General features: G+C 39.8%; 2 long non-coding RNA genes across 3 annotated transcripts; one reads left to right on the forward strand and one right to left on the reverse strand.

The window, feature by feature from the left end:
- Positions 1-35792: 35792 nt before the first annotated feature.
- On the reverse strand, positions 35793-40932 carry LOC138915455 (uncharacterized). 2 transcript variants are annotated; one of them, XR_011421409.1, is made up of 4 exons: positions 40309-40932; positions 39668-39714; positions 38912-38981; positions 35793-37961 (listed from the first exon to the last, which is right to left on the reverse strand). It is a non-coding gene; the product is annotated as an uncharacterized lncRNA (long non-coding RNA). The 2 variants fall into 2 exon arrangements; XR_011421408.1 differs by having other exon boundaries at positions 38822-38981.
- On the forward strand, positions 40650-113025 carry LOC111775027 (uncharacterized). The gene is made up of 5 exons (XR_002810474.2): positions 40650-40758; positions 41480-41604; positions 57636-57699; positions 60752-60859; positions 112868-113025. It is a non-coding gene; the product is annotated as an uncharacterized lncRNA (long non-coding RNA).
- Positions 113026-123381: the final 10356 nt, after the last annotated feature.

Below are 123381 nucleotides of genomic sequence, written 5' to 3' on the forward strand. Positions count from 1 at the left end.
TTTAAATTTCATTTTTCTCTGTAGAAGGATTTTGATCAATGGTTTTTGAATGGAAGAATGATATATGTGAATCTAAGAAGAATATCTTTGGCTACAATGGGCACTATGGATCATGACCAGGAAAAATGGCAAGACTGCAGAAATGGGGCATTTAAGGAGCCTTTGCAGAAGCAGAGCAAAGTGTGATGAAAGCCACACATTCCTTTTGAGACATGTAATTGCCTCGACCATCTAGATGGAGAAGTCCAGTAACTACTAGAAATCTGATGTCTGGAACTTGGGGAAAAGGTTAGGGCACAGAGAGGGAAATACAAGTTCAACATTCACAAAGCAATGAAACTGACCGAGGAGAAGGAACAGGAACAGAAGGAAGGAAGAAAGACAACAGACTTTGGGGGAAAGCCTCCAGAGGTGGTCAGAAAGCCGGCATCCAGGGAAGGACAGGGAGAAGAAATAGTCAGAAATGTTTCAGAATAGCACTCAGAATAAAATGACAGAAGAAGGAAGGCTATTTCAAGAAGGTGGCTATCTTCAGGGCTAAATGTTAAAGGAAGGAAAGAGAAGTAACATGACTACTGAGGAAGATCCTTTGCGCTCGTCACTAAGATGGCCATTAGTGACCTTGGAGAGAGCCATTTGTCTCAGGGGTTAAACCACATTCCTAGGAGTGGAGGAGTGGATGGGAGATCAGTTTTAAAGTGTTAGATGTGCTTGGGATGTTTAAAAAGGAGAGGAGAAAAAGAGTGACAGCAAAAACAAAACAGAAAAATGCTTGTTTTGTTTTCTGAATGCAAACTCTTGAAATAATTGAAGAATAAGGAATTGGCCAAAGAGAAGAAAAGAAGAAATGTGAAAATGAATAACAAAGGAAGAGAATGGAGACAAACGCAGATGAAGGCAGTAGACTTGCTAGGAAATAGGAAGCATTTCTTCCTTAGACATCAGAAGAAAGTGTGGATTCAGTTTAAGAGAAAGTTTGAGAGGAAGGAGAGAGAAATGTATTAAAGATCTTGGTGTTCTCTCTGAAGTGTTAAGACCATTTTTAATAGATGAATGAATGAATGAGTGAATGAACAAATGAGCCTCAGACTTCCCTTAGTGTGAGTAGTCTTCTTGGAAACCACTAATCTAGCCCACGGACGAGACTGAGTAAATATTGACTGAGTGAATTAGGTCCTGTACGAAGAAAAGAATGTATTCATGCTGAGAGGGAAGGGCCGGCATAAGAGCTTCCTGTATGGAAAGTGGGAACCTCATTATGGAAAGTGGGAACTAGGTATGACTAACAGAGGTGCCTCTTAGCATTCCGAACCCAGCTGAGGCTGGGTATGAGTTTATAGTGTTGCCAATTAGCATCCATAAGCGTTTTTCTCCCGACAGTACTGAGGAAGGTTAAGGAAAGAGAGTAGGGGGCTTGCAAGATTGCTGTGGAGACAGCTCCCCCATGGTCTCCAGCTAGCAGGAGACTCCAGAATGACAGATCCAGGGAAATGGGAAAGATTTAGGAACAGAGTTGGAAATAAGGCCAAAGTAGCAGAAATGAAGAAGTGGAATATAGAAGAATAAAAATTTGCTTGCATTTTTTTTTAAGGTAACATTTATCAAATGCTTATATGTCAGGAATTGTTGTATTTAATATTCCCATAAAGAGATAAATATCAATATCACTCCCAATATTGCAGAGGAGGAATCTGAGGTGTACAGAAGTTAAGCAATTTGCTCAAGGTCACTCAGCTTGTAAATTTCAGAACAGGACCCAGCACCCAAACCACCCGAGTCCTGAGACTGAAATCTTAGCCCCAACATTATGGCAGCACCTTAGGTTGTATAAAAAAACCATGAATTTCAGACTCTGAGACTTTAGAATTGGATTGGTTTTTTGGTGATGGTGATATCTAAGGGAGTGGTGGTGTGCGTTGGGTGGTTAAAGGGCAGTGAAGGTGAAGGTTAAAGAATTACCTCTAGATACTGGGTCAACAACAGGAACGCTGAAATTTCCCCAGTCAATTGCCAGAAAAACCCAGGCATATAGAGCTCTCTTGGACACCATCATCTCCCCTTGTAACCATGTGTGTGCACATCCAGATTGATCTAAATGTACAGAAACTGAGTTAGCATCTGTGTTTGGGAAAGCTGCACAAGATGCCGTGAAGTTCTTTTTCCTTCCTCTATCTGTCCTCAGCGTGTTTCCCAGGGGGATCACTTGCACTTTAATAGCAAGAAAAAAGACATTCATCTCCATGGCTGAACAACTTTTCGGAAAAATAAGAACTAATGTAATCCTAACTGTCTGGCTTTTAAGTCAACTCCTTAATTGGGAGTTGACCAGTTATTGGCAATTAACTTGGAGTTTAATGGACCTTGGTCTTCTTTGTCATTAGCTTGACCACACTCTGATAGATTTGCCTTCTTACTGAATGTGGCGTGTCCTGGTCAGGCATGTATTACCAAAAGATACTCAGGTTTTGTAGATAGTTGTTAAGACGCTTCCAGCCTAGGAATTGAGAAAATTCTCTACACAACCTATCCAAGTCAAACAGGTTTCAAAAAACAAGAGGGATGACGCCTGATTGATCACGTGTCCTCATTTCACAAGAGAAAAAACTGAGGCTTTAGAGAGACAGTAGTTTTCCTTCCCAAAGATCTTGGATAGTTCATACCATAGCTGGCTTACAAAACATTGTGTTTTTTGTTTTTAGCTATTTCATGGATGACCATGGCAGAGATTATCTATAGCTGAGCTCATAAACCATTCTACTTTTTGTTTAGTATCAGACCCTCAGTTTTACCTGGGCATATTGCTGCCTGGTCAAATTTCCCACCTTTCAACAAGATGTGGTCATGTGAGTACATTTTGGCCAGTGTAATATGAGCAATAGTGTCATTGGGATCTTCCAGGAACTTGCTTTAAAAGAGAGGAGGCTTGTCATTCTCTCTTCATTCTTCCTTTTTGCTTCCAGAATGTGAGTGTGCTGGCTGACTTCAGAAGGAAATTTGGATCGTGAGGATATTTTGGGAAAGGAAGTCATACATTTGCTGTTAGTGCCATTGAGTCAATTCCAACTCCTAGTGTACTCCAGAGCAGAACCCTGCCCCATCCTTTTGCGCCATCTTCTTACCTTCCAGCACTATATCAGACAACGTTACTGCTATTCAGAGGGTTTTCATGGCCAATTTTTAAAGAAGTGTGTGGCCAGGCCCTTGTTCCTGGTCTGTCTTGGTCTCAAAGCTCCGCTGAAACCTGTCCACCATGGGTGACCCTGCTGGTATTTGAAATACCGGTGGCATAGCTTTCAGCATCATTACAACATACAGCCACTGTAATGACAACCGATGGATAAGTGTAGTTCCCTGACTGGGAAACAAACCCTGGTTGCAGTGGTGAGAGCCGCGAATCTTAACCACTAGACAACCAGGGAAGCCATACAATAGAGGACTACATATGGAAGGATCCTGGTTGCTAACATTGTGGACCCCATGTATCAGCTCTTGAATGCCCACCTCAAGACTTGTTAAACATGAGAGAGAAATTAACTTCTTCTTTATTTAAGCAACAATTTTCTAGATCTCTTTTAGTCATAGCAGAACTTAATCCTAATGAGCTCAAATATGTATGACTTTCTTCCTTGGAAATACCATTCTGATGTCATTTTGACCTCTGGTGTTTGAATAAATACCAAGATACTTTGGGTTCCCACCTACTTTTCCATCAGTGTCAGTAATCTTGAGATGCTGACAGCACTGGTGGTTTGACACATTCCCTGTTCCTAAATCATCCATTGTGATGTTTGGGTCTCCTACATTGCTGAGGAATTAAAGAAAATCAGGATTCTTTGTGGCTAGGTAGATTTTGAAAATCAGGATTCCTCTGATTTGGGGGCTCCCATTCTGTTCCAAAGATATCAAAAATTAGGATTTCCCTGGGTCTCTGGCCTTCTGTAACTGCCTCCAGCTTTAATGGTCCCTCTGAAAACCCCAAGACTGGTTGGTGGCCAAAATCAATCTGATCTTGACCAAAGAAGTCATTTTCCAGTAATGACACCTCCTCGTATGTGGAGCACTCACACACACAGCTCTAGGCTGAACCACTTGCAAGAATGAGTGTGAGAAGCAATTTTGCAACATTCTAGATTCTTTACGTGGAAAATCCCAATAACCAGAAACTATGTGGGAGAAGGACATATGGCAGTGTTGTTCTCTCAGTGCTTGGCATGGGGTCGACCCTTTGAAGAATGAGTTAAAAGAAAGAAAATAGAAGAGAAACAAAAAGAGGATACAAAAGATGAAGAGAGGATTTTATGCATAAATGTCTAAATGATATATAAATATGTGTGTGTGTAGATCAGCTTTAGGCAAAACTTTTTGATAACTAGACTCCTCTTTTCCATTTCTCACCTAGGTTCTGTCGGTTATTAGTGAATTTGGCCAAGGAGGTTATTCTCTTGAATGTCAAGATGCCACTGCCTTTCACCCAATTAATCTCCCAATGCAGAGTTAATTCTGCAGCTGGTTTTAAAAGGCCCCAAGCCATTGACCAAACGGATCCCTCAGAGTAATTAGCTTTAACCTCTCCAACCTTTGTTTCCCATTTGCTGCCCCTACAGGCTGGAGATTTCTGCAGCTTCCTTGAACTCTGCTATAGGGCATCTTTTTGAGGAAATGGTTTTCAGGAAGGGCTTTGGGAGATTGGTCAGTTTCTATGAATACTTGGCAGGCCCCGAGGCACCTGACCTGTGACATGGAGATTGTTCTCGAAAGACTCCCATTTCAAAGATTCTTGTTGAAGAAAGACTGGAAGGCTCAATCTAGCCCCGTGGGCTCCTGTGACGTAAGGGAGATGATGAGCTCATGGCACCCAAGGAGATGATAGGAGGTCACCAGCTGTCTCATAATCAGGAAGGTTAATGGTGGCTTTATGTCTCTCCAACTTAATTGCAGCCTAAAGGCATAAAGATACCTCCCTTAGCTTTGCGGCAGCTATACCTGCGGTAGCAGAATGTACAAGATAAACAAATGAGGTTACTTTTTAAAAATCACGTTATTGAGATATAATTCACATATCATACAATTCACCCATTTAGAAGTGTATAATTCAATGTGTGTTACTATATTAGAAACACTTTATTCAAAGAACTGCTGATCATCCTCCAAGATCTTGCTCAGGATGAACCCTTATTCAGATGACATTGCCACTGCTCAAAACATGTTTGGACATTCCTGAGAACCGCCTTCAGAGCTTACGGCACATACTTTGCAGTCTTCCCCATGGTGCTGAATCTTTATTCTTTGAAGGTAGAGTTGATTCTTTGGAAACAGAGCCAATTCTGTTGAATTAAGGCTGTGATCAAGTTGTGTAATAATATTTGGGGTCAAAAACCAATGGGTGGATTTAAAATCTTCATTTATTTTCTCATGTGGCTAGGAAGCAGGTCCTAAATGGAATGAAGAAATCATTTGACTTTAATCTCACTAGCTAGCCTTGTTGGATTAATTGGCCAAATTTCCTTTCAAAAGGATAAATCAATTTCTTTCCCTTATAGTCACACTTATATGTACACATGTTCTCTTCACCAGAAAGAGAGGGGTGGACAGAACACTGGACCAGGAAATATAAGATCAGAAGAAAACTCCAGGTCCCACCACTTAATATCTGTTTGACCACAAATCTGCCACTTAATAGGTTTCCATTTCTGCTTGTGTAATTGAGAATAATACCACCTACCTCATGTATTAGGTGAAATTATACATGTGAGTCTGCTTTATAAACAGTGAGTTGAAAAGTGCTATACACGTGAAAGGGAGAACATCTAGTCTAAAAATGCTCAGCGTTGCCACTTCAAGCAAAAATATCATACAGAGTTGAAAACCATGAGTGTTAGCGATTGGATGGAGATTTTTCCTGGAGGCATCAGTTTCTAAGAGGGTCAGGTCTGAGAGAGTAAATCTATGAATCTCTTATCCTGGTTCAATAATCTTGGTTAACTCGTCCTTAAGGAATCCTTATGGTTCACTTAAGATACATTTTTCTGTGTTTCTTTATTCCTACTCTTCACCTGGTTAACTCCTGTTCAGCCTTCATATTTCTGTTTAAATATCACTACCTCTTGTATTCCTTCCTGATATCCTCTTCCCGCAACCAGTTAATGTCTCCCTGACACATGGTTCTATAACATATATCCTTCTCGTCTATGCAAATCTTTATCTATTTACAATATTTGTTAATATCTTTCTCTGTTTAGCTTACCTCTACGTTTCCAGTACTTACCATGGTGGCATGAGTTAGCAGCACAGCAAATATTGACTGTGTTTACGACCAGTTTCTTCTTTCCCTATTATCTTTAAGCTTGATAGGATATTTCACACAGGAGCTCATGCTATATTTTTCTAAAAGTTCTCATGGGGTGGTAAATTTGAAGAAGAAGTCTTAATTTAATGCCCATATTCTGCTGAGGGGAAAACTGAGGCTTTAAAAAAAGAACTTTGTTGAATGTTAACAAGCTAACTAATGATAGAATCCGGACCAGAACTCCCCTTAGTTGTTATCAGTTATCCAGTAACTGTTTCCCAGTCCAGGGTTCATTGCGTTGCAGCAGGTTGAAAGAATAGCTATTTTCTAAAGGTTTCTGAGTGTCAGCTCTGTATGAGTCAGGATTCACTTTAACGATATGGGAGAGAAAACACCAAAACACAGTTTTTGTTTTTGTTTTTTTAAATTGAGGTCTATGTCTCTTTTAGGTCTGAAGGGGTCCATATTAGGGACCAGAGTTTTCCTATCTTTTACTTTTTACATGTGTCTTCCATGCCCAAGTTCTTCCCAATATCCAAGATGGTCATCCCAGCTAGCTCTTCTGGAGAAAGAGGGAAGCAAGAACAGGCCCCTCTGGTTAAGGACCTTTCCAGGAAGTTGCACTCAGCACTTCTGCTCACGTCCCATTGGGCAGAACTAATCACATGACCATATCTAGTTTCAGTGGAGGAAGGAAAATACTGTGTTTATCTGGGGCAACCATGTGCCCAACTGAAAAAGCAGGCTTCTGTTACAGAGGAGGAAGGGGTGCATGGACATTGGAGAACAACACCTACAAAACTCTTAGATTTCATAGGACCTTTTGTTCATGTATGTATGTATGTATGTATGTATGCATGTATGTATGTATTTAAAATATCAGAGTGGAATTTTCCAAGGCTGGAAGAAAAAACAATTGTGTGGTTATGAATGTAGAAACATCAACAGAGTAAAATACCACGACGTTTTGCCTTCAGATAGACTAACTTGGGGAGTGGGTAGGTATGTGTGAAATTGAAAATTCACAGCACTGGTCTTATAAAATATTCCATTCTTTTTTTCATTTGTACATTAATTCACTAATTCATTCACTGAACACGTATTGGGGGCCTGCTAGGTGCCATGCATGAATTCAATTTCCAAATGTTGTCAAGGCTAGGCTAAACAAATCTTGACTCCCCACTTCTGCAAGTCCAGTGCTTTAACTGAGTGCTGATGGAGCCAGGCAGCTACCATCCGAAATGTTCTGTCATCTCAATGATCTTATCTCAAACCTTGAGAACTAAGAACTAATACAATATTTCCTAAGAGAATGAGCAAATGTGCTCTCGGACAAGAACGTGAATGTTCAAGTCACACCGTGGGAACCCCCTGAAGGCTGTGTCCTTGTTTCTACAGAGCTAACTGCACTTGGGGCAGGAGGATGCTGATTGCTAATGTCTGTGCACAGCCAAGTATCTCTGCAACCAGGCAGTGGACCACTTAGAACTTTAAAGCAGGATATTCTTTCAAGAATTACATGCAACTCCTTTATTTCACAGTAGAATAAATGGCAGCTGAGAGAACTTCCCATGAACACACATTGAACAGGAGTGAGACAATAGCCCAGGTCCACTGCCTGCTGCTACTGAAGACACTTTATACTCCACTACTTGCGGAATGAGTAAAGAAGGGGTAGATTCATAAGACAAAAGGATGTGTAATCACAGAGTATAAGGATCTTCTGTTTACTGTATTTAGACGTTAACGTTTGAGAGCTGTGGAAAGATTAAATTAGGGCTGACTGGTAAATGATGGAGGGAAGGACATTTAAATCATTTCCTACCCCCTCTTGGACTGCGTGGATATGAATAAGGCCACTCACTCCCTTCCCACTGGAAGTGGTTCACACCTTAGTTGTTATCGGTTACACCTTAACTACCCTATCCTGTAACCATTTAATAAGGATTAGTTGATAATCAGTTGAATAGAGGCAGATGATGTCAGAAGGAGGATCATGGGGCCTCCTAACAGTGTACTTTATATATTTCCTTGGTGCTGATCATATTTCTTGAGAAATTTCATTTGTGCCAACATCATGTGGCAGAAAGTGCTCCTCAATTAGAATCCTGGTTCCCTCATGTACTACACTCACTTGGGGCACAAGTTAAGCCCAACTTCAGTGATAGGAAACTAATGCTCCCTACAAGATGTGTTATGACAGGGGCCCTGTCAATCTGTTCATCGATGTATCCTCAACATCAAGTGCATGCTGGACATAGTAAGTCTTCAATTAATAATTGCTGAATAAATTGAGACTTTTGAAAAATACTCAGAATTAAAAGGGTACTAAGAGTTGGAGTGGGACTATTTAGAAGCTATTTTCATAATAAGGAGAATAAGGAAGGAAGAGACTCTTTGCCCAGTACAGAAAACACGATGTTAAGAGATGACAGTGAGGAAACAGCGCTATATAAGTCTTATAAAATACATCACCTCTTCAAGGAGAATAATCTTCCAACTGCAAAGGGTATAACATGGAGAGGAGGATGCAAGAGGAAACACTATGAAAACATGGAGGTCGAGATGCAGAAACAAAACACACAGATCTGCACGGGACAGGGACAGACTTTTATTAAAGGACATGTCAGGCACTGTGTTAGGAGTTTTAGATATGCTATTGAATTGCTTTCTCATAACAACTCTGGGACACACAAATTATATCCATTTTACAGATAAGAAAACTGTGGTGCAAAGAAAATAAATAATTTGCTCAGGGTCACCACCTTGAATAAATTACTTTAAATAAAGACAAGATCTGAACTCACATCTAAATGGCATGCATTTCCTACTAAGAACATAAAATACAATTGGAACTCTAAGTAATCTCTAAGGAACTGAAGAGGACAATTCCAGAGGACTGAAGATGGACAAATTACTTAATGTTAAGTAGGAAGGGAAGATGGATGTTAGAGTTTACATGTAAATTTTATATCTATCTCTAAGAAAACTCTGCAGTTGAGAAATATATATATATATTTCTCAGCACTTAGAGAAGGAAGCAGTGATCACAAGGAACTGGTATGGATTACCCAAGAATAAGAAGAGGTGATGACAGGAAAGGAGATTCCCCTTTTTCCTTTCCTGATAAGTTTGTTAGACCAGCAGAGCAGTGGGTGCCACTGAGGCCGTATGTGTCAATTTCAGCAAGGGACTTGGAAGTTTCCTTCAGATTATTTTGGAAGAAAAACTGGAGAAATGAAGGCTGAATGATGGCAAATTTCAACAGATACACACTGGTTGAAGAGCAGGGTAACCTTTGGCTACCCGATGTATCTGTCTGTCCTTGCCTTTCCTTGTAAATATGCAAGTTATTGTGTGAAATGAAGACTGAGTTCGTTAAAATGTCTGATGCCATGGCGTCGGGAAAGATTTCTGGATAGGGACCTGGGATCAAGACTTCAGTCCAAGAAACAAGTGTGATGAGAATGGACCAGTCATTAAGAAGGGTGAGTTTAAGACAGGGACACACTCAGGAAATGTCAACAAGACCCAGTGAGGAACTGAGCTACCAGTCGGACAGTTGGGCAAAGGGACACCGAAGGAATATAATTGTAATAATGACCACATAATTGCTGAGCTGGACCATCAGCAAGCTTCACTTTACAGGAAGTCTCCTCAGCACATCATGCTTTACTTAAGAACAACATCAGTAACAAAGTTTTAAAGAAGGAGAGTTGAACCCGCCAATTGACAGTGTATGTGTGCATGCATGTGCATCTGGGGAGAGAGTCATGTGACTCTGGACCTGGGAGTCAGAGCTAGGCAGAAGTGGTATTTAAGCTGATGGAGAAGAGAAAGATTATAGGGATTCATTAGTCATCTTCAAATAATCAATAGGCTTTTTATGTGGAGAAGAATTCATTTGTTTATTTTATTCATATACATTTGCTCTTCATGTCTTTCTTCCAAAAGGGTTTTGAAGTCACTAAAAAGTATTCAAAATTGACTCTGAGTAGCTTCAGATGTCAGAACTAGGACAAATGGTGAATACTGTAAGGAGCCCATTCTAACTACTTGAGTTATGAAACAATGGTGTGACTTGCCTGGGCAAGAAGTTACCTCCCATTCCTGGAAGTATGCAAGTGCAAGAGTGACCAGAAGTGATGTGTGCGCACACACACACACACTCACACACGTGCTTACACTGATTTGACTCAGTTAGCTTGCTAAGGTGTCTTCCAATGTAGTTTCTATACATATTTACGTAATTAAGTTGGATCACTCTCTTGCATATATTGGTTTATTTTCAAGATTTTCTTTTTTGTTTCTTTGGGTGAGGAAGATTGTCCTTGAGCTAACATCTATGCCAATATTCCTCCATTTTGAATGTGAAACGCTGCCACAGGATGCCTCAATGGGTGGCGTGTAGGTCCGAGCCTGGGGTCCGAACCTGCAAACCCTGGGCTGCCGAAGAAGAATGTACAAACTTAACCACTAATCCACGGGGCTGGCCCCTAGATTTTCTTTTTAATAACAAACTTGCTATGTTCCAACAAATTTTAGGCCGTGGCTCCAGTCGTTAATGTCCTGCACAGCTAAACCCAAGCTTGTGAGGATAAGATTGTCTTTTGGAAATATAGCTAGTTAGATCTATGTTCCTGAAACACATAGTGATCACGAGCTTATTATTAAATAGTTTCTAGTTATTTTGGAATGAGACTAGAAACTGTGGCAGAGATGGGAACAAAATATACAACAAGACTTTTCTCCAGTGCCTCGGCCCCTTGCTCTCTAGGCAACTCTCTTCTGCATATATGGACTTTTCGTTTTCCCTCTTCTCTGCCCATGTGCAAACTTGCTTGCCCTTGACTTCTCTTTAGCTCCTGGGGGAGAGGGGACTAGAAGAAGCTGTTGACACAACCGAGAGAGGCATTTCACATTTCATCAAGGGAGTTTATGTTCAAAGAAAGGGAAAAAGAAATAGAACGACTCACTGCTCCCCACCCAACCAAGGACAAATCAAGCAGGTATGAAATTACAACCATCAGACTCTCTCTGTTGTCTTTAAAGTCTTGGCCAGAAGAATATGGACTCTCGTATTTCTGCAAGACTCAGGTTTGCAAATGCAAGAAAACAGACAGCATTTCCTGAGGAAGCCTTCTCTGGCTTCCCTTGGAAAGTTATCCTTTCCTTCCTCTAACCTTTGTACGTGCATCTTCTGTGTTGTCATTTATTTCCATATACTTGTCTGTCTTTAAGAGGAAAAGTAACAGAATGCTTGGAGCATGCAACATGGAGCAAGAGTGCCTGGGTTCAGATCTTGGGTTTGCCACCTACTAACTTTGTCTTGGACAACTCACTCATTGGCATGATGAGAATAATAATGTCTACCTCATGGGGTTGTTTGAGCACATCCTGAGATCACGATGCATTCAAGACCCTCGATCAAAGTTAGCTACTGTGATGACAGTGGTTAATAGAATGGGCTCTGGAATCTGACCTGCCTGGTTTCAAGTTCTTTAGGTTTGTTACAATTCTCCCTCATTATCCTCAGTCTTCCTTGGCTGTAAGATGGGTATAACAATGATCTCTGTCTCAAAGGGATTGCGCAGTAACGCAGGGGAAGTGCCTGGCTCATAGCCCTCAGGAAAGGCTACACACCAGCCTCAGGTGTTTCAGGGCTGTGACTTGTTTTAATTCATTTCTGTACTCTTAGCAACTATCCTGGGGCTGGCACATAGTAGGGACGGGAGAATCTTTCAACTCTGACTCCCTTGGCTAATCCCCCTTATCCTGCCCTCCCTCAGCACACACACACCACAAACACCATACATACCACACATATATACAGCACAACACACCACACACATAAGCACCACACACACACGTATACCCTGCATATACAGCATACACATACAAATACCACACACACCACATACCAAGTTCACAGGCTCAAACACCATACACGCCACACACACTCACACATACATACAACACACATTACAAACACAAACACCACACACACACATATGCACACCTTTGCCTTCTCCCTCAGCTGCTCTATTGAGCTGAAGGGATCTGTGTCAGTTTCAAGGATGTGATTCAACTTCCAGGGCCTGTTGCTGCAAGCATGAGGTCCCTCATCAGCTGTGGCCACGTCCCTGAAAAGGCATTCAGGGTGAGTTCCAGATTTGCATTTTGGTCTAAGGGAAAGGGTGTGGAATTATTTTCTTTCCCCTTCTGATTGTCAAATAACAATCTGCTGCGGCCAAGAGACCATTTCTCCAAACAGAGCTATAGGTGAGGCTGGTTATTCTTTCTGAAATTCCACACAGCTCTAATGAATGCCATATGTGTCACATTTAACAGGCGTTTCTCCCTGAGTGGCCAGCAGCAGAGAAAATGATATACTTCAATGCTACCTTCCAGAGAGGCACAGAACGTCGAGGAGGGAAGGCTTATTGGAGAATATTCCTCTTGTCCAGTTGTTCTCACCTTACTGGATTTTAAGAATCCTTGGAGCTCATATTACTCATACATATTACAAGGCTCCAATCCTCAGAGATTATAATTCTGTATGTCTGGGGTAGGTCTGGAGTAGTATCCAGAAATTTGCCTTCTAAATAAGCAACCTAACTGATTCTGACACAGATGGGTATACAGATGATACTTTGAGAAACACTAGACTGTCTTATTTTATTTTATTTTTTTAAGTATGCTTTTTGGTGAGGAAGATTGGCCCTGAGCTAACATCTGTTGCCAATCTTCCTCTTTTTTTCCTCCCCAAAGCCCCAGTATATAGTTGTATATCCTAGTTGTAGGTCATTCTAGTTCTTCTATGTAGGCCACCGCCACAGCATGGCTTGATGAGCAGTATGTAGGTCTGCACCCAGGATCCGAACTTGTGAACCCAGGGCCGCCAAAGCTGAGTGCAGGAGCTTAATCACTTGGCCATGGGGCTGGCCCCCTGGAATCTCTTATTTTATATGTGGGGAGAACTTGATCCCAATCATCAACTGACTCATACGGTTAGTTAGTAGCAAGGCTGGGACTGGCCTCCCTTGGTCTGCTTCTTCTAGTCCAGCACTTTATAAGTATTTGACTTGAGTCCATTTATTCTTTCTGACTTTACATCTCCAACCTCTTTAGAGTAAGTCTGTGGCAGAGAAAAGCACTGAATTTGTCTCAGAGGGAAACAAGGCTCCTCTGTGGCCACAGTCTCATTCTTCCTGGGAGACTCAGTTTCCCCCACAGAGCCTGCCTCTTGGCTGTCAAGTCTATTGGTTATCCTGTAATTCTTAACCAAGTCCGGCTAGGTTCCAATTGCAGAATATCACAAAAAGGGAGAAGTTAAACTTCTCAGTTGAATTGGCCTGGGCCTCCTCCTGCTCAGAAGCCAAACCTATTCTCCAAAGCAACATGCTTCAAATCTTCAGAGACTTCCAGAAAGTTTAGATCAGTTTTCAGAAAATTATAGCCTGCAGCCCAAATCTGGCCCTCCATCTATTTTTCTAAATAAAGTTTTATAGGAAAACTGCCATGGACATTTGTTTACATATTGTCTATGGCTGCTTTTGTGCAAAATGGCAGAGCTGAAACATAGGCCAAATAGCCTGAAAAGCCTAATATATTTACCATCTGGCTATTTACAGAAAAAATTTTATTGACTCTTGGCTTAGATTGTTACTTGGGGCACTCCCAGTGGCCACAGAACATATAATGCAAATTAATTCCAAACACTCGAAACAAAGAACCTCCAATAAGAGCTATGATATACTCTACAATGTCGCTTTCCACCCCATAGTGTATAGCCTTTATTGATGATGAAATCACAGCAACCCAAAGACTATCATGCTGAGCACTCTTGGTCATTTCAGAAGCTTATTTAATAGACTAATGAAATTTTCATTAGATGAAGTGACTTTTTACTTCGAGGAATTTATCGAAGAGTCTATTGTATGAAAGTATGTCTTAAGACAGGCTTGATAGGACATGATGTTGGTTTCTTTATTAAGTGCCAGGCATGTCTTCTTCATTCTCACCCACTATTAAACATGGTTAGTGGTGCTTCATGGTTGCATAGGTACGTCCCTTCCTGGATCCAGCTACTTTGTGAAAGCAGGTCTAGAAGGGAAGGACCCAGAGCAGAGGGATGCTTCCAGAAGCACATTCTTTCCCCTTCCCATTTTTGTTGTAGTTGCTTAGCAACAATTTGAGAAGGGCAAGAGAGATTCCAAGAGCCTGAGGAGTTGGCACAAAATGATGCAACGGCCATTACTGAGAAATGATCCCTGAGTTATATTTTTCATTGAACTTCTCAATTTCGTATGTGCTTTATATTCACACACCCATTGGCCATTCAAATAATTTGCTCTATAAGAAGAGGTTTAATGTACAAATTCTTCAACAAAGAGTTTTACTGGGAGACAAGAACAAAGTATAGCAAAAGGCCATCATCATGATAGATGTTCCTATAGGAGGCATAATTTCAAACCTGCTTTTATAGGAAAAGCAGCCTCATGCTTAAGCCCATGGAGTTTGGGGTTAGAACACTTGACTTGAAATAATAATGGTATCTACTTTATAGGGTTGCTGTGTGGATTAAATAAGAACATTTATTTATAGTCTAAGCACAGCAGTTGGTGCTACATGAAGGCTAGTTGTTGTTGTTGTTGATGATAATGTGATTTCCAGCAGGGATTAAATTAGGTAGGGCATTACAGCTATACTCTTAAGAGGTACGCAAGTCAGAGGGAGAATTTGGAAAGTGGTAAATCAGTTGCACTGATGGGCCCACTTAATGGCTTCTTGTTATTCATGCCTTTTCTCTTGTAAGTTGAAGCCCCTCCCCCTGTGACTTTGGACTAAGAGTGTTCTTTGCCTTGACTATTAGGATGCTGGCAAACATGCCACAAGTAGAGACTCAGAAAGCCCTTGAGTGTCTCTGCTTCTCTTGCACTATTGAGTTTGCTTGAACATAGAATCCTACCAACTCCGACAGGACCCAGCCTGGATTAGCCTGCTGGAGGATGAGAGATCAAACACAGCTGAGTTGTCACAGCCAAATTCATCTTAGACCAGTCCATTCGCAAACATGAGACACAGAGCCAGCCCTGATGGCCTAGTTGTTAAAGTGCATCATGCACTGCTTCGTGGGCCCAGATCTGCTTCCCTGTCATGGAACTACACTACCCATCTGTCAGTTGCCATGCTGTGGTGGTGGCTCACATAGAAGAACTAGAACAACCTACAACTAGGATATACAATCATGCACTGGGGCTTGGGGAGGGGAAAAAAAAAAAAACATGCAAAATAGAAGCTCAGCCAAAATCAGCAGAGCTGCCCACCTCACTTGGTTGACTGCAAAGGTGTGAGTGAGCCCAGTCAAGATCAACCAAGCTCGGCTTAGATTAGCAAAACTTCCCACATCGTCTATAAATTAATGAGAAATACTACATGGCTGTCATTTAAAGCTACTAAATTGTGTACTGATTTGTTGAACAGCAATAAGCAACTGGTAGAGAGAGTGTAGTGTCCGTTCAGTACTAGCAAATGATTAGTTCATGAAGGGACTTGAAGTGTGAAATGTTCTGGTGTCATCAGATATTTTCCTTCCCCATACAAATGGTGGTGGTCTAGAAGCCCAGAAATTAAAATCATGCTCAAGTTAACATCTATGTCCTTTGTCAAAATATCAACCCAGCCTATTGAGATGGCTAGTTCATAAATACCATGATTGCTAACATGTTAAAATTGAGGATGCATTCTAAAGTATTTCCCACTGCCTACAGAAAGGAAGTCTCCTGGAAAGAGACACACCTAATTCATGCTAAAAATAACACAGCTAAATTTCTGGGAAAGAGAACAAGATTGGAGGAAAAAATACTCAGCCAAAAAAAAAAAGTGGTTTTCTTTTTCTATAGACATCACGGGCTTCCTGAATGTCTGTGCCAGCTTGCTTGTGATAAGGGAGGCTGAGTGAGATACTGTTATGGTTTAAAGTGCAGCAAGAGACAGAGCTGGTTTAGCAAGGGAGAGCAGAAAAGCATAAAGAGAAGACCATGGGTGAGAGGGATGCTGTCACCCAGCTTCGATATTGTGATTTGTGGATGATTCAGCTCTGGGTTGAAGAGTTCTGCACCTCCCTGGCCAAATTTAAGTGTTCTCAACCCTGGGAAAATCAAAGCAGAGAGGAAGAGCTGCAAGTTCTTCAACTGTAGGCTTGCAGCGAAATTGTGAGGTGCAGATTGTTCAAGCTGGTAGGCAACAGGTGATAAGGAATCAGAGTTAGTTATAGAGAGTACACAGGTATATGCCATTCATTCATTTATTCATGCAATTCTGTTATAAGATAAATTACAAACCGTAAGTATGGTATAAAGTTTTCATTCATCCGTCCATTCACTCATGATACTTATTGGGCCAGATAATATGATAGATACTGGAGACATAAAAACAAAAAAGAACATCATTGCTGTCTTCCAGAAATTTACAGGCTAAGGAGAAGACACAGAAGGAGAAACTGGTATTGACTATACTGAAAACCATCATGAAGGAGGTATGAGGTGCTGCTTTTTTCTCTGTCAAGTTCTGAGTCCATTGAGAGGCACAGGGGAGGAAAATCATGGACAGAAACATGTCAGTTCTATTAGTGATAAAAACTGGACTTGAGGATATGATGCCAAATCTGTCACCCAGAGGTCCCACTAAGAACACTTCAGGCTGGAAGTGAACTTAGCCACCCAGCTTCTGTTATACTAGGACAGCCACTGCATCCCCCACAGAGAAATGCTCTTACTAATTGGTGAAGAGCTGCCCATAATGCAGACATCCTGCAGATAGTCAAGCTTCGGGGAGTAGAGGAACGGAGAGAGAGAAAAGAAAGGAGAGGTCAAGATAAACTTGCTGAGTCCCTTCTCCTGGACTCAGGAATCAGATACCTCGCTCTTTCTTCCATGGGAAGAAATGAGTGAGGAATGGAAAGAGACAATCCAAGTGTGTTTCTCTCTCAGTGCTGTCTCCTTATGGAAGGAGGAAGCCAAAGATAGATGAAGGTTTTCCCCTAAAACTTTGGGATAACACAGAAGGAACCCTAAACCTAACCTGCACTTGAGAATCAAAGGACATTTCCCTAAGGAGCTGACCCATTCTTATCCCTGAGGAGGAGCTGTAAAGAGAAAGAAACAGTGTGTTATTGGGTTTCAGAAAAGACAGCCGTGAAGACATAGTTCACAAAGACATAGTATCTAAAATGGGCCTTGATTGGTCAGTATATTGCAGTAAGTGGAGTAGCTTGGTAAGCTCATTCAAGACAGGGGGAAAAAAGCTAGCTGCCATACAGTGATAGGAAAGCCCATGTTCACGGAGATGAGCTGCCAACTTCAGTGTGGAGAATATGTAGAGTGTGGGGGATAAGACAAGAACTGTGTTTGGGGCCAAGTACTGGAACTTCTAGGATGCAAGGATATCAAGATGGAATGTGAGTCCATTTTCTTTGTACTCTATCACACTTGACCTCCTGGCAGGAGCCCAGTGAGGGGTAATGAGGTCCTGGTATGAAGTAAAGTGGGATGGAGAGAGGAATAGATATGGGTAAGATATCATGGAGACCAAGAATGTAGAATCTATGGGACCCAGCATAACTAGTATTGGTGAATGAAGACCCAAGTATGATAATAAGATGTTTGAGGAAAGGGAGATACGAATAGAAACTAGAAAGTCAATACCCATGGGGACCATTCAGTTCTCTGAATGTCCGGTTATAGAACATCATTCTCCCCAAGGTGGAAATGCCTGGCAAAAGTTGGAAAAATGGACAAGGTAAGAAAAAAATGTTGAGTCGAGATTTAAAGATTCTGGCTAAATTCTGAGAGTAGACGAAATCTCATACATATAAAGCAGTAGGGAAGAGAAATAAAAAGGTCAAGGAAATTACTTTGGAGAAACTCTTCTGTCTAAGAAGTAGGCACAAGAAGAGCATCTCTCAAAGAAAAACAGAAGATGCAATTATGTTGGACAATTTCCAAAGTGCAGTGCCACTAAAGTGACAGATATTTAACTGGAAGTGTTAATATATCAGGATTGATGTCCACTCACTTTTATTTCTGATTTTCTTTATTTTTGTCTTTCTTCTTATCTGCAAAATGGGAAGCAAAACTGCTGCTCTAGCATTTGGGGACTGAGAAGCTGGATATCTAAGGACAAAAATAATGTTATTTTAAGATATCTATCAATTGATTTTACTTTAATATTTATGCCGTTCCGCATCCTGACTGCCAACATAGCACAGGGAATGGGGGAGGGTTGGATGTCCTTGGGACAGAAGAGGATCCTGCATAGGGTAAGGCTCCCTCTCTCTGAGCCTCCAGGACTGAGAAGGAACCCAGAGATGGGAAAGGAAGGCATCCCCATTTCCCCCATAGGATACCTCCAATGCCTGCTCTGGAGGGGGAAGGAGGTGTGCTGGATAGACTGGGAGACTCTGTAGGGCAGAGGGCTCTGGCCCAGCTCCCTGCTGAGGACTTCAAGGAGGACACTATAAGGCAGAGCAGCCACAAGCCAATACAAAGAGCTCTGGCATGGCTTAAGAGGATGACCTGACATACAGAGAAGGTTTTATTGGCAATTCTGAGAATCCCTAGGTTCCAGTAGCAGCATAAAGAACACTAGGTTTAGAGCCCTTGAACTTGCAAAGGCCTGGCTAAAATGGGGTTGAGGAAAGCCTTCAACAGAAGCCAAGGGATGGCTTCTCAGCCAAGGCTAGAGGGAGGAAGTGGTGTAGACTCAGAGAATTCTGTGGTGTCAGTGAGAACTGAGGAGGGTCTTGGTGGGGGCTTATGGAGTGGAGGCATCTGACCCAAGTGGGCTGAGAAAAGTCTGCAGAAGAGTTTACTATTCATCAATGTCAGCATCAGTGTCCCTGAAAACCTGGGGATGAAGCAAAACCAAGGATATTTAAGAAGATGGTGACCAACATACACTCAAATATCAGTCCTTGGGAACTGCCTTCCACACAGCTCCATGGGGCCATGTCAGCCATTCTCTCACATAACCAGAGATGAGCAGGGATGCAGAGGGCACCGAGAAAAACAGCAATTTTTTCAAAGAGATGGCCTTAAATACAAACAAATTATTTGACTATTGACTAGATTCATTATTTAATTAGCAGGGACTAAATTTTCAAATATTTTTTTCTTAAATATTTAGCAAATTGGGGTTCAGGTGAAGAAGAGTGAAGTAACAGTAGAGAAATAAAAGAGCCACATGTCCTTTGTATATCGAAGTTTCACTTAATTCTGCTTCAGAACTTCAATCTCTCTGGTTTGCCATAATTCATTTACTGTCTGCCTAACTCATACAATCTCGTGACTAAGATAGCAAGCTCTGTTAAAGGTGGGTGCACTGTGTATTGTTTGCTGTTTAACTTGATGTTTGTGAAATAGTAGGTATTTGATACATATTATGAAAAATGAATGCTTCTTTCTACTGTTTAGCATATCTGAACTGTAATCATGGGTCTTAGCAAAAGTATAAGAGGGTTGACATTTGGTTTGGGGCCATCTCTTCACTCCCTCTCCATCCTTATGTCTCAGAATCCGTGTCTTAGTCTTTCTCCAACCAATTTTTAATTGGAAGAAAGGATCAGAATCTCATTTAGACTAACAAATGGCAGATAACAATGTAATATGTCACGTCTGCTACAGATGTTGGTTCATTAACTGATTCCAGTCCTTGGCCTCAGGATGGCATTCCTGCAGTGAGGTGGGACCTATGACAACAGTTGGAGGAGAGATCTTAGGTTGAGAAACCCTTCAATTTATACATCAATGGCACTGGGTTATTCTGCTTAGGTGAATTCCCCTGCTCCCATAGCAAGTTCTACTTGTGATGACTAACCCGTACTGCAGAGATTTTCATGAGGGACAGAAACAACACTCTCTTAATCTCCAGAAAGGGAAAGAAAATCTAGTCTTGAAGTTTTAAATTCCCACCCAAAATGGGCTTTTTAGTTTAGCTTTTTTTTTTTTTAAAGTCCAATTTCATTGCTTCCTCCTTGTGAATGAAATATCACACAGGCATGGGTTTCTGAAGGTTATCTATAGCATTGCCTAAAATGGTTATAATTGGAGAAATGAAATAGCGCTAACTGCAAAGGCTGAATAAAATTATAACATTATGCAAAATGAAGGCACTTTAGAAGAATAAAGGAACGATGACAATGCAAATCAGAGCCAGTGAAGGTCAGATGTTTTGCATAAAGTGCCTTGCAATCTAATTCATGTGAACTTCGCCCGAGGAGAGAAAAGTGAGTTATTAAAGCACAATGCTTTTTCAAAGAGCATTACTGTGGAGCTCTGGATCTGCTTACAAGTCCCACAGGCAGCTGCAAGGATTGGGTGAGGAGCTGGTTATAGGCATAGCCAAGCTGAAATTATAGAACCTTTGTTCAGAAATAAAATATCTCAACCTCGTGATTGCACTCAAGCTGGCTTTCTTAACCCTTTGACGGCTGAACTGAATGGATGTTGCTTAGGGAAACAGACGGAGCAGTATTTTAGTTACTTACAGGCTACCATGATTATTATCTCCTTCTGTTTTCAGAGCCATTTAAAGCAGAAAGTTTTATTTTGTTCTTTTTACAATTGAGGCTTTTGAACCTCAGAGTGTTAAAGGCATTAGCTTATGGGGCCCATACTTGTAAGTGTTGGAGCTGACATGCAAACTCTGTTAGACTCTGAGGGTGAAGGTTAATCCACTGTATCATATGACCTAGAGATAAGTGTTATCTGTTCCTGATGAGAATATTAAGTCCATGGACTTAGGGTTAGGTCTTGGATGATAGGAAGCTTCTTTAGCTTGACATCATTGCATTCTAAGTCCCCTGACATCTAATGGCTGCCCTTGTTTCTCCTATATCAGATTCCCTTGCTCTAAGACAAAGGTCCAGCCCGATCATGGGTTCTAACTCCTCATCCTCCTTTCTGGCTCAGTAGAAAGGATAATACTTTATAATACCATTGAGAGGCTCAAATGTGATCTAGATGGGGAAGCACTGTATGGAGCTAAAACCAGAAACTAAGGGTCAGACTTCCTGGATTGGACCCCTAGCTCCACCTTGTACTAACTGGGTGACCCTCCGCAATTTTCCTTGTCTGTAAAATGGGGTAATACAAATATCCAGCTCAGTAAGTAGTGTAAAGAAGAAAATAATCAGTCATTTAAAGTTCTTAGTGATTTACATTATAGTAGAAGTTCTATAGATGTTAGCTCTGTTACGTTTTCCAAAAGCTCCTAAGATTCTGCTGGTACACTCAAGCTTAGGACTGGAATAAATTCTCCATCATGACCAGACCCAAGAAAGAATTTGTACTTTTCCTTCAAAAAAGTCATATATGTGGCCAGTCTTGCACAGGCTAGCCTGATCATTTGAACCCCCTGAAACTGTTGGGTGAACATCTCAGTTCCATCTTAGAACTGCAATCTGGGGTACACATGAAAACTTAGAGGGGTTTTAAAAAATGCTGATGTCTGGCCTCCGCTCAGGTCCCACCCAAGCCTAGCTAAACCAGCCATGCTGAACTTCCACTGTACACCACAATTTTAACAAATGTACCTTATTCCTTGATAAGGCAAGGGCACCAAAGTCAAATGTTCATTGCGAAGCTTTCCTTTAGGCTCTGGGTATAAAACCCTACAAAGAAAGCTGGCTTGGCTAGTCAGATGTGATTGGGAGTAAATGACCAGGACAGCTAGAAGAACTTCCTGCCTCTAGGAAGTGGAATTCTTTTTGCATAATTTACACAATAAATAATTCATAGAATACAGGAGAGGACAGAGGCTCTGGTGATACTCTAAGTTCCACCGGAATTCAGTAGAGAAAATGAGCACATATGTTAGAGGGAACAGAGAGAGAAGGTCTTTGGCTCCAGATAGAGTTGAGTTCAAATCAACGTCCCACTTCATGCTGATCATGGTGACCATGGTAAAGTTACTACATGATGAGGGATGTTACCTATTTGGCAAGATTGTTGTGAGAATTAACGGTAGTGTTTCAAATTTAGCCTAGTATCTGGCTTATAGCAAACATTCAATCAACTGTAGCTATAATTTCTATGGGCCAAAGTCTTCAGAGGTGGTTTCCTGGAAGAGAACATTGGGAAAATCTTAAGCCAAGCCTTAAAGAATGAGAAAGTTGTATTTTCTGTTTGGGTTAAAGGCAGAGGAAGGGAAAGAAGAGACTGAGAACAAGGCACTGAAGATAGAAAATGGTCATCTGATGTGACAGAGGTGTTAGTTATCTGCTTAACGTCCACTTCCACCATCCTCCTTGATAACAACAGCCTCTGCAATGTGCGCAGTCCCAGGCAGCAAGTCATGATTGATTGAATTCAGTCATCAACATCTTTTTCTTTTTGCAAAAGGCAATTTTCTTGCCTTCCTTCAAGCTAAGGGAGATGTTGTAACCCAGTTCAGGCCAATGAGAGAGTAAGTGGAAGTTGGCTGGTAGACTGAGACATTTTCTTTCCAGATCAAAGGGACAGATAACCTCTTCCCACTTTCTTCCTGCCTTTACTGAAGTTGTGTTTCTTGAAGCTTTGGGATCCATTTTGTAACCATTAGGTGATAGCAATGAGTATGCAAGACCAATCTACTAAGGATAGCGAAGTTGAAAGAAGCAGTGGGTATTCCTGATAGGTATCCTTGAGCTGCCATATTACTTTAGGACTATCTTTCTACACATTTCTTCATATATGAGGGAGAAAAACCCAACATTTGCTTAAGCCACTCTTAGGCCAATTTTCTCTTATTTGCAGCCCAAAGCATTCCTAACTGATATACATAGCTGAGGAACTGAGAAATATTACTTCCTTTTCCTTCTCCAAAAACACATGGCTTGACTGATCTTCTTTATATAATTATATTCACAGATCTAAGAGAAGAAAGACCCAGAAAGGGACGTTTTTTGGTAGAAGATAAATAAGATGAGAAAGAGACCTTGATCACCTAGGGTTTTTCTTCCAGGAAACACTTCTCAAATCTTTCTTTTTATAGCATATATTTCTCTGGAAGCTTAAGGAAAGGGCACCTGGAGTCCAGCCAATATGGAATAACCATTACCTGCTTGAGACAAATGATTCATTGGGTTTCTGGAAATCACAACCACACCACCCAAGAGAAGAGAGCCAGTCCATTGTTTCAATACAATGTGAAGCATTCCCAACAGTTTGCTCAGTGTCTTCCACAAACCATAAGAGTTAAATTCTTCCTCCTGAAACCTGAGTGAATTTGGGCACTCTGAGGGGATTGGAGTCACATTTTCTGCAAGCAGATGATTCCTTTGTCACTTCAGGTGTAAGCCATTATATGTGAGGACGGCTGGGCACAGCTATCAGTGCAAAATTTGCTTCTATCAAGTTTCATGGAACATAAGGGTATGAATCATACCAAAATTGTATATTCTCATGAAACCACCATGTGTTTGGTCTAATGCGCTGATCATTGTTGCTGCTTAAACATCAGATGATGTTTTTCCTGCGTTCAGAGCTATCAAATACAATATGCTGATAGATGGAGGGTGTGGATATCCATATAATGGATGGGCTTCCATGGAGCCCATGAAAATTGCTGTTCCCCAATTTTTCCCCCATCCTGGTGTCACACTGCTTGAAATTCCTGCATTCTTTTGCTTTCAATTCTCTTTTAAACACATATGCTGCTAAAAGAGATGCCACATTGACTAGCTTATTAAGGTAGAGGTGGTTAATTTGACCCTCTTGTCTTGGTTGGAGGACCCAGATAAGCTGGGGCAGGAAGTTCTAGCTACATCGCACCATATCTTGTTCCACAAACATGCCCTTCACTTTTTAGTCTTGATTCCTTTGATCACACGTTCTTGGCTGTACTGTAGTTTCCTCTCCCATCTATATCTGCCAATATGGTATTGGCCATCCAGTATTTAGCTCAAGATGTGGTTCAAGGGTCCTCTCCTCCATAAAACTTCCAGCATACCTGCTCAGAATTAATGCTTCTTTTACCACCTTTGTGCTCCCTAACTCATGTGTTGGTTCATTCACTCATTCACTCACTTGTTCATTTCTCATCATCCCTGCCCTGTGCGGAGTTTAGAAAGGGAAATGGAGGTTACTCAAACAATCACAATATTCAATATAGTGTGACTCAATATACTGGAAATCATTATAACGAAGAGCTGCTTGGCTGTAAGAGTGTGTTGTAGGAGAATTTGACCTGGTCCAGTAGGTCAGTGCTTCCCTAAGGAAGTGAGGATTGATCTACGTGTGGAAGGGAGAAAGGGGGTTAACTCAGAAGCTGCAATTGACTCTGGGTATTCACAGGGTTGTGAATTGTTAGGAGGATTAAATGAGTCTGTGACTGCTCTTGTTAGGGTTTCTGGCACCGCATTCAATAGTATGGCCTTTTAGCCTTTGGCAAAGTAGGCTGAAGTCATCTAGATACAAGGTCTGTCCAGGAACTTATTCTTTCGGTAGTTCAAGTTTTATACCATGGTATGTGGGACTGAAAAAGCAACCGGACTGATACCCCAGGTATGATATTGGTCTCATTTCTTTTCCCTCCCTCCTAAGATATGGATTTTTCTCTTCTGGCCACTATTGTAAGTTGAAAAGTAGAAATCATATTTCAATGTTTATCAAAATTGTAAATGTGCATATTATTGGACCCAGCAATTCTCTTTCTAAGAATCTAACCTGCGGAAATATATAAATTCCCAAAAACTTAAGTCCAAGATTGTTCATTGCAACATTCGTTATAACAACAAAACAACTAGAATCATTTAAATGCCCATCAATCAGAAAGTGGTTCCAGGGGCCAGCCCCATGGCCAAGTGGTTAAGTTCGTGCTGTCTGCTTAGGTGGCCCAGTGTTTTGGCAGTTTGGATACTGGAGGTGGACATGGCATCGCTCATCAAGCCATGCTGAGCTGGTGTCCTGCAGAGTAGAGCCAGAAGGGCCTAGAACTAGAATATACAACTATGTACTGGGGGGCTTTGAGGAGAAAGAAAAAAAAAAAAAAGGAAGATTGGCAACAAGTGTTAGCTCAGGTGCCAATCTTTAAAAAAAAAAAGAAAAAAGAAAGTGGTTCCATATATTTCTCTATATCCTATCTATGAAAGACTACACAGGGGTTAAAAAAATGAGGCAGATGTACATGAACTGACACATCAGGAAGTCCAAGGCGTGTTTTGAGTGAAAATAAAATAAATCATATAGAGTATGATCCCATTTGTGAAAAACAAAGCCTAAAGCAAAAACACTACATGAATTGTTGAGATAACAAATAGCATAATGGTCAACAGAGCATGCTCTGAAGTCAGACTCCCTGGGTTCAAATCTCAGTTCCCCAACTTCCTGAATGGGTGAGTTTGGGGAAGTTATTTAACTTCTCTGGCATCAGTTTTTCCATTTGTAAAATGGAGATAAAAATAGTACATACCTTAAAGGGATGTTGTGAGGATTAAACAATTTAATATGTATAAAGTGCTTAGAATACTGCTATGCTCTAAGGGCTTATATGTAATGATGATGATGATGATTAAATATTTACATAAGTACATAGAAAAAAGACTGTAGAAAGATTGCATACTTTTCAGTAGGTTATGGATTAAAAAAACAGATGACACCTATATATTTATGGTAGGTTCCTGCTTCATTTAACCAAGGATGCTCAAGGTAAGGAAGGCAAGCATGACCCCACCCAGCTCACCTTGTCATGGCTTTCACTCTGGGGACTTGGATCCTCATCAGGGCCAAAAGCTGGAGGTGGCACTCTTTTCTCAGGTTGGGCTCTGCAATGTTGAGAACAGTCGCTGTGGGGAGAGACCTCACAACACTGCAACCGCGGGGGAAGAACTTACTTTTACCAACTGGGTATTTCGGTTTAAGGAAGGGTTTGCAAACTTCTTGATGACAAACTGAACTCAGTATTAGGAAGGTCATATTCTCCTACCGGGGAGAAAGCAGAGTGAGCACCCAGGTGTCTTTCCAAAAATAATATACCGGCATCCAGCCTTCCAGCGATTCAGAAAGCTCGTTTCCTCTTATTCTGCTCCTGTTCCCTACCCCGCCCCATGACTCTGCTTTTATCATTTTCTTCCTGGATGATTTTGGCATTGAGTTTGGCCCAAGGACACAAATCCGTTTTCCTACTCACTTCCACTAAACTATTAATGGTGGGGAGAGGAGCGGGGCAGGAGCTGCTGGGAGGAGTTGACGGGGAGAGGGAAATCCACAGGGAGGGAATTCACTTATTACTCCTCATACTTCTTGATGGTTGGAAGCTTTTGCAATGAGTAAATATTCATGTCTTAGTTACCTGTATGCATTTTTTACATAAAAGACAGGAGTTCTTGTTTTCTTTATCCTAAGAACAATTTTGGTGGTTGACCTTTGGTTGGTCAAATAGGATAACAAGAGATGATGTTCCACGGTTTTTTTTTTTTTTTGCTAATTCTAACAGAATAACTTTACTTCTTTTTTTAATTTTTAGTATTCAATTTTTTACACACAGAAAAGTAAAGAGAATATGATAATGAGTATTTATACCTTGACTTAACATTTACGAAGCTTTTGCTGCATTTGCCTTATCCTTTTTAAAAATTTTCTTGGTATTTTAAAGTAGCTTATATTTTAAAGCAAAATACAGACATCATGACATTTTACTCCCAAACATTTCAGAATGCATCTCTAAAAAGTGAGGCTATTATCTCACATAATAATAATAATACAATTTTCATACTCATTAAATTAACAGTAATATCTTAGTTGCATGTAATGCCCGTCCAATTCAAATGTCTTCAGTTGTCCCAGATGTTTCTTTCGGAGCTGCTTAGTTTAGACCACACACTGCATCACTGCACTGGGGAGTCTCCTGTGGCTTTTGAAAGGCATCTGAAGGGCATCAGGACTAGGAAGGCTGCCTTGATCCTCAGCAGGAAAGAGGCAGTGATGGAGAATGGCTTTGCTTTCCTTGGGTGATGACTGCCTGGCAGAGGCCAAGGTACTCAGCATTCTTGCTTCATGACCAAGAACCAAAACAAGAACAGGCCTGTGATTACCCACTGAGGTGAGTTTGGGATTGGGTGACCAGTATGGAAATCACATGCAAATCTAAGCAAACTTCACTAACTTCCCTCAAAGGGGTTACTGAGAAATGACAAGCGTGAGGACGATTGCATCTATTAGGAAAGACAATATGTTCTGTTCTTAAATTTGTTGAATTGAGGCTTTGTTGGTTGATACCAGTTTTAACTTCATTTTCCCTCTCCAGAGAGGTGAATTTGGCCACTTATCCACAGCTTCCTGCTTAACTGTTGAAACCTGAATTATTTGTGTTGAGTGGCAAATCTCCTTAGCTGATCACTGCTTATGCTGCCCCTTGATTGCCACAGGAGTCCCACATTCAAGTCCTAATTCTACCAATAATTGCATGTGACCTTCACTTCAGCTTTAAAAATCGCTCATACACATTGGAAAATGGGGAGCTTGACTCAGTACTCTTTAAGACGATTTCTGGTTTTGAAGTTCCAGGTATCTTTGAAAAAGTCTGACTTTTTTCACTTCAAATTTCTCTCTCTGTCGTTTGGTAGAGATTGAGGTAGTAGATATTCCTTTAGGGTGCGCTAATAGGAAAAAAATTCCTGTTAATTTTACTAGCTCTCTTCTTGTATTGCAATTTTATTGCCCCATTTTGTTTTTCGTTTGTTTATAAGACAGACTATCAGTAGGGTATTTGGATGTCTTCGTCAAAACTGGAGTTTTGCTTTCTCTGAAGGATTTTAAACAAACAAAAACATTTTTTTAAAAAGTGTCATGGGTGCTCTGTGACAGATCTTGATAACTTGATACTGGTTAAGACAGAAAAACCAAACCCCTTCAAAGATGGAGGATGAGTGAGGGGGCCTGGGAGTTTGCAGATTGTGTCTAGTTTCCCTGCACAATGGCCAGCTTCTATCCTTGAACTCCGGAAGGGGAAGGGAGAAAACATTCCTTGAGCCCTTGCCATGGGCCACGCCCCATCCAAGCATGACTATTTAATCTTCACCACAACTATAAGAAGTATCATTATCCCCACTTTCCAGATAAGGAAGGTGAGGTTTAGAAAGCAAGTTTAAATCATCTTCTCAAGGTCACACAGAAAGGAGATGTCAGTGGCTCCATGGCCAGACTTGAGGCTGAAGCCCTCACTCTTCCTCCTTTTCACTGCCGGCTCACCTGTCCTTCATTTTATGTCTTAAAATGACAGATGTTGACACTGGCCAAGACTGAAAATTGAGAATGTGTGTACGACAGAAGTAGCGTTCAAGAGGTTTTATTTGTGCATATATTTTTAACTGGTTTGTATTTGAGTTTCAGTCTTCTTCAGAAATCAAGCACTATTCTGTCATCTAATATTAAATTAACTAAGCTCTCAGTTACTTCTGGTCCTTCAACCCTATTCTTGTGCTACTGGGATGACTCTTTGCCTCCTTTACCTGGGTTCTCATCACCTTCTCATCTTCTTTCTCATCACCTCCTTGGAGAGCCTTCTCTGACCCCTCAGACTAGGGTAAGTCTCCTGGTACACTCTCCTAGCTCTCTGGCTATCTCCTTTTTGATCATCTAATATATATATTTGATTGGCACATTAGCACAGAGCTTAAGTGGGCTCCAGAATGGACCTGTCTGGGTTCTTAACCTAGGCTGTACTACTTGCCAGCTGTATAGCTCTTTGACAGGTTTCTTAACCCCTGTGTGCCTTAATTTCCTCACCTGTAAAATGGGCTAATGATAGCACCTAGTATCCATTGGCCATCAGTGATGATTAAATCATTTCATCCGTGTAAAGTCCCTAGAACAGTGCCTTGCACATAGCAAGCACTCAATCACTCTTACCTATTATTGTGTCTTACTTTCTCAATGGACAGTGGTTCTACTGGAGCAGACACTACATCTGTCTCATTTACTGTTGCATTCCCAGTGTCTACCCACATTGTGGATACTCAATAAATATTTATTGCATGCTCTAATTACTACCTTTATGAATCACACAGCACTCTATCCTACTGAACACTTGGGGACCTTCATATATGTATGTATAATCTCATGACTCTCGTAAGTTAGTTATTATTGGTATAACGATTTTACTGATGGGGAAAGTAAGGTTCAGAGAGGTAAACTGCTCTGCTTTGGGTCACACAGCTATTAAATAGTAGAGATTGTATTAAAACCCAACTCTGGACCCACTGCTCTTGCTCTTTTCTCTTCCCTAGGCTGCCTCTTTGTGCCACAGAAAGAACAATGAACCTTATGTAAACCCTATGTAAATAGGAGGTTCTGGTTTCAGGAAACTAAAGCCAAAGCAAAGTAAGCAGAAGTTAACAAAAGAGTCACAGTCATCTGATCTTTTAATTAAGAAAAAAAAAAAGATATCTCCTCCTTCTTTCCTAGATACCAAAATGGATGTTGATTCCTGAGTGCAGATGGAAAATCATTAAGGCGTCTCCCATGGAGGTCACAGATTTCTGTATGGAGGACTAAAGAACCTATCACCAATGCTGACTTACAAGTAACCATTATGGTCCTCTTGGGCCACTCTGAACTATAATAATTCCCAGTGTTGGACGACTGAGCTAGAAGGCTTTTGGGAACTGTGACTGTACTGAATTAAGGACAGTTTATGTTGGTGCTTCTCAAACTTCCCTGTGCACATGAATCACTTGGGGACCTTATCACAAAAGCAGATTTTAATTGAGTAGGTCTGGGGAGGGGCCTGGGATTTTGCATTTCTAACAAGTTTCTAGCTGCTGCCGATGCAGCTGGATCACAGACCACCCTTTGTAAAACGAGGGTTTATAGGACTTCCTTGGGCTGTATTCTAACCAAAGGACCCCAGTAAATGACGGCCTTTGAAATCACAGAAAGAGCAGGAGTCTCCTAGAGGAGTCACCTGCAATCAAATCCAGCTCTGTTACTTAACAGGAATGGACCCATTGGCCAAATTCTTTCCTTTTTTGGGTGTTTTCTTGTATAATTGGGCATGCTGAGTATTGGGAAGGAGCAACAGTTTGATGCAAATTATCTCTAGGACCCTTTTCAGTTCTAAGATTGCATGACTGCTTGACTCATTCTAATGCTGGCATTAAGGTTGAAATTTGTATTTTTTAAGAAGGGAGCCAGGAGGGGCTTGGAATCTTGTGAAAGAGACTTCTAAGCAGTAGCCTTGGGAGGCAGTCAATGCCCACAAAGACCCCTGTCCATGATCCAACTCCTCTGCCCCTTTCTGCTCCTCTGTGGTCAATGACCACTCCATCAGATAGCCAAGAACATTTTGTCACCATGATACACTGGTATTTTGTCCTAAAATTTCCGGACCATGAAGGCAGCCTTGGAAAAATGATGGTAAACTTGAGCTAGAGCCATACATCCACGGACCATCAGAGATGGAGTGACACGGATGCCACAGAGCCAAAAGACCTCATATCAGAGAGGAGAAGACACTTACCCAAGGACAGTCAGCTTGAAAGAGATCTGGGCCCAGAGTTCTTGTTGGCCTACTGCCAGCCCCATGTTTTCCTGTGGAGTAAATGAACACAATGTGCAGGTTTTTATAATATGCCCTGGATGTCCTTAGGTAACTGTCATAAAATAAATTAACACTCCAATGTGAGGAACACTACCTGTGTTTTCAAGTTCCTCTTGATGTTCTTATTTTATTTATTTATGTAGGCCGTCTAGTTTAAAAATAAAATCCCTAAGACTGGTCTCAGGTATTAGGTATTGTTGGCAGTAATTGAAGACACTGAACTTGAAAGCTACCTTCCTCCTCCAATTATATGTAGGGAGAATTAGGCCTATTTCCCAGGAACTGGTACTGCCATCTTGCTCCAAGTACACTGAACACTGAGAAGTGCTTTTTTATGTGAGAGAGCGAGGAGAGATCAAGGAAAGGCAGAAAAGAAGACAAGAAACACAGGGAGAAAGACTCTAATGCAGTTCACGGCATCATGGAAAACTAGAAAACCCACTCACCATCCTTCATGCTTCCCATCTTCCTGGGTCCCATACTTTCTGTGAAATTTGCATTCTCTGGCACATTCGGGGCTTTTAGAATGTTACTATGAACAGAAAGAAAGTGAGAAGGAAGGAGAGAGAGAGGGAGGGAAAAGGAGAGAGAGGGAGGGAAAAGGGGAGAGAGGAAGGAAGGAAGAAAAGCTTACTGTTTCCCTATGTTTATTAACATAAAATTTTATGAAAACATGCTTTATCATAGAGTGTTATTAATATTGGCTTTCTTCCCATGAAATGAGATATTAGGACTTCTATAAGAAGAAAGATGTTCACTCACAAGTAGACAGAATCCACATGTCACAGTGAGACCATCACTGTGACCACTGTCATTGACTTCTTTGCATAGGCCGTCTGGCAACGTATATTCAAAGTTGATTTAGTGTCAGGTGCCATGGAAGGTGTCATAGGAGGTACAGACACACATCGTACTCAGAACCAGGTTCCCAGCATGGTGAATTGTCAGGTCGTCTCCCGTGAGAGCTGCCAGAACTATAAACTATCAGGCATATCCTCGCCTTGTCACAACACAGCCAAGCATTTCTCCCTCCCATCCCTCCCACTGTTCACAGTGCCTGTCTTGACCCTCTTACCCCTTGCTCCCTATATCATATCTTACCCCGCCCTTGATCTTCCCAGTTCCTTACCTGGCTATTTGCTTCATCCTGTCATTCCATGTTAGTGCTGAGGATGACTATTCAGGCTCTGCTCATCTTTCCTCGATTTGTCAGGTCACATTCTGTTCCTGGCCACACTATTCTTGGCCATCTGAATAAACTTTAAGTCAACACTGTCCGTGGGAGCTCCCACGTTACCTAACCTCATGGGTCAGTGTATTCACTTCCTATTGCTGCTGGAAGAAATTACCGCAAACTCAGTGGCTTAAAACACAGTAATTATCTTACAGTTTGGAGATCAGAAGTCCAAGATGGATTTCACTGGGATAAAATCAAGATAGCAGCAGGACTTTTGTAGGCTCTGGGGAAGATTCTGTTTCCTCGCCTTTTCCAGCTTCTCAAGGCTCCCACGTTTCTTGGCTCATGACTCCCTTTCTCATTTCCAGAGCCAGCAATACCCCGGTGAGTTTTTCTCATGATGCCGTCTCTCTGGTTTGAATCCTTCTGACTCCCTCTTTCCCATTTAATGACCCTGTGATTACAGTGGGCCACCTGGATATTCCAGGATAATCTCCCCATGATAAACATAGCTGATCAGCAACTTTTATTCCCCTTACAATGTAGTATAACCTACTCATAGGATCCGATCTCCAATTTGTTCCCTGGACCTGGGAGAAGATTACACCTGGAGATAGGCAGGAGACAGCTTGGGTAGGCAATTGGTCAAAGAAGACAAAACATTCAGAGACATTCTTGCCACTGTACTGCACAGCTTGCTCTCACCAGCTTTACAGTTTTGCCAAGAATCATCATATCTTGCTGAAAACATCTTACTCACTCTGAGACTACAACAGAAATTTGATATGTAGCTATTGCCATCAAAAAGACAAAACAAATATGCATTAAATATTTAGATCACAACCTATGGAACATCTATTATTCAATGCAACATAGTTATAAATGCAATAAATAATAATAATAATAAATAATTTTAAATATTTTTAAGACACCTCTGTCAAACAATGAACTGAGTACTCTACATGCATATTATCTCTTAATTTCTACAACATCTCTACGAGTTAGGTGCTACTGATATTGACACTTTTAAAGGAAGTATAGGCTTAAAGAGGCTTGGTATATTACGACAAATTACACAGCTAGTATACGGAGCAGAGGGATTTGAACCTGGGATGGATTCCATTGCTCAAACACAACCACTAGGCTACACCACCACATTAGCAGGTCAGAGGAGGGGACGATCAGAATGGCATGTGCAGTAGCTGAGAAATGCTTCCTGGAGGGGGTGATACACGAACACACATTTAAAAAGTTGCTCAGTGGGAATCTCCTTAAAATTCCTCTAAGACTGTAGGGGAAATCACAATTTATTTAACTCCATTTACCTAAACAAGTTCACTCCCTAGGGCTTGCCTGTGCTGGTAGGGCAATGTGCATTTACGAACAGTGCTCCTTTTATTTCAATTTCCCATTCCCACCTTGGTGAGGCCATTAAAAGAGAAGTCACCTTTGTTTCCTTTAGGTCTTAGATTGGCCTCTTCCCTGTAGCCCTTGAGGGACCATTTCCCAGCATGGCCAGATGAGGGTGTGTTTGAGTGTGAGGGAAGGACAGGTGGGAGGTACTGAGTACCGCGTATACGCCTAGCGGGCTCTAGAGGCCAGTTTATGGAGCATGAATCAATATGATAGAAATTACTTGTATCCCATCAGAAGCTCTGCAGACCACACATGTCATTCATTCATTCGTTCATTCATTCCTGATCAAGCATTCATTTTGTAGACAATGTGGATATAGAAATGAGCAAGATATGGCCCCTTCCTTGAAAGATCCAAGAATCCATAGGAGAAAATAAACAAAAATCATCTTCTGTGAACAAATAAATTCAGACGCAGATGCAGCAAGTATTAAGTACAAAGTGCCAAGAGTCTATCGTCTGAACATACACCATATGTATATCACCGTATTCTAAACTATTTGTATACACATTGTAACTTCTACTAGGATGAGATCTCTTTGAAGATAGACTGTTTGAGCCACCATTGTTTCTTTAGAGAGCACCACATGAATTCTTACCCATAGTAAAGCCTAATAATGCTGGTGTTGGGGCAGATATAATCTGCTTTAATGTACCAAGGAGACTCCATGGAGATGGCCATGCATATTTGTTTTGTTTTGAACCAAGTCGTTAATTCTGAGACAGGAAAAGACATGGTTTTTCTCCTTGGAGTGGCTTTTGGAAAGGCCCTAGAATTCATGGGTAGCTTGGTTTTCAAGCATCACAACTCCCGGGCATGTAAAGCAGGACAGCCTAATGCTTAAGATCCTGAGCTTCAGAGGAAGACAGATCTGGCTCCTAAATTTCTTTCTGCCACTTTTCCTTTCTAGGAGACCATGGTTCCATAGGTTAAAATATATCCATGCTGATAATGATGATGTTTTGATGATAATGATAAAAAGTTCATATTCATTGAATCCTCATTACGGCCAGATACTAGTTTGAGAGCTTACATATGTAAAGTCATTTAATTCTCACACAAACATCATTATCCTCATTTGTGAGATGGAAAAACTGAGGCACAGACAAGTTAAGTAATTTTCTCAAAGTTACCCAGCTAGGAAGTGGCAGAATGGGATTCAAGTGGCAGATTAAGCTGGCTACAGAGCCTGTACTCAATTATTGTTAAAATTCCTATGATATTTGTGACTTCTCCAGGGGAATTTATATGAGGAATTGTGATTTCAATAGAACTGGGATGGAAGTTTCTCAAACCTGAGTTTGGAAGCAATGATGGCTCTCTCTTTTATCTTTTCCCTCTAAAATTACGAGCACTATAAAAGCAGAGGTCACCTCATCTGCTTATGGATTCTTTTGATTTTGTTTTAATCCACTGAGCAAGTGGCTGGTGCTGCCATAGAGTGGAATTGCTCACCACACCCTTCCGTTCTTCTATTAGCAGATGAATCTTCTGCTGTGTGATATGAAATTGTTCACGCTATGGTGGTTAAAGAGGAATTGAGGGGAACAGCTGTGTTCAAAGGAGAGAGGCCATTTTGGCAAGAAGACTTGAGACAGTGGTAATATGCAGGTGCTCAGTCTACAGAAGAGAAGACTTGGGGGCCATGGTTGTGGTCCTCAACCATCTGACACACGGATGTTCCCTCGAGGCCACTGAGCATCATGGGTAAGACCCTGATGCACGGTATGCTATGGAGTGAGGATGACCTGTGTCTCACACCACTCCACACTTCTGAGCTATGTGCCTCAGGGAAGCTACTTCCGGAGTCTCAATTTCTTTACCTGCCAAATGGAAATAGTAATACAAATCCAAAATGCCTCATTTGCATTCCTAAAATCCAAATATATCTGAAAACAGAACATATTTTCATAAGTCCATGACAAACTCATTTGGCAGCTAAACCTGACCTGAGCTGGCATGAGGCTTGTTATAGTCTGTCTTTATCCTACTCTGTGTGAATATGCATGTGTTTTGTTGTAAAATATTAATGTGTTTGATTAAAACGCATATCCCAGGTCCTGCTGATGGTATCAGATTAATTACAACATATATACTATATTACCTTTCTAAAATAATAAAAATAGTTATGAATTTCAAAATACATCTTGCTCCGAGAGTTTTGGATAAAGGGTGGTGTGCCTGTACTAACTACCTCATTAGTTCCTATGTGGATTAAGTGGAATAAAATACAGACAGGGTTTAGCAGTTACTAGCACATCATAGATCAACAACAAATGTTTCATTTTCTAAATTGTTATTGCGCTTAATGTATTAGGCACATCAGTTAAGCCATTTGTTGTATGATGCCATTAATTTTATTCTCTTTATAAGAACATTGTAATACACATTGTTGAAGAATGCTCTACTATGGTCTTCACCATTTTTTTTTTCAAGATGCCTTCTGAACGTTTTGATGCTGGTGCTGTTGTGATTTTCAGAAAGTTTAAGTTGTTAAGGTTTTTTTAGGTCCCCAAAAAGACTTCTGTTCCTTATTATAACAGTACTTCAATGGTTTGATGACTGAGATGTTGAGAGCCGGTGGTTTTCACCACACTCCGAGGAACAGCCAAGCTCACACATGCACAAACAACATATATGTCACATCCTCTGCCCAGCCAAGCACAGTCAAAGATGCCTTCGATTGTTAAGAAGCACTCCAAGTTCAGAGATAAAATGTAAACAAATACGTATCTATGAACTGATGAATTGCAGGATGGTCCTACAAAGAGTAGAATTTAGTTGGGGTTCAGGGGGGCCACTTACAGCAGGCTATGAAAAACCAACCATCGACCGCAACAAAACTTCCTCACAAATAGATTTGTTCAAAGATGGAATGGGCTACCTTTGGTTTTGTTAAACTCCAGTTCTCCGGCAGTGGGGAAGCTGAGCCTGGATAAATGCTTACAGGGGTTATTGTAGCAGGACTTCAAATCCCTCAAGGTGGTTTGCATTAGATGACTTTCGAGAACCTTCCCAACTCTGAGATTCTGTGAGACTCGAGGAGGCAGAGGAAATAACCCAAGCATCCGGGAAAGAAGCCCATGAGATTCCCTCAAGCTCCCAGGTTTTGCTTGGCTCTTGGACTCTTCTCTTTCGAGTGACTGGTTTTGAAGGCTGAGTTCAGTTCTCATCAGTCATACATTCTGCTGTGCTACTGTCTAAAAAGTATAGAAAAAAAAGGTGTTGAGTTTTGAGACATCTTTCAACGGGGATGAAGTAAAGCATTTACATTTCCCATGGAATTGTGGATCAACTTGACACTTGTAGAAATCTTGAGGATGCTACGCAGTCTTTAAATTAGCTACTGCTAATGCATGTTGACATTCGCTGATGGATCGGGTGAATGCAGCATGCCCTTTATCCCTGTCGGAAGTCTAAATCAACAGGAGACCCAAGAGGGTTGACAGAAGGAGAACAAAATGCCAGCTTTAATACTGACAGAATACTGGAGATTGAGGCAATAATGGGCTTGGTAAAATTGGTTGACTTTTCCACCTGGCCACTGACAGTGCTAGAAAAAAAGACATTTTTCTCTTTGTGGCAAGATCTTATCCTACATGGCAAGGAACACAGCTGCCCTCTGCAAGCAGCTATGGAATGTTAAAGGGGAACAGAAGGATGGTCTATGTCCCAAACTCTCCAGTTAGATGACTTTGGGGGCTCTCTCTGGGGAACAATAGGCAGACGGACAGGAGTATTTAAGGGGAAGTTTCCTTCAGGGAGACCTGTGAAGTGGGGAATAAGTATTTCCTACCAGATTAGCCTTTCCTTGGTTGAAACCTTTACTTTGGAGAAGAGTCTATATTTTTTATGGTTTTGGAAGCATTCCACACTCCTGAACAGAATTTTATATTTGCAAACTTTCACATACAAAAAATTGTGAATAACCCTGTCCTCGATATTTGGGAAAAAAGAAGTGATGGCCTCTATCAAAAGAGGCCTCCATTTAATCGCATACCGATGTGATGGTGAAGCATTTTGGGAAGAGTTTTCTTTAGATAATTCTGTGCAGAACGAACCAGCTGTGTGAGCTTGGCCAAGTCACATCACTCTCTGGGTCTCTTTTCCCTCAGGGGTTAACCCAGTGGTGTGTTGGTTGGCTGCCTTAATCCCTTCCATCCCTCGCATTCTCTCATACTCTGCTCTCCTATTTCCAAGAACAATAATTGCCGCAGAAAATATCATCTTGCCCTAGATCGTAATCTTCATGACTTCATCCGTGTGAACGGACAAACATCAAAAAACAGCTGAAGCAGAACACAGGATCTACGGCGATGTCAAGCAGCCCTTCCTTAAAATCTCCCGTTGAGATAAACTTTCAAACAAACAGCACTTGTGTGTCAGCGGGGAGGCGGCGGAAGGTGGTACAGGATGAAGCAGAGTCTTTATTCAGTGTATACGCTCCCATTTCCTGGGACAGCGGGAACTTTGTCTTTTCTGACATGCTTGCCTGTGTTGTCGCTTGAAGATAGGGAAGAAAAGGACGTGTATGAGCTGCTTCCTTCCTCAAACCTTCAATCACTCTCTCAACCTAAGTCTGCAACTTTTGTGGCTCTGAGCTAGGCTCCTGTGCAAGGGAAGCCAGGTCGGCTTGCACACATGTACACACACAAGAGTAATGATACACACACCTTTCTACTGCTGAGCTGAGCCAGGACTGAGACCCCTGTGAAGGAAGGGGCAACGTGACACAATGCCCTCACGCGGTGTCCACTCCTCTCGGATCACATCCTTGATTCACCTCTGAGGACTTCACTGCTCCCCCCTTAACGTCACCACAGCACAATAGATACATGTCTCCATTACACTTTTTCTTTTTTGAGGAAGATTAGCCCTGAGCTAACATCTGCTGCCAATCCTCCTCTTTTTGCTCTGGAAGACTGGCCCTGAGCTAACATCTGTGCCCATCTTCCTCTATTTTGTATGTAGGACGCCTGCCACAGCATGGCTTGATGAGTGGTACACAGGTCGGGCTGTGCTGCCAAAGCGGAGCCCAGGAACTTAACCTCTAGGCCACTAGGCCAGCTCCCCCATTACACTTTTCTATCTAGTAGGGCACCTATTTTGTCTTCATATATGTCTATTCCTTCTAGACCATGAGATCTTAGAATGCAAGGACTGTCACAGATTTATTTTTGATTCCCTGGTCCCAAGCCCTGGCATATAAACAGCAATCCATAAATGATTTTTGAATGAATTTGGGGCTAAGGAACACAGTAAACACCTTCAGACTCTCTGCCCATTTCACAATCACCCCCATTTCCTGAAAACAACCACTGTTCAGTAAGAGGGGTGGACCCCTGGCAGTGGGTTTATAGTACCTGAGACCCCCTCCCCTGCAACAGTGGAATAAACCTTGACTCAGTCTGGCCAATCAGATTCCCTCTAGCAGGTTCAAAGGTCAGCTCCACCTTTCTCATGACAGGAACCAAATGGGAGGCGTTTCTCTTCCGCCAGGTGCCCAAAGAAACAATGTAAGCTCTGTAGAAGATACAGAAATGAAGACTGTTTTTATTAATGGAAGAAACGCCTGTTTACTATAAAAATACTGACAATGTATACATATACGATGTAGAAGTTAATGTTTAATAATGGCTAAGAATATGTTGTAAGAGAAAAGTAGTAAGTGGTGGGGCCTTGTCCTACCAGATGAAAGCGGTATGGTAGTCGAGATGCATAAATATGTTGGTGGAATAGACAGGACCCAGCTATAAATGTGCACTCACTCTATGATAAATGTGCCATTTCAGCTCAGTGGGGAAAGGACAGACTGTATTTTAACGGTGCAGAGACAACTGATTTCACATTTGGATCAAAGTGAAGTTAAGCTATGTTAAAAGAAGTATAAAAATAAATCCTCATGGACTAAATGTAAACATAAAAATAAATAATTGTTAAAAAATAATATTAAAGGGGCTGGTCTCGTGGCCAAGTGGTTAAATTCGCATGCTCTGCTTGGGTGGTTCAGATCCCGGGCACAGACATGGCACCGCTCATCAGACCCTGCTGAGGCAGCATCCCACACAGCACAGCCAGAGAGACCTACAACTACAATATACAAGTATGTACTGCGGGGATTTGGGAGAAGAAGGAAAAAAAAAGTTTGGCAACAGATGTGAGTTCAGGTGCCAATCTTAAAAAAATAATATTAAAAACTATATTCATACTTTGAGGTGGAGGACGCCTTCCTGAGCAAGATGGAGAAACCCATAAGCTGTAAAGGAAAAGGAAAATTAGCAGCTATAGTTACGTTAAAAATTAATATTAATAATTAAAAAAATTCTAACTGTTAAGAAACTCCACAAAGAAAGAAGGCAAATAACTGATTATGAGAAAGTATTTGCAACTCCTATAACACACAAAAGGATAATGTCGCCAGGATACGAAGAGCTTTTACAAATTAAGAATTAGAAGACACTCTAACAGAACAATGGATAAGGGCATAGTTTTAAAGCGTTTTGGGGGGGGGGGGTGAAATACTGATTTTTATTCAAAGCAATAAGTCAGCAAAAGCATAATTTGTTCCGTGCCCTCTAGATGTACAGCCTATGAAGTTCTGGGAATCAGCTCTTCTTAATATGAGCTGCACAATTTGACACTGAATTCACCCAACCTGTTTTAACAACAGAGTCATCAAGAATGTGTCGAGTGCCCGCTTACTTTCATTTGACGACTCTGTCAATATCACCGCCTACCACACAGGGCTTTTGTGAGAATTAACTGCGATAATACACGTAAAGTCCCAGGAGCCCAGGAAAGGGGCCTGGCAAGCAGTGCGCTTAACTCAGCTACTTCCCTTCCACCTTACCTTGTCTCTTTCGCCACAGTGCTTAAAAGCAGGAGCTGTTTCAAATGCATGTTTGTATCGCAGAGTTTGTCCCAGTGGAAGGAAGGAGGAAGGACAGAAAGGAAGAAGGGAGAGGAGGAAGAAAGGAGGAGGGAGGGAAGGAGGAAGAAAGGAAAGAAGGAGGGAAGAAGAAAAGGAGGAAAGGAAGGAAGGAAGGAAACGACAAATGGGTCCACATCGAATGTGGCCGAGTCCATTCACGGAGCAGTTCCTCCTCCAGCCACATGATGGCGGCATGAGCATTGCGGCGCTCCCGCGCTTGCAGGCCTGGCGCTTTAAATCCCCATATTTTAAAGCCGAGGCGCCTGGGTGTGTTTGTGTTTGTGCTTACGAGTCAAAGCTACGCCCAGGATCAGCGCTCTCAGCTGTGCTGTAGTGCAGGTCGACACGAAAATCTTCGAGGGTTTCATGGTCTGTCTTTCTACAAAAATCCCAACAGACGTTTGGGAGTAAAAAGGACTTTGTAGTCCTTTTCAAAATGGGGAGAATTTCCTTAGATACACAGCATCGGCTCCGCTGGGTTTGCAATCTGTGGGCAGGTATTGCGGTTAATGAGCCACTGGCTTGCTGCTCCCCGGGCTGGCTGGGGCGGTCAGCTGGTGGCATGATGGGAACGGCAGTGAGCCGCGCTGCAGCAACATGCCCGGGGATGGAAAATGTGATTTGTGACACAGCAGCTTGGGAATAATCATGAAAACATAATTGCTCCGGGCGGATTGCTGTCTTGTCTTTCCATTGCAAAGCTGCTTCACTTCGTATGAGAAGAACCGTGGGTCTTAGCTTTTGTTTCTCGAGGACAACCAGAGGCACACCCAGCAACTGTTCTGCCCCCGGTTACTTCGATGTGTCTTTGAACCCCAGAGAAAGGCTATCCCCAAACCGGGAAGAACCTGCCTGAGCTCCAGGCTCCCTGTGGCAGCCTGTCTGTTCAAGCAGAACCACCCAAGTCATGGATGTGGCTTGGAAACCTGTTCATCCTATCCTCTCCTACCCGGGAACGTGCTATTATATATAGACAGATGAATTTATTTTTTTATATTTTTGCCTTTTGAAAAAAATGTATAAGTCTTTTCATATGCACTTCTCTTTATAGTTTACACACATTTCTCATTTTGTCTTTGTCATGGCCCAGGAAGGAGGCAGAGGTCATTCATTGACAAGAACTTACAGACAAGGACACAAAAACTCAGAAAGATGAAATGCTGTGTCCAGAATCTCCGTTTCCCAGCTCAGTGGTGAGGAGCAGAGGACTCTGAGGTAGGTAGCCTGGGTTTGAGACCCTGTAGGGCCACGTTAGCTTACCTACATCAAGCACCTTTTTACATGACTCCCCGTCCTCCCAGCCCCGGATTCTGTGCCAACAGTTCCTTATAGTTTCAATAGCTTTTGTTCCTGAGCCGTCCTCCTGCCTGGGGCTTCTCGGGCTCACAGTAGGACTATTGCGCAGCTTTTAAGGACTGTCTGAGAGATTGATGCTGGAAGAGCCACCCCTGACCAAACAGGGGCTGGAACTGTTGGATAAATGCTTCCCCTTTTCATCCCCCAGGTGGATATTTCAAATGGGGCCGAGACTAAGCCACAGTCACTCCCAGTGGGAACCAGATTGACAGCAGATTTTCCCACTTGTGTTCCTTCTGTGCTGTTTCATTCACCGGAGCTTCACTCTTATTCCTTGGGCTTACCTCCCGGATCAACGACCTCGCTGCGAGCTCTGACTCAGGCTCTTCATTTAGGAACCCAGGCCAGGACAAGATGGGAGGGAAGCCAGACCTCTTACTCCAAGGTCAAGAGTCTGTCAATTCATAGACACACACACGCACACACACTTTTCTCCATGTCCACAGCAAGCAGGTGAATGAAGCAAGAGGCAGACTTGATTAGCTCTAGAATGTTTCCAGAGCATGTCATAAGTTGTTGGGGGCCCCCAAAGGGCAGGTCCTTGAAGGACATGGGTTCCTGTGCATTAATGGGTGCTAATGGACTTTCAGGCCCAGACACCTCTGGAGCAGCCACCTCCTTAGACCCGAGGCTGGCATCAGGCAGAGCCAGAAGCTGTCTCCATGGTGTGATTTAAGGGCACCATAAGGCTCTGTAATGCAAATATATGATATGGGTGGGGTGGCACCTTAACCTCAGCCTCTTTGCCACACCGGGGGTACGTTGGAGCTTGCAGGGGAGTAGGCAGTCCCAGGTGAATGCCTTCTGCCCAACCCCACTTTAAACTCCCATTTATTGACCGGTTATGAGTCACTGCCGTTCTGACACTTCTATACACATCAGTCTTTTCTTAACAAGGCTTCACAATAGAATCACCTGGAGAAACTTGAAAGATGCCAGTGCTAGGGACTGGCCAGGTGGTGCAGTGGTTAAGCGCGCACGTTCCACTTCAACGGCCTGGGGTTCGCTGGTTTGGATCCTGGGTGCGGACATGGCACCGCTTGGCAAGCCATGCTGTGGTAGGAGTCCCACATATAAAGTAGAGGAAGATGGGCACAGGTGTTAGCTCAGGGTCAGTCTTCCTCAGCAAAAAGAGGAGGATTGGCAGCAGATGTTGTTACCTCAGGACTAATCTTCCTCAAAAAAAGAAAAAAAAAAAAGCCAGTGCTAGTCACCACTCCCCGTTCTGTTTTAATCAGTCTGAGGGTGGGGCGTGGGCATCCAGAAAGTTCCTCAAGTGGTTTTCATGTGCAGTCAGGTTTGAGAACCATTGTTTGGAATTGTCTGCATTGTCTCTGCTCACTGTCACCCACACCTTCCGAGGAAGTTACCCTTCCCCCTCACTTTGTAGAATGGGAAGCTGTGGGTGTCTTGGAGCACTTCAGACACACAGCCAGTTAGCCATGGAACAGAAAGTCAAGTGCAGGTCTATCTGACTCTGACATGTCAGGTTCCAACAAAGAGAACACTTGTCAAGTTTCTCTTCTAAAAATCCCAACACAGAGAAGGGTGAGCATGTCCCTCCTGGGGAGGATATTCTGGGGACCAAAAGCAGATTGGGAGTTTTTTTGCAGTCCCATGCTTCATCTTCAAAGCTTCATATTTGTTTTTATAAAAAGATAACATTTTACCTGATTCTCTATAAAATTGATACTCCGGGGAGAGTGCCTGGGGTCATTCATACTACACCATGGTTACAGGGGGACCGCACACTCTGGTTGAGCAACTTGGTCCGGATCTATATCCCACCCTGCTAAATGGATGAGAGAGAATTGGGGGTCATGATGAGGGGATGGGGGTGGATGGAGGAGAAGGAAGAATGTGGGTAGCAAGAGTGATGAAAGTCTGAGGCTCCTTCAGGGTCAATTCTGTTAATATTTCTCACCATGTTGAAAAAGAAAAGTTCTTAGCTTTGGAAGATGCAGGCGCTAAAGATGGGCGCAAGGACACCAGCTCACCAGCTGGTAATGTGAATGTCACTTATCTTCCATTTCAGGGGTAAACAAATATTTTCTGTAAAGGGTCAGATAGCAAATATTTTAGGCCAGTGGCCCATATGGTCCCTGTCAGAACTACTCAAGTCTGTTGCTATTAGCATAAAAGCAGCCATAGACACTACAGAAATGAATGGGCGTAGCCGTCATCCAATAAAACGGCATTTACAAAGACAGGCCCAGATTTGGCCTGTGGGCAGTATTTTGCTGAACTCTGCTCTATTTTGCTTACTTATAAGCCTGACGGAGGCAATTAGCCTAACTCCTCCTCTCCTCACTGATTCAGCTGTAAAATCTCCAAGTAAGGGCTGGGCTCGATACTCATCACAACTACCATTTTTGCTCTCTCTACACACACATGCACATACACTTGCAGGCACGCACATGTGCACACACGCTGCTCATCTTCACAACCTGGATTTGATTTCTTGTAAGAACCATGAAGCTTAGGGCAATTTGGTCTAATGCTTCCCATAGAATAAGTACCAGGCCAGAATTTATACCTAGACCTTCTGGTTACTAAAGCCCAGATTCTTCCCCAGGCTATTGCAATGCCTCTAAGCAATTGTTTGAAAATACTTCTAGCCCATGAGTCTACAAGGCTATGAATTCATTTACCTTCTCTAGGTGGCTCTTTGCCCAATATGCAGACAGCACAAAAAAGTACCAGCCAAGCCACTTTTTTTTTTTTTGATAATGTACCTAAGATTGAAATCTTTTCAGCTGAGCATGTGGACTTGGCATCCTTTAGGCAAGTGTCAGGAAATCAATTTCTATTGGACCCCACCTCCTGCAGCAAGGAAATATTTGGAAATGCATCTGAAGCATCTCCTTATGTCTGACCTTCCAGCTGTCTCCATTATCAGAGGGTCATTTAAGCACTTGGAGAGTCCAAGCCCAGTGACACCAGCCTGCTAATGCAATAAATGCACTTTCTGTGTGTATTACCTTTAAATGCCTTCTCTGGAAATATCCAAGAGGCCAAAACTCGCTGTGGTCCAGATGCCTACTCACCCTGTCACTCATTTCCCTCTACTTAAATTTCAGCTCAGCATGTATTGATGTGTCCAATGATTCTAGACATATAAACGAAGAATAAAAATTTGATCTCTGCATTTGCCCTCTAGGAGCTGTGGTACCAGGGCCTATGTTAGATAGTTAAATATATTACTTTCATTATGCCATTTAATTCTTCCAACAGCCTTATAAGGTAGAGATTGTTATCTTCATTTGACATGTGTAGAAGATGTCTACTGGGGCGGTGCCTCTTGCCCCAGAAAACTGGGTAAACTTGGCTCAAATCTCCACTCTCATGGGTGGGGAGAGTCTTGAAACTTCCCCTGAGATTGCTGTGAGGCTGTCAGTAGGAATGGCCTTCATGTCTGCTCTGTGGTGCACTCAACATGTTTTCAAATGGGTGAAGGGAAAAGGGACAAATCTCAAGTCAGATAGTGTCATATACCATTGACCCTTTGGGGTCATAAATACTTCTGAATATCTGATTAAAGTTTAGCAACTTTTCCCTTAAAAATGTATAATTATCTATAGTTTGTATAACATTTCAGAGGGTTTGTGAATAAAAGCAAGTTCCTGCTAAATGTAGGTTACTGGGCTAGATACTGGGCTGTTGCTGACATACAGTAGACACTTGGAGCAGATGCTTCTGGAAGCACCCCTCATACCCCATATCCCAGTGCCCTTACCACTTCAGTGCTCACGGGACCAGCTTCCACCTGCAGCTCCTGTATTTCTCTGCCTGACAGCTTTCTCTTAGAGCTAGGTTCACCACCCTCCTGGCAGCCTGAAGTGCCAGGAAATGAATAGCCCCTGGAACAGCCCTCAATCAAAGATTGACCATTGTATAAATACCCCAGCTCCATTTCTCTTTGGTGGGATCAATCTGAGGCTCACGTTCTACCTTGTTTCCCCATTTATTCAGTGGGATCAAGCTCCATTGCCCACACTGGTGGTTATCTTCTTTTTCCCCACTCCTCTACCAGTGTTGCATTCATTGTCAAATAAATTAGTGGCGCTAGAATCCTTGTTTCAGAGAATGCTTCTGGGGAACTCAGACTAAGACAGCATGTAATAATTATGTGTAGAATGATTTATTCCTTATGCTTTATAAGGTGGGTCTTAATGGGTATTCACTTTACACATGCGGAAATCTGACACATACAGGCTTAGCAACAAGCTCAAAAGTCTGCAGCAAGGTTGATCTAAGCTCAGCCTGGACCAGAGTCTCTTTACCCAGAGACTTGCCCTCTTTACATTTATTTAAACAATAAAACTGCTATATTGCCAGGCATTGGGTGAAATATTGGGGATACATAGAACAGCAAGTCAGATACGGTCTCTCATTATATGGAGCTCATATTCTAGGGAGAAGAGAGAAACAATAAGCACATATAACAATGAAATAATTGTGAGTTTTGATGAGGACTATCAAAAAATACATAGCATGGTATAATGCAAAAAAAGAAAAATGAAATGGAAGAGAAGCCCAGCCTTAGAAAGATTTGAGAGAAGTCCTCATCCTCCTGAGTTCTCCATCTTGGTTCATTGTATCTCCATTACTTACCTACAACAAATTCTTACTGAATGCATATTATGCAGCAAAGAGAATAGACAGTCTCTACTCTTCAGGAGTGTATAATCTAGGCAGAAGAAATAGGGAATAAACAAATAAGTAAATAAATGAGGAAAAATACCAGACAGTAATAACCACTTTTAGAAGAAGAATAACAGGAGATGAGAGAGCATATTTTGCCTTATTCAGAGGGGTTCCCCTAGAGAATTAAGTCCAACTACTCTAAGGCATACATTGGATATAGTTAACTAACTTCTCTTCTGTGCATCTGGAGTGGTGCTAGTAATACACAATCCTTGAGAAAATTCGGAGGAAAAGTTATTGAAATCATTTGCTGTGTTCTGTGGTTCAGATGAGGAACCCCAGTGGAGAGTCTCCCTTAGGAGGCATCATTTAAGCAGAACTCTGGATGTCAAGAAGAAGCTAGCCATTGAGGACCAGAGCTTGCAAGGTAGGGAGAAGGGCTACTTCAAAGTGCTGAGAAGGCCAGTGAGACTGGAGCAGAGTAGATAAGAGGTGAAGGGAAAGGAAGTGGTACTAGGGAGGTGGGAGAGCGCCAAAACATGGAGAATCTTGCACATCAAAGTTAGGAGCATGTGTTTTATTCAAAGTCTGGGGAATAGTTTATAGAAAACCAATAATCAAAGAAGGAAGACCAGTTAAGATATCATTGCAGTATGTAGCCAAGAGGTGGTGGTGGCTTTATCCAAGATGGTAGTGGAGTCAATAGGACTTGCTGGTGAATTGGATATGGGGAAGGAGGAAAGAGAAATCAAAGATAATGACTGGCTTTATGAGTGATGGAGCCATTTACTGGGACAGGAGAGACTAAGGTGGAACAGGTTGGCAAGAATAAACACAAGAATTCTGTTTTGCCCTTGTTACACTTGAGGTGCTTATTTGAATCCAAGTGGAAATATCAAGTTGACGACTGAGTATGAGTCCAGAGTCTGTAGAGAACTGTTTAAGAATCTTTGCCACGTAGAGGATGTGGTCACCTAGAAACACATCTGTGGTCCTATAATACTTATTGCCTGGTTTAGCATTTTAGCTCCCTCACAGTGGATGAAGGTGATTTTGAATGATAAATTAAATCAGCACCCTCCATCGAGAGAAGAATAGATGGAGAAGTAAAGAGAGTTTAAGACAGACCTCAGGATGCTTCAACATTTATGGGTTGAGGAAAAGAGGAGGAGCCAGCACAAGAGACTGAGAAAGAATAATCAGTGAGGTAGGAGGAACACCAGGAAATTGTGTTTCAGAAAGACAAAAGAAAACATGTTTTATGAAAGTGAGATGTCAACCATGTCAAATGTTGCTCGAAAGTCAAGCAAGCAAAAGACATCCATTAGATCCCTATATTTCACCTGCTGGAAGTCATGATTCTAGCAGAAGAGGTAACAACTCTCTTCAGGACACAAAACCAACTGCTCCTGAAGCAATCTAGTCTGTGGCATCACACGTGATGTAAGGACAATCTGCAGTCTACTTGGAAAGACCACAGAATATTTTATTTAGCATGCTCAGAACAACTTAGACAAATTGAAATTTCTTGAGATGAAAGAATGATGTCTTGCCTATGACATTGACTCATACTAAGCTCAGAAATTTATTTCAGAAAATAGAGAGCCTCCAAGGGCTCAGGTTTACTAATGACTGTTCTACTACCATTATTACTACTGTCTGTTACTACCACTACTACTTCTATCACATCAGCTCTTCCAACTCCCGTCTGGGGCTGTTTGCTAGCAGATCATGCTGTCTCAGCAAAGCTCCCTGGCTGGTTATATAAAAAGCAATGTGGGAAAGAGTTAACTGGCAAACAGTGACTACATTTGCAACCCAAGAAGGCCTGCTGTGACTTGTTATCTGCAGAGCTAAGCAGCTTGCTGTACAAGTGATATTCCAAGCTCATTGCTGTTAATGCCAATGGGGGCACTTAACACCTCTCTGTAAATGGTCTCAAGATTAATATCTTGCCACTTATTTTATGTTATTTTTTCCACTTTGGAGGGGAAGCCTTTCCTCATCTCTTGCCTTCAGGAGCCAGAGCTGAGAGAAGGTCAGATCTGGGAGAAACCTGGGGTGAGCTGCTAACTTGACAGCTCCTTCCAAGCTTCTCCCTGTGTAGCATGAATCATAGAGTTGGAGCATTGCTCAGCAGAATGGAAAGAGCATGGGTTTTGGGATCAAAAGCCTGCATCCAAATATTTAGTAACTAAGTGAAAGAGCTACTTAATTTATCTCAGCATTATTCTTTTCATTTGTTAAAATAAATATATATATATAATGAAACCTGTACCACAGGCTTATTATAAACAATCTATTCTGGCTTCTGCCTGATCCACTTACTGAATCTGGTCTTGAACTGCTGTCATTTCAGTTGTACGTTCAGCACAATTGGCCCATCCTCCTGCCTGAAACGTACTCTTCTTTTAATTTCTGTGACCTCACCCATTCCTGGTTTTCTTTCCACCACTGTGGCTACACCTGCTCAGTCTTCTTGCTGGCTTCTTCTCCTCTGTCTGATCTCAGAACTTGAAAATAGATCCTCTTCTCTCTTTTCTTTATAATGTCTCTCTAGATAAGAGCCATTATCATCTCATTAAACACCGTGTATATGCTGACAACTCTCAAGTTTCTCTCTCCAGCCTAGATGTGTATTTTGAGATATGGTCTTGTTTATCCACCTGCCCAGTTGACATCTCCACTTGAATGCCTCCCAAACATCTTACACTTCACATGCTTATGAATCTTGAGTTTCTTAAGAATCCGTTAGACCCCAAGTCTACCACATCTTAGTAAATGGCACCCTAATCAAGCCCATGACTCCAAATAGAAGCCTAAGATTCATAGTTAATGCCTCTCTCTCCTCTGCTTTCCATATAGAATGTATCTGCACCTTGTGGGCATTCTATATCCAAGCATATCTTGAATTCTTTCATTTGCCTTCATCTCCACCATACCTGGGTGGCATATTTTCTATTTCCCTTCCAATTCTATTCTCCACCCTTCTCCATCCGGCTCTGTTCTTCAGCAGGCTGGTCTAAATAAGCTCCATCAGTAAGCCCTGTTGCCCTTGGGCTTCCGGTTGGATTCAGTTCATCGACAGTACTAGCAGGAAATTGGAGGGAAGGAGAACAGTGAGGTCATGGTGTGTGTTCCATGGGCTCCTTTCTTTCAAGATTGCAACAAGCTTGCAAGGATGCTCAAAAGAAAGTCTCATTTCCTGCCAGGAGGCAGCCCTCTGTCTCCATGCTCTAGTTACCCTTCCATCCATTTGTGCCTTTGTGTGTGGTCTAGTAATGGCTGTCTACTGTTCCTTGTCCCCAAGGTACGGCACTGCCCTCTTCTGGCTTCCTTATACCCCACCTCTACCTCTACCCTGTATTAAACTCCCAAATTATTCTTGTTCGAAAGTGCCATCGGTTCCTTGCTGGAGCCTGAATCATGAGTCACTGAAAAACAAACAAGAAAACAAAAAACATCCTCCTCATTGGTCTCCTCCAATACTGAACCCAGCCCAGTACAGTCTCTCTGCAGCAGCACTGAGTGATCATTTTAAAACATATGTCATTTTACCCCTCTACTGAAAAGCATTCAGAAGCTTCCTGTTCTGTTTCTTGTAACCTCCTTGTTAAGGATTAAGTCCTTTCATGGTCTGTCCCCTGCCTATTTCTCCAAGCACATCTTGCACTCACTCTTCTATGGCTTATTTCTTCTCCTGCAGCCATGTAGATATTATTAAATTCTCTAAAACACTCCAAGCTCTTTACTGCCTCATAGATTTTACATATATTCTTAAGGAGAACATGCATATTTGCCTCCTTCCCATTGTTGAGGTCTCAGCTTAGTTGGCACCTCATCAGAAACATCTTTTCTGTCACTCATCTTAAGTAGTTCCTTCCCCATTATTTTCTGTCATGCTTTCTCTTCTTTTCTTTCTTTTCTTTTCTTTTTTTGAGGAAGATAGATGAGCCCTGAGCTAACTACTGCCAGTCCTCTTTTTTTGCTGAGGAAGCCTGGCCCTGAGCTAACATCCATGCCCATCTTCTCCTACATTATATGTGGGATGCCTGCCACAGCATGGTGCCAAGTGGTGCCATGTCCACACCCAGGATTCAAACCGGCGAACCCTGGTCCGCCAAGAAGTGGAACGTGTGAACTTAACCGCTGTGCCACCGGGCCAGCCCCTCTCTTCTTTTCTTTCATAGCAATGATTTCCCTAATAATTATTTATTATTTAATTATGTAATGTATGTATCCCTGCAGTAGACTATATAAGCTTAAGGCCGTGGTGGTGGTGGTTGTTTTTAACCTCAATATGCACATTGCCTGATGTATAGTAGGTACTCAATAAATACTTATGGAATTAAGAATTAGGCAGGTGGAGATACCTGGCTCATAGTGTGTGCTCTATTTATTGAGCATACACTATTTACCGAGTACTCTCTGATATCTCATGTTAGTTAATAATATTAGTAATATCATCAAGTCCGCTTGCTCTTCAGGTGATTCTGGTTATCATGGGTTGGTTTTTGAGACATAATACATGGAAATATGTAAGGTGACTAAATCAATTGATTTTCCTAATTAGGGGGTGTGGGGATATCTGTTCTCTAAAGGCACTATTTTCTAAATACTGATATTGTTTTGATAAGTCAGAATAAAGAGAATAAAGCATATTCACACTTCTAGAAGCTCAGAAAATGGAATTTATTGGTGGCTATTAGAACCAAACTATCCTAATAAATACATGTTACTGTTTTTTTTTGTTTGAGGAAGATCAGCCATGAGCTAACATCTGCCAATCCTCCTCTTTTTGCTGAGGAAGACTGGCCCTGAGCTAACATCTGTGCCCATCTTCCTCTACTTTATATGTGGGACACCTGCCACAGCATAGCTTGATGAGCGGTGCCGTGTCCACACCTGGGATATGAACCGGCGGACCTCAGGCTGCCAAAGCGGAATGTGCACACTTAACCGCTGCACCACCGGGCCGGCCCTACATGTTACTATTTTTTTTTAGAATTTATTATTCATGTTAAGTAGATTCCAACATGAAGAACTAGAGAAATGCTTTTGGATGAACATAGCATGGTCTGAGACTTCTCCACCTAGTGGTGTTTATCTGAATTACAGGCATAGCCCTGGAAAGAAAGCAACCAGCCTCCAGGATGCTACTATTCCCAGTATGTTTGAACAAAGACACGTAATAAATACAAATGGACATAATGGCTAAATAGCATCACAAACATTTTTCAACAATTTAAATGATGGGAAAGAACAAAATGCCTGCTGTAGGACCTAGATTAAAATAAGTATTTTTTTTTTTCTGTAGAATTATAAATTTCAAATGTAGAAAAAAATCTCAAGTGATTGTCTTCTGGGGCCCATGGCACATAGACGTATAGAAGAATCACCAGTCACATCATTCAGTAAATGAGGTAACTGAGGGCTATGGAGATTATACCTTGTGCCAGATCAAAACCACTCTTTCAGGTCGTCACTGAGAACATCTGTACTTGACTCCCTGCCTCCTGAGATGCTGATGGTCTGATCCACGTGATACAGAAGTCCTCTCCAGGCTCATATTTCAAGTCTTTTAAATTCATTCAGCATCCATTTTGCACCATGTATGGAAAGTTTAACAAGATGAGCGGTTGAAAGCAGGAGCCCTTTCATATTCCTTTTCTTAGTTAAGCCCCATAACCACTGGGCAAAGTTGGTATTTTGATTAAAGTGAGACTCAGAGAAGGAAGAGAGGAGCTTTCCTGTGGTCGCACAACCAGAAAGTGACAAAATAAGGGCTCAAACTGTGGGGGTGCTGATTCCAAGTCTTATCACCTTTCTACTTTGTGGTGCAAAACCAGTGGAAATGGCACAGAGTCTCTTTTATTCTTTTCTTTCTGTTTTTGTTTTTATGCAGCAATTTTCTTTTAACATCTGTAACAAAAGTGTGACATACTTTCTTATTTATCCCCAGCGGCCAAAGGGTGGCTCCTTCCTCTGACGGCTGCTTGGGTCAGCTTCAGTGCAGAACCACCTACAGGATCATGAAAAGAGAATTTAGCCCAAAGGGCCTTCTCAATAAAGGCACTAAGGAAAAGAAAATAGAAGGGAGTGGGGCTTTTCCCTACTATCTTTATTATTACTTTTTATAGGCAATATTGTAGTAATGGATAACTACAGGCAAATAATAATAGCTCTTGTTCTGGTCCCAGGATTCAGGCTACAAGGTTTTGCATAAATAGAATCCATCTGTCAGTGCTGTGAGGTATGGGGGAAGGAGAGCAGGTCAGGGAGGACACAGACTGGGGTTCAAAGCACAGCTTCATCACCTGCTTGCTTGTGGCCTTGGACAAGATACTTAACATCTTTGATCCTCACTTCTTCACATCTCAAAGAAGGATAATAATATTTACCTTATTGAGTTTTTGGAAGTTTAATTGATAAAATGTATAGAAAGTGCATAATATAGTACCTGGAATCAAATAGACACTTTAAAAAATATTGGTTTCCTTTCCCTGTCCATCTGATGGTGGGTAGAGTAGACTTCACCATAACATCCACTAATGGCAGTGCAAGGGAATCCTACTTTCACCTTGAGTAGAGGTGTGCCTGCAGGGGATTGCTAAATGTTGGGATGCTGTCAGCTTCTCCAGGGAACCATTAGCCAAGGAAGTGACGTTTAAGCTGAAATTTAAAGGATGAATAAGAGCCAGGAGAAAAGGAGAGAGAAAAGAGTTTGGAGCAAATGTTGTGGTGCGGCTGTGGAACAGAACCAAGATCAGGTGTGAGGAACCCAGAAACTGAGAGGGAGACGGGCAGGGGAAGCTGGAGAGGCCAGCAGGGGCCAAGAGCAGGTGGCACCTTGGAGGCCATGCCAGGGATTAGGGACTTTGTTTTAAGAGCAAGAGAGGTCATTACAGGTTTTAAGCAGGAGGATGAGGCATGATTTTCTGAGTGCTTGGCAAGTATTGGGTGTTATCATCCTCACACCAACTTTATGAGTTGGATACAGTTGAGTAGATTGAGGCCTAGGGAGACTGACTAACTTGCTTAAGAACGTATAGGTAGTATGTGGCCAGGGCAGGGTTTACCCAGAGGCTAACCTGCTCCAGGGCCTAAACCTTAACCATGGCGTGGTCCTGTTGTTCAGGATGCACCACACACTCCATGTGATAAATCTCGCTAATCTTTCATGTGGCCTGATTCCATCCAGTCCCATTGATTTCAGTCCCACCCCCACACCAGTGACTTCCTCACTGATGTGTCCAGTTCTGATCTTCCCCAAGAAGGTCAAACTCACCTATCACTTGCCGTCTCCACTTCTACGCTTATTGGCATCTCAAACTTAACTTGTGAAAATGTGAACTCTTGATTTCTCCCCAAAGTTCTTCCTCCTGCAGTCTTTCACAACCCAGTCAAGGGCAGCTTCATTCATTCTGCCCCTTTTCCAGGTTATAAAGCTGATTGTTGTCCACCACTCCTCTCCCTCATACCCCAGTCCAATCTGTCAGCAACTTACTTTGGCTCTACTTTCAAAATATATCCTCCTACTCAGTCTGAATGCAAACTACCAACATCTCTCCCCTCAGTATTGTAAAGGCTCCTTAGGATTCACCTGGTTTCCAAAGTGATCATTCTAAATGGAAGTCACATCTTGTCACTCCTTTGTTCAACCCTGTCTGTCTTAGTGAAAGCTGAAGGCCTTACCATGGCCTTTAAGAGACTACTTGTTTTGTTGGATTTTTATTGTCCGTGTGCTTACCTTCAGTCTATAACTGCTTTCAGCCTACAACAACAGAGCTGAATGCCTGCAACAGAGACTATGAGGCCCACAGTCTGAAATACTTGCTCTTGGCCCTTTGCAGAAGAAGTTTCCAGAGCCATCCTCTATATGACTGCACACACTCCCCAAGATGTGCACACACACACACATACACATACCTTGCTGAACTCATATTCCAATACTCTCGCCCTCTCCTATTCTGTTCTAGCCACTCTGGCTTCCATGCAATTTCAGGAACTTTCTAAGCATGTCCCCATCTCAGGAAATTTTGCTTGCTCCTCCCATTGCCCAGACCACCCTTCACTCATCTATCCAAATGCAAACCCCCCTACCTGCCTTTCAGGTCTCTGTTCAAATGTCATCTGATTTTAAAAGTCTTCCCAGGTTGCCCCAGATAAAAGACCACCCTCCCCCCCCCCCACTCTCTTGTCCTCTTACTTTCCTTCTTTATCTTTCTTTTATCCCCTACCTCCACTGGCAGTGTGTGGTTATTGTATATCCTCTGCCCTCCTACTAGAATGCAAGCACCATGAAAGCAGAAAATTAATTTTATTGACTGTTTTATCATGTATGACTTGTAGGGATCCAGGCACATAATACATGCTCAATTAGGATTTTTGAATGAATCTGAAAATACCTAGAATGTAGTAGACAATTACAGCGTAAGTTCTAGAATGTTCCTTGGGTGTCTGCTGTGTACTAGGCACTTGCTGAGCACTTTCATATACGTTGATTTCATGTTTACCCTCTCCACAACCTTGGTAGGAAGGGGCCCTTGTTTCTCTCCTGTGCTTTCCGTAACAAGATAAGGCTATCTCTGAAACAAAGCTGTTACGCACAGAGTGGCAGGAAGAGGCCGTCTCTCCGGTGTGCTCACCAGTGACCATTCCTGAGTTCTGAGCCACTTCTTCCCTCCAGGTGGCAGCTGAGAAAAGCACTGTCTCTTTAAAACAACTCACAGCATTAAGATACTAATAATACATCAGAGTTATGTGATTTTTCCTAAAAAGATTAAATCCAGGATCCTTCCCCAGAAATCCAGTTCCCGCCACAATGAGCATCCTGTTTACTGTACTCTCAATAATAGAGTCCTAATTGGAAGATGTCACAATGGAGTTAAAGGCCAAAGGACATATGGGTGGAGCACTTTGAATTTTTCTTCTTTGTTAAATACTATATATATCTCTCAAAACACTGCCTGGCATTAATCTTTCCTTTTTCGTTGTGCTAAAATGTACATAAAATAAAATTTATCATTGTAGCCATTTGAAGCATATAGTTCAGTGGCATTAAGTACATTCACAATGTTGCATAACACTTACCATCATCCATTTCCAGAAATTTTTTGTCTTTCTAAGCTGAAACTGTGCCCATTAAACAGTAATAACCCATCCCGCCCTCCTCCCAGCCCCTGGCAATTGCTATTGTACTTTCTGTCTCTGAATCTGATCCCTCTAGGTACCTCATTTAAGTGGGATCACTATTATGTCTGACTTATTTCACTTTGCATAATGTCTTCAAGGTTTATCCATGCTGTAGCATATGCTAGAATTTCATTTCTTTGTAAGGCTGAATAATATCCTGCTGTATGTATATGCCACATTTTATTTATCCATTCATTGATGGACACGGATTGCTTCTGCCTTTTGACTATCGTAAATAACGCTGTTATGGATGTGGGTGGACAAATATCTGTTTGAGGCTCTGCTTTCAGTTCCTTTGGGTATATGCCCAGGAGTGGAATTCCTGGATCATATGGTAATTCTATGTTTAATTTTTTGAGGGACTACCATACTGTTTTCCAATCAATCTTTTATTAAAGTTCTCTTAAGTAGTGTTTTAAAATCTGAATTAGAAGACGGGTTTTCAGAAATGTTACAAAATAACAACAAGTACTGGTCTCCCACCTGGTCTCAAGTCTTAATGAGTTAGTCACTGGCTTCCCAGCCTGCTCTAAAGTCCCCTTTGTCATTATAATAAGGCGCAGGTACTCTGTATTTTTTTCCTGTGTTTTTGTTCCCCAAATGAGTCAGCGGAGGAAGCTAGGAGGCTAAGGGAGCAACGCCAAGCTTTTTGTATTTTTTCCTTCCCTGTTCCCCTAAGTCCTCCAACTCAATATCATCCGACCCGAGCCAGGGAGCCAAGCATCCAAGCTATTTCCTTATAACCCCTCGGTGACCTCATGAACCTCCAAATGGGCATGAACAGACCCTGCCAGACCAAGGTAAAGAGCCGGAATCACACAATCACATTAACTCAGCACCTGGATTGGAGTATTAAGTGTGTGAACTCCTGCACTTCAGGGCCATGAAAATAGCCCTGGGAATAGAAGTTGGAAGTTGTGCTGGGTCCTAGTCTGTGCTCTGCATCCAACCCATTTAGCACAATCTTGGCTAAGCTACTTAACTTACTCTGGGAGTGAATTCCTCCTCTCACTCCCTTTTTTTTTTTCCATCAATAGGTCCCCAAAAGCAAATAAAATATTACACAGAATCTCACTATATGACACAAATAATAATAAAAGTGCTAAAGGAAAGCTTTCTTTACTCACAATTCTTCTGACACCAAATGTGTGGGATTTTTCCTCACAGCAATTCTCCAGCTCTGCACACCAGCGGGGTGTCCTACAAATTAACTCAATTCTGACACTATTTACCTGGACTAAGCACAGACCCCATAAATTATGGGCTCAGTCCCACAAGACTGCCCTCACTTCAGATGCCACGGAAGTCCAGATTGTTATCTGTACTTCTAACCACCCAGCTCTAACTCAGGGATTCCCACAACCCCCCTCCTCAGATTTGATAATTTGTTAAACTGGCTCAGAGAACTCAGGGAAACACTTTACTTACATTTGCTGGTTTATTATAAAGGACATTGTAAAGGGCACAAAGGAACATCTAGATGAAGCGGTACATAGGGTGAGGTCTGGAATGGTCCAGGGCACAGGAGCTTCTGCGCTCCTTCTGGTTTGGGCTCTGCCAACAACCTAGATCAGGGATGCATTCACCAACCCAGAAGCTCTCTGAACGCTAGTTTAGGGGTTCTTATGGCGGCTTCATCACGTAAGCATGATCCATTGTTAACTCACTCTCCAGCACCTCTTCCCTCTTTGGAGGTTGGTTGGTAGGGCTGCAAGTTCCAAACTTCTAATCATGGTTTAGTCTTTCTGGCAACTAACCCCTATCCTGAAGCTATCTAGGAGCCCACCAAGAGTCACCCCATTAGAACAAAAGAGGTTTCTGTAACCTGGGAAATTCTGAGGGATTCATGTGCTCTGTGTAAGACGCTCCTATCAGCCCCATCACTCAGGATTACAAGGATTTTGGGAGCTCTGTGTCAGGAACTGGGGCAGAGACCAAATATATATTTCTTATTATGTCACAGATGCTTTGCCTAAAAGAAGATATGGAGGGTATGAAACTCATCTACTCATTGTCAGTTACCTACTTCACCTTTCCTGTCCCCCTAGAGACTTTTGAAGCTCCATTGTGGTACCCTGGTGTCCAGTGGATCCCAGTTTGTAAGCCAATGAAGTAAGTAGATAACTTGATATGGATATGCAGCTGTAATATGCAGTGGATGAAATTGGGTTTCCCAGACCCCAATATGGAAGCTCATCTAATTATCAACTGGCTTCCCTGAATGCATTTCATAAATACAGTTATTCACCAGAAGTCTAAAGATACACAGCTAGGTCAGGAGGATTCCTGCCATCTGTTGGCGGTGAGCAAAGCTGATGAAATGTTACTCTGATTCATTGCTTTGTTTGTATTTATGAAAGTTTGTCAGTATTTTAGAGATGGGAAAACTGAGGCTTAGGGATGGTAATAGGCAGAGGAGCCACAATCTGAACCTAGGAAATTTGGCTCTCAGAGCCTCTACTTTAAAAAGTCTACATTACAGCCTCCTTTTAAAGCCAGAAATAGATGAGTAGAAAAGCTTCTGTATACAGCAACTGTGAGAGACAAGAGCTGCATCCCTTGGACAGCCCACCACTATTGTTCCAACACCGCTGTGAGAGGTGACTATCCCTGACCAAGTCACCAACCTTACCTTCAGAGAACCAAGTTCCCTGGGCCAGCCCTGTGCCCACATACACATCAGCAGAGCTCTTCAGCAAATCCTAGCAGTTAAGGTGACCCGTTAAATGTTCAGAGCTACAAAACAATTCATTTGGTCCAAGATTGAGTCTTTGGAATTGAATCCTCCATCAATTTCCGTGTCTCTTTCACTCCATCTTTTTTGCATTGTAAGGGGGGCGGGGGAGGCTTGTCCTTTTTAATTATGCAGGTGCTTCCTCTTAGGTTTTATTTTCTTCCTCAGGCCTTGCCGCAGAGAATTTACTCTAGTTGATTGCTAAGAAATTATTAATTCCAAGGGCAGAGTTCAGGAATATTCTTCTAGATGGATCATGTTGTTAATAAAGGGTCATCCCAAAAGGGCTTTGGGGTAGAGATGTTGCTGAAATCAGAGCTCTCAGCAATGGTAGCAAGAGAGAGAAAATGGCCTGATGACCCATGCTCAGGAAGGGAAATTAAGAGAAAGAAGGGATGGGATCAAAAGTACTATACCTCTGGGGCTGGCCCCGTGGCCGAGTGGTTAAGTTCGCGCGCTCCGCTGCAGGCGGCCCAGTGTTTCGTTAGTTCGAATCCTGGGCGCGGACATGGCACTGCTCATCAGACCACGCTGAGGCAGCGTCCCACATGCCACAACTAGAAGAACCCACAACGAAGAATACACAACTATGTACCGGGGGGCTTTGGGGAGAAAAAGGAAAAAATAAAATCTTTAAAATAAAAAAAAAAAAAAAAAAAAAAAAAGTACTATACCTCTGGCATGCTAGAATCCTGGATCTGCTAATACTAACCTTATAACCTTGGACATGCTTCTTAACATCTCAAATCTCAGCTGCTTCTACTGTAAAGTGATATAAATAACATCTTCAAAGGGTGTTATTGGGATTAAGTAAAATAGTATATGTAAAGCACCTTACAGTGATCCTGCCACATAATAGGCAATATAGAAATGGTTGTTTTTAATAGCTATTATTACTGTTACTGTGTGCTTTTGTTAAACATTCACCAGCCTCCCAAGTGATAGGTATCAGCTGGAATTCTCGGTTTCCAAATCATGAAGCAAAGATGTTGCACAACTCTTGCTTGTTGGGTGATGGAATAGTGCTTCTGTTTATGACTTCTGTATGAAAATCAGACAGAATGATGGCTGTCGGGCAAGAGAAAGATGCAGAGGAATGAAGCCAGCTGAGGGGGCAGAACTTGTAAATTTTGCAACTGTCCTCAGTTTAACATTTGGCATTCTATCCTCATTACTGACTGTGTATGTCTTCACAATAAATTGGGAATTTGCTATGTGAGAAAATGAAGATTTATATAAAGCCAAATTGAACAAATGGTGAATAATTGATTTAGCTGACCTGACAGCTTCCACTTGTAAATAACACAGAATGTTTTACTCTGGCAGTAATTTAGTTTTCTGGGCATCCTGACTCCTTTTAGCAGTCACTATAAAGATCCAGGGCTTTCTGACCTTCCTATAAAGCAAAACACTTTAGATCATGAGCTCTGTTTGCATGTCATCTTGGCTTAATCTATAGGAAGTTGGTCTCATATTAGATACTGTCTGAAGAATCTAAGGGTAGTTTATTTAGTCCTCTGATGCTTGGCCTCAACTTAGTAAAACTTGAGATATATTTGGCTGAATTCAAGAATTAACTGTGTTGACAAGTCCTATAATACAGTGTTTAGGAATAAAGTAAAGTAAAATAAATAAATTAAAATAAATATAAACAATGTGTATCATTGTTTAAAATCCCCTTGCTGACATCTGGGTACAGGAAATGCCATGTGAGAACACATTAGCAAAGGAAGCATTTATTTCCAAGCTTGGTATCCCAAGGAATGGTATAGATGAATGTATATGAATCTTCCATTGGCATTCCCTCACCCAAGGCTGTATGGATCACAGACAGCTTATTAAACAAGATACGAAAGCAAATGGTGGTATTTTAGAAGACATCTTTCTAGCACTCCAAAGTCATGGATTCCTAGGATTAAAAGTGTCCTTGAGAGGTCATTCTGGTTAACCTCTGTAGATTCAGTTTCATTCAATAAACGCAATGAGCCCCTAGAATGTGACAGGCATCAGGCTAGGATTATTGGTGGGGGCATGTGTGTTTGGGACATAGGCTTATGAAAAAAAGAAAAAGAAGAAAATATCTGCCATCAAGGAGTTTATATGCTGGTGGAAGAGCTATTTGGGTACCCTTAGACTGAGGCAAGTGCGACGAGGTCGATGTGAATAAAATACTCTAGGAGCAGTTTAGGAGGAGAACATGTTATTAGCCTGGGCAGCAGGGACCCATTCATAAAGATGAGCTCATTTTCATTTCACTCATTGATCAAAATCTATTGACCATCTTCTATTTGCCAAAACCCTGTGCTAAGCATTTTGGGGATGCTAAATACAATAATCATGATGCCCTCATAGGCCCAAAGTCTAACAAAGATGGCTGGAAATTGCAGTGTCGTAAGTATTCTTAAATGTTGTTGTGTTTCCCTTCTTCAGATAGACCTATGTGTAGCTGCCCTGGAATGCCTGTGGGAAGAGATGACCCAATACAAGCGAGAGAATTGCCCAATTTTGGATTCCTCTTTCTCAAGTTGGAAAGATAAGGTATATGAATAAGAGGACAACTAGCTTATCCTAATTAAAAAATGTAGACCTCAAATAAACATGAGTTGTGCTAATTTTGCTAGGCAAAATGCATAGTGATGAACTGAAGAGGTCTGTGTGATTTCTTGCTATGATTTTGTGCAGTTGAATACTTTCTGGACTGTGAGTCAGGCGTTCCAAATTCAAGCTTCAGCTCTGCCATGGAAGTAGGTGTGTATCCATATTGGCGGGATCTTAGTCAATTACATTGCAGCTCAGTTTTCTTTGATGGGAAGTGAGGAAGTTGTGTCAGCTGACGTCTAGGTCTGTTTGTTTTTCTTTGACTGGACTGATTTTTCACTCACACAGGTGGAAAGTGGCAAAGCTGGGACTTGAACCCAGTCAGGTATCAGAGACTGTACTCCATTCACTGTATTGTCTTCCTGCTTGATTAGAGTCCATAAGCTTTAAACATTAAGACTCATTGACAATAAGAGCCTATGAAACTCTCCTTCCTGGCGGGCTTTTCATACCCGTCTGTGGACTATTCCATTTACCCAATGAATACTGATAATTATTATTAATAATTCTTCCTGCTTTGTCCTAGGACCAGAATTGTAATCCAACTAAGTTTTAGTCATGATTAAACATTAGGATCTCAGAGTATATTTAAGAAATATCATTAAAGAGGATAATTTTTTGAGTTTTCATCTTTTACGTAGTCACTATTTCGCGTGCCAGAGGTCTCTGATTTCTTGCTTGCTTGAAAGCTCACCAGCTTTTTGATTTACAGGAACAGAATATTGAAGTGGGTGATGGCGAAACGTATTAATGAGGGCAGCTCTTATTTGTTGAGCACATATTACATGCCAGGCACTTTATATCTTTTGTTTCGATTTTCATAATAACCTTGCAAGCTAGATATCATTACATCCATTTGACTGATTTAGAAATAGAGGCTCAGTGAACTTAAATATTCTGCCCAGAGTTTGTAAGTGTTGGAGGCCAGATTGTAACGCAGATTAACCCACCTCCAAAGCTTAGCAAATTTTGCTTCGACTCTGTCTCCCTGGAGTGGGAGGAAATGGTGTTCACAGGAGAAATAGGAAGAGAAAGACTTTCTCTAACTGATTACTGTGAAAATGTGTGTGTGAGAAGTGATTTTTTTGTGTGAATATGGTATTCATTCTGAAGACCTTACTACTTAAATGAACCAAGTAATGACACTTTGTGCAAAATGAAAAATATTTTTGTACAGGAAGTAACTTCCCCATAATCACTGATGTGGGAAATCTTCATTTTGATCCAACAGGTTTACTTAATGAGCTAGATCTGCACGCTGTTCTTTTTCTCGGGACACCCAGGATTACTCCTCTGACTTCACCCCCATTAGGGAAGTGATGGGGGAAGGGGCAAATAAATACTGTAGGAAGGGCAGCTGTTAAAAAAGTAACAACAATTTAGGTTCATGTGGAACTTTAACGTTCTTATTGGTTCAACTTCACAATGACCCTGTGAAGTAGTCATTTTATCATTGTCCCCGTTGAATAACAATGCTCATAGATGAGCCAAGTGTGATAACAGAGAAGTTAAGAGCTGGCCAGATCTCAGTCGGAAGAAGCAGAATCAAAACTTAGACCTTAATCTTTGGGTGCCTAAAAGAATGTTATTGCATCTATCTCACACTGTTTTGTGGGGGAGCAGGTAGAAATGAAGGGTTCCAAGAGTTTGGGGCAGGAATAACCAACAGAAGTAATCATTTAAATGCAATAATCAGCACAGGTTGGTGTTCTTTTGATAAGCGTCAATTTTTAACCAAGTACTCACTTTGGTCACCTGGAAACAAAATTTAAACTACCAGTCATTATCGCTTATAGACTATAATCTGATTTTTGCTACAATATCAAAAAAAATATTTCAGGAAGGTTAGAAGTAAATATAATTTATGCAGAATTCATTGAGCATGTACCATGTGCAATGCAGTTTTTATTCTAGGAGGAGAAAAGTAAGTATATAAATTATTATAATAGAATAGTAGTAAGCTTTAGTATAAACATATACTGTGGATGTTGGAGGGGTGTGGATGACTTACTCTTGAGGGTGGCATTAAAGATAACCACATACAGGTGTCAAATGGCAAAACTAAAACAATTTAGTAACAAATCTGATGTCCTTTATTCAAGGGAGAACAATGCATGGATTAGGGGAATACAGTGCCTCCCAAGCAGTGGAGCACTGTTCCTGAGAGATCTGGGGCAAAGAACCAGTTTTATAGAGCATTTGAAGAGGCAACGTGGAAACAGTGCATGATAGGCCAGGAGGCTGAGGATTTCTTTATAAGGCTAGCAGGTCCTGTCTTCTCGGGTAAGGTAAGCTAACTAAAGCCGAGTTGGAGGATTGTGATTGATGTATGTTACATTTCCTTGACAGGTGTTTCCCATAAGGGCAGGCTGACATGTTTAGATTTGTGACATGGACTGGGCCACTGGTGGCATCCATTTTGTAGGTCCTGATATACAAATTAATTTTATTTAGGTTGTGTCTTGAAGATCTGTAAGAGTTCACCAGAAATGCATAGGGAAAACTGAATTCAGATTGAGGGAGATAGCCAACGAAATAACATGAAGCCGTGAAAAGGCATGTTTTAAAAACAGCAAAAGGTGAGCCATTCAGTGTGTCTGGAGAATAGAATACGCAGAGGAAATGTTTGTCAATAAGATCGAACAGAAAATTTGGAACTTGAATGTGCTGAGCTTAGTTTGCTCTGCTAAAGAGTGTAGACTATATCCTACAAGCAGTGGCAAGTCATTGAGTGTTTTCAGGAAAGGGAGTGACATGACCAGGTGTATGAGAAATATTTCATGGGCAGCAATGTGAAGAACGCAGAATGAGACTAAAAGCAAAGAGACAAGTTGAGAGGTTGATGCAACAATCCTGGCAGGAGATGGTGAACCCCCAGGGCAGTGGCAATGGGGATGGAGAATATGCCCAAAAAGAAAGAGAAATCTAATTTTGTGGGAATGTTTTCCAATACCTTGTGTGGACCGGATCTTAAATTTCCACTCCACACCCCCTGTGCCTTCCTCATGAGAAGAGCTGTGATAAGGATGTTTGATTTTTTTCGTTCATTTATTTAATCTGTCTTCAAAGAAATTACAAAAGAAAATTGTTTTCACTACAACCACTGAAGCAGTTTGAAGATATGAAAAGAATAGCTAATAATGTTCCCTCACCCCATTCCTTGTCTCTCTAGGAACCAGTATTAACAGCACGATCGGTATCTTTTCATCCATTTTCAATGTTCATGTAAAACATATGCACTTTGCGTGCTTTTTATTAAAAGCATCAATTTCATACACACATATTTCTTTCACTTGCTTAAATTCTCTATAAATTTCTCACTTTTATAACTCATCATGGACATCCCTTGAGGGCAACAGATAGAGCTCAAACTCACCTTTCTAAATGACTGAATAATATTCCTTGCGTGGACGTGCCCCAACATGCAGCCATTTCCTTATTTAGATATATTGTCTGTCTTTTTTTTTTTGTCACTAGAAACTATTACATAATGATATTTACATACCTCTTTACTAGATTATCTAAACATTGGCAGCAGATATTTAAAAAAAAAAGTCACTTTGCATCCTTTCACAGCTAGAAAGGACCTGAGAAAGATTTTTCAGCCTCCTAATTTACAGTGAGGCATCGGAGGCACTGAAAGGTGAAGGGACAAGCTCAAAGTCACAGAAGTAGTTTGGTGGCTTCTCTGGAGCCAGAATCCAATCCTCTGGCAGCAATTTAGCTCCCTTTTCAAAAGCAAAGTGCTTGTAGAGAATGGAGATGTGGATTCCTAAATGGTGGGGGATTTGTAATCAGGACGCAGAATCCACGTGCAGAGCTGATCATCCAGGCCTAATTTAAATCATAAGGCAGCCCCTTTTAGCAGACAAAACCTCCTGGGCCACAGGCCAGGGTCCGGGTGATAGGAAGCACATCGTCCCCTCAGCCTGTCCTGAGGCATCTGGGGTGTTCGCCCTTCCTTCTGCTCTAAGGAAGTGCCCTTCTAGCAAGTGTGGGGTTTCCTGGGTAGGGGACAGAAGGTACTTCCTCTTTCCTTCCTCGAGCAGAGCAGACCCCTTTGACCTCTTAATCATCCCTGGAAGCCCTATTGTGCTTACTCTTACATGCACAGCCTCCAGGCTCCTGGGAATAGGTAGGAGGAAAAAACTCAGTGTTCCTACCAAGAAACCAAGAAACGCTACTGGGAAGACTGGGGACCTTTTTCTCTAGTAATTTCCAGACCTGTCAAATCTTCAGAATCACCCAGAGAGCTTGTTTACAATACGAATTACAGATCCTGGACACACAAATATATATATATGTATAAAACATGTAACTTTTCCTTTGGAATTGCATTATATGTTATTATTATAATATATATATGACCTATATATTACATATGGAAATTCTGAAAAAAATATTTATGTATTATTTTTAAGTCTACTATTTATAAATTATATTTATATGTATTTATTAAAATATATATAGGGTATTTTTTCTTTTTGGAGTATCCACGTATTGCAATGATTAGCTCAGTTTTGACCTGTGGACCATGTCCAACATGGTTGTTTTCTCAATGAGAAAGCTGAAGTCAGAAATGTTCTACAACTTGCCAGAAACCGTTCAGCATGTCTGTGGCTGAGCAGGGACCACTCCCAGTCTCCCACGTCCTGGGTCAAAATCTTTTCAAAGAATTTATAAATACAGATTCCTTTTAGAACCGAGGAGAGATTTATCTTTGTCAAAGTGCCACTGTGAGAGGATGTAAGAGAAAGAATGAAATACAAACCAGACTAGTGCTCAGGTTTTCACGGTGTTGAACAGAAGCAGCATTTCTGAACGGTCTGATGGGGGTGCAGGAAGGTGGGTAACCAGAGTCCAGGGGACGCATGGGGGGCAGAAGGTCTCCTTCGCTTGTCGTATTTCAAAGGCCAGTGAATGGAGAAAGCCATTGTGGTGGAGGCCAGTCTCATTCATCTCCTAAGCATGTGAAAGACATTTAGAGACTGAATGATTTTCAGTCCTTCTAGGTTTGGGAATTAAAGGTAAATATGGTGCGGAAAATGCTTTGGCCTGGCTTTAAAGGCTTGTGTGAAATGCTTCCCGAGGGGGGAATTGTGGGTCACGAAAAGGTTGCTTCTCGCTAATGCCCTTGATTGGCTGTTGGTGCGCAGCTCCCTCTGAAGTGACAATCAGTCGGAGTGACCACTGCCCTTTGGCTGCAATTATCAATGGTCCGGCAATTTCCCTCAATTTTAATCAATTTGGTTTCTGAATAGCTCTTTTCTTTGTTTTAGACAAAAGAGGCAAGTGTTTGGTCGGGAAGTTTCTCTTCTCCCTGGCAGCCCCTGTTTTCTTTAGGAAGCTCTTGGAGACCTTGTCCACCTTTAGGTGGGTAGAAGGCCCGCATCTCCTTTCATTAAAGCAAGAGCCATTCTGGCTGACATTCCTGCCCCACCCAGTGTGAACAGCCTTGTCAGTGCCAAGGGTGGGGTGGGATGAGGGGGTGATCAGAGATGGGGTGGGGGTGGGGGTGGAGAGAACTGTGGCCTGAAAATGGACTTAAATGATTGGGGCTGTGGGCATGTATTAGGGTTACCAATTAAAATACAGGACTGCCCATTACATTTCGATTGCAGATAAACAACAAATTCCCGTGGGACATACTTATACTAAATTTTCTTTTGTTGATGATATGAAATCCTGTTTTAGCTGGGTGTCCTGTATTTGTATTGGCTGTATCTGGCAACCCAACTATGACTAGATGAAGGAGAGAAGGGAATCAGATCAAAGTCCATGAAATCAAGTAGGTGATGGGTAAGATGAACAATAAAATAACAACAATGTGACAAAGCAATTTCACTCGTTAGCGCATTTGCTTATTTGAAGATTCAATGATTTAGAAGAGATTTCTTGAATCTTGCTATGCAGCCAGCATTATGATGGGGATATTAAGATGAACGGAGCAGATTAGTGTGGTAGAAGATGTACAAATCAATGTTATGATGCAGTATGATAAGTCAGTACAACTAGGGTTCTTCATGCTGTTTCCCATCCATCACCCAAGAGAGCTGTGACCAGCAACAGCAGAGATCTCAAGCCAATAAGACTTTGGGATATACCAATCTTTCTTAATTGGGAATCGCTCCCTTTTTATTATCTTCTTCTTCTGGCCACATTCTAAGTAATTCTTCAGGAAGTAGACGGAGAGGGTGAAGCATGAATACTAAACACCTATATGTTTTATTTGTAAAATAAATGGGTTTCAACGGAATATCCCTCTATGTATGGGAATTGGGCCGTAGCCATCAATAAATTCCACAGCTGTGTAAGGAAAAGAAAAAATAAAGGAAGATGTGATATATCCACCTCAAGTTCTCTCTAGATGGGAGGCCCTAAGGCATCTTATTAAAAATTCTTTTTAAGCTATATCAAGACCCTTTGCTTGCCATTTGTTTTCTGTAAAGGATTATAATACCTTTCGAGTGTGTTTCATGCAGTCTGTGGTATGAGCACACACACAAATATCACATGCACAAAGACGCTCTTTTCAAACCAGAGTCAGAATTAATGAGAAGCTAAAACCAATCTAGTGAGAAATCAGTAAAATTGGATTTTAAAAGCATTCGTGCAGTACCCATTAGTTGCTGTTGGGGATGCAGAGATGTATAAGAGACTGTTTATCTCATAAAAGGAATTTAGAGAGAGGTAATGGAGACAAGACGGTTCACTGGAGAGTCCTTGCTTCAGATGACTGCACACCATGGCCACCTTTGTTCGAGTTCCCAAAGAAACACAACCTACTAATGGAAGAAGTCTTGCTGGTGCTAGGTATGAACCCAGCACCATGGCCAAGCTTAATTTGCTTGGAGTAGACACCTAACTCAATGACAGTCAATTGGCCAGCAGACTATGGGTGGCGTGGAAAGGCTGGCCAGTGGGCATAACAGTGACCAGCTTGACAGATTTTCTCTGATGGAGATTTGCAGACAGCAGACAGGGAAAAACAGGATAAGGGGAGTGGGAGTCAGGGAGAAGAGAGTCCGGCTCAGCAGCTCCACAGGCAACCCATTTCAGGAGAGGCACAGGTGCCCACTGGGCCATGTGTGGATGCCCAGGTGTGCACATTGTGTCTGTGTGATGAATGCTTGCTGGGACCCAGGTGACCTTCCCGTTCCTGAAAGTGTTTCCATCTCTCTGAGGCCTAGATGTGTGACCGTTTCTGTTCTTCTGGTGGCCATATTGGAGGGATGCTCCTGGTTTCCATGAGATGCTGTGGAGATTCCTGTTTTTCTTATGGCCATGCATTTTCTCACAATAACTTTTTACGTGAGGTAATCCAAGGGAGACCTGTGCTCCTTCCGTGCAGAAGTTGAAACTCACAAATCCAGGCCCAACAAGATAACTATGTTGCAAGGCAGCATAGGACCTGTGCTTAGAATGGAAAGAAAAGAAGCTGAAAAAGTGGAGATGGGGCTGGTTTCTGCTGGGAGAATTAGACAAAGCCTCATTAAAGACACAGCATCTGAAATGGGCTCTCAAGGAGGGGTCAAGAGTTTCCTAACCTAGGCTGGTGCCTTCTAAGAAATTAAATAGAACCATGTGGTTGTAATAAGAGCATTCCTCTGCCTACTGAGTTGAAATCAGATGTCCATATTTGCAACACACTAACCCACACACATTTGGCATTTACTTGTCTCACTATCTTCATTAGGAAACACTTCCATGTCTTTCCGTTTGCTCCTTACAGAGAAAAATTATGACGGAGAAAGAAATCTAAGAAAATAAGCAGACGGTCATTGAATACCTTGCCTCATCCCAGATGCGTATTACCTGATTGGAAACTCACAAGAACATGCTGATATAGTGCTCCCTTTTTATAGTTGAGTTAACAGATCCAGAATGGGTAAATGATTTGCCCAATATCACACAGACATTAAGGATACAGTTTCCTTTCTTTTTAAATTAAAAAAATGTGAAAACAAAAACTCAGGTTGTCATAGTGGACCTGTTCTCAAATCCCGCATATGCTCTGGACCAAGGTCCTCTCATTGCTTCCCAGTGGCTCAGGACCCACTATGGCCACACCGGAGTCAGGTCAAGGTTCCTTCCAGTGACCCAGGATCTATGATCATTTTGACTCTCCAGACCCCATCTTAAAACTTACTGCCTTATGTCTCTTTCCCTCAGATTCTTGCTAAAGAATTGCTTGTAAAATCAGCAAATCAGACACTGAGGTATTAATAGATGATAATGGTCAAAGTACAATCCCCTCTTACGACTGTGTTTGCAACTTATCCTGGAGAAACTGAGAACTCAGCATATCCCTAAGAGTGGGAGTCACCTTAGCACCTCAGATTTTTTAACAACAGGTCAGGCAGATCATTAGAACTGCAAAGTGGTCCTGCGTATGAGTTCTGCCCTGACTCTCTTCCCCAGAGAGTACTGTTTTCAGCTTTTCCTTATAAATGCTGGAACTCTCAAATACCAGACCTGAAGAGTGTAATAAACAGATAGAGTTTTTTAAAGCCCACCTCACATTGCAGCTTCAAGTACAACATCCTTTTGAAAAAGGTGGAAATTAATAATTATGTGCTTAATTTGAATTGAAACTGTGTTTGGAATCCACCACAGCTGTAGGCTGAGTGACCAGTGTTTATTTTCTTAACAACAGTGGCCTTCGGTGGCCTTTCCCTGGTGGCGTGCAGTTACTGCCCTGTCCCAGCTTGCAAGAATTGAATATTAAATTTTTAAAGTTTTGTGAGCTTGTTGACTTGACATGGAAAGCTAGTAATTGGCCATATTAGGAATATTTACACCACAGAAACTGGCAAACATTATAAGTCCAGGATTTATTTATTTATTTTGACCACAGAATTAGTTGTTAAGTTGTTAACCATTTATCAGGAAGGGAAGGAGGAACTCCCTCCTTTCCTTCCTGTCTCCCTCCTTCCCTCTCTCCCTCCCTCATTATTTTTCTTTTATTTTCTCTGTCTTCTAATATTTCCAATCTGTACTGAGTGTTTCAACAGGCCATTTACAAAATATCTCATTTCATAACTATTTTAACTCAGTTTTTTAAAATAAAGAAATAGAGGCTCAGAGAATTTATGTAATGCTGAAAGGACACTGCCAGCAGATAGTAGAAGTGGTATTGAAATACAAATCTGTCTTGTTTGAAAGCTATATTCATTACCCAAACCTGTACTAACGCACATACACACACAGACAAACACACCCCAGAACAAAAACAAACAAAAACACTAGGTTGGCGGTTCCCAGACAGACTCGCTCTGTTTCCAGATCTTGCCCTGAAAGATCTGTTTAGATCTGTTACTGGATGCCAACGATGCCTTGACATCCCCACCAGACTTCTGCCTCCAAATTAACATATCACAGTTAATAATGAGGATGGGAGGTGGCAACCTGTCCTGCCGTTGTCTGAGAGTAGAAGATGCAGGTACAAGGTTTCACTATCCATTTGAGAATGTGCGATTTCTTAGAAGGTTGGTCCACAAGAGGTTGCCCTATCTTGGTGGAGAAAACTAAGGGCAGAGGTTACTAGGTACCACTGCCACCCTCACCAACTCCTGTAAAATTCTGACGGGAGATATAATTTAGAAATGTTCCAGCTCTTTTTTCCTCTTTAATCCCCTGTCTCTGGGGCTGCTTTTTTTCCCCTCTCTGGGCACTGGTTTACTAAAGGAAAAGCTCCATAATGCAGCTCTTACAACATCAAATTCTGGAGAATTCGGGGTGGATGGTGCAGAAACATCTGGGTCTAATTTCCTTGTTAACACACATGGGATTGGAAATTAAGGGGAAAAGTTTTTGGCACATGGTATTTGGGGAGATTGTCAAGCCCCAAACTAAACTCAAAACCTAAAATAGAAAAGGATGCATTCGTTTACTCATTCATTCAAGACCCATTGATTCAGGAGGCCCTCCTGTGTGGCTGGCACTGCTCTACGCACTGGAAACCAGTGCTTGGCCACCAGGTAAGGCTCCTCTTTCTAGCAGAGCGGGATGGAAAATGAATTTGCAAACCTGGAAATAAACAGCATAATTTCAGATGGGATTAAGTACTGTGAAGAAAATAAAATAGGGTCTTTAAGAGTGCACTTGCCAAGTAGATTATGGATGGTGTTGTTATTTTGGACTGGGTGTTTAGGTAGGGCCTACCTGAGAAGAGAAGGTTGGAGCTGAGACCTCAGCCATCCAGAGAAGCTTTGTGAGATATTTGAAACTCAGTGATAAGTAAATCTCTTCAGGGCCCTCATTCTCCCGCCGGTACTACTGCTACACGTCTCAATCAGCCGACCCTGTTTTATTAATTCCCAGGCCAGCTACTTTCCACTACTACATTCTCCCTCTTGTATGCTAAATCTTCACACAGATTTCAAGGTCTGGTTCAAATGAGGCAAAAAAAAAAAAAAAAGGGGGGGGGCCAAAATACATGGATTTGGGAGTCAGCTTTGGTTAAAATCTTGGCTTTACCACTTAATGATAGTATTATCTAATATATACATTTAATTGTACATGATTAAACCGGATAATTTGATTTTTTTGAAATAAGTAAATACCCACAAAACCATCACAAAAATCAAGATAATGGACATATTCATGATCCCCAAAGTTTTCTCATGACCCTTTTTAATACCTCCCTCACAAATCCATCCTCTTCCCATCCCCAGGTAACCAATGATGTGCTTTCTGTCACTATAGATTAATTTGCATTTTCTAGAATTTTTATGTAAATTGAATCATACACTTTTGTAGGGGGGCTGGTTTCTTTCACTTAACGTAATCATTTTGAGATTCAACCATTTTGTTCCATGAATCAATATTTCATTTCTATCTTTAAAATTTTTAAATTTTTTAAAAATTTTATTGAGGTAACATTGGTTTATAACATTATGTAACTTTCAGGTGTACATCATTATATTTTGATTTCTGTATAGATTGCATCATGTTCACCACCAGACGACTAATTACCATCCATCACCGTACACATGTGCTCAGTCACCCTTTTCACCCTCCTCTCTCCCAATTTCCCCTCTGGTGACTACCAATCCACTCTCTGTCTCTATGTGTTTGTTTGTTGTTGTTTTTATCTTCTGTTTATGAATGAGATCATACCATATTTGACTTTCTCCCTCTGACTTATTTCGCTTAGTGTAATGCCCTCAAGGTCCATCCATGTTGTCACAAATGGCAGGATTTCATCTTTTTTATGGCTGAGTAATATTCCATTGTGTATGTGTACTACGTCTTCTTTATCCATTAGTCACTTGATGGGCACTTAGGTTGTTTCCAAGTCCTGGCTATTGTGAATAATGCCACAATGAACATAGGGGTGCATGTGTCTTTACACACTCATGTTTTCATGTTCTTTGGATAAATACCCAGCAGTGGAATAGCTGGATTGTTTGGCAGTTCTATTCAAAATTTTTTGAGGACTCTCCATACTGTTTTCCATAGGGGCTGCACCAGTCTGCATTCCCCCTAGCAATGTGTGAGAATTCTCTTCTCTCCACATCCTCTCCAACACTTGTTATTTCTTGTCTTGTTAATTATAGCCATTCTGACAGGTCTGAGATGATATCTCATTGTAATTTTGATTTGCATTTCCCTAATAATTACTGATATTGAACATCTTTTCATGGGCCAGTTGGCCATCTGTATTTCTTCTTTGGAGAAATGTTTGTTCAGATCTTTTGCCCATTTTATAATTGGTTTTTTTTGTTGTTGTTGAGATGTATGAGTTCTTTATATATTTTGGATATTAACCCCTTATCAGATGTGTGGTTTGCAAATGTCTTCTCCCAATTGTTAGGTTGTCTTTTTGTTTTGTTGATGGTTTGCTTTGCTGTGCAGTAGCTTTTTAGTTTGATGTAGTCCAATTTGTTTATTTTTTTCTATTGTTTCCCTTGCCTGGTCAGAGGTGATACTTGAAAATATGTTGCTAAGACCAATGTCGAAGAGCATACCCCCTGTTTTCTTCTAGAACTTTTATGGTTTCAGGTCTTACGTTCAAGTCTTTAATCCATTTTGAGTTGATTTTTGTGTATGGTGTAAGATAATGGTCTACTTTCATTCTTTTGCACTTAGCTGTCCAGTTTTTCCAACAACATTTATTGAAGAGACTTTCCTTTCTCCATTGTATGTTATTGGTTCCCTTGTTGAAAATTAGCTGTCCATAGATGTGTGGGTTTATTTCAGGGCTCTTGATTCTGTTCTAGTGATCTGTGTCTTTGTTTTTGTGCCAGTACCATGCTGTTTTGATTGGTATAGCTTTGCAGTATATTTTGAAATCAGGGAGTGTGATACCTCCAGCTTTGTTCTTTCTTCCTAAGGATTCCTTTGGTTATTTGGGGTCTTTGTTATTTCATGTAAACGTTAGGATTCTTTGTTCTAGTTCTGTGAAAAATGACATTGTAACTTTGTTAGGGATTGCAGTGAATCTGTAGATTACTTTAGGAAGTATGGAATTTTTTTTTTGTTTTATTATTTCTAAGCCTGTTACTGAAACAGCCTTGTTACAGGCTATTTTTTTTCATTTTTAAAGATTCGCACCTGAGCTAACAACTGTTGCCAATCTTCTTTTTTTTTTTTCTTTCTGCTTTTTCTCCCCACCTCCCCCCAGTACATAGTTGTATATTTTTTTAGTTGTCGGTCCTTCTTGTTGTGGCACATGGGATGCTGCCTCAGCATAGCCTGATGAGTGGTGCCATGTCCGTACCCAGGATCCGAACCAGTGAAACCCTGGGCCGCCGCAGCAGAGCACACAAACTTAACCACTCGGCCACGGGGCTGGCCCCAGGAAGTATGGACATTTTAACTATGTTAATTCTTCCAATCTAAGAGCATGAAATATCTTTCCATTTCTTTGTGTCTTCTTCAATTTCTTTCAACGTTTTATAGTTTTCAGTGTACAGATCTTTCACCTCTTTGGTTAAATTTATTGCTAGGTATTTTTTTCTTTTTGTTTCGATAGTAAATGGGATTGTATTCTTAATTTCTCTTTCTGCTACTTTGTTGTTAGTGTGTAGAGATGCAGCTGATTTTTGTATCCTGCAACTTTATGGTGTTAATTTATTACTTCTAAAAGTTTTTTGGTGGATTCCTTAGTGTTTTCTATATATAAAATCATGTCATCTGTAAATAGTGACATTTTCACTTCTTCCTTTCCAATTTGAATCCCTCTTATTTCTTTTTCTTGCTTGATTGCTCTGGCTAGGATTTCCAATACTAAGTTAAATAAGAGTGGTTAAAGTGGGCATCCTTGTCTATTTCCTGTTCTTAGAGGAATAGCTTTCAGTTTTTCTCCTTTGAGTATGATGGTAGCTGTGGGTTTGTCATATATGGCCTTTATTATGTTGAGGTAGTTTCCTTCTATACCCATTTTATTCAGAGTTTTGTTCATATATGGACACTGTATCTTGTCAAATGCTTTCTCTGCATCTATTGAAATGATCATGTAATTTTTGTTCTTCGTTTTGTTAATGTGGTGTATCACATTGATTGATTTGTGGATGTCAAACCATCCCTGCATCCCTGGAATAAATCCCACTTGATCATTGTATATGATCTTTTTAATGTATTATTGTATTTGATTTGCTAGTATTTTGTTGAGGATTTTTGCATTGATGTTCATCAGTGACATTGGCCTGTAATTTTATTTTTTTGTGTTGTCCTTGTCTGGTTTTGGTATTAGGGTATTCTTGCCCTCATAGAATGAGTTAGGAAGCTTCCCCTCCTCTTTAATTTTTTAGAAGAGTTTGAGAAGGATGGGTATTAAGTCTTCTTTGAATGTTTGGTAGAATTCACCAGGCAAGCCATCTGGTTCTGGACTTCTATTTTTTAGGAGGTTTTTGATTACTGTTTTTTGTCTCCTTACTGGTGATTGGTCAATTCAAATTCTCTATTTCTTTTTCATTTAGTTTTGGAAGGTTGTATCATTCTAAGAATTTATCCATTTCTTCTAGATTATCCAATTTGTTGGCATATAGTTTTTTGTAGTATTCTCGTATAATCTTTTGTATTTCTGAGGTATCCATTGTAATTTCTCCTCTTTCATTTCTGATTTTATCTGAGCCTTCTCTCTTTTTTTCTTGATGAGTGTAGCTAAAGGTTTGTCAATTTTGTTTATCTTTTCAAAGAACCAGCTCTTAGTTTCATTGGTTTTTTCCTATTATTTTTAAGCTCTATTTCATTTATTTCTGCTCTGATTTTTATTATTTCCTTCTTGCTTCTGATTTTGGGCTTTGTTTGTTCTTCTTTTTCTAGTTCCTTTAGGTGCACTGTTAGATTGTTTATTTGAGACTTTTCTTTTTTGTTGAGGTAGGCCTGTATTGCTATAAATGTCCCTCTTAGAACCACTTTTGCTGTATCCCACAAATTTTGGTGTATTGTATTTTCATTTTCATTTGTCTCCAGGTATTTTCTGATTTCTCCTTTGATTTCTTCATTGACCCAATCATTGTTCAGTAGCATTTTATTTGATCTCCACATATTTGTGTCTTTTCCAGTTTTCTCCCTGTAGTTGATTTCTAGTTTCATACTGGTGTGGTCAGAAAAGATGCTTGGTACTATTTCAATCGCCTTTAATTTATTGAAACTTGTTTTGTGGCCTAATATGTGATCTATCCTGGAGAATGCTCCATGTGCATTTGAAAAGAATGTGTAGTCTGTGGTTTTTGGATGGAATATTCTCTGTATATCTACTAAGTCCATCTGGTCTTATGTGTAATTTAAGATCAGTGTTTCCTTATTGGTTTTCTGTTTGGATGATGTATCCATTGGTGTAAATGGAGTGTTAAAGTCCCCTACTATTATTGTGTTACTGTCTATTTCTCCTTTTATGTCTGTTCATAATTGCTTTGTATATTTAGGTGCTCCTATGTTGGGTGCACAGATATTTACAAGTGATATATTCTCATGTTGGATTGTTCCCTTTATCATTATATAGTGCTTTTCTTTGTTTCATGTTAGTGGTTTTTGTTTTAAAGTCAATTTCTCTTATGTGAGTATTGCTACCCCAGCTTTCTTTGCATTGCTGTTTTCCTGGAATATCTGTTTCCATCCCTTCACTTTCAGCTTGTGAGTGTCTTTGGTTCTGAAGTATGTTTCTTGTATGCAGTGTATATATAAGTCTTGTTTTTTAATCCAATCAGCCCTCCTATGACTTTTGATTGGAACATTTGGTCTATCGACATTTAAAGTAGCTATTAATAAGCATGTACTTACTGTCATTTGTTACTTTTCTTCTGGGTATTTTAGTACTTCTTCTCTGAGCCTTCTTTTCTTGCTCTCTTCCCTTGTGGTTCAATGGCCTTCTTTAGTATTGTGTTTGGGGTCCTTTCTCTTAAGTTTTTGTGTATTTATTATAGTTTTCTGGTTTGTGATTATCATGAGGTTCATAGATAATAACCTATGTATATAACTATCCTCATTGAGTTGATGATCTCTTAAGTTTGACCTTTTGCTAAAAGCTCTACTCTTTTACTCCCCTCCTCCCAAATTTTATGTTTTTGATATCATATATCACCTCTTTTTTTTTTTTTTAAGGGTGATGGGCTAGATTTTTTTTTCTTTAAAGATTGGCATCTGAGCTAACGTCTGCTGCCAATCTCCTTTCTCCTCCTCCTCCTCCTTCCCCTCTTTCCCCTCCTCCCCTTCCTGCTCCTCCTCCTTTTCCTTCTTCTCCTCCTCCCCAAAGGCCCCCAGTACATAGTTGTATCTTCTAGTTGCAGGTCCTTCTGTTTGTTCTCTAACCTCTTTTTTTTGTGCAAATGTATCCATTATCTTCTTATTATGGAAATAGATAATTTTAGTACTTTTGTCTTTTGACCTTCATATTATCTTCATAGGTGGTTGATCTGTTACTTTTACTGTATATTTGCCTTTAACAGGGATTTTATTGTTTTAAAATAATTTTCTTATTCCTGTTTGTGGTCTTTTCTTTTCCTCTTAAATAAGTCCCTTTAGCATTTCTTGTAAGGCTGGCTTTTTGGTGATAAACTTTTAGTTTTTGCTTGTCTGGAAAACTCTTTCTCTCTCCTTCCATTCTGAATGATAACCTTGCCAGGTAGAGTATTCTTGGCTGTAGGTTTTTTCCTTTCAGCACTTTAAATATATTGTTGCACTTCCTTCTAGCCTGTAAGGTTTTTGCTGAGAACTCAGATCATAGCCTTATGGGGTTTCCTTTGTATGTAACCTGTTGCCTTTCTCTTGCAGCTTTTAGGATCCTCTCTTTATCTTTAATTCTTAACATTTTAATTATAATGTGTCTTGGTGTGGGCCTCTTTGGGTTCATCTTGTTTGATGCTCTCCATGCTTCCTGTACCTGGATGTCTGTTTCCTTCCTTAGATTAGGAAAGTTTTCAGCTATTATTTCTTCAAATAGATTCTCTGCCCCTCTGCCCATCTCTCTCTTCTCCTTCTGGGACACGTATAATACAGATGTTAGTATGCTTGATGTCGTCCCCGGGGTCCCTTAGACTGTCCTCATTCTTTTTAATTCTTTTTTCTGTTCAGCTTGGGTGATTTCCTCTAGTCTTTTGTCCAGTTCACTGATCCATTCTTCTGTATAATCTACTCTGCTATTGATTCCCTCTAGTGAATTTTTCATTTCCATTACTGTATTCTTCAGTTTTGATTGGTTCTTTTTTATGCTTTCCAATTCTTTATTGACATTCTCACTGAGTTCTTCCATTCTTCTCCCAAGATCAGTGAGCATCCTTATGACTACTAGTTTGTACTCTTTATCAGGTAGATTAGGTACGTAATTAGGTACGTCAGCTACATCTCCCAATCTTGGAGAAGTGGCTTTATGTAAGAGATGCCTTATGAGGCCCAGCAGTGTGCTTCCCTCTTGTCACCAGTTCCAAATGTTCCAGGAGTGTCCCCTCTGTGGGCCGCATGTGTTCTTCTGTTATATCATGGTTGCTCTTGCTCCAGGTGCTCAGGGAGGCTAGGCTGTCCTCCTGCTTGGCTGGTTGTAGTACTCAGCTGTGTGAGGCTGCTACGATCCCTTCAGTCACTTTGTTGAGTGTGAGGAGCCCTAGAACAGTTGGCCGTAAGGCCTGAGAGCACATTCCTACTGCAGTTTTTCTGTTAAGTGAGTAGGCTACCAGTGTGCCTGGTTGCTAGTCTCAGGGGCTTACAATTACTGTAGACCTCTGCCCTACAAGGCTGTTGTCAGCTCTCTCAGCAGTGTAGCTGTGTGGGGCTGGCCCCTGGTGAGGCAGCACACAGTTCTTTCAAGCTTTGGAAGTTGAGGCTGATCCCCTTGTGGCTTAAGATTGTTCCTGGCCTTGAAATGTTCCAGGTAGAATGTGGCTTTTTCCTATCTAGAAAGGGATTTCTGCCTCTTCTGCCTCAGTCAGCAGTGTCCCTTGTTATGGGGCTTCTTTTTATCCAGTTTCCGGTTCTCTCTCAGGGGTCATTGTTCCAAGGGTAGTTGTAAATTTGTTGTATCCATGGGAGGAGGTGAGTTCAGAGTCCTCCTACGCCTCCATCTTCCCCTCAAATATACCCTTCATTTATTTTTATTGCTGAGTAGTATTCTGTTATATGGACGTACCATAGTTTGTTTACCAATCACATGTTGATGGATAGTTTCCAGTTTTGCCTATTGAAAATAAATCCTCAATGAATATTTATGTAGAAAACTTCATGTTACTATTTATTTAGTTCTTCTATGCTTTCCTTTCTCTTGGATAAAGTCCTAGAAAAGGAATGGCTGATTTTTATGTTAGGTGTATGTTTTACTATTTAGGAAACTGCCAAACTGTTTTCCAAATTGGTTGGAGCATTTTAAATTCCTACCAGCAGTGTATTAGAGTTCTAGTTGTTCCACGTCATCACCAACTCTTGGTATGGTGAGTTTTTCACTTTAGATAATTTAATAGGGTTGTAATGGTGTCTTTTTATTCTTTTAAATTGTATGTCCTCAACTACTAATGACATTGAGCATCTTTTCATGTGTTTATTTGCCATGTCTATCTCTTCTTTGGCAAAGTGTCTCTTTAATTCATTTGCCTATTTTTCACTAGAATCTTTTGTTTCCCTATTGAGTTTTTATATATTGTGGATACAAGTCTTTTATCAGATGTGCAATTTGAAAATATTTTCTACTAGACTTGGCTTGTTATTTCATATTCTTTACAGTGTTCTTTAAAGAACAGAAGTTCTTGATTTTGATACAGACAATTTGATAATTATATTTCTTTCTTGGATTGTAATTTTCATGTCCTATCTCAGAAATCTTCACCTAATCCAATGTCAAGAATTTTCCCTATTTTCCTTGAACTTTCAAAAATAATTTTATGTTCTCCATTTAGCATTATGATCCATTTTGAGTTATTTTTTGTATATAGTGTAAGTTATGGATTGAAGTTCCTTGTATCCATATGGACATCCAATCATGCCAACATTATTTGCTGAAAAGATTATTCTTCCTCCACTCAGTTTTCTTTTGCTTTTGCCAAAGATCAATTGTTTCTATATGTGTGCATCTATTTCTGGACTCTTTATTCTTTTCTATCAGTCTTTTTGTTGATCTTCGCACCAATACCACACTGTCTTGTTTACTGTAGCTTTGATAATAACTCTTGAATTTGGATGGTATAAATCTTCCAACTCTGTTCTTTTTGAGTTATTTTTGCCCTTCTAAGTCATTTGAACTTCACATATTTTTAATAATCTGATGTCAATTCTACAAAAAAAATCTGCCAAGATTTTTATTGAGGTTGGGTTGGATATATAGATTAATTTTGGGCGAATTGACATCTTAACAATAGAGTATCTTCCAATCCACGAACTTGATATATCTTACCATTTGTTTAGTTCTTCTTTAATTTCTCCAGAACTATTTCTAGTTTTCAGTGTCTAGGTCTTGTACATTTTTTGTCAGATATATTCCTAAACATTTCATATTTGCATATATATGTTTTATTCAGTTCAAAACACTTTCTAGTTTCCCTTTTGATTTTTTTTCACTGACTCATATTTACTTAGAATTTTGTTTTTCAGTTCCTACATAGATAGGAATTTTTTGAGATCTTTTGATTATTAATTTTTTAATTTTAATCCACTGCAATTTGAGAGCATCCTTTGTATGATACTCTTTTAAATTTATTGAGGTTTATATTATGATATAAAGATATTTAGATAGTATAAATAAAAATGACTAAATAATTAAATACAGACTTAATTTAACTTCATCTACTTATCCATGTTTCTTCTTGATTTTTCTTCCCACAGTAGGTGTTACAAAATACAGTATAAAGTATGTGTTACTGTGAAAAAAGTTCACTGCTTTAAAATAGTTATCAGGTACTAGAACATCTAGTTTAAAACTTTCAATATAATACACATTAGATAATGTTTGTTGAATTGAAATTCAGTTTCATACCTGTTTTTCTCCCTTCTTCTAATTACTCTCTCACATGTATATTAGAAACACAAACACTTCATGTGGTTGATCCACAGGAGGCCATATTACTATAAACTAGTATATCAGCTTCAAGGCCAGGGCCCACACACCCCCAACCAGCACCCCAAATTACTTAACCTAAATCATATTTAGAATTTGCTTCAGGTTTTACATACTCAGGAATGAGTTTCAATGCAAATGAGACTCAGATTAACAAGCTGACAAACAGAGCAAATATTTTGTATCACTCTGTGAAGAGCCATTTGTCAGAAGGAAGTCACTGCAATAACTCACACTGACTTTCAAGAAATGGTGCTGACCCATTGATTTATTGGGTCAATTGCTTATAAATACAAAGGAGATTTCAACTCTAAGGATTTTCCAAGTTCTCACTCTAGAAACCAATGAAAACTGGGTTTAGAGAACAGTCCTACATTGTAAATGTGGGGTATAAGTGTGTTGTTTTCCTGATAGCTCTGAATGTGAAGAAAAGTGAGCAGGTTTTTCAGACTTAGAAACTCTACAGTTTAATATGCACTAAAGTCTTTCTAGGAAGAATGGAAGATAAAAGGAAATCTAGTTTTGTCTACCAGGTTTTATGCTAAGTACTTTTTATGTATTATGTCTTTAACATTTACCATAGTATTTTGTGAGGTAGATATTATTTTGTTCATTTTCAGATATGGCAACTGAAGCACAAAATGGACAAGTAATTTGCTTGAGGTCACACAGCAAGAAGGTGGCAAAGCCAGAAAATCTAGATAACACTTCCTGTATATTTGTCAGTCACTGTGTTAAAATCTTCAAAGATATGATTTTGTTTTATTTTCACATCACCCTTCTGAGCTTGATTACAGCATTTTACAGGTAAAGCTATGGAGGCATACGGAACTCGGGCATCTTACCCAGCATCACACAGCCAGCAATGGGCAGTGTCAGGATTCGAATCCAGGCTGGGTTGGTTCCAGAGTTCTTCTGTCCTCTATGATAATGAATCGTGCCAAGGAAGGAAGTCTGCCAGAGAAGTTCCATGGGAGAGCTCACATTTAGGCTGGATCGTGAAAAAAACATAGGCATTATTCCCCAGAGTTGAACAGAGATTTACACGGAAGGGAGCTTTCAGACTGAGAAGGCTTATGGGAAAGTGGGGATAAGAACACCATTTTCCCAGCCTACAAGCCAGGCTTGAAGGTTCCATTCTGAGAGGAACTGGGAAGGCGATCAGCCCCTGGGGATTCAGAGAGAAGATTTAAGCCACTGGATGTACATTTTGACCTAGGGAATCATTGAGGAAGCTGCCACACGATGCCCTCACAGGTGGCCAAATGATTTCTCCATATGCCACCAGGTGAAGGCATAGCTGAGTATTTTCAGACCCTTTTTGCTAGAGTAAAGAGTGATCCTACTTCTCCTTGGTCTGCATGACAGTTATGTTGTAAACTCTAGATTCAAATGGATGTGGTTTCTAAGCCTACATTAGCCACTTAATAGCTGGGTGACCTGGGACAGATTATTTAAGCTCTCTGAACCTCAGTTTTCTCATCTGGAAAATGGGGATAATATGAACACTTACCCCATCATTGCTGTTCAGTTGGGAGGATATTGGGGCAAGCGGGAACTGGGGCCAGATATAACCTTTACAGTAGATGCTATTTAGTGACCTTTTTCCTAAGCTTTTCTGATATTAAATTTGACAAAGTATTGAATCTTTATTGATGGAAACCTGAGGTTAAAGATATTGTTATTAAGTATATTGCCTAGTACCTCTCAAAAAACTTACTATTCAGACAGCCATATCTAAGATAGATCCATTCTTTTTGTACTCAGAAAGAGAAAAAAGAAAGAAATCTAAATTTATTGAGCACTTACTGTCAGGCAATATACTTTCCACTTTATATTCAGTATGATATTTAATCTTACAAAACCACATTTGGCAAATAGTTTTCATATCATTTCACATATGAGAGAAATAATATGTAAGAAATAAACTTTCCCCAAATTGCAAAGCTGATAACTCAAGGATCCAGGATTTGAACCCACGTTTGTCTAACTCCAACATATGTGCTCCTTACCCTGTGCCGCCTTCTAAGCTGGAAGTGAGAGGCTGGGCACAAAAAGATCTGTTCTGAAAATAGACTGACTTCCCTCCCATAGCCCCTGCCTGAACAGACCCCTTGTCTGAACTTGGAAAAGTCCAAAGAGGACTGGCCTTCCAGGGGAGCTGGGTATTGTTCCTCAGCATTCCACAAACTATTTTCTAACCTGCCTGTATCCTGTCACTCCAGCTTCCTTCCCTTGCTGATAACCCAGCCGCCTGTAAGCTGCAGACCTAAGGTACACATCACTTGCCTCTTCGCCCCATTGCCACAATGATCCTTGATAGAAAAGATTTATAGCGCTCCTCCACTTCCAAGGAAGCACCCTCCAGATGCAGAGTTAAGTTTACCGACTCTTTCTTAGGGAAAAAAAAAAAAAGAAAAAAATAAATAAATAAAACAAGGGCAGCTGAAGAGCCTGGTCCACACCCTCCAGGGCAGACACTTAATGTTCCTTCTGTGCAGTGTGAGTGACTTCCCTTTTCCTTTCTTCTTATCGCTTTCCTTTAAAGTGTGCCTGGAAGCATTGCAAAGGGGAAAGTATAAACAATGTCAGGGGTGGTGCTATATTTAAAGGAAATTTAGGTCTTGCATCCTGTTCTTCTCTTAAAATAAATAAATAAATAAACTCGCAAGAAAATCCTGTCCATTTTGTAACCCTGCCTGGGTGTGCTGGCTTATTTAAACAGATAACCGGTTTAGCTTTTAAACAATCTTAGAGCTGACTTTCTGGCTTTCATGTTTGAAATGAAAGGCAGCAGATCCCAGTCTTCTGGACAAGCCTCTTATCCCTCTAACAACTGTGTTTTTTATAATTCCAGGAATTTCCTCTTTAACACTCCCCCAAAAAGGTAACATAATAGGGTTTGAGTTAGAATGACCTTCAGAGATGGAAGGAAACATGGTGGGAGCAAACTGGAGACCTGTGGGTGAAATCTTCTTATATATGTGTTTTGCTTGACTTTAATGATATTTTTAAAAGATAGGAGCCAACATTTAGTCATTTATAGGTTTCACATTTCAAAACTCTGAGTTTGGGAGTTGTATTGAAAAAGTGAAAGATACGGCAACCTGGACTGACAATTCCACCTGGTAACAATTAGGTGAAGTTCTGTAGCCACTGCTCCCTGTAGGAGAGGTAAGCCTCTTTCCTTATGTGGTCTCACTCCTCCCGCTGTGTCCCCAGCATTGGCCTCAATATTATGCCGTTATATTGCCTTTGCCCATTGCTGATATTTTTAAGACAATAATTACTTTTCTCTACCCATGCATCTATCAAAAATGGGACCCTAAGAGTTGAACCAAGGTATGTGATGTTTTCTTTACACCTGACTCACCCTTTAATTTATGTGACTTGCCTTTCCCATTGGTGCTTAACTTGTCTACCCTTGATCTAGGCCAGTGCCTTCAATTAGAAGACCAGGAAAGTGAGGCCTGGAGACAGATGCTGACTTGTCCAAGGTCAGACATCGAGTTAGGCAAAATGCATGGATAAAAAGTCACATCTTGTGACTCTAATCTTATGTGGTAGCACTTACAGGAGATGTTTTGGTTTTGTGATGACATTTTTGGTTGTCCTAATGAATGGATGGCTCAACTGGCATTTAGTGAGTGGAGGTCAGAGATGCTGGAGATGCTGTGATGCACAGTTATAATCAAGAATTGTCCTGTGTCCCACTTGAGTTTGGAATTCCTTACAAGATTAGTTGAAAACCCATTTATAATTACTTAACCCTACAGCCTATTTCAGTTTTACATTTACATACATGTTACTTATACGTTATATTTTAATGTGTCATTTTAACATACACAGAATTTCCCAGAAATGCAATTTCAGTGTAAATCAAGAAAGGCAGTATATTAGTTAAGAGCACAGACTCTAGAATCAGACTGTGAGGGTTTGGACCTCAGCTCTGCTTCTTGACAACTGTATTACCTTAAGCAAATGACTTAACTTCTCTGGGCCTCGATTTTTTCCTATGTAAAATGATAATCATAGTAGTAATCATGTCATTTGGGTGTCCTGAGGCTAAGTAAACTAATATGTATGAAGTGTTTAGAACAGTTCCACACACACCTTAATTGCTACAGACATATTATTACTATTAATTTAGTTCAGGATTTAGCAAGAGTTGTTCACTATTTTAGAAAACAGTACTTGCCAATATAACTTTCCTCTATCAGTCTGCCTGTGTAGAGTTGTATTCTTGGTGAGTTAAAATTTATGAGTGAGTATCTCATTACTTCATGATGCCTTCTAGGGTATTTCTTTGGGAAGATACATACTATTTTATTTTAAGTCAATTTCCTTTTTCCCATTTCTAATACTTTTATAATATGTTATAGCATCTGTGAAATTTATTTCAGATATCAAAGAGGCATTGCAAAATATTTGCTCTGGAACGAGAGTATGAGTTTGATTACATTGAATACCGTTGGTCTAGTGCTTTCTATACATGGCCTGACTTCCTGAGACTTTTAAGGCACCATTTTGATCAGTTCCCTGTCTGACTTGACAACATTTTAAGAAAGTCAGTTTTATGCATAAACAGAATAGGGGTCATATTATCAGCTTTGAATGACTGAGTCAGCTGTCTGGAAGGGTACCACCTACTAATTGGCAACCTCCCAAAAGGAAGAGACACTTGCGGGGAAGGGAAAGCCTGTGAGAGATTTATCCTTCTGCTGCCTATTACCTGGATCTTGTGGCTTGAGGTTGAAGCCATGTAATATTTCATTCAACCCCCAAAGTATCTATTAATATGTGCCCATTTTATTCCAAGTTTGATCGGAAACTATTGGAGGGTTTTGAACAAGTACTTGATTAGACTTAATTAAAGTTAGTTACTGGTCTGAGGAATAAAAGAGCAAGAGTGGCAGCAGAAACATCAGTTAGGAGATACTAACTCAGGTGAGAAGTGAAATTACAATTGGTATCAGTGGAGATGATGAGATTTGGTCCAATTAAAGGTATATTTTGAAGGCTGAACAAAATAAGTGTGCTGATGGATTAGATGTGGGGTGTGAATGAGAAGTGTTAAAGCTGACTCTTTTGCAGTCAAACAACATGAAAGGTGGTGCTGTTGACCAAGATGGAGAACAATGGCTAAGAAGCAGGTTTGGGCATGTGGAATCAAAGGTTCCATTTTGAACATGGTAAATTTCAGCAGCCCATCATTATCTAAGTGGAAATGCCAATAGACAGTTGGATATGTGAATCTAGCCTTTCTAGAAGAGGTCAGAACTAGAAATATGATGCTAGGGTCATCAGTGTGTTGATACATTTAAAGTCATGAGCTTGGATGGAATCACTAGGGAGTAATCACAACACGAAGGTTGAGAAGTTCAGGAATATAAGGAGGATCTAGCAAGAAAGAAAAAGGAGGAAAGGACAGAGATAGGACAAAAAATATGGGAACACAATGTTATGGAAGTCAAGTGACAAACACATCTTAAGAAGAGGAAGTAATCAGTTGTGTCAAATGCAACTGATAAGTTAAGAAAAATGATAATTGAGAATTGGCGACTGGATTTGGCAAAATGGCTTTTCATCCCCTCTTCCAATGCTTTTAAAAGTTTCATTATCACATGCCTTAGAGTGAGACTTTAAACATTTTTGTGCTGAGCACTCAGGTTTTTAACCTGAGGATTTGTGTCTTTCTATTCTGAAAAAAATTTTCATAGTATTTCATTGTTTTCTTTCCCTTCCACTTTCTTCGATCACTCTTCCTGGAATTCTTAGTCAGAACTTCCTGGATTGATTTTTTTAAATTTTATTTTCTCTCCCATTCTCCATCTTGAGGTGTTTGGTTCTACTTCTGGGAGGTTTACTCAACTCCATTTTTTAAAGAGAAAGAGAGGCCAGTCAGCTAGCTGGCAAGGAGAAGAACCTAGGGGATCCATTTGCTTCATATACAGACTTTAAAACAATCTCTTCCAGTCTTATACGTTAGATCTTCAGTACTTTATAAGAGGCTGTGCATATCCTTTGGCAATCTCCAGTCGGATTTTGAAAGCTTAGAAGGACGAGAAAGCATGCCTTGAGGGGAAGGAAAGATGCCTGAGAGATTTACTTGTTTTGTGGCCGCAAGTTGAAGAAAATTTCCACCAATACCAGGCTAAATCCTAGAGGTTCCCGTTGGTCTCAGAGGAATTTGAAAGGCTGCAGGGCTTGGTTCGTTTTAGGTGGGTGACTCATCTGCTGATAAGAAAGACAGACCTGAAGCAATTTTATCCCCAAGTTCCTTGAGGCTTTGGTGCTCAGGGGGCCCAAAACTCCAGCGTGTGGCTCCCATGACTGTTCCCTATACCTTCAGCTCTTTGGCTCACAGTTTGTCAGGGTGTTTTTCTAGGTTTCAAGTTTTGTGATTCTATAATGTTATCGTCTCTCAAAGTACTGAAATGTTATGATTTGAGTCCATAATTGTATACTACATTTTCCACCCAGTGCTAAGTACCCTGAGAGACTGAAGAACAAAAGACATGGTCTCTATGGTCACCTTTATGAACAAAATCAAAGAATGGGGACAGAATGGGGGCCAGGAAAGTCTACACATAATGGAAAACAATGGACTCTAAATTTGAGATGGCAAATATGTTTTTCCTGGCATGCTAGGGCAATGGGATTTGTAGAGGCTGCTTTGAGTATCATGAATTTGTAGTAAGAAATTCATGTTGAATCGTGCCTGGGTTCAACATGAAGAAGTGTCACATTTGATAAGAGATATCAGCCTTCAGCACAAAATGGAGGAATAGCAGTTTTTTCCTTCTGTGTTTTTTTACACTTGTCTAGGTGCTTTAAAAATTTATGAGAGAGAGATTAGTGATCAGTATAAGCTGGATCAGTTAGAGAACATTTCCTTTGGTAGGTATAAGGTTTTGCTGTGAACGACATCCCAGGGAAGGAGAACGGAGAGAAGGAGCAAAGATGTATGACTGTTTCATGCCAAGGCTTCATTAACACAACCGTTAGCATCCAGGAGCTCTGACCTCTGGCCCCAGGTCCATCAGTCATTAGCTGTGAGTCCTAACACAAATCATTCCTTCCTTTTCAGTCAATATTGTCACTCATAAATAACAATTTCATTCCTGACTCAGTATTGTCATTCATAAGATGAGAGGAAGATAACATGGCACAGTCTTGTGTTCCCCAAAGAGTGTTCCATGGAATTCTATGTTCATGAGATGTTAATGGATGTTATCTGAAAAAGCGTTCTCTGATCAAGTTAATTAAGGAAATACTGGACAGACAAAACTGAACTGGATTCTTTAGAGTTTTTAATATGTCAATGGAATTATGAATTTTATGGGAGAAATATTATATGCAGAAATATTCAACTTATTTTTATCACAGACTTTTTATATAGACGATCATGAGGGGCTGGTGTTGATGTGTTGCTGCTCCTACTAATCATTTTTCTAACATCTGGTGCTGTGGAAGAAACTCGGAAGAGATGCAAAAGGAGTAGATAATGTACAGATGGAACATGGATGGTGAGTCATGTAGACTGGCTTTGCATTCCAGGGCTGCAACTATGCGATCTTGGAAATGTTGATGAACTCTTTTGAGTCTCAATTTCCTCATGTATATAACAGAAATTATAACATCGACTTTGTGATTGTTGTTAGAATATATGGAGACAGAAAATCTATGACCTAATGGCACAGTTCCCGGTACTAAGTAGGTGCTTAATAAATGTTAGTCTCTCTTTTACTACTTTCTTTTCTTTTTTTTTTTTTTTTATAAAGATTGGCACATGGGCTAACAACTGTTGCCAATCTTCCTTTTTTTTTTTTAAGGATTGGCACCTGGGCTAACAACTGTTGCCAATCTTTTTTTTTTTTCTGCTTTATTTCCCAAACCCTCCCTCCCCCACTCTGTACATAGTTGTATATCTTAGTTGCAGGTCCTTCTAGTTGTGGGATGTGGGACGCCACCTCAACGTGGCCTGACGAGTGGTGCCATGTCCGTGCCCAGGATCCGAACCCTGGGCTGCCTCAGCAGAGCGCGCGAACTTAACCACTCAGCCATGGAGCTGGCCCTTTTACTTTCTTCTTACCATATAATTTTGTACTTTAGTCAGGAGTAAATGGCAATGGGGCTGATGTTTTTGAATGTTTTGTGTAAAGGAATAAAGAAAATGAGAACTCTCCTTTTCACGCCAAAACATTGTTGATCTGGAGGGGCAAAACGAAAATTTCCACATCACAGAGTGACTGGATGTTTACAAACTTATTACTAGCACAGGATCACAAACATTTGTGTAAATGTTTGTTTTCATCTTTTTCAAGTGGCAATAAGAAGACAAAGCTGGAAAGCAGTTTTAGGCTTGTGGTTGTAGAAGAGCAGTGGTACCCGACCAAGCTGTCGCGAAGTCTTATCCTTTCTTGTGTCTCCTTCCATTTGAATTTCTCTACTCATAACATCCTTCTTTAGAAAGAACCTCTAGACTGTACTTGGTACAGGGATGGCCATTATTAGATAGTGTGGGCAACTGTCCCAATAGCAGCTTATATCTAATAATACTTGGAAGTTTGATATCACAGGTAGATAGATAATTACCAAATACCAATTAAAATGGCTCCTTTTGTGATTGAGGCTAACATAAAAAGAAATTGGCCAACCAAGGGAGAATAGAGCAGATAGTTAAAGAGAAGACATGCAGTCATAAGGCCTTTTTCTTGTGGCTCCAATGAGTTCCTGCTTCTTAATTAACAAGAATATAAGTAGCATATGGAGTTCATGAGTCTCTCTGCCTCAATATTCCCATCCTGTCCTTTACAAAATTCTTCCTCCACCCAAAAGTTGGGACAAAACTGAAATATCCCATTGCTCATTTTTCTTTCAAGCTTGCAGCTTGATTTCTATTCTCGCAAGTCCAAAATGAGGTAGTCCCTGAGTTGATTACCCAGGAAGGTTTACTTCAAAGTGACTGAGAGATGAAGATCAACACGAGTTTGTACAGATCCAGATGAGCCAAGCTTGGGTGAACTCCCTCTTGGTTGCTTGTCAACAGCTTTGATGCTATGCCAGGTGAAGCTGTCTGTAGCCATTAGCTACTTCGATGACATCAGACAAGTATTACCTGGCAATGTCAGTCCTGCATTCCTGTAGAAACTCAGGTTAATCTTGGAGGATCCTCTGAAAAATTCCTTTGGTATTGTAGGGGAGGAAGAAATATTCCCCTAGCCTCTGGGTTTTTCTGACTGGTTTAAGAATTAAATTTACATGAGACCGAATAATAGGAGAAAATCAAACAAATTTAATAACATGTATACATGGGAGAAACCCAGGAAACTGAGCAACTTGCCAAAATGGCTGAAGCCACCACCTTAAATGCCATCTTTAGTTAAAGACAGAGGAGGATGTTGGGGTAGTGGTTTAGGACTTCAAAGGAGAGGAAGGCAATTTCCATGGAGATGGAAAAGCAAATGTTTGGTAAACAAATGTTTCCTGGGCCATCTATAGACAATGTGACCCAAGAGAGCTTTAATCAAAATGGGCTTAGCAAGTTTCCTCCCAGTCTACCATACCCAGAGTTATCAGTGGTGATAGCTCCTTCCTGGGACAGGCCTTCTCTCTTAAATTCTTTCAGGCAGTTAGGGGAAAGGTCAAAGTTTCTTTCTGAGTCTTTTGTTCTTAAAAATAATCAAGCCAAGGAGATATATTTTGGGGTGGCAAATTCTGATCCCCCACAGTATGTTTCTGGGGCTTTATTAAAAATGGTTGGCTTAATATTTATCTTTCAGATAAAGTCAATAGCTATATCGTAATCCTTTCCTCTTTTGCAAAGCCACAGATCCTCTGAGCTGAGGACTGACACCAGCAATTATATTTTTTGCAGAGATTTTGTGAGGGCCCTCCCTGTTTCAGTGGCTATGAAACTGAAAAGAATATGCACTAGACTGGGACTGATGAATCTCAGGTTTTAACCCATGCTTTTCCACTAACTGTCTCTGTCACCTTCTCATATCCTAACTTTCATTTTCTAAATTGGGTAGAATTTAGATGAATGGAGCTTAAAATCTTCTTTCTCTAGAGATCAGGGTGTCCAATGGCCTCCATTTTACAGTTGAAAAAACTGCAGCTTTGTGCAGCAAGCTCTTGCTGGGATCCAGGGATGCTTCAATCATGAGAGGAAGCTTTGCTTTACAATGGAACCAAAGAATAAGTGGGAAGAGAATAAGTGGTATGAGAATAAAAGGTATGAAGATTGAGTCCTGTAGATATAATTTGAGTCTGTAGACCCAGCCATGTCTTAGGCTAGATCTTGGAACCAGACTGCCCTAGTTTGAGTTACAACTCTGCAAGTAACAAGCTGTATCACCTCCTTGGGCAAGGCACTCCATCTCTGTATGTCTCAACCACCTCATCTGTAAAAACGAAGATAATGAATGGAAAACTGCTTCGTAAGGTTGCTGTGAGAAATGACTGATTTCGTATGTGTGTGTGTGTGTTTAGAAAAGGGCTTGGCGTATAGTAAGAGCTACATAACTGTTTGTTAGTATTATTATTACTCTTGTTATAACTGGACTTTTCAGTTATATAAGCCAGTAAATTCCATCCTTTGTTTAAGTCAGTTTGATCTCTGACAAAACTGATTAGTCATCAACTTAGTGGCAGATCTTAAAACCAGGTCTTCTGACCCCCATTTCAGACAAATTAATTCTCCATCACCACAACTTAGCCATAAGTTACAGGACATAAAATTAGAGTATTGGACTGGACAGAGGACCAGTCAGTACATTTTCTGAGTTTATTGAATTGCGTGTATATTGATGTCAAAGACTGGGTATTCAATAAGAGGAATTGTTGATTTTGTTTTTGTTAGATGTAATAATGTTATTGTGTTATCTTTTTTTTAGAGAGAGATACACACTAAAGTACACAGGAGGCAATGTTGTAATGTCCCTAATACACCTTAAAATAATTTAGCAAAAACCACAAAATGAGGTGAAACAAATATGACAAAATGCTAGCTACTGCTAGCCTATTAAATGATGGATAATTGAGTATTCATTATAGAATTCTCTCAACTTTTCTCTATGTTTGAAAAATTTTAATTATCAAAATATCAATTTTGATTATGATTACTGGCTTGATTATATGTCTTCTCTACTTGAATGTAGGAACCATAAGGGCAAGGAACATGTCTGCCTTATTTGCTGTTGTATCCCAGAGGCTGTAATATGGTTCATGCTCAATATGTAATTAAAGATGAACAGGTTAGGCCTTGTCAGTTGAGAAGGAGTTATACCTTTAGGCCAGGTATAGCTGAAGCTGTGGGTGCTCTGCTGTATACTCTCATCATGGATCATTCCCATGCATGCTGATAGCTTCCTAGTGCAAGCATCTGGGACTACTCTCCTAGGAGCTATCTTTGGGCACTCAGTCTCTGCATAGGGCTGGCGAGAGTGCTAGAAAGTTGTCATCCTCCAACAGTAACCCTGAACCAATGGTTAACAGAAACCAGAGGATAAATATTTCAGCCTCCTTGCCCCTTGAGTGGAATAACTCTGAAGCTTATTCCACATCATCTCCCAGAGGTCCTCAGTGTGATTGAGCCCCAATTGCCCACAGCCATAGCCTGCTCACTAATACACCCTTTATTCGATTACTTCCCTTCCCTTTCTTACATCTGCTCTCCCTACCAAAGCTTCTTGGGATCACTTCTGAAACTATTTGCCTTCAAATCCTTGTCTAAGATTCAACTTCTAGGAGACAACCTAAGGCAGAAAGGGAGAGAAGATTGAGCCTAAACAAAGTCGCCAAGTAGATATAGAGAAGGGGGATTGGACAGGAAATCTTTCTGGCTGGATTGAACAAAACTTGGTCTCTTATTGGTGCGGGTTTATTAAGAGGCAGATATTTCTCCCTGGGGGCATCCTGTCATCTATGCACATCTGCAGGTCCTCTGGTTACCTGCACATTGGACATTAGGAAAACCCTGTGCTTAGTACCAGCTCCACTATTTCTAGAACTAAATTACTCAGCTATTCGACTTTCAGCCCCCCTTCTGCTTTCTCCACGGAGATATTTCTTGTTGCTGGGATTTTGAATCACCAGCCAAATATTCTTTTCCTCTCTGCGTGGTGACTTTGCAGTACAGTAAAGACATATGCTCTTTCCCAAGAGCCAAACCTAAATTCCAGCCTGGCTTCTTCAAATGCCCTTGGATGAAAATAGACATTCCTTTCTCTGGCAATCTTTGTGTTAATTCTTACTCATTAGACATGCTATGTTAAATCCATTAATAGAGCAGTTATGCCTATGAAGCTCCTAAATTGTAACCGACTCAAAATAAAGCCTTCACAAAATGAAACACAAAGATGGGAAAAAATAAAGCTGCCTTAGCTACTCATTGTCTGTGGGGTATAATATAATCTGCTCAGTGTGACAGTCAAGGACCTCAAAGACTCAAAGCTCCAAAAGTAGTGGGAAGGATCAAACAGACCTGAATTTGATTTCTGACTCTGCTGCGTCTTCCTCCCAGGTGGTTTGGAACCTATGCTCTGTGTTTTGTTATCTCTCCAAACAGGCAGCAGCACACACAATCTACAGTAACACTTCATCTCTTACTTTCCTGGGCAAATGAGGAACTTGCTTCTCATAAGAGAACCGTGTTAAAGGGATGAGCTAATCACATAATGCATCCTTTATCTTATGTAATATTTCCAAATGCTTGCCTTGAATTCTTATTAAATCTAGTCACCCTAAGTGTGAAAATTCAGAGTCATCATCAACTTCTCTTGCTTAAACTTTTCTTAAAGGTCTTCCTGAATCTTGTTGGTGCTGTTTATACAATGTCCCCTCAAACCTTTACTGTCCTTTCCATTCCAACTTCCCCTGCCTATGAAGAGACACCTTCACCTATTGGTTGTATAATTTCAAAGCTTCTCTAAGTGGTCTCTCTGCTTCCAGCACCCCCCTACCCACCTCAACCAGTTGCCCCCACTCCAGGCTCTATTTTACTCTGCTGCCAGTGTGATTGGCCTAAACATGGGTCTTATTATAAGATCAATCTCTCGTTCTCAAGTATTCAGTGGTCCCTCCACTGAGTTCTACTTTGTCTCTAGCTAACTAGATCCAGTTTTATTTCTCTCTTCAGTACCTTGAATCTTATACTTCATCCTCACAAGTTCTGGAATTTTCCTGCCACTCTCCCCTTGCTCAAGCTGTTCCCTCTCCTGGATGCCCTTCTCAAGTATACATTTCTCAAAGTCCTCTATGTCCTTAAGGTGTAGCTCAAGTTTTATTCCAATTCTAAATAGTCATGATTTTTTTCCTTACCCATAATCCATAGCACATGGCTTCTGTATATTAAAGTTTACTATCTTGTTTTGGAATGACTTTTTTCTCTTTTCCTCATTTGCTAGTGAGCGTTTAGAAGACAGCTACTGCTTTATTCATTTCTTATTAATAGATTGCCAGTGGTATCTATTTATATTGTCCCTCTATCCTCTTTAAGTCTTTCCATTTCAGTGCTTTGAAAAAAGACTGTTAGCTCCTAAGAACATGATTTATACATTTATCTGCATAGAGCTAGAATGGAATTCTGTGAAACTAGGACTTTAATAGATAAGAACTTAAAGTAAATCTTAGTGAGAATACATCAATTATAGATTGCCTACTGGTTCAGACATTTATATGGTGGTAACTAGCTTTTCAACTCTACAAATAAGGACAGGGAGAATGAAGTTAAAACATTTGCTCAAGGGAACACATCCAGCAGCAAGTGTTGAAATCAGATGTCAAGCCCAGATGTGCACAATGTCAAAACCAAGCTCTTTTCCCTAAACCAAACTTCTCAACTGTAGCTGTCCATTGTAATCAACAGGGGAACATTGAGTAAACTTTGAGAGATTCTGGGGCACAGCCTGAGCATTGGGATTTTAAAAAATTTCCAGGTGATTCTAATATGTATCCAAATTTGAGAACCACTGGACCACCATAGACCCTATCAAACTGCATTCATTCCCAATGGAATTTAGCCATACTCGTGATTGCTCCCAATTTCTGAATTTGAAATTAAGCCACTTGATTCTGCTGAAAAAGGCAGAAATTCCCCAAGACAGTAGCATCCATTGGCTATAAACTAGGGGGAGAAATGTTCTAAGTGAGGAGAAAATAGAGAGGACAGAAACTCTGACCTTGAGCTACACTGACATTGAATGGAGAAGGAGATTTTATTACACACTGGGAAACTGATCAGCAGTTTTCCCCATATTTTATATAGCGAAACTATTTATTCGTATTTCACTTGTGCTTGAGTAATGGTCATTTCCGTTGAATGAAAGGATATTACAGCTAGAAGGGAACCTAGAATTTGATTATTTTATATACAAAGAAACTGAATCTTTGAGAGTGGAAGTGATTTGCTAAAGGCCACATAGTGAATGAGTGGCAGAACTGGGTTTAATTTAAATATTTAGACTCCTAAACCATGGATCTTTCCACAACACCAGAACACACTCTTTTCAATTGGGAGAATAAGTAGATGTGTGTTATCCATGCATCTGTGTTTTGCTTTCCAAAAGTATATAACTGACAAAGAGAATTTCAGCCTTTTCACATCCATGTTCTGCTCCTCTCTGCAGAGTGCTAGATTTCGGGGGCTTTTCAGTTGCTTTCTTGTGCCTGGAAACTCTTTCCTTAAAGATGCTATGGCTGCCTCCTTTACTTCATTCAAATCTTTGCTCAAACGTCTCCTTACCAGGGAAGCCTGCCCTAACTGCTCTATATAAAATTGCAGTTATTCCCTAGCACTATCTATTCCTTTTACTCTATTCTTTCCAGAGCTTTTATCATCAACCAAAATATATTTTGTTCAATTACTTATTTCTCTCTCTTGTCCGTATACCACTAGAATGAAAACTGCATAAAGGCAAGATCTTTGTCTTATTCTTTTGTTTATTCACAGCTGTACTCCTAGGGCCCGGTAGCCCAAAGGAGGCCCTCAATGAATGTTTGCTAATTAAATGCAGAATGAATAGTCAAATCTTCAAGGATGAACCATCCTGAGAGCTACTAAATTCAGCATCAAGAAATACATTCAGGTATTGGTTGGGTTAGCACTTAATGGGGACAGAGAAAGTGGTAGTCAAACACAAATGGGACATTGAATCTAGTAACTTCCAAAACCGATATTCTGCAATATAAAAGATTTCTTCTCCAAACAGAAGACTCATGGTTGTTCAAATTTTCATTGATTCTTTAAATAAGTGTTTAATTCATTCAATATTTTTATTCATTCAAGACATATTTAATGATGGTCTGGCTTATGCATGTTGGGTACAGTTGTTAGATGAATGATGCAAGATTAAAGTTATTATCTTGAGCCCATCTTTTCACTACTGATTGCCCATCTTCTTCTAAATATTTCACTACTTCCAAGCATTCCTTGATCATTTTTAGAAAGGCAAATTTAACCTAAATGGTGACCATTAGGAAAAATAATAGTACATCAGTGGCATAATTTTGTAGTGTATGAGATTCTGACCTTCTTTGCACAACAACTCATAAGAAAGGCAACTGCATACCAAGACTCCCCAAGGTTGCACTCTTTCTAAAAGTAAATGAAAGAAGGCCATGCCCTGAGCTAACATCTGTGCCAATCTTTCTCTACTTTGTATATGGGACGCCACCACAGCATGGCTTAATGAGCGGTATGTAGGTCCACGCCCAGGATCTGAACTGGCGAATCCCGGGCTGCTTAAGTAGAGCACACAAACTTAACCACTACACCACTGGGCCAGCCCCCAGACTGTCTTTCTATTTCTTTCTGTCTTTTTGTCTTTTTATTTCTTGACCTTGGATGACTTAGACCTACAATGTAACCTAAAAATTCAGGCAGTTGCTAGTAAGGAATTAAAAGACCAGAAGAGGTTCTTTTCACTTGTCCTGAAGTATTAAACTCTTCTTGGAATTATTTCAATTGTCAACCATTCTCCATTACCCACTCTGAAAGAAGGATTAGAAGTAGATATTTGCATTTTAAACCACTAAACCTAACCCTCCTTAGGTGCCTTCACTTCCAGGCATTTAACTCACACACTCTTCCAAAGTTTCTATCAACAAAAATCATCCATGTGCTGAAAATACTGTATTGAACCTTATGATTATGATGAATAACATTTAAAAAAAATAAGATTTACAGAGATATAATTCACATACTATAAAATTCACCCCTTTAAAAGGTAAAATTAAGTGGTTTTCAGTCTATTCCTAGAATGTGCAACTCTCACCACTATCTAATTTCAGAAACTTTCATCAACCCAAGAAGAACCCTATGCCCTTTAAAGGTCCCTCCCCCATTGTCCCTTCCCACTAGTTCCTGTCCAACACTAATCTACTTTTTGTCTCTGTGCATTTTCCTTTTCTGGATGTTTCATATAAATAGAATCATACAGTAGGTGACCTCTTTTGTCTAGCTACTTTTATTTAGCATAATGTTTCAAGGTTCGTCATTGTTGTAGCAGGTGCAACTATTTCATCCCTTTTTGTAGCCAGATAATATTCCATTGTATGGACATTACATATTTTATTTATCCATTCATCAGCTGATGGACCTTTGGGTTATTTCCACTTTTTGGCTGTTATGAATAAGGCTGTGGTGAACATCAGTGTACAAGGTTTTATGTGGACATATGTTTTTAATTTTCTTGGGTGTATACCTAGGAGTGCATGTGCTGGGTCACATAGTAACTTTATGTTTAACTTTTTGTAGAATTATCAAACTGCCTTACAAAAAGGCTGCATCATTTTACACTTTCAGCCACAGTATTGGAGGATTCCAGACTCTTCACATCCTCACCAGTGTTTATTAGTGTCTATCTGATTATAGGTATCCTAATGGGTGTGAAGTGGCATCTCATTGCAGTTTTGATTTGCATTTACCTAGTAACTAATGACATGAAACATCTTTTCATGTACTTATTGGCCATTTGCATATCTTCTTTGGGGAAATGTCTATCAGACCCTTTGCTCGTTTTTAATTGGGTTATTTGTCTTTTTATTGTTGAGTTGTATGAATTCTTTATATGTTCTAGATATAAGTCCCTTGTCAGATATATGATTTGTAAACATTTTCTCTCATTCTTTGGGCTGTCTTTTTACTTTCTTGATGTGATATCTTTTGAAGTACAAATATTTTTAATTTTGATCAAGTCCAATTTATTTGTTTCTTCTTTTGTTTATTGTGCTTTTGGTGTTATATCTAAGAGGCCATTGCCTAATCCATGGTAACAAAAATTTATGACCCTGGCTTCAACCTTCAGTATGGTGTTCAATAGAAGTGGCAAGAGCAGACAATCTTTTCTTAGGGGGAAAGCATTCAGCCTTTTACTATTAAGTATGATGCTAGCTGTGGGTTTTTAATAGATGCTTTTTATCAGATTGAGAAAGAAAGATATTTTGTAGTTTAAGCTGTTAAAGTCTGAGGTCCACTTTAAGTTAATTGTTGTATATGGAGTGAGGTAGGAGTCCATGTTCATTCCTTTGTATGTGGATATTGTTTTCCCTCCACCATTTGTTGAAAAGACTATTCTTTTCTTATTTATTTATTTATTTATTTTTGGATGTACACCATAATATATTTCAAATTCTGTGTGGATTACATCAGGTTGACCACCTGAAAGCTAATTATAGTCCATCCCCTCACCTATGAGCCTAATCACCCCTTTTGCCCTCCCCCCTCCCCAGTTCCCCTGTGGTAACCACCAATCCAATCTCCAATGCTGTGTGTTTGTTTGTCCTTGTTTTTATCTTCTACTTATGAGTGAGATCATATGGAATTTGGCTTTCTCCCTCTGACTTATTTCACTCAGCATAATACATTACCTCAAGGTCCATCCATGTTGTCACAAATGGCTGAATTTCATCATTTCTTATGGCTGAGAAGTAGTCCATCGTGTATAAATACCACATCTTTTTCCATTCGACCCTTGATGGGCACCTAGGTTGCCTCCAAGTCTTGGCTATCATGTATAATGCTGCAGTGAACATAGGCGTGCGAGTATCTTTATGCCTTTGTGTTTTCAAGTTCTTTGGATAAATACCCAGCAGTGGGATAGCTGGATCATATGGTAGATCCATCCTTAATTTTCTGAGGACACTCCATACTGCTTTCCATAGTGGTTGCACCAGTCTGCACTCCCACTAGCAGTGAACAAGTGTTCCCTTCTCTCCACATCCTCTCCAACATTTGTTTTCTCCTGTCTTTTTAATTACAGCCATTCTGACTGGAGTGAGGTGATACCTCTTTGTAGTTTTGATTTGCATTTCCCTGATAGCTAATAATGTTGAGCATCTTTTCATATGCCTGTTGGCCATCCATATATCTTATTTGGAGAAATCTCTGTTCAGATCTTTTGCCCATTTTCTAATTGGATTGCTGGTTTTTTTGTTGTTGAGCTGTATTAGTTCTTTGTATATTTTGGATATTAATCCCTTATCTGATACATGGTTTGCAAATATCTTCTCCCAATTGTTAGGTTGTCTTTTCGTTTTGTTGATGGTTTCCTTTGCTGTGCAGAAGCTTTTTAGTTTGATGTAGTCTCATTTGTTCATTTTTTCTTTTGTTTCCCTTGCCCAGTCAGACATGGGACTTGAAAATATGCTGCTCAGACTGATGTCAAAGAGCGTACTGCCTATGTTTTCTTCTAGAAGTTTCATGGTTTCAGGTCTTACATTCAAGTCTTTAATCCATTTTGAGTTGATTTTTGTGCATGGTGTAAGGGAATGGTCTACTTTCATTCTTTTGCGTGTGGCTGTCCAGTTTTCCCAACACCGTTTATTGAAGAGACTCTCCTTTCTCCATCATATGCTCTTGGCTCCCTTGTCGAATATTAGCTGTCCATAAATGTGTGGGTTTAATTCTGGGCTCTCAATTCTGTTCCATTGATCTGTGTGTCTGTTTTTGTGCCAGTAACGTGCTGTTTTGGTTACTATGGCTTTGTAGTATATTTTGAAATCAGGGAGTGTGATACCTCCAGCTTTGTTCTTTTTTCTCAGGAATCCTTTGGCTATTCTGGGTCTTTTGTTGTTCCATGTAGATTTTAGGATTCTTTGTTCTATTTCTGTGAAAAATGTTGTTGGAACCTTGATAGGGATTTCATTGAATCTATAGATTGCTTTAGGTAGTATGGATATTTTAACTATGTTAATTCTTCCAGTCCAAGAGCACGGAATATCTTTCCATTTCTTTGTGTCTTCTTCGATTTCTTTCAACAACGTTTTATAGTTTTTGGTATACAGATCTTTCACCTCTTTGGTTAAGTTTATTCCTAGGTATTTTATTATTTTTGTTGCAATTGTAAATGGGATTATATTCTTAATTTCTCTTTCTGCTACTTCGTTGTTATTGTATAGAAACGCAACTGATTTTTGTACATTGATTTTGTATCCCGCGACTTGACTGTAATCCTTTATTGTTTCTAAAAGTTTTTTAGTGGAATCTTTAGGGTTTTCTAGATATAAAATCATGTTGTCTGCAAAGAGTGACAGTTTCACTTCTTTTTTTCCAATGCAGATCCCTTTTATTTCTTTTTCTTGCCTAATTGCTCTTGCTAGGACTTCCAAAACTACATTAAATATGAGTGGTGACAGTGGGCATCCTTGTCTGGTTCCTGTTCTTAGAGGGATAGCTTTCAGTTTTTCTCCATTGAGAATGATATTTGCTGTGGGTTTGTCATATATGGCCTTTATTAGGTTGAGGTATTTTCCTTCTATACACATTTTATTTAGAGTTTTTATCATAAATGGATGCTGTATCTTGTCAAATGCTTTCTCTGCATCTATTGAGATGATCATGTGATTTTTATTCTTCGTTTTGTTAATGTGGTGTATCACGTTGATAGATTTGCAGATGTTGAACCATCCCTGCATCCCTGGAATGAAACCCACTTGATCATGATGTATGATCTTTTTAATGTATTATTGTATTCAATTTGCTAGTATTTTGTTGAGGATTTTTGCATTGATGTTCATCAGTGATATTGGCCTGAGAGCTGGTTCTTTGAAAAGATAAACAAAATTGACAAACCCTTAGCTAGACTCACCAAGAAAAAAAGAGAGAAGGCTCAAATAAATAAAATCAGAAATGAAAGAGAAGAGATTACAACGGACACCTCAGAAATACAAAAGATAATAAGAGAATACTGTGAAAAGCTATACACCAACAAATTGGATAATCTAGAAGAAATGGATAAATTCTTAGAAACATACAACCTTCCAAAACTGGACCAAGAAGAAGTAGAAAATTTGAATAGACCAATCACCAGTAAGGAGATCGAAACAGCAATCAGAAACTTCCCAAAAAATAAAAGTCCAGGACCAGATGGCTTCCCTGGTGAATTCTACCAAACATTCTAAGAAGACTTAATACCTATCCTCAAACTCTTCCAAAAATTTGAAGAGGAGGAGAGGCTTCCTAACTCATTCTATGAAGCCAACATTATCCTGATACCAAAACCAGAAAAGGACAACACAAAAAAAAGAATATTCTTCATCCCACAACTAGAATGACCTGCAACTGAGATATACAACTATGTACAGGGGTGGTTTGGGGAGATAAAGCAGAAAAAAAAAAAAGAATATTCTTTTCTTTTTGAATTGTCTTGACACTCTTGTTGAAAATCAATTGACCATAAATAATAAGGGTTTTTTTCTGGACTCTTAATTCTGTTCCATTAGTTTAAATGTTTATCCTTATGCCAGTATCACCTTATTGATTACTGTAGCTTTGTAATAGGTTTGAAACTGGTAAGTGTGAGTCCTTCAACTTTTTCTTTTTCAATATTGTTTTGGCTATTTAGGGTCACTTGCAATTTCATATAAATTTTGGGATTCCTAGTCAGTTTCTCCATATAATGCAGCCAGGATTTTAATAGAGATTGTGTTGAATCTATAAATCAACCTGGAGTATACTGTCATCACAGCAATATTAAGGCTTCCAATCCATAAACATGGGATGCTGTTCCATTTATTTATGTCTTTCTTAATTTCTTTCAGTGATGTTTTTGTTTTTAGTGTACAAATCTTCCACTTCCTTTGTGAAATTTATTCCTGATTATTTTGTTGTTTTTGATGCTATTGTAAATGGAATTGTTTTCTTAGTTTAATTTTTGAATTTTTCATTGCTAGTGTATAAAAATAAAATTGAGTTTATATATTAATCTTACATCCTGCAACCTAGTTGAACTCATTTATTAGTTCTAATAGTTTTTGTAGTTTCTTTAGGATTTTCTACGTAAGACATCAAGTCATCTGCAAATAGAGATTATTTTACTTCTTCCTTTTCAATCTGGATGTCTTTTCTTTCACTATCTACACTAATGACCCTGACTTGAACCTTCAGTACAATGTTCAATAGAAGTGGCGGACAATCTCTTATAGGGGGAAAACATTCAGCCTTCCACTATTAAGTATGATGCTAACTGTGGGTTTTTAATGGGTGCCCTTTATCAGATAGGGAAAGAAAGATCTCTTCTGTTCCTAGTTTGTTGAGTTTTTTTGGTCATGAAAGAGTGTTGTTTCTGTCAAATGATTTTTCTGTGTCTATTACAATGATTATTTGTTTTTTGTCCTTTATTAATATGGTGTATTACATGGATTGATTTTCATATGTTAGAGTAGCTCTGCCTTCCTAGAATAAACCCTACTTTGTCATGGTGCACAATTCTTTTTATATGTAGCTGGATTTAGTTTGCTAGTATTTTGTTGAGGATTTTTGCACCTATATTCATAATAGATATTGGTCTATAGTTTTTCTTGTTGTGTCTTTATTTTATTTTTGTATCAGTGTAATACTAGTCTCATATAATGAGTTGGAAAGTGTTCCTCCTCTTCTATTTTTTAAGAGTTAGTGAAAAATTGTATTAATTCTTTTTTAAATATTTGGTAGATTTCATCCATAAATTTGTGGGCTTTTCTTTGTGGGACGCTTTTTGATGAATAACTCAATCTCTTTACTGGTTATAGAACTATTTAAGTTTTCTATTTCTTCTTGTGTCCATTTTGGTAGGTTGTGTCTTCCCAGGAATGTGTTACTTTTATCCAAGTTATCTATTTTATGGGGACACATTTGTTTATATTATTTCCTTAATCAGTTTATTTCTTCTGTAAGACCAGTTGTGGTGGATGTTTTTCCTTTCTGATTTTAGTAATAAGAGTTTCTTGGTCAGTCTTGCTAAAGGTTAGCTAATTTTGTTGATCTTTTCACAGAACCAATTTTTTGGTGTCTTAATTTTCTTTATCGTTTTTCTATTCTCTATTTCATTTATCATCATTCTAATCTTCTTTATTTCCTTCCTTCTTCTTGTTTAGGTTTTATATTGTGCTGCATACTGAACTTTTTATAGTTTGTTAATGTGTAAGGTTGGGATATTTATTTGAGATGTTTTTTCTTCTTTTTTGTTTCTTCTTTTTTAATATAGATGTGTAGAGCTATAGATTTCCCTGTAAACGCTATTCTAGCTGCAACACAATTTTTTGGTGTCTTGTGTTTTAATTTTTCATTTGAGTATTTTCTAACATCACTTTTGATTTCTTTCTTTGACCCATTGGTTATTTAGGAGTGTGTTGTTTAATTTCTACATATTTGTGAATTTACCCAATTTCTTCCTATTATTGAATTTTAATTTCATTCCATTATTGTCAGAGAACATACTTAGCATGATTTCAAATCTATAAAAGGACCGAATAGAAATTCTAGGGTTGGAAACTATAGTAACTGAAATTAAAAGTTCACGAGAGGAGCCCAATAGCAGGTGTGAAATGATCAAAGAAAGAATCAGCAAGCTTGAAGATAGGTCAGTTGAGACTATGTAGTTTGAAGAAAAGAAAGAAAAAAAGAATGAAAGAACAATGATTAACCCTCTCAGAGACCTGTGAGACACCATCAGCTGTACCGATATACACAGACCAACTGAGCCTGATTTTCACTTGGAAGTAATTAACAGGCAGTGAGTAGCAACTGTAGAAAATGTAGGCTTCCTTTCACTACTGTTCCTACAACTCCCTGTTGTTTTATATCAGGCAGTCTTCACTAATTTTATGTTACCTTCCTAGCTCCCCTGGGGACTGTGTTTTTAACCTCTGAAATAGAGCATCAGAGATAAAAGGAAGAGCATTTTAGGAAAGGAAAAAGCAGGAACAAAGAATAAGAGGTAAGGCAATGCACGGCTTGATGGGGGAGAGTGAAGATGGGTTTGGCTGAGGAGGAGCTCTCTGTGGGAAGGCAAGAGTGAATACACCTGGAAAGAATAATTGGCGCTAGACTGTGGAGAATACACATAGTAAAGCTTTTACATGCTGTTTTGTAGCTCTTGTGTTTCAGAGAACAGGAACACCGAGTATCTTGTTTGATCTCCATAGATACTCTATAAATGGGGATTATAGTTATTATTCTACAGATGTGGAAATTAAAGCTGAGAGTTGCATAGGCTGTCAATAGTTAATGGCGAAACTGGAACGAGAATCCAGATCTCTAAGCTCTGCCCTACTGCTAATAAACAGACAAACAAGCCATCACAAACAAGCCAGACATCAGCCAGAGCTTCATTTCTCTTGTTCTCTGCTCTATTCTTGGCACCTAGAACAATACCTACCATTTGGGTTAAAGAAATGACTAAATCTTGCCAACCACAATCGGCTTACTTTATGGTCAATTATCATTTTGGCTCCCACAGGGGCTCAGTTCACAAATAGCTCTTGGAAGACAGGAAGGCTTAACCAAGAGCAGCTGTTTGACTTCGGGTTCCTAGCTCCTTGCTGAATTGACTCTTTCATTGGGATTTTCTGTTTCAGAAGGCACCAGGGATTGAGCTCGTCACAGCACTCCTTATAATGAGGAAACCTGGCTGCCTTGTGAGTTGGTGGTGAATAGGCTGGGGGTTGGGTAGGGATTGAGGGCCATGGTGAAGTCAGTTGTCACTTGAAAAACATACTCTGTTTCCAAGTCACTCCCAGTAGCACTACAAGGCATGACCACTATTTGCTTAGGAAGGAAAATTTGTCCCAAACTTTATATCCTCTGAGGAGGCATTCTTGGGGCCTTATGTCAATGGATCAGTTCCTCATAGAGTGTTTGTGAATGATTTGATTTTGATTGTGGCATTACAAAAGATAGCAGAATTTTAAAAAGCCCAAACACAGAAGTTATATTTTTTCACTTATGAATTAATGGACATCTAAACTAGATTTAGATTGGTTTATTATAGAGAGAACCAGACATGGAATCCAGAGGCCCAATTCTCATATATGTTCCAAGTGGTAACTCTTAGCCAGTCTCATAGTATCTTTGAGTCTCAGAATCGTTCCCTATGAAAACAGGGATGGGTAAGTCCTAGAAACCTTCCAGGCTTATGGTTCATTTACTTGAACTTTGAAAAGTTGTCTGAGAAGTTTCAAGTTCTGTGATTGATTTTGTTGTTATTGTTGTTCCTAATTCTAGTTGAAAGGAGTGAGGGCTTAGTTACATCTATGACATACTTTTACAGTGATCTCAAATGGTTCCAACCAAATTAAATATTTGCTCTAGCAATATTTCGTATTTACATAGCATGTGTAATTTTTAAAAAATAATATAGATTATTTAATTTGTTTTACTTTTCCACAATAAAGTAAGGAGACCAGATAGGTGGTTGGAGTTAAGGAAATTATTCTCATTTTAGACATGAGGAAATAACCTCAAATAATTTCGGTGATTTAACTAAAATAATGTGACAAATTAATGGAAGATGTGGCGCCAAATACTGGGTCATCTAATGCATGGCCCAGAGCTTTTAAAATTATTATTAAGTAACTACTTATGTATAAATTATTATGCTAGACACTGGCTATGTCTTTAAAATAATACATGTCCCAGCTTTGCAGGAGCTTCCAATATGGTAAGTCTATGTTCAGATAATTTGGGTAAATTGTGTGGGAATTGAAGTAGTGATGTGAGTTAAGGGAACACAGAACAGGGAGGAGGGCAGCGCAACTCAGGGGGTTCTTGAAGGGCTCATGCAGTAGATGACATCTAACTTTGGTCTTAAAATATGGATGAGTTAGCCAGGCATAGAATGGAGAAAGGGCTCTCCCACCAGAAAGAACAACATGAGCAAAGGTACAAAAATGGACAACAACCATGTTCTACTCCAGGAAAGATAAGCATAGATTGGGGAGCACGGATTGGAGTGAAATGAAGCTAGAATGATAGCTGGGGTCAGATAATTGAAGACTGTATTTGCCTTGCTAAGGAGCTTGGACTTTGGCTGAAGGATGTGGTGGAAAGCTATTGAAGGATATGGAGGTATGACTTGGTCCCATTGCAGATGGGCCACTCTTGTGGCTACATGGGGGTTATGAGATGGGGACAAGATGGGAGGCAGGGAAATCAGTTTGGAGACCTTGGCATGGGATGGGAACTTCTCAGGTGTCTTCTATGGAGCTTTCACAATAACAAAGCAAAAGCAGGCAGGTGAGTAGAAATTCTAACATAAGTGATTATCTTTCAAGAGGAAAGTAGGCCCTTTGGGCTTAGTCCTTGGTTCCTTAAAATGTGCACACCAATTCTCTTAGAGTTGTGAGTGATGACTAGATTTCCTATTGGAGTAAACTAAAAATATGCTGTAAACAAGATAAAGCTAATATGGCTACTAATACAGAAAATTGACTACTGCAGTCTGGGCAGGGAGCTAAGCCCTGTAAATTCATATATTATTCAGTATTCCCAAGAGCTTTGTAAAATATGTATACTTGTCACAGATGGGGAAATTGAAGCACAGAGCAAATAAGTTACTTGCTAAAGGTCACAGAGCTCGTGTGTGATCAAACTAGAATTCCAATCCAGATTGGGCTGTTTCCTCAAATGTACCTCTTAATTGCTACAGGGTCTTAAGCAATAATAATCAAACTGGAAAGAATGGAGGGCACAGAATATCAACAGGAGAGGAAGAAGTGTTGTACCTAAAGGGACGTGTGTTCCATGAATGCGCTTCAGTGGCGGCTGTAAAACCCAATGGCTCACTGGTTTCAAAGATGCCAATGTCCTCACCATGGAATAAGTGAAGACCTGGCCGTAGTTACTCTCTGAGCCCTGTTGAAATAGTGCAAAACCATTTTCGCAGGCTTGGATAACAGGCCAGTTCATGGGGTTAGAATTTCTCTAACTGCCCACTGTTCTGGTTCCCATTTTAGGTTTCTTATATAGATTCCATGTTCTGAGTCCTACTGACTTCTCTCTTATTATTTAAAACTCAGATTTTGGGAAACTTTCCCAAACGCTTGGCTATAGCTCATTTTTTTGTGACTATTGCTTTTGCTATGGGCTAAAAAATAATCTACTTGATTCCTTGCTCCTTCTGGATTACTTTCTATCATCTTTCTTTATCCTCTGGCTTTGAAATGAGGGAAGGCAGGGAAAAGGGTATTTTGAAGATGAAAAAATGTGCTATATCGTGATTCAGAACGTTATCCAACCAAATGTAAACATTATTATCTATAAAACCCCAGAACAACCTAGAGTGTTGTCACTTTTCAATAGAACTTACTACGTGAACTCCCTGAGGGCAGGTGGTATGTCTGTCTTGCTCACTGCTGTGTGCCCAGTGCATGGAATTATGTCTGACACAGGGAGGACACCCAAGAAACATCGGTTGGTTGAACAACTAAATAAATAATAATATTTATTTAATTTTCAAACAAATAATTTTCAAACAATCTGTTCCTCCTTGCGTTGAGATCATAGTTGACTCTATGAGTTTTCAGAAACACATCAAGTACCTGTGATGCTTAGGTAGAAGGGATGTCAGTGAAGGGACATAGAGGTGACTTCAAATAGTGGAAAGTCTGCCTTAAAAGAGAGAGTTGCTTGGTTTAGTGATGTTCCAAAGTTGGTGCAGAGAACAATTGGTGCAAATTATAAATAGGTAGGTTTCAGTTCTTTAAAAGAAGTATTCTGACAGCTAGAGCAGAACAACCATAGACTCATCTGCCTTAGGATCTTGTGAGGATCATGTTAACAGATCAAATTAGAAGAGGACCGACAAGTGACCCTTGGGTTTGGCAACATGGAGCTCACCAATCATTTTGAAAAGTGGTTTTAATAGAGCAAAAGCTTAATGAGACTGAGTGTAAGAAAGAATGAGAGGAGAAAAATTGGGTACTGTTTAGGAGTTTGCTGTGAAGGGGAACAGAGACATATGGGATAGCTAGAGGGGAAGGGTGGGTTTGAGGGAGAGAGTTCTTTTAGTTTTGAAGGAAGAATAACATGATTGTATACTGGAGGGAATAATCCATCAGAGAGGAAAATTCGATGACAGAAGAGAGAGAGTGTTGCATTGCTGGAGTGATGCCCTTGGGTAGGTGAGAGAGGTGATCTGCTGCACAAGGTGAGGGCTTGGCCTTAGCCTGGGGCGTGCACGGCTCGTCCTTAGTGATGGGGAAGGCAGATGTCCATCACTGAGTACAGATACTCATGGTTGGATGGATGCAGAGTGGCAGATGGTTCTCTATGAAACTTATTGTATGTTATATTGGCTTACATGTTCTGCTCTCTCATCAGGTTTTATAGTCTCCTTTGGGACAATGGCTTAGACTTATTCAACCCTGTTTTTTTCTGTCAGGTTTTAGCTACTTCGCCCTGAGTAGGCACATTTAAATGGATAAATGAATGACTAAAAGATACACCTGCGTTTTCCAAATATTAGTGTAATACTGGAAGTATCCAGGAAATAGAGCTGGTGATGGGGAGTTAAAACCTAATGACAGCAGTATTTAATGAAAAGAAGGAATGTGATGCAGCTATGAAAAGACTGTGAAGTAAGCATTAACAAGGTGGGTGGAGCACAGATTTTATGGAATCAGTCAGCAAGTTTTATTAAGAGCCTCCCAGGACCCAGCCCTCTATTCTTTACTGTTGGGACTTGAAGAGAAGAAGGATGTGGGATGGCTCTTGAAGACCTTATAACCTGGTCGTTGAATCCAGACCTTATACAGCTAGGTGAAAAATCATATGGCCGTGACTCTAAGCCTTCTAGCATGTGAGTTAACAGTGTAGGCTCTGAAGTAAAAAAAAAAAAAAAAATGCCTGGATGTGAATCCAGGCTCTGCCAAGTGGTCTTTGGATAACCTTGGGCAAGTTGTTTTCTCAGTACCTCGTTTATTCATCTTTAAAATTATGAAAATAGTTGTCCCACATTGTAGGCTGTTATCAGGATTAAATGAGTTAATATATGTGAAACACTAAGAAGCGTTTGACGCATAGACATAGCCCCTACGTGTTGAGCACTATCATATTCAGAAGAAAGTGTGAGAGTATGCGCTAGGCAGATAGGATAGAGAAGGCACACTATAGGGTAGCTGCTCATATCTAGATAATTCCTCCCAGCAGCTATGTTCTCCTTACCTCATGACCCCTACCTGTGTTGAACTGAAGAGAGGGACTTGTTGAGCAAAGCTGGAACAATCAAACTCTCCCACTTAGGCATTTGACATTAAAAAGAGAGACACAGGAATTGAGATTAGAAGGAGCAGAGTCGCATTAGTGGCATCAGCTTGGCAAAAAGACCCACAAAGTCCTTTTCCCTGAAGTCTTTGTAGTTCTCTTGGCTGTTTTTTCTGAAGTTCAAGTGTTTAATTTCTCATTTGAATTGTGACTACTCCATTATCTTTCCAATAAATCCTCATTTCAACCAAAGAGCAAAAGTTGCTGCCTATAGCTTACAAACACATACATTTTTGGATATGTAAATAGACTCCAGGCTCAATGGAGCTGCTTCAGGGAAGATCTTATGTCATAGAGCTTTCAGCTATTAAACAGGTCATTAATTCATCTATTTACTAAGCTGACATTTAGTGAGCACGTTCTGTTTTAGTGTTGCTAAGTCTTACGATTACACAGATAATTCAGACACAATCCTACCTTCAAGGAGCTTGAGTCTTGTAGCCAAGAGATTTATGTGCCAGATTCAGAAGAGAAAGGGATTAGGTTCATTTGAGGAGTTTAGGTGAAGTGACTGGGTGAAGGGTGATACCATCAAGTATTGTTGGATTTGGACAAGAAGTGGGGTCTTCAGAGAAGTAACCCAGTCCCCTTCGAGTGAGGGCTTGAACTTCTACCTTTATGCCTCTCTGATTAAGTACCTCCAAATGATTCCCTTCAAAACAAAAACTTTGGAAATGGAAATCTTTGGGGCTGGTGGAAATCTCATTAGAAACATGTGCTATTCTATTTATTTGTTAAAGGAAGATAACATATGCCTCTCCTAATTTTGTTTGTTCAATTTTAAAGTTTTAGCATGGTATAGTATTTTCAAGTGTAAAGAATTTTCGCATTCTGTCCACTCATTTATTTTTTTTAATTTTGAAATACTTTTATGTTAGTTGATCTTTTCAATTTTATTTCTCATTATTCTATAAACACTATACTCCAGCCATCATGGTAGCAACCCTTACATACTTCATATTTTCCTCCCTCTGTGCCTTTGTTCTCACTCTTCTTCTCCCCATCTCCTGAAGTAATTCCTTTTCATGATTTCACGCATAAATCATTCTTACCTTTCTAAGTTCAACTGAAATGTTGGTCACTCTGTGAAAAATTTTATCCCTCTTTCAACTGGTTATTTTTCTTTAAAATTCCCAAACATGTTATCTGTAATCCTTTTTATAGATTGTGTTACTTGATACCTCATGTTGTAGTTATTATCTTCAAAAGTTATCTGCCTTTCTAAAGCTGATTGAGGGCATTCAAACAGAATATTCTAGAGGCTCAGTCTCATCTCTCCCTTGGTAGCTGCTGCTCAAGGAGCCTTCAGATATCTTCCAGTTTCCAAGATTAAAAAAAAAAATGAATATTCTTGTAAGTTCTGATACGTGAAATGTAGATTTTCTGGTTGGCTTGATTGGTAGAAGAGAAAGAGATGAATTTCAGAGAAGGAATCAGTTAACATAAGCCTTGGACAGAGACAGTAGGAAGGAAGGAGGAAAGAGAACAAAACAGATAAGTTGAGATAATCAGGCAAAGACACCTCCATGACTAAGCCAACATGAGGAAAGAAGGATAAGGAAGAGGAGCAGGCTGGGCTCCAAAGGTCATGACCCAAGTAGAAAATGGGTAATAGGTTGGGTTCCCCAGGAAACAGTCTGATAGGGATATTAGCATGCAGATGCTTTCTTACAGGGTGTTTTTGGAATCAGTATATGTGGAAGGGAAGGGAAGGAAATAGGATTGGGAAGTGGGAGATGTCATGCTGCAATGAAGTCTCAATAGAATCCTCAGCTGACCTGGTAGGGAATCCTGAAGATGAGATGAATTTTCAGAGTTGCTCTGAGTTAGGGCAAGAAGGATAAGCCTTTGTGCCCAAGCATTAAGCAGTCATGGGTGTAGGCTGCCCCAGGCAAGGAGCATGCCTTCTGGCAAGGAGATCCCTTTCATCAGAGGTACTCACAAAAGGTATTGACAGACAAGGGCTGTCTGCCAGCAGCACTTCCAGCAGCTGGAGTAATAAGTCTTTAACTGTGGAAGGGGATCTGGGCAAGACATCATCATGTCCAGCAAAAGGTGTTTGGGTGCCTAGGGGCCATGTGGGTGAACTGGAAGACAAAGTGATGAGGTTATAAAATTAGTTTTCAGCTTCTGAACCTTGGGCCTAAGTATCCTCAATAGGGCTTAGTTTCCATCAGTCAATACACTGGTGATCAAGATTATCATATCAGTAGTGACCTCTATTCAATTATGAAAATGCAGCATTACTCATTGGCCTATTTCTGATGGGAACAATGCCAAACAACCCAGCATTATGTGCACAGTGCCTTGAACACAGTAGATTATTCAGCAAATGACTGTTGAATGAATGAAAGGCCAGCTAACCCCACTGAATTACTAGAGAGCTGAATATTCTGTTATATTTTGTGAATCACTCCTCATTGCCTTTGAAGACCCTTGCACTGTCTTCCCCATTTCAATCTTGGTTTATACCATCTTCATGGTCTCATGCTTGAGTTAATTTTTTTTTTTTTTTTGGATTTGGATGTTACCTCTTCCATACATTGTGTCTCCTCTTTGGAATTGGTGGGAGCTTTGCTTCTCTGTTCGTTTTGCACCTGAGGGTTGTGTGTATGCATGTTTGATCTTCAGCACATCTTTCTCCTGGCCTGGAATGAAAGTTTCTCCATTACAACATCCCATCTTCACCACTCAGGCAAAGACAGCTCCTTGTGAATACTCAAATAAAAGTGCGTATGTTATAAAACCAGTATTATCCCAATAAAATTACTTGGGAAAAAAAAGAAAAGAAAAATATTCTGAAAAATGAGGCATTAAAAGGGCAAAAACAGTGAAAAAAAAAGTGCATAATAAGGAGAAGCTGTTTCTTAGCAATGTCCTTTGGCCAGCTGCCTGGATTTTACCTATTCCTTTCCTCCTTGAGTCTAAGATTTGGGTGGTCTAGGGCTTGTTTCCTGGCTTTGGTAAAATCTAGACAGAATGGAAAAGTTGTGGGTTCAAAAGATGATGAACTAATTTGAGGATCAAAACAGACAGTCCTAGGGAGTCATACTTTGAAGAAGAGTAAAAGGGGATAGACTACAAATTAATTAACGTTCTCTAATCCTAAATTTTCTCATCTATAGAGATAGTATCTAATTCATATGTATTATTAGGATTAAATATAATATATGTACAAAACACTTAGTGTAGTAGCTGGTGCATAGTCTTCAATAAATTGGAATTTTATTGTTTAATATTAACAATTACTATTTCAATTAAAGAATGTAGGATAGAGTAATGTGCTAAATAGAATAGTAATCTCTTTAGAAGCAGTGAAAGATATGAAAAAAAGATGGCAACCAGTGATAGTAATGACAAAGTGGGCTTCAAATCCTCAGAGAACAGATATTTGTAATAGACTTATAAAACAAAGAGATAGGACACTGGACTGGGACTCAGGATAACTGACATTCAGGCAAGCATCTTCCCACAGAGATTTTGGGCAAACATTTCAACTTACTGAGGATCCATAGAAGAATCATATTTAAAATATTATGGAGGGGCTGGCCCCGTGGCCGAGTGGTTAAGTTCGCGCACTCCACTTCGGCCGCCCAGGGTTTCGCCGGTTCGGATCCTGAGCTCAGACATGACACCGCTCGTTAGGCCACTTTGAGGCGGCGTCCCACATACCACAACTGGAAGGACCCACAACTAAAATTTACAACTATGTACTTGGGGGATTTGGGGAGAAAAAGCAGAAAAAAATTTAAAAAATTAAATATTATGGAATATTTATTGCTCTTCACATATTTACAGTTCGCAAACATAATTCTCTGTATTTCTCAGTTTCCCTCATAGTTCAGTTCTGAATAGTTCTAAGCAATAAGCTGTGATCAGAAGTAATTGTGTGCTTAAGAACAGATGTGAGGTCTTCAAATTCTTTCTTCATTTGTTACAGTGATTATGGAGGGTGTGCGTTGAGATGAAGGAGCCACAAGATGGAACCAGATTTAAATACCTGAGTTACAACAAGGAAAAGAGTTGCCTCGGGGAGATACTGAACTTTCACTGTGAGCAATCTATTATGAGAACAGTAAACACACGATTATGTGTTAAGCCATTGAGATTGTGTTTGTTTGTTAATGGAAGGCAATATAGCCTATGCTGACTAACATAAATGTCGTGGGATTAACTGACATCTAAGATTTCTTCCAGCTCTAATCACTCTCATTCCAACCATTAGGATGAGTGGAGAATGTGAACACACTGTGCACAAACATACCTCTATCCTGTGTGTTGCCGCTGTGGAACTTAGGAATAGAATACACAGTGCATGTGTATTCTATTAGCATGAATAAATATTTCTATTACTGCTTTTAACTACTTTGTATCCCAAATACTCTAACTCGAAATAAGACTAATAAACAACAGCCAGTGTACTCATTTTTCAAAAAATACTAAGTAAAAGAGAAAGGAAAGTGGAAGAAAATTATTAAATTAGGATTCAGTAAGGCAAAGGAGGTGGAATGATTTAATGACATTCTTTTTAACTTTTTATTGAGATTTTGATAGTTTACGATCTTGAGAAATTTCATTTGTACATTATTGTTTGTCAGTGATTTAATGACATTCTTAAAATTGATAGAAATAATTCTAGAGTTTAGCAGCTAGGTTAAAAAATAAGTAGCTATGTATGGCTCTATACAGTAAGAGTGTTGTGTCTAAAACACAGATCATGTACAAATACTAGGGAGCTTCAACTGATGGCAAAGTCAATCTGAATCAACAGTGTACATTTTGCCAAGAACAGCCACAATGCACACACACACACACACACAGATACACATATGCTCAACCTCTACATCTATGCAAATTTTAACTGTATTAATAATATTAGAGCTAACTGGCTCTCAGCTTGAGTTTGAAGTAAAATATCTCTTATGATCTGGATAAATTTAGAAAAGTTATTTAGTATCTCTAAGCCTCAATTCCTAAATTGTACAAAGGAGATAACAGTGGAAGAGTAGTACCTATCTCATGGGATTATTCTGAGGAATAATCGATAATGATGTATGTAAAATGTATAACATAATGCTTGGCCAAGAGGAAGTGCTAATAAATGTTACCTATCAACATAATTAAATCACCTCAAAGGAAAGAGTAGCCTTCATGTGATAGAAGACTGTTTACCTTTCTGGCTGCCAAAACCATATCTTTGGGATAATGTTAAGGTGGCTTCTGTATTGATGTGGTATTTTGGACCAAACTACTTTCCAGTTGAAGATTATTTGATAATATGTTTTCTTCAGACCTCCCTTTCATAAAGAGGCTTTCCTACAAAATGAAATACCCTGCCATAGACTGAAAATGGGCATTGGTTCCTGTCTCTCTCCACCCAGCCCAGGAGAGGCATCACTTACTCACTTCTCAAAAGGGGTAAGCTAACGGTGTGATCTTCAACAGAGACTGGGAAGGGACATAATGGCTCTCTGATCAGCATTTGGGATTTTCTCACGTAAGTTCATAGTGCATAACTTTTTTGGAAGGAGTAAAAATGGATCTATTTTCTAAATGCCTAATGATGTGTAAAAAAAATGAAGACCCTTGTCTACTGCACACAGTAATTGGAAGACTCACTTAAAATATGTTTCTATAATTAAAATTGACACTAATCATAAGAAAGTTGGAGTGACTATATGAATATCAGACAAAGTAGACTTCAAAACAAGAAATATTACCAGGTGTATACAGAGACAGTTCAAGGTGATAAAGGGGTCAATCCACCAAGAAAACATAACAATTCTAAGTATATATGCTCCTAAAACGAGAGCTTGGAAATACATTAAGCAAAAGCTGATAGAACTGAAAAAGAGACATAAACAAATCCACAGTCATATTTAGAAATTACAACACTCCTATCTCAATAATTGATAGAAAAGGTAGACAAGTATATTCAGTGGGATTAGGAATTTAACAAATGGTATAAATGAATATTTGTACCTCTACTACTTACACAAAAATGAACTCCATGGAGATATTATGGCCATAAATGTAAAAGCAAAAGCCATAAATGTTTTAGAAGGAATCACAGGAGGAAACCTTTGTGTCTTTGGATTAAGCGTATATATGTTAGATAAGACACAAAGAGCTGTAACCATGAAATAAACGTTTTCAACATATTGGACCATATCAAAAATTTAAAAAATTATGCTCATCCAAAGATACCACTAAATAAATGGATATCTGAGCCACAGACTGGAAAAAATATTTGCAAAATATTATACTAATGATAGACTTGAATAAAGGATATATAAAGAAATCCTACAAACCAATAACACAAAAACAAACAACCCAATAAAAATAAGCAAAAGTCTTGCACAGATATTTCTTAAAGGAAAATATGCATGTAGTTGGTAAGCCTATCAAGCTCATCATCGTTAGTTATCAATGACATCTAAATAGAAATCACAAATAGATACCATTTCTTACTCATTATAGTGGCTAACATCAAAAAGGCTGACTGTACCCGCTGACGGCCAGGATGTGGAGCAACTGGAACTCTCATACGTTGATGGTGGAAATATGAATGGCACAATCATTGTCTTGTAGCCATTCTTCTCCCAGTTATTTACCCAAGAGGAATGAAAAAATATGGCTACAAAAATATTGTACAAAATTATTCATAGAGGCTGATTTATAATAGCCAAAAACCAGAATCAGGTCAGGTATTTATCAACAGGTAAAATAGATAAAGAAATTGTGGTATATTCAAACAATAGAATACTACTCAACAAGAAATAAGAACAAACTGCTGATACATGCATAACGTGAATGAGTCGCCAAAGCATAAAGTTGAGTGGAAGAATCCAGACATAAAAGAAATACTTTAGATTTCGTTTTTATATGAAATTCCAGAACTGTGAAAAGTAATCTATGTTGATAGAAATCAGTAAATAGTTGCCTCTTTGGGCAAGGAGATGAGGTGACAAATGATTAGAAATGGCCAGGAGAAAACTTTCTGTGATTATGTAAATATTCTATATTTAGCTTTAGGTGGTATTTCCCTAGGTATGCAAATTAAAACTCATTCAAATGAACTTATAAGATTTTGAATTTTAGTGTATGTAAATTACTTCTAAATTTTAAAATAAAAATAATTTTTAAAAGAGTTGCTCTGAAGTGGAGGTTGGGAGAGAGAGATAGAGAAAGAAAGAGATGGGGAGACAGTTTTTCTGGTTTTGTTTTGCTTTGCAATGAGTGCTTGAAAAATAAGCTTCCAGATTAGGAAAAAACAGATGGTCATGACTTTGTACATTTACACGTAAACATATGCACATGTACCGAAATCCGTGAAATTTGTTTTCAAAAAAATATTGATCTGAGTATTTGCTTCCTCAGATATGACTGAATTCTGGAATACATACCACTAATCGTAGGGAGATCAAAGGAGGCAGAAATAGGTAGAAATTGTATGAATTTCTTCCCACTATTTCCTACTCTCACCTTAGTCTTTGTGATAGCTCACAATAAGGGAGAAGAAAACATTAAAACTTTGCTAAATTATATCTAAGTTCTCCTTAGTTTCAAATCATTGAAAAAAGGCCAGTAGAAGTGAAAGGATCATTTGTAATGGGAATGCCTTGGGGAAAATCATCATGAAAAAGAATCTGGGAAGATTACAGTAATTTAGGGCTCAAAAATTGTTTGGAGGTTATTGGAAGAATTTCATCCCTGCTCCAAGCTATGTCGTCCCAGAACAGGTGAGTTTCCCTTTATCTTTGCCAAAGACACAAATCTTATGAGTTCCCCCAGAATACATCTTAGTGGGAAACAGCTCTCAGTTCCAGGAAATATTTACTAAGCAGGGACTGTATGACAGGCACCATGTAGATGCTTTATATAAAATATTCTCTCATTTAATCTTTACACCAACCGTACAAGGTGAGTCTTTTCATTATAATTTTACAAATCAGAAACCTGAGACTCAGAGAGTGTCTTATTTTGAGTTCCTTCAAAATCAGATCCTGAGGCAAGGATTTGCATAGTTCAGATGTGTGCAGTTTATTCGTGAGGTGGAGATAAGACTGGTGCAGATGTGAAGAATTAATACAGCAAAGGGAAGACTTTGGGAAAGGATGTATTATCAAGCTGGCTATGATTATCAGCTATTGGAATTTAATTCCATGGGAATGCATAAAACACATCCCTCAAGGTTTTCCAACCTAAGTGGTGGGGGAACTGGGGTATTTATACCTCACTCTATTAATTATTGGTTGAAGGATGCCCCTGGAGTTTTGATTCCCTGTCAATTATTCCCTCTCTTTGATGTGAGCAGCAAGCTTTCCAAAATGTCAGAAAATATCCTTTGATTATCAAAGAGATAAAGATACTGGCAGATGGAAGTCAGCTGGAGCCCAGTGAAAAAGTAAAATCCAAATGATATTGTAGGGGAATTGATAGTGTCTGTTACAGAAGGGTTAAGGAAATTGGCCAAGGAATACTTGTGCTCCCCAACAGTACTTATAAAAACATAACGATGATAAAAAAATGAACAAAAATAAATAACAAATATAATAAAATATCTCATTATGCTACAAGTAGATTCTAAAAAATGAATCACATGAAATGAAATGTGTTATTTCAAGATTAATGAAAAATTGTTTGGGATCAGCTTTATTGAGTACAATTTTCATTCAATAAAGTTTACCCATTTTAATAATACAGTTCAACAAATTTTGGCAAATGTGTAGAGTTGTGTTAACCATACTGTGATACAGATATAGAAACTTTTCATCACCTCCAAAATTACCCCTGAGCCATTTTGTAATCAATCTCTTCCCACAATGCCAGCCCCAGGTAACCACTGATCTGGATATTTTCTCAATCACTATTCATTTTCTTGTTAAGAATTTCTTATAAATGTGATCATACTATGTTGTCTTTTTTTTGTTCAGCTTCTTTAATTTGAGATTTACCCTTATTGTTGTGTGTATCAGTAGTTTATTCCTTTATATTGTTGCATAATATTTCCATTTATGGATATACCACAAATTGCTTATCCATTCGCTAGTTTATGGACATTTGGATTCTTTCTTTTTCACTATTAGAGTTAAATATGTAATGAATATTTGCATACAGGTTTTTTCATGGCCATATGTTTTCATTTCTCTCAAATGAAAATATAAGAGTGAGATTTTTGGATCATTTGGTAAGTGTATTTTTAATTTTACAAGAAACTGTTTTTAAAAGTAGGTGTACCTTATTGCATTCCCACCAGCTGTGTTTGATAATTCTAGGTGCTCCACATCCTTGCCCATACTTAATTTTAGTCATCCTAATATATATATAAAGGTACCTCATTTTGGTTTTTACTTCCATTTCTCTAATTAACAATACTGTTGAGCATCTTTTCATGTGCTTATTTGCCATTCATATATCTTTTTTGCTGAAAAGTCCAAACATTTTGCCATTTTTTAATTGAATTGCTCCTCTTCTTATTGAGGTGTAAGAATTCTTTATCTATTTTATATACAAGTCCATTCTCATAGATGTTCTCTGCAAATATTTTCTCCCATTCTTTGGCTTGCCTTTTCTTTTCCTGACTATTGTTTTTTTAAAGCAACAGTTTTAACCTTTGATGATGTACAATTTACTGAATTATTTTATAGTTTTTACTTTTTGTGTTGTATCTTAAAAATCTTTGCCTAGTACAATGTCATGAAGATTTTCTTCTATATTTTCTTCTAGAAATTTTATAGTTGTAGCTCTATGATCCATTTCAAGTTAAATCTTATATATGATGTTAGGTAAGGGTTTTGTTCAAATATTTGCATGTAAATATCCAAATGTCTCAATATCATATGTTGAAAGGTTATAGTTTTTCTTATTTTATTCACTTAGTATCTTTGTTTAAAATTGTTTGACCATATATGCGTGTGTCTATTTCTTAACTGTATTCTGTTCCGTTGATCTATATATCTATCCTCATGTCATTATATGCTGTTTGATTATTACACCTTTATAATGAGTCTTGAAATAAGGTAATGAGTCCCTGACCTTTTTAAAAAAAATATTTAGGCTATTCTGAGTCTTTGTATTTCCATATAAATTTTAGGTTCCATTTGTCAGTTTCTTCAGAAAATGTCTGCTGGGTTGAAATTGCACCAAATATATTTTGGAAAATTTACACCACAATGTGAATAGAAAATACATTGCAATTCCATTATATTTGCTGACATTTCCCCTTTTCAGTGCTTTTCATTCCTTCCTGCAGATCTGGGTTTGCATCTGGTATTATTTTCCTTAAGACTGAAAAATTTCTTTTAGTATTTCTTATACGAATGATCTACAGGAATTAATTTCTTTCCCCTTCTATCTTAAAATGACTTTATTTCACCTTTATTTTACAGTCTATTTTTGATGGATATAGGATTTGGGGCTGATAGTTGTTTTTTTTTTGTTTCTTGTTTTTTTCTTTGTTTGTTTTTTCCTTTAAGCCCTTTAAATTCTCCTGTTGTTTTGTGGATGAGAAAACATCCAGTGTTGGATAATGAGAAAATCTCTTATCTTTATGTATCAGTATATAATGTGTCCCTTTTATTCCCTTTTGCTACTTTTGAGGTTTTCTCTTTATGTTTGCTTTTCAGGAGTTTGAGTATGATGTGTCCAGGTGTGGTTTTCTTTATTTATATCCTGCTTCAGATTTATTGAACTCCTGGGAACTGTGGGTTGATATAGTTCATCAAGTTTGGAAAATTCTTGTCCGTAATCTCATCAAATATTTTCTTCTGTCCTATTTTGTCTTTCCTTTCCTCTGCAAATCCAATTACACATATGCTAGATCCTTTGATGTTCTCTCACAGATGATCTCCCATCCTCTTAATTTTTCTCACTCCTTTGTTCTTTTTGTTTCAGTTTAGATAACTGCAGTTGGGGTACCTTTAGGTTTATTAATGTTTTTCCTTTGTTAATCCTGTCTGCTGACAATCCCATTAGATAAATTTTTCATCTATATTATCGTATCATATATTTTAATTTTTATAGTCCCTTTTTTCTATTCTGATACCTCTCTTTTTTAAGCATGTTTCCAGCTTTCTACTAGATCCTTTAAAATACTTGTTTTAAAGTCTCTATATAATGTATCTACTATCTGTGTCATCATTGGACCTGCTTCTTTTTTTGCCTTGACCTCACATTTTCTTTTCCTTTTTTATTTTATTTTTTTGAGGAAGATTTTCCCTGAGCTAACAACTGCTGCCAATCCTCATCTTTTTGCTGAGGAAGATTGGCCCTGAGCTAAAATCTGTGGCCATCTTCCTCTACTTTATATGTGGGATGCCTGCCACAGCATGGCTTGATAAATGGTGCATAAGTCCACACCTGGGATCTGAACCAGTGAACCCTGGGCTGCCAAAGTGGAACATGCAAACTTAACTGCTATGCCACTGGGCTGGCCCCTTGACCTTACATTTTTTTGATTCTTTACAGCTCCTAATTTTTATTGTATATCAGATATTATGTGTAAATAACTTTAGATACTGAAGCAAATAATATTTTCCCCAGAAAAGGTTACACATCTTCTCTAAGGCTGCTAATATGGAGGCCTGAGCAATTGACCCTGTAGCTGAGGTCTGGGCTTTATGTTTGCTTTATTTAGATGCAGAATACTACGAATTTATAATCATTTGAGATCAGGATTAAGAACTTTCCTCCTACGGATTGGGGATCTGAGGGTTTATAGCCCACCCATCAGCTTTCCAAACTATGGGAAATCTTTCTCTGTATTATAGTCTGCCACATTTTTGGGTTTCTGGAGAGTTCTCGTTTCTTTCAAGGATGTTCGTGGATTCCTTCTTTTTGAGAGATTACTCCCTTCCTGCTGTCTTGTTCAGCCTTTAGAAACTTATTCATGCTGTGAAGTCTTGAAGAGGAGCCTCAGAAGGAATTCTCTCAGTCTCTTGCTCCATCTTTAGCCTTCAGCACCTGCTGCCTTGCACTCCTTACCCGCTGCAGTCTTTGTCATCCATTACCTCAATCTTGGTGTGGGCTTGAAATTCCTCAGAGACGTTTCTCAATTCTCACTCTGAATGTTGGTAGATATGTACAGACTCATTCTGTGGCTGAGGTCCCTTGGGGTTGCCAAATCTTCACATCAACTCAGTCTGCCTTTAAAACGTCATTAAACATTGAGCTATTTTCTCCTTGTTCATCAATGGTAGATTCTTCCTCCTCTTTCCAGGCATCATTGATGAAAGCAACGAAAGCAATCTTCTCTTTTAGAAGGACTTGCTACTATCTGGAATTGAGTTCACTGAGGTTTTATCATCCTCAGATTTCTAATGTGTTCTCTGATTGTAACAAATATGATTTTGTAGTTTATACAGATTTTTCTTATGGTTACAGTGAGAGCAATGGATTCTTACAACTTTTTTACATCCTAACTAAGAGTCTATAATTCCATATTGCTACTATTACTCTTTAATATTTTACTACCTGGGTTAGGTGTTGGCAAACAGTGGTCAACAGGCCAAATCCAACTGACTGTGTGTTTCTATAGCCTGAAAGCTAAGAATGGTTTTAAAGGCTTGGAGAAAAAGAAAGAGAAGAAGAAGAAGGAGAAAGGGAGAAGAATAGAGGTAGAGGGGGAGGAGGAGGAGTTGTCTCAGGCTATGTATGGTCCACAAAGCATAAAACACTTACTATCGGGCCCTTTCCGGGAGATGTTCGCTGACCTCTGACCTAGACTGTCCCAATTTCTGTGCCACGAGATTGTTTTGCCTTTTCTGTAAGAAAGAACAATATTCATTATGTAATATAGTTGCACGCATGGAGCAGAGAAAGCGATGCAGGAGGGAGAAGATAGGGAACATGGGGGTAGGATGAGGAGACGGTGCAGGCCACCTGTGCTGTCCTTGAAAAAGCTCTCCTGTGGCTTCCATTCAAAGAGGCATGTAAGAAGTATAGAATCTCTTTGACGTGATTTTCTGAAAGTCTTTCTGGCATTTGCTGGGGATATAGTATTGGCCAACCAATGTTGTCATATTTGGACGACGCTTTATCTATAGTATAAGGAATCTTGGTCCTGGAACTATTTCTTAGTTACAATGAACAGAATTTACTCCGTGTGAACTCTGTCTGTGAAGAGAGGTCACTGGCTCAGCCTTCTACTTACATGACTTCATGTCTAGGCTGACCAAAACACCCATTGTGACGTCTATGCTGTAGAGATGGGGTCCTGACAGACGCAATGTCCCTTTATCTAAAGCCATCCAAATCCTTTTTCCTGTCTTTATCCTTCCTCAGTTATCACTGCTCCAGATAGCCAGGTGATGGCTGCTGAAAATAGAAACAGCAGAAACAGAGTCACCGTCCACTGTGGTTAGGGGCACATCATTTAAACATGTTAAAGGGAAGTTTGAAATTTGTCATCCCATTTTCCTCTAATACCCTTTGAACTATATTTGTTTAATGTCCACAGTCTTTTCCTAGGTTTAAGGAAGTGAGAAGAGGAGCTTTCCTCATGCCTGTATACCAGGCCATCAGTCAATGAACTTTTAGTGAGCTTATTACATGCTAGAACTTGAGGAGGATGTTACCTTCAAAACCTTCCAATGTTCTTGTTGCTATAATGACTCTTTGTGGACCTCTTTTTGTATAATCCTCACCACAGCCTTATGAGTCATTCATCATTATTACCATCATGTTCATCATCATTGTTAATTCCATTTTATATATCAGGAAACTGGGATTGAGAAAGGTTCAGTAAATTGCCATGCAGCTAGAAGTAAACAGATGGGGCTCAGACCAGGCCATCAGATTCTGGATCCTAGATTCCAGGCTCTAGCCTCTGTACCACAGCTGTTTCCCAAACCTGTAACTTTCTCTTGGGCCTAATTTGGAATAATTCAATGATAGAATTCTCATTCACTTTTTTGTAGGCTGTTAGTATACTGGTGCTCTTATAATAGCTGCATTCTAGTATGCTTACAGGAGTCAGTTATCTAGCATCTGTCCTTCTGAGTTCCAAGAATTTCTCTTTGTCAGTGCCAGTGGATCTGTTTTGTTTTTGTTTGTTTGTTTGGTGAGGAAGATTGGCCCTGAGCTAAAATTGGCACCAATATTCCTCTTTTTCTTTTCTCCCCAAAGCCCCAGTACATAGTTGTATATCAAGTTGTAGGTCATTCTAGTTCTTCTATGTGGGATGCTACCACAGCATGGCTTGATGAGCGGTGTGTGGGTCCACACCTAGGATCAAAATCAGTGAACCCTGGGCCGCCAAAGCAGAGTGTGCAGACTTAACCACTTGACCACGGGGCCGACCCCCTGTGGATTTGAACCATGGAATTGAGAGCCCAAATTGATTCTTAGAATACTGTAGAAAGAAAATTTGCCATATAATTTCCAAAGTAATTACCAGTCTTATGTAGCACACAATCCAAAGACTTAATTACTAGAAACTTTTGTGATAATATG

The sequence above is a fragment of the Equus caballus genome, chromosome 9 (assembly GCF_041296265.1).
Source record: "Equus caballus isolate H_3958 breed thoroughbred chromosome 9, TB-T2T, whole genome shotgun sequence".
Taxonomy (NCBI): domain Eukaryota; kingdom Metazoa; phylum Chordata; class Mammalia; order Perissodactyla; family Equidae; genus Equus; species Equus caballus.